General features: G+C 38.0%; 8 protein-coding genes across 15 annotated transcripts in view; 5 read left to right on the top strand and 3 right to left on the bottom strand.

The window, feature by feature from the left end:
- Window positions 1-12,856, top strand: part of cacnb4b (calcium channel, voltage-dependent, beta 4b subunit) — a 33,637-nt gene extending 20,781 nt beyond the window's left edge. For 2 of the 3 annotated variants that reach the window (XM_084425769.1, XM_084425771.1), the window contains 10 exons: window positions 1-53; window positions 1,924-1,973; window positions 2,238-2,257; window positions 2,451-2,531; window positions 3,935-3,993; window positions 4,157-4,266; window positions 5,640-5,791; window positions 5,901-5,996; window positions 6,414-6,602; window positions 10,705-12,856. The exon at window positions 1-53 is cut by the window's left edge and continues 75 nt beyond it. In XM_084425769.1, the coding sequence (XP_084281895.1) occupies window positions 1-53; window positions 1,924-1,973; window positions 2,238-2,257; window positions 2,451-2,531; window positions 3,935-3,993; window positions 4,157-4,266; window positions 5,640-5,791; window positions 5,901-5,996; window positions 6,414-6,602; window positions 10,705-10,989 (1,095 nt within the window). In that variant the 3' untranslated portion in view covers window positions 10,990-12,856. Of the gene's footprint in view, window positions 55-1,923; window positions 1,974-2,237; window positions 2,258-2,450; window positions 2,532-3,934; window positions 3,994-4,156; window positions 4,267-5,639; window positions 5,792-5,900; window positions 5,997-6,413; window positions 6,603-10,704 lie in introns of all 3 variants that reach the window. The other variant, XM_084425770.1, reaches the window with a different exon arrangement.
- A 13,662-nt stretch (window positions 12,857-26,518) lies between these two features.
- etv5b (ETS variant transcription factor 5b) lies at window positions 26,519-33,276 on the top strand. 4 transcript variants are annotated; one of them, XR_014629342.1, is made up of 13 exons: window positions 26,519-26,657; window positions 27,880-28,024; window positions 28,129-28,216; window positions 28,330-28,377; window positions 28,599-28,649; window positions 29,520-29,643; window positions 29,728-30,015; window positions 30,382-30,671; window positions 31,169-31,231; window positions 31,379-31,617; window positions 31,702-31,803; window positions 31,973-32,407; window positions 32,484-33,272. XR_014629342.1 is itself a non-coding variant. In XM_084424829.1 (12 exons), the coding sequence occupies exons 2-12, from the start codon at window positions 27,977-27,979 to the stop codon at window positions 32,207-32,209; spliced, it is 1,578 nt and encodes a 525-aa protein (XP_084280955.1). In that variant the 5' UTR covers window positions 26,519-26,657; window positions 27,880-27,976; the 3' UTR covers window positions 32,210-33,276. The 4 variants fall into 4 exon arrangements, 2 of the variants coding, with proteins under 2 accessions (XP_084280955.1, XP_084280954.1); XR_014629341.1 differs by having other exon boundaries at window positions 26,530-26,657; window positions 31,702-31,809; window positions 32,484-33,274; XM_084424829.1 differs by having other exon boundaries at window positions 31,973-33,276.
- A 3,201-nt stretch (window positions 33,277-36,477) lies between these two features.
- On the top strand, window positions 36,478-41,150 carry gca (grancalcin). Its single transcript, XM_084427000.1, has 8 exons — window positions 36,478-36,783; window positions 39,452-39,616; window positions 39,700-39,769; window positions 39,860-39,903; window positions 40,026-40,173; window positions 40,379-40,492; window positions 40,632-40,690; window positions 40,847-41,150. The coding sequence occupies exons 1-8, from the start codon at window positions 36,760-36,762 to the stop codon at window positions 40,871-40,873; spliced, it is 651 nt and encodes a 216-aa protein (XP_084283126.1). The 5' UTR covers window positions 36,478-36,759; the 3' UTR covers window positions 40,874-41,150.
- Window positions 41,151-46,531: 5,381 nt separating this feature from the next.
- Window positions 46,532-71,470, bottom strand: ptprnb (protein tyrosine phosphatase receptor type Nb). Of its 2 annotated transcripts, XM_084426440.1 has the most exons (23): window positions 71,241-71,470; window positions 67,267-67,317; window positions 66,371-66,481; window positions 65,521-65,626; window positions 65,310-65,436; window positions 64,841-65,180; window positions 64,614-64,751; window positions 64,428-64,462; window positions 63,334-63,623; window positions 63,018-63,104; window positions 62,028-62,107; window positions 60,860-60,924; window positions 59,050-59,259; window positions 58,511-58,765; window positions 54,090-54,237; window positions 53,800-53,873; window positions 53,286-53,363; window positions 52,534-52,653; window positions 52,265-52,431; window positions 49,425-49,478; window positions 48,441-48,505; window positions 48,264-48,337; window positions 46,532-48,020 (listed from the first exon to the last, which is right to left on the bottom strand). In XM_084426440.1, exons 1-23 carry the CDS (start codon window positions 71,314-71,316, stop codon window positions 47,949-47,951), a joined length of 2,823 nt encoding a protein of 940 aa, XP_084282566.1. In that variant the 5' UTR covers window positions 71,317-71,470; the 3' UTR covers window positions 46,532-47,948. The 2 variants fall into 2 exon arrangements, with proteins under 2 accessions (XP_084282566.1, XP_084282567.1); XM_084426441.1 differs by lacking the exon at window positions 63,018-63,104.
- A 210-nt stretch (window positions 71,471-71,680) lies between these two features.
- On the bottom strand, window positions 71,681-81,839 carry dnpep (aspartyl aminopeptidase). Of its 2 annotated transcripts, none has more exons than XM_084426357.1 (15): window positions 81,746-81,839; window positions 79,515-79,605; window positions 79,117-79,205; window positions 78,751-78,864; window positions 78,420-78,545; window positions 78,131-78,255; window positions 77,930-78,014; window positions 75,695-75,802; window positions 74,903-74,980; window positions 74,715-74,795; window positions 74,468-74,628; window positions 73,809-73,848; window positions 73,609-73,710; window positions 72,649-72,816; window positions 71,681-71,982 (listed from the first exon to the last, which is right to left on the bottom strand). In XM_084426357.1, the coding sequence occupies exons 1-15, from the start codon at window positions 81,749-81,751 to the stop codon at window positions 71,932-71,934; spliced, it is 1,425 nt and encodes a 474-aa protein (XP_084282483.1). In that variant the 5' UTR covers window positions 81,752-81,839; the 3' UTR covers window positions 71,681-71,931. The 2 variants fall into 2 exon arrangements, with proteins under 2 accessions (XP_084282483.1, XP_084282484.1); XM_084426358.1 differs by lacking the exon at window positions 81,746-81,839 and adding an exon at window positions 79,873-79,950.
- Window positions 81,840-86,188: 4,349 nt separating this feature from the next.
- Window positions 86,189-92,652, top strand: desmb (desmin b). The gene is made up of 9 exons (XM_084425578.1): window positions 86,189-87,135; window positions 88,888-88,948; window positions 89,028-89,123; window positions 90,434-90,595; window positions 90,672-90,797; window positions 90,887-91,107; window positions 91,232-91,275; window positions 92,232-92,320; window positions 92,554-92,652. Exons 1-9 carry the CDS (start codon window positions 86,471-86,473, stop codon window positions 92,593-92,595), a joined length of 1,506 nt encoding a protein of 501 aa, XP_084281704.1. The 5' UTR covers window positions 86,189-86,470; the 3' UTR covers window positions 92,596-92,652.
- Window positions 92,653-93,084: 432 nt separating this feature from the next.
- Window positions 93,085-128,651, bottom strand: tmem198ab (transmembrane protein 198ab). Its single transcript, XM_084425579.1, has 6 exons — window positions 128,545-128,651; window positions 128,147-128,429; window positions 100,615-100,883; window positions 97,486-98,067; window positions 95,861-96,063; window positions 93,085-94,720 (listed from the first exon to the last, which is right to left on the bottom strand). Exons 3-6 carry the CDS (start codon window positions 100,772-100,774, stop codon window positions 94,565-94,567), a joined length of 1,101 nt encoding a protein of 366 aa, XP_084281705.1. The 5' UTR covers window positions 100,775-100,883; window positions 128,147-128,429; window positions 128,545-128,651; the 3' UTR covers window positions 93,085-94,564.
- A 10,525-nt stretch (window positions 128,652-139,176) lies between these two features.
- cryba2a (crystallin, beta A2a) lies at window positions 139,177-141,742 on the top strand. The gene is made up of 5 exons (XM_084424965.1): window positions 139,177-139,288; window positions 139,855-140,041; window positions 140,518-140,659; window positions 140,936-141,078; window positions 141,183-141,742. Exons 2-5 carry the CDS (start codon window positions 139,881-139,883, stop codon window positions 141,328-141,330), a joined length of 594 nt encoding a protein of 197 aa, XP_084281091.1. The 5' UTR covers window positions 139,177-139,288; window positions 139,855-139,880; the 3' UTR covers window positions 141,331-141,742.
- Window positions 141,743-144,179: the final 2,437 nt, after the last annotated feature.

The following is a 144,179-nucleotide window of genomic DNA, read 5'->3' as shown; positions in this document are numbered from 1 at the left end:
AAGCTGGAGAATATCAGAGCACAGCTGGAACAGAAGAAAAGCCGCGTACAAGGGTAAGCAGACACAGAACATTCTTACCTAGTTGACGGAGCATTTGATTTTCCACAACCTCTTGGTCCTTAATAATCTGTCTGTTCTTATAATATTCTCTTTTTTTAAATCAACCTGGCTATGAATTCTTGGGAGAATTTTCCAAAAATGTGCACCACTACATATTTCTAGGCTCATTTTTATATGTAATTTGATCCATTATTAAAACATGTTTTTGTCACCCTTTTGAATCTGTAGAAAACCAAATGCTCTATAGTTTGGTATAGATTCTGTAGATACAGAATATTGCATATTAGTCACTGCATGCCTTATTTTAGAACACAATAGACATTTTTAAATATATACTATATATCCCAGTCTGTACACCTTACCATTAAATAAGTGTTGTGGGTTTCAAAAACAGAGGTGGCCTTTTAAAGCAAATGTATTTTTGCCGCAGTAAATATGGGAGAATAGCATTGAAATTTAAACCCAGAGGGTGTGGATTTGCATTTCAGTTTCACGCTAGTTCTGAATTTGTACCCTTTTATTTTTTCTCCATTTCTATGCAATGTAATCTGGACTGTTATCTTTGCCAAATACATCATGACTTGAATTTGACCCCAGATAATACGTTTAATCACAGTTTACTGTTCTTTCATTGCATGTCTTAGCTCCAGTAATGCAGTACCAGAGCCAGCCTTTTCAGTATCAACATCGATATCTAGTCCACAGTGCAGTTTATTCTGGCCAAGAACCACCCACTTAGAATGTCTGATTGAAAAAGCAGAGCATTCGATCATCATTTGTTTTTTTGTTTTTGTCTTTGTTTTGTTTTTTGTTTGTTCGTTGAATTTGTTTGAATGTTTGATGTTTAAAACCTGGGGAAAATATTTAAAATGTTAAATCAACGATGTTCTTGCCAAGAACCACCCACTCAGACTGTCTGTTTGAAAAATCAGAGCATTCAATCATCATTTGTTTTTGTTTTGTCTTTGTCATTGTTTTTTTGTTTTTTGTTTTGTCTTTGTTTAATTTTGCTTTGTTTTGTTTGATGTGTTAAATATAAATCAATAATACAAAAATAGTAAAGAGTGTTACAAAATAGTAACCCTTTTTAATAATGGTACCACAGTCTGTGCAAGTTGTTGTAGAACTAGAGCTGAAGAAATAAATGTTGTGGTAACAATTAGTAATAAATACAGATTTTTCTTTCCCCCATGGACGTGACTCTGAAAATAAACAGAATATACTGTTGTGCTCAAGGATATACTTTTTTAGTGTCTCACTTGAATATCTTTTAAAGATTTTAAGGTATGTTTATTGTGGCAGCCTGGTGCTATATAAACAAGTCTTTTTTCCAGGAAGACTGATAAAAATGTTTGCACAGTGGAAATTGCATTGAAGCTAATTAGATTTCAGCTTAGAATTTTGGAGAGCTCTTGCCATTTTTGTATAAAATATGCATCAGACCTGGTCCATGGGTGGGATGTCTGATGCTGAGACTACCAGATGAGAGACCCAGCATCAAATTATGAGGCAGTTTACTTGAGACTTGAAATACAGTGGAATTTTGAGATTGTTTGACATTTGATTTGTTGAAAACTGGGCATCAGGTTAGGTGACACCAGCTCGCAGTTTGAAATCGGATGACTGACCCTCAAACCCAGGTGACTATCGATAACAATTCTACATGCAGCATCAGTTCTAGGTCATAGTACATGGACAGTGACTTAGAATCAGTGTGGGTCTGACCAGGTCTTATGCATTAGCTATTAAAACTTCGAGATTCTAGCATGTAGTATTAAGATTTAGAGTAGTCCGCTTGTGTGTTTGGACACACAGACTAAAAATGTTCTATCTCTTTCTCTGTTTGTCTGCTCATTTCTTTAGTAAGTCCAGTGGAAGCTCGTCCTCCAGTTTGGGGGATGTGATGTCATCAGGTGAGCCAGTGATTTGGTGGGGGTGGGGCTTTAGGAATTGGGGGAGGGGTTTCAGGAATCTCCCCGAAAATAAAAAGGAATCGTAGGCAATTCGTCAGTGGATGATTTTACTTCAACACTGTCCTGCGTAAGGCTAAAGATCAATCGAGCAGCTTCTTGTGAGCATGGGACAGTGGACCATGAATGACTTGAATGGCATTCTCAAATTTGAAGAACTTGACAGTACTTTATTCTGACTTTCTTTTTTTCCCTCTCTTTGTACAGGGAAGCAGAAACAGAAAGTGGTAAGTGTGTCCACAGAATGGAAGAATCCCCACCTAACCTTCCTGTCCAGTCACTGAGGAGACTGTCACCGCTGTCTTAAACACAAATTAAACTCATAACTAAACTCATTGTGCTTGACGTATTGAACTGATATTATGTAAGCATTGTCCTTTACGTATGTGCTTTGTTATTTGCCTATGATCTCATATGCAGACTGAACACGTGACTCCCTATGATGTTGTGCCTTCCATGAGGCCTGTGGTGCTGGTTGGTCCATCCCTGAAAGGATATGAGGTGGGTCGTCTCAAATGATGTTGAGGTGTATCATCATCAAACAGAAAAATGCTTTAGTCACAGATCAATCTGGAGAGTTTTTACAATTCATCATAAAATAACATTGAGCAGAAAATTCCCCCGTCAAGGCCGTAGAGCTGACGTTCTTTGTTTATGACTTGCTGCGCGTCTGTGTGTGCGCATCTTGCGTTATTGATACCAGCAAAATATAATATCTATTCCAGTCTCTCCATCTCCTCACACAGAGAAAACAAAAACATACTCCTCCTCTCCGCCGTTCCGTTACCACGGCAACAACCTTCCGGGGTCCAGGAGACGTCAGTGCTAGAAAGTAGAGCACGGTTTGAAATTAGAAAGAGACAGAAAAGGGAGAGAAGAACAGGAATGGTGATGGAGGGGGGAAATCTGTGAGAGACAGAAAGACGTCAAAATGAATAAGAAAAACAAGTTCCTTTATAAGGCGTAACTAGATGCAGGTTTGCTTTATTGTAGGGATTTCATTTATTCACGCAGCTGCTTGGTGTTTAAATTACAGTGATTTTAAGTACGTTTATGCATTGATGAGACAGGAGTTGTTTCCTTAAAACAAAATGAAATGTTTAGGTCTGTTCCAAAGGTTGACTTGTAAGGCAAATTCTTAACCGTCATGGACCCTTATAAGTGACCAATTTGGAACGCTTAACATATGTGGCACACAAATAACACATTGCACAGGAGACTAGCAATTTATAAAGTACAACAGTCGGGTTTTAGGAGTAAAAATCCCATTCATTTTCTCAATAGGGAGATTGATTTTGAACGATAACTCGTAAACCGTTAAAGACAGACCAACTGTGAGCTACATGGTTGTTGATAGATGGTGTATGCTTTTGTTCAAGCCATCAGCCTGCATTATTTCAACTTTTAAAGTAATTGATCAATAATTGTTCAACAGCAGAATTCCTGGTGAAAAACTACATTACCCATGTTTCTGTAAATAAATCTCCACCAATATTTCAGTTTTTATTTCAATGCTTCATGGGATTTAAAGCTTATAAAGCTATGTAGTTTTGTAGCTTTGTCTATTTTGTCTGATTTTCAAATAATTCTTTGCTTTAAATTCACTTTGTAGCTGGTTGGTTTGTTTCATGGCTTTTAACTCTTAAACAGAGACTTTTTAAAAAATCCCTATGAGAAAAATGAATGGGAAAAATACGCCAGGAACCAAGGCTGCAGAAAATGTAGGCGGGCTGTTGCACTCTTATTTCAATAGAGTTTGACGTTAAAGCTACAGTACATTAACAAGGCACACGCAAACATGGTTTTAGAACAAAGCAACTGTTATTATTTAAATATGAAATTGTTATATAAATATGTATTTAAGTTTAGATGTTTTAAAAATACGCTTCATATCTTTTGTACAGGTCACTGATATGATGCAGAAAGCTCTTTTTGACTTCTTGAAACACCGGTTTGATGGCAGGTAAGTAACAAAAGTGGTCTATAGATGATTACACTGTCATTTCAAAATATCATCTTCCTGCACAACTCTTGTAAAAGATGGAGATTACAAACAGGGTGTCTGATATGTTATAATTACAGATTTGCACTGCAGCTATCTACAGATCATGTATTTATCGTCCTAGGATAACTATCACACGTGTGACAGCAGACATCTCACTGGCAAAGAGATCAGTGCTTAACAATCCCAGCAAGAGAGCCATTATTGAGCGCTCAAATACCAGATCCAGTCTTGGTAAGATATAGAGAGAGCCTAAACATAACTGACAAAGGGTTGTTGAAGAAATATTCCAGGTTAAATTTAAAGTGCCCCTATTATGCTTTTTCAGATATTACCTTGCATATAGTGTTTTAATGTAGCTGTTTGTAAATATAAAAGTTCTGCAGATTTTCGAAGATCAAAGTGCATGATAAATGAAGTTATTGCCCAACACTGAACTGACTTCAGCTGAACAATGACACTATTTTCTTTTTAGAGCTGCTTTACAGCCGAATTAAACTCTGCTTGCATCATTGAATCATTATTTTCCTGTTGATCGCTGTAAAGCTGCTTTGAAACGATCTGTATTGTATAAAGCACTATACATTTACATTTACATTTATTCATTTAGCTGACGCTTTTATCCAAAGCGACTTACAATTGCTATATATGTCAGAGGTCGCACGCCTCTGGAGCAACTAGGGGTTAAGTGTCTTGCTCAGGGACACATTGGTGTCTCACAGTGGATTCGAACCCGGGTCTCTCACACCAAAGGCATGTGTCTTATCCATTGCGCCACACCACCCACCACTATAAAAATAAAGGTGACTTGACTTGACTCCCATAAGAAAGAACTGATTCTAAACTGCTTTAAACGAGTCGTCTGTAATTCCAGTCTTACTTCCTGCACGAACCTACGTAGGTTTGTAACAAATTCGCATAATGTCAGCTTATGGTTTTCATTGGCCGCCCTCAAATACTGTAGTTGTAGCTGAGGCCTGGAAGATTTTGGTTTGTGTTGTCGAGAAGACATGTTGAGAAGACGTTGTTTTTCTGCACTGTGAATCAACTTTCCATCAGGCTCAGGCTCGAATTAATACAGTAAAACCGACACCATTGTTAGTGTTCGTATCACTGTGAATAAGTGCTGAGGAAGCCTCCGGTGCTGAAATTCAGATATAGTAATGGGCATTTCATTTCCAACACCGTGTTACACGTGCTGTAAGCGGTAGACCAATCACAACAGACTGGGCTATCTGACCAATCAGAGCAGAGTACGCTCTCGGAAAGGAGGGGTTTAGAGAAACTGAATCCTTTATCGAACCGTTTCAGACACTGTAAGAGAAGTGGTAATGCTGCAATGTATATTATGAGAAAATGAAAGTGTTTTTTGCCTTTGGCTGCATGTAAACCTATTGTAGGAGACCTCCAAAATGAAATTGGGAACCTTTAAAATAGCATAATAGGGGCACTTTAATCCAACATACTGCAATCAAATGCAATATACAACTGTATACACCACATTCTCAAGTGTCAAAATGAATCACTTCCAAGTCCTGCTTTTTTTTTTCTATTAGTGTGCAAACTTTAAACTAATATCTAACTCTTTGTGTGATATGCATGTACAGCTGAGGTACAGAGCGAGATTGAGCGCATATTTGAACTAGCTCGCTCACTCCAGCTGGTTGTGCTGGATGCAGACACCATCAACCATCCTGCTCAGCTGTTGAAGACTTCACTAGCACCCATCATCGTCCATGTCAAAGTGTCCTCGCCAAAGGTGCGACATTCAGAGACGCTCTTGTGTCATGGTTTTAGTGTTTTACTAGAAAAAGATCAAAATCTGAGCTTACTGTTTTTGCTGTGTAACCAACTCTTCTGTTCTGTAGGTCCTCCAGCGGCTCATCAAGTCCAGAGGAAAGTCGCAGAGTAAACATCTCAATGTACAGCTCGTAGCAGCAGATAAACTAGCACAGTGTCCTCCGGTGCGTCTTCCTTTATGTACAAACCTAAACACAAATATGGATGGAAAATACAGAAATGACTCCAGCTTTATGCATTTTTAACCTCAGGCGGTTACACTTTATTTATACTTTTATAACTATAAGTAACTTTGCAACTAAATGTCAACTAACTCTCATTAGAGTATTAGTAAACTGTTAGGTTAGGGTTAGTAGAATAAGTTGACATGTACTTGCAAAGTTACTTATAGTCAGTAGAATGTCTGTTGGGGACCATTAAAATAAAGTGCTCCAAACAGTCTACTAATACTGGTAGTTGAAATGTAGTTGCAAAGTTACTTATATTTAGTAAAAGTGGACTATCGAAATAAAGTGTTGCCCATCACTCTAATACTTTTCTAATACACGAAAATATTTTTGAATGTGTTTCCTTTTTAACAGGAGATGTTTGACATCATCTTGGATGAGAATCAGTTGGAAGACGCATGCGAGCACCTGGCGGAGTATCTTGAGGCGTACTGGAAGGCCACCCACACCTCCAGCAGTACCCCACTCAACCCTCTGCTGGGCAGGAACCTCGGCCCTGCTGCCCTGGCCCCTTACACTACGTCTGCCATATCCGGCCTGCAGGTGCGCAGACACACACGCACATCACACACAGATGGCTACTTAAAGGGTTAGTTCACCCAAAAATTTTAATTCTGTCAGTAATTACTCACCCTCATGTTCTTACAACCCCGTAAGACTTTCGTTCATCTTCGGAACACAAATTAAGATATTTTTGGATGAAATCTGAGAGCTGTCTCACTCCTTCTTAGGCTTAGTTAGTAAATACATCGTTAAAATAGTCCAAGTGACAGTGGCTCAACCTTAAGTTTATCAAGCGATGAGAATACTTTTTGTGTGCAAAAAAATCAAAAATAACATTCATTTTATTCTGTGTGGGCCTCTGACGTGAGTTCACGAGAGCGCCACGGCGCATGCGCGAGAACTGAGAAGATGACGCTCACGATCATTTGATGGGAAAGTGTGAAAGGTAAGCCATTCATTTTGCGGCATTGGTAAGGCACAATTACGTTTTCTCGTTGGTTTCTCGCGATTCGGACATCCAGGAAATGCACACTTTAGAACCATTTTAAACACTTCATCGAGACCTATTTGCGTCTTCTCGGTTTTCGTGCATGCGTTGTGGCACTCTCGTGAACTCACGTCAGAGGCCCACATGGAAGAAAATACTAACTTTTCTGGGCCGGCAGAATGAAATTACCTAGAAGCCTATGAAGGAGTGAGACAGCTCTCAGATTTCATCAAAAATATCTTAATTTGTGTTCCGAAGATGAACAAAAGTCTTACGGGGTTGGAACAACATGAGGGTGAGCAAATACTGACAGAATTTTCATTTTTGGGTGAACTAACCCTTTAACACATGGGGCCAGATTTACTAAACAGGGCCAATTACCATGAGAGTGATTCCAAAAAAAAAACGCTGATGGGAGTGGAAAGTTCTGCATGTGATCTACTGATGACGTGCAAATTAAAGAACACAGATGCAGCTGGATCATTTTCATAATGACAAACGCAATATACAGCGTCTGGTTTAAGACATATACAGTGAGGAAAATAAGTATTTGAACACCCTGCTATTTTGCAAGTTCTCCCACTGTGAAATCATGGAGGGGTCTGAAATTGTCATCGTAGGTGCATGTCCACTGTGAGAGACATAATCTAAAAAAAAAAATCCAGAAATCACATTGTATGATTTTTTAACTATTTATTTGTATGATACAGCTGCAAATAAGTATTTGAACACCTGAGAAAATCAATGTTAATATTTGGTACAGTAGCCTTTGTTTGCAATTACAGAGGTCAAACGTTTCCTGTAGTTTTTCACCAGGTTTGCACACACTGCAGGAGGGATTTTGGCCCACTCCTCCACACAGATCTTCTCTAGATCAGTCAGGTTTCTGGGCTGTCGCTGAGAAACACGGAGTTTGAGCTCCCTCCAAAGATTCTCTATTGGGTTTAGGTCTGGAGACTGGCTAGGCCACGCCAGAACCTTGATATGCTTCTTACAGAGCCACTCCTTGGTTATCCTGGCTGTGTGCTTCGGGTCATTGTCATGTTAGAAGACCCAGCCTCGACCCATCTTCAATGCTCTAACTGAGGGAAGGAGGTTGTTCCCCAAAATCTCGCAATACATGGCCCCGGTCATCCTCTCCTTAATACAGTGCAGTCGCCCTGTCCCATGTGCAGAAAAACACCCCCAAAGCATGATGCTACCACCCCCATGCTTCACAGTAGGGATGGTGTTCTTGGGATGGTACTCATCATTCTTTTTCCTCCAAACACGTTTAGTGGAATTATGACCAAAAAGTTCTATTTTGGTCTCATCTGACCACATGACTTTCTCCCATGACTCCTCTGGATCATCCAAATGGTCATTGGCAAACTTAAGACGGGCCTTGACATGTGCTGGTTTAAGCAGGGGAACCTTCCGTGCCATGCATGATTTCAAACCATGACGTCTTAGTGTATTACCAACAGTAACCTTGGAAACGGTGGTCCCAGTTCTTTTCAGGTCATTGACCAGCTCCTCAAACAGGTGCATCTAATTTAGGATAATAAATGGAGTGGAGGTGGACATTTTAAAGGCAGACTAACAGGTCTTTGAGGGTCAGAATTCTAGCTGATAGACAGGTGTTCAAATACTTATTTGCAGCTGTATCATACAAATAAATAGTTAAAAAATCATATATTGTGATTTCTGGATTTTTTTTTTTTTTGATTATGTCTCTCACAGTGGACATGCACCTACGATGACAATTTCAGACCCCTCCATGATTTCCAAGTGGGAGAACTTGCAAAATAGCAGGGTGTTCAAATACTTATTTTCCTCACTGTATAAATAATGAAAATTAAATTAAATTAAACAGTAAATTGACTAGCACAAACCTTAGTAAATCACCTTGCATGATTAATTGAAATACTCTCCTCTAACATAAATTTAGCATCTTAAAGGGAAACTTCTACAAACACATATGCAATAAGGTCAGCTGAAAAAATAACCGTGTCCACGCCTTTTCAGCGCTTATTTAGATTTTATTTTCCTCTAAACCACTAGCACTTTCCAAAAATGTTGTTGATCCTTGACGCGATCGTGTCCAGCAAGTTGATTCTGTGCTAATTTGATCTAATATTTGATGTTTTTTAAAATGTTGTAGATTTAAGTAGCAAATGAGAATCGCAAAAATTATTGAATATATTTTGAGACAAAGATCTTCTTAATGATTTTCATTAAAGGTTGTATCAGTGATTTCAGGCCCAAAAAAAAAAGATCACATTCATCTAATCTTTCCTAACGATCCGCTAGCTGCCCGCCCCATAAGCATGCCGTCAAAAAAACGCGTCTCTGTAGGCAGCCTAGGCTCTGAGATCTGCACACAAAAACAATTGGTTTCACCAACCACTCAAAACCAAAACAAATAGTGTTCCAACCAATCACCGACAGGGGGTGGGTGTTGTGAGGTTTTGTGCTCGTGTACGGCTGCACGCGAAGTCGGAGCTGAAGAAGAAGCTGGCTCAAAACCTCACAACACCCTCCCCCTGTCGGTGATTGGTTGGAACACTTATTTGTTTTGGTTTTGAGTGGTTGGTGAAACCAATTGTTTTTGTGTGCAGATCTCAGAGCCTAGGCTGCCTACAGAGACGCGTTTTTTTGACGGCATGCTTATGGGGCGGGCAGCCAGCGGATCGTTAGGCAAAAAAAATTGGGCCTGAAATCACTGATACAACCTTTAATGCTAATTAAAGCAACAGTTTTTCAATAAGGGACGAATATGTAAAACTATGTATTTTGGGTAAAAGGCAGTCTTGCTGTTGGGGCGAAAAGCACAATAATTAACATGATAATAAACAGCTGGCTGGCTTTTCCATTTGTTGACATGACATGGTTAGATTCACATGGTAAATATCATATAGTAAGTTGAGTGTCCACCTTAGAGGTAATCACCATATTTATAATGAAACCATCATATTTAAAAATATGATATTACTCATATCGTATAATAAAATATTTATTGTTATTTATTGTATAATATTTATAAATTGTTATGAGATCTCCTTAATAATTCCTGCTTTCAGAATCTTTTTGAAATAATTTTGTTTCTGTATTTTTAAAAAAATATATTTTTATATGAACATATTTTAATGACAGTATATTTAAAATGAATTGTTTTATTTATCAAAATAAACAGAAAACAGTACAAACTTTGCTAAAGTGGTCGTTTTGAACAAGTATTAACTTAGACATTATTCAAAACTTTATATTATTTTACCTAATGTATTTCTATAAATAATGTGTGCCTTTTGCCCCATGCTGGTGAGCCTTTCATTTACTCATCCTCAAGATGTTCCAAACCTGCTTTCTTCTGCTGAACACAAAACAAGGTATTTTGAAGAATGTTGGTAACCGAATGCCTGATTTTTTTGCCAATGTCAATGATGTCCATCAACTTTGGTTGTTTGGTTACCGACATTCTTCAAATGATCTTCTTTTGTGTTCAGCAGAAGAAAAAAATTCCCTTTGTGTTGTGAGCATAAATAGCGTTTTTTATATATAAGGTACAATGGGGCTAAAGGCACAGGTCAAGAAAAATGTGCTTTTCATTTTTGGGTGAATTATCCATTTTAGTATCAGTGCTGGCTCTTACTTTATTTGGTACTTGTACATCAGAATCAACAGGGACAAAAAACACGGCACGCCAACCACACCGGGGACAACTCCACCCCCAACGAACGGCGCAACCTGATGACCTCAGATGAGAACTACCACAACGAGCGAGCGCACAAGGGACGTAACCGGGGCTCCTCAGGCTCGCAGCACGGCGGCAGCGGTCGAGACCACCACTACATGGAAGAGCAGCAGGGCTACCAGGACCCCTACCAGGACACCTACAAGCCCCACCGCAACCGCAGTTCCCCAGGCAGCTACAGCCAGGACTCAAGACACCGGCTCTGAGCCACCCTGCCCCGTTTCGTCCTCCAAGCCTGAGCCACAGAGCCACCGAGCCAAGATGGCTTCTGTCCACAATTGTATACATCTTCCATTATGTTTTCCTTTTGTTAGGGTCTCTTGAGCTACAAAGCAGAAACTGTTTAGCCCCTCCTGACCCTTCGCCATCTGACCAAAGCCTGCATTTCCACCTGCTTATTCGAGGCTCAATGTGTCTGCCCGGGGAAAGAGGACCTTTTAACATGCAATTGGAGACAGTTGTTATGCTTTCACATGTTAATATGCTTGTTGACTTTTCGTTTTGTCTATTCTGTTGAAAAAAGGCAGGTTTTCCTTCTTCCGAGCAACCATTTAACTTCAAAATGGAATTGAATTGAATGATTGGTTGGCCCTTAAAAGCAAATATTCTGTGAAGCTAGCAATAGCAGAGAATCGGAGAGTTTCAAAGGGTGTATGCAGGATCCCTGAAAACCGAATAAGGAGCTCAGTTAGTCTTTATGTCATTATTGCCAGCATGTTACCTGACCGCATGCTTCCCTTGTCATTAGTGCATAACTTGAGCGGACAGACCAATAAGCAGGACCCCGAGAAAGTGGCTGCCAAACTGGAACATTTCAATAATAATGTAACACAAACCTACTGCCAGCTATCTTTTTGTTACAGAAAATACAATGATCTTTGGAGTTTTCCAAAGCCTCGAAATCTTAGGCAGAGGAATTTCCACATAACTTCTGCCGTAAACAGCAGGAATCTCAGATTCAGCCACAGACAGCCACTCATCTGTGCAGTTTAGCATGACGCACTGCACCCAGTGCCATGGACTCGTTTCTTGCCAGGCATTCATTTCCAGTTAGGAAGACAGCTTAAAGAGATGCATAACATAGGAATGCGGAAGAACAAAAATGTCGCTGTGACCTAGTCCTCAGTAGAGTTAGCAAGATTCATTTTCATCATTTAAAAGCAGAAATTATGGCACTTTGGTACATTTTAATTTAAGTAGATCAACCTTTTCTCTAAAAAATACCATCAAAGACCTCAACACTAAATGTAACTCTAGGACGAAAAGGTTAGTTTAGCTTTGATTCTTTAGGAGTGACTGGCACCCTGTTCTCCACCCTGCCAACTGGAGCAGCTGCCGTCCAGATCTCAAATTCTTACAAACTAAGCCCGCAAAGTGTTGTTTTTCTGATCATACGTTTTCAGGGTGAAAGGGACTGGTCAAGGACAAGTAGATCCTCATATGGAAGCAGTTCACACCTAGACCTGAAACTTACAGGCACAAGGCCTTGGCAAACCATGGATTTCCTCGCCTGCATATTCTCGCCTTATTGATTTATGCTAGTTTGTGCATTTTCAAAAGAATACATTTTAAAGAAAAAACGAAACTCTGAAAAACGAAGGGCCGCAACGAGTACATTCTGTATGCATTTGTCTATGAGCATGCTTCTCTGTTAATTATATAATGAGGATGAATGAACATGAGGAATTTGGCAGTCGATGCCAAAAATGGACTAAACAAAAAATCTGAAATCTCTGAATTTGCTGCCTGAGACAATCAGATGGAACTTCTCTGTAAAACCGGAACGTTGTTCATCCCTTCCCGTCATCCTGCTCTCTCCCGTTTCACAGCAGCTTCATCTGAGCTCCAGACAAAAGAATAAAAATGTGTCAATTTTTCCTTTTTTTTTTTTTGTGAAAGTTGAAAATTGAAGATGGAAATGCAAAATTGCATGCATATCATTTTAATTTATTACAAATTTGAAAGAAAAAAATGTTTTATGGAATATAATTGTGTAAAAGGCAAATCTAGCAGTATTTAAGTTCTTTTACAAAAAAGAAAAGAAGAAAAAATAAATGGTCATTTTGAAACTGTCATATTTATTTATTCATTTTAGATTTTTTGGACCCGTTGGTTTATTGGCATCTCAAAGGACATGGTGATACCATGGTAAGGATATAGTATGATGAGTGACTATTAAGCAGGTGCATTTTGAAAAGCTTATTTTAAAATACATTTCTATATGGTTTAAAACACGTGTCAATAAGGTACTAATATACAATAAGCTAAATGAAAGTTTACAGGGCTCAAACTCATAAAACGGTGATGTAAAAAAAAAAAAAAAAACTATTTAATACTTTTATATTTGTTAACTGTACAAAATCATTGCAACAGGATTGACAGCTTGCCACTTACAAAAACACAAATTGATAGAAATAGAGATTGGCCTCACAGAATTAATCTCTTTTCAGGAAGCCACGTTTAAAAATACATAAAAGTTAAATCAATTACACTATCGAGGAACACAAGATGGGTTTTGTAGAATGCCCCAGATATTGTTAGACCACAACAACCAAGGAAAGCGACTTTTATTACTTGCATGCTTTCTAAAATAATTAGATATAATTTGTAAAATATGCAAATATAAATGCTTAGACATAGCCTACGCATTTTATATTTGCACATTTTACAAATTAAATCCTTTAATATACAAATTATATTCCTGTATATCGGCTACAGCGACAAAAAATAAAATTAACTGAATGTTGGGACAGATAGTTAAGGGACAGAAGCCAACGTAGAAACCATCTAGGCCAGGATGCACCTCAAGAATAATATAGCCTATTATTAACTCAATATACAGGCTTTTAAATGATGGTAACATTTAATGTCGAGTTAGCTAACGCCGTCGTCTTGTTGTATTGTGTTAGTTTAGTAAAAGCATCCGCTGAAGTCTATTGCAGATATAGATATTCATACATCATGGCTATAACTAGTTGCAAACCCACTCTCGAGGGTTCACCGACCGGATTTGACCGTTCCAATATGGCGGATGGCTTTAGCATAACGACCCATAGAGAATCTATGGAATCTATAGGCTATATATGGAGAGAATGACCAGTGTGTGCAGAGCTGTAATCTACACACAAGATGGCGACTTTGAGTAAGAATTAAACTATTTGAATAAAAACGAGCGCAAAACTTCCATTTCTGACGACTTTATTATTATTCTCAAATGTTGGAGAATATAAAAAAATAAAAATAAACATTGATGTATTCAGAAATGTAACATAGATGTGTCCTACCTTTGGATTGGAAGTTTATACAAGCAGTAGCTTTCTGACTGAAGCAAATCATGCACACTTCTCATAAAAATCCATTCTTGTTTCGAGCAGTAGGCAGCAGTGTTGTATTGAATGTCACTGATGTACCACTCCCCTATTAGCAACCTTTTCTCCTCCCTCTCAACCTATTTCCCTCCCCTTCCTCTAAAATCTAGATTAAAGGCACTTTGTAGTTGTAGCATGCTTTAAAGAGACTCTGTAGGACAGAATGTTCCCTCTGTGGCTCACACAGAACCCAGAAAGAAAGAAAAAAATTGACTTTGGTTCATTCAGCCTGTCAGCCTGACAGAAAAATCCAACTTTTTGGGAAAGCAGAAAGCACAGTTATGGATATCCCGTTGAAGAGTTTATCTGGCTAAAAAGCGAATTATAGTTCTCTGACTCTTTAATAGGGTTAGTCGTGTGAGGAAAATAACAAAAGCACTTTGAAGACAATCTGCTGTTTAATGCACAACACTTTAAAATAAGTACTTTTGGCTTTACTGATGACATCAACATCTACTTTTTAAGGAAAGTGCTCTTTGTGGTTGCCAGGCAACGTTTAATTTTCTCTCTTCAATGAATGAGATGTTAAGTGCTGTATTAGAAATGGCCACATGAATAGCTGCATCACACACACACACACACACACACACACACACACGCTTTTATAATAATAGGCAATAACAATGGTGAAAGTGTTGGGAAATATGAATTCAAATTTTACCAGAAATTAACTTGTATGATTTACCTCATAAAATAAGTATATTTAAACAATAGCAACATATGAGCAGTGTGCATGAGAGACTGTAAACAATAACAACATATGAGAGGTGTACATGGATGGCTGTATGTCATGCCTGCTAGCCCTTTGTTGCTTTTATAAAACATTTACTGCATTATAAATAAATAATGACACATTTTCAATAGATCTGTTATCAGAAACACTACAAGACACAAAAGTTTGGGGTCAATGTTTTTGAAAGAATTCTCTTATGCTCACCAAGGCGGCATTTCTTTGGTCAAAAATACAGTAAAAACAGCAATATTGTGAAATATTTTTCCCAATTTAAAATAACTGTTTTCTATTTTAATATTTTTTTAAATGCAATTTATTCCTGTGATGGCAAAGCTGGGTTTTCAGCATCACTTCATGCTTCAGTTTCAAATGATCCTTCAGAAATGATTATAATAGGCTATATTGTATTTCTTAAATTTATCAATGTTGAAAATGGTTGTGCTGTTTTGCGGAAACCATGATATATTTTTTCAAGATTTTTTTTTTGATAAATAGAAAGGTCAAAAGAACAGCATTTATTTGAAAAAGAAATCATTAAATTGTCTTTACAATCAATTTCATGCATCCTTTCTGAAAATATAAACTTCTAACTTCAGACTATTGAACGGTAGTGTATATTCTGGCAACTAAACAAAACGAATTATCCGCTACAGTGAACAGGTCAAAGATGTTTCTAATGGCGTATAACAAGATTGGTACGCTATAGAAAAATCTGTTTTTATAATAAATGTTTTTGAGGATTCTAGAACTGGCAAATGACATGCAAAACATGGAGGGGTGCTTACATAGAACTACCTCTTTTTTTTGTTGGCAAAGACAGCATAAACATTACATAAGCTGTGTTGCCTCCTCTCACTGACATTGGCCCGAGGGAATGCTCATCCATCATCAAACAACATCTAGCCTTACTTACTGGGCTGCAGACTGGAACATGCTCTGTGTGGATCCATCGAAATCTGGTATTTTTAGCACAGAGGTCTCTAAAATTAAGTCAAAAGTGAGAGATTGATTTTCATGGATCTTTTTGATCAATATTATATATAGTCTAACATGGGAGGTGGGGTTCAGTGTGAAGCGGATGTATATTTTAATGCTGTTGTTACACAATACATGCTATTATAAATGGAAACTATTATGTGAGCCTACAGGCTCTAATAGAGAGATGGCAGTACAGCAACATAAGCACAGATGGTCACACATTTGGGTTTCATGATGAGTCCAGTCACCTCAACATGAGCGTGAAAAAATGAAGCCTGTTACCACATGTCCAGCCTCTTTTTCTGCCTGGTTTACTTAGCTCAGAGTTCTACAAAGAATGTAGAATATAGTCATATAGGCCGTATGCGCCACTGCGCCAGAGAAACAAGCTCGCAGCCATCCTTAGAATTTTGCCTTTGAACTTCCGTTTTTACACCCCACTACTGGGGTAAGTTGGCCCCCTACCTGGGGTAAGAACCCCCCACCCCCTCTAAAATACTAAATCAACTATTCAATTTAAATTAGAATTTTGACAATTTAGTTGAATAATTGAATAACCGATGACAGACAAAGGAAAATCCCAGTAAAAGAGATTCTTCTGAATGGTAAAATTATTCTGTGACTTATATAGGGATGTGAACATTTACATATTTAATTGCCCATTTTTTAAATAAAGATATGCATAATAGTAACACTTTGAATGCAACTAGGTTTAAATGAAAGCGAAGATGTACATCTAATTCATGGAATACTGAATAATAACCCCATTAATTACATTAATTATTGACGCTAGTAACAAGTAGTATAGCGGGGCTATAGCATGCATGATGTCAGTGCACACAAGGATAGTGAAATATCTGATTGAATAAGACGCTTAACAAAAAACATAAAGTCCCTGTGGAGGTTTGAAAAGTCGTTCAAAGCAATATTTGCATTCAAACAGGGTAAAATAGAAGTTAAACTTAATCAACAGCACTTAATCGAGGCATAATGTTGATTCGATGGATTAAATGACCATAAATGATGAGAACGTCTTTACAGCTCAAATAATATACATGTTTAAACAGAAGAATCATGCTGCCTTCATGTGCTATCGGAATTATTGTAAACACGAGTTTCCGAGTTGAAAAGTCATATTTACTACTGGGAAGCTCTGGGATAATTGTGATACCCAAGTTCCTGAGTTGGGTGAGCAATAACTTTAAACATGGTGGAGGGGAGAACAATTGCTGCTGTGCTTTATTAGTTTTTTCCACAACGGGTTTTTTTCACCTTGTCTTGTCGTTAATCATTTGAAGTGTATTGTAGCCTATGTTTTATACACCGAAAATAGCATGTATTTGAGAATCCCAGAACTGTCAGCAAGCTGACTAGATACCTTCTTCTGTGAGAATATTAGATTACTAATATTAAATACCGTAGTGAATCTAGATAAGACAAAAAAGACAAATTTGGTATTTATGTACTCAATAATGAAATTTAGCTCATTTTTAACCAAAGATATTTCTTGTAAACTTTACATGATGCATTAAATGCTTGACAATTCTGCTTTTAAATCCTTTCAAAATCGGCCTAATGTTCTTCCATAGAAATTGCCTCACTGTAACCTTGATTTTGCTTCTTTTTTAAAGAAAATGGTGGATGAGTGATCTTTTTTTTGTGTGGTAATCAACATTATGCCACAGTTGAGCTTAACTTGTATTTTCCTTTAAGTTTAAAACAGGCTAAACCTAAACCTGAAACCTGCAATAGATGAATATTATAAAGTTTAAAGTTCACCCATTAGAATTTGCTGTGTTAACATGTTTCGCGTCTGTGTCAATAATAAGCCTATGTGCAGTGAAGCAGGTAGACAATGAACATGCATTCTTCCACTAGACTCAATGTGTGATAAAATTGAAATCAGTCCAAACAATAAAATCTTTTCTTGTCGAGTATAGTGTCAGCCAATGATTATCTTTATCTCTAATTGCAGTAGGTGATAGGACCTTCCATGCAAGCCATCACAGTGATTGAATATTCAATGATGAAGTTGAAATGATTGACTCCCTGATCCTGGATAACCATAATCGGTATGCGTGTGTTTTTGCTGAAAGCATGGTCTAAAGGTCAGTGGAAATTTGACAGCATGCTGATGGCTGGCTATTTTTTTTTTAAGACAGGATGTCTACTTTTTTATTGTACTCCTTTATTGTCATGTTTCCTTTTTTTTAATGTTTAAATGGTTATAACTTTCAGCACTGAACTGCACTATCATCTCTTACGGGGAACAAAATATTTCAATTCCCATTTATAGTTTCCGAGAACTTTAAATAAACAGTATTTGTTATAACACAAAGCACTCATGACATACTCGATCAGACATAATGTGTTCTTTGTGAGTAGAACATGTTTAAGACCTTTACAAGTCAATCACTGCCGTCTTTTATCAGAGGTGACGGTAACATCACCTCACCACAACTTCTCGCCTCCATTGAAAAGGTCACTTAACTGTAGACAGTATTCGCTTCTTCGCTTTTTGTTCCTCCTCTTCTTCCTGATCCACGTTCCTATTTTTTCATTTCTCTCGTAGTGCGGAGAATAATGCGGAGCTGACATTTTCAGCAGCTTGCTCTGTTTCTTCCACCACATTGTAAAAAGATCAAATAGCAACATCAAAACAACTTTGCGTCACCGGAGCCCTGGCAGGTTATTGTGAAATGCCATCCGTCATCAGGGGCACACTGGTGGAGTGTGGTGAGGAACTTGTAATAGGTGCCCTGTGCCAAGAGAAGATTCCTAACAGAGGTGTTATATGGCTTTCATCAAAATGAACAGTTGTGACTAATTATATTTAACAGACTTCTTAATGTGATTACAGACTGGCATACTGTTTGGAATAAAGACATAACTATAACAATAACAGTAGGCTATATTCTAAAAATAATTTGTTAACACTTTACAATACTGGTGCACTAATATGCATTAATTCATGCTTAATGCACAGATAATCACATGTTAATGTGTGACTCATGAAGAACTAAACCATTTATTGATGATTACTGCATCAGCAATTAATACCGATTCTATATGATTAATAGATTATGTGATATATGAATGGTTATAAATTAAATGTGTCAAAATGTATTAATTCCTTAATAACATTTAGTATGAACTAATAGTGTTAATTACCACAATTGGTCAACGCTTTGTACTTCAGCTTCCAGTTGTCTGCTTTAATTAATCATTAGCTAATGATTTGCAAAGGTATCATTGTTATGACGGTAACACTTTAGTTTAGGGTCCAATTCTCACTATTAACTGTTTGCTTATTAGAATGGATATTACTAGGATATTGGCTGTTTATTAGTAAGCACATGTTAATGCCTTATTCTGCATGATGACCATATTCTACATCCCTTAATCCTACCCAGTATCTAAACTTAACAACTACCTTACTAACTAAGTAGTAATTAGGAGTTTATTCAGGCAAAAGTCGTAGTTAATAGTTAGTTAATAGTGAGAATTGGACCCTAATCTAAAGTGTGACCATTATGATTTTACTTGTTGAGGCACATGACTATTAACTAATTGTTAAATAATATGTCATTTTGGTTTTGACATCCACACAAAGCCATGGATTTCAATTTCCAGCCGTCTCGGGTTTCCACTGTGCGAGATCCAGTACCTTGTTCATGGCGCAGGAATATGTCAGGTTAAGATTGAGGCATTCAAAGGCAGAACACTGAGAACTTGTGGCCGGGAACTGCTATTTCATAACACTGTGTCCAGCCTGGACAAAGACAACAGAACACATTATAGTCAGTGATAGTACACTGGATCTGGCGAGACGCTACACGATACAACAAAACCCTGACAGTAAACTATTGTGACATTCAACTATTTTCTGACATTTTCCAAGCTCTTGCCCTACTTCTGTTACGAAGGACAAACGGACTTGCAATGGACTTGTCATGTCCAGTGTAGACAGCTGTTGTGGCATGACTCGACAATGGCCTCATCCATAAACACGGTCAGTAAGTAGGCCAATTGTCCACTGGTGCGGACACTAATATAGTTATAGGTATAATTACCGTCCTTAAACAGAAAACCTGAAGACCAATTAATCTGATGGCAATATCCTGGTCAATGCCGAGAGCCTGGCAAAGATGAGCAGCTTTAAGTACCTAGGATTGCGCCTGCAAAGTGACGGTGGTACATATCGATCTTTCCCACTGTAGGGCCGAACAGTTCTAAGAACGGTAAGGAACAGTTACGGTTATATTTTCACTTGAACTTGGTTCGGCAAGGCGCGATTACAGAATTCTCGACTGACGCTTTTGTCAGCCCCACATTGGAAAATGAAACCATATCCGTACTGACTGGGCCGGATCGTCACGGAATGGAGTGGTTAAGCAATGAGAACGGTTTGGTCCGGCCAAATGTGCCAATGTGGTTATTACGAAGTGCGTAATGGATGTGCTGGAAAGAATAAGCCTATATATAACAATATTGCGCCAATAATGAGAAAATGCGGCATGTCCTATGACCGACACCAGGCACAGTTGCTGACACCGTGCAAAATGACATGCCATAATTCCCGTGAACAGCAAAGAGTAATGTCACATGTTGTCATCTGGTAATTAATGTAATTTAAATGCAACATGGCATGAACGCATCAAGTCTTTTGAAAGTATTCTCAAGAACACAATGGTATCTTGTTAGTACAAGATATAAGTTCACATAGGCATGGTTGCCAGACTTTCAGAAACCACTGAGCGCAAAGGAGACCGCAAGGCATTCATTGTGCACTGTATGTTAATTACAAAGAAACACATTTGATTGCTGTGCAGTTTTAGTGGCCACAGTTGACACTCTTTATCTATCGCAGACTTGCTTAAATACAGTAAGTGCTGATATACAGTACAACATCACACATTACACTGTCTTTGTCTTAATAATTGTAGCTCTCAACTAGGTGAAGAGGGCAGTGGTTTAACTTTGTGTGTCTGTTACATGAGAGACAGTAAACAAGAAAGATACATAACTTATAGCTAGTGCGTGGCAAACAAATCGATCGAGTTGGTGTACCTTTACTTTTTAAATGCAACTAAAGCATAAAACCCATCTTGAGAGATGTGGTAGATGATACTAAAATACTATTAAAATGTCTATAACCATTAAAAATAGTCATTTTTGCCTTGTCCTTCTTAATTTATTTTATAATTAAAATAAAACATGAGTTATTTGAAGTACTAAAACATTTAATTGTGCACTTTTTAAATTGTGCACATATAAAAAATGTAACACATTGTGACACAGACAATTCATTAACATGAATTTTCAAAATTTTGAAATGACTACATTTGTCAGGTTTATTAAACTATTGAGGCCTGTTACCAGAAAATGATCAAATCAAAAATATAAGTTTATCAATAACTTCAAACCAACATGTGGTCTCAAACTACAGTATACCACAAGTGACTATTTAGACCAAATCTACAGCCAGCTTTGTTAATTGCAGCCCTGTTACGCAATATAGGACGTTTAGAATTTATTAAAACTACCACATTTATTAGAACTTACTTACTTACTTATTTCTATTTCTAGAGAATAATGAAGTCACACTTATCAAGATTTGTGGTTTTGTCTGTCTGCATGTGTTGAACTCCCATCTCTCTTATGCCCCAGTTACCCCGAAGCTTGCTTTAAGCAAGCAGGCACAGCAGTCGTTTAAACACATCGGCACGGCAGCTGGCCTACTTTGGTTTAGTCTATTAGCCAAAGCTGAGTCCCCACACACTCAATCAGCTGCATTTTGGGACAAAGGTTTGGGGGAAGGGGTTGATGTTTCTAACAGAGGCTCTAACTCTTTTGGGGTAGCTGTTGGCCCTCCTGAGCTCCTGATCTCCTGATCTCACTCTAAACACTGCCGGAGCCCTGTGGGCTTAATGTGTTTACTTGCATTTCCTACACCTTCCTCATACTCCTCCCCCAGGCAGCCAACAGTCTCCCGCCCCAGCCAACACGGTGCCCTCCTCGGCTTCATCAGCATGCGTGAAAACCAGCAGCTCCGAACACAAGACCATTGGTGAGGGTGTAAATGGATTCAAATAGAGGCATGACAAAGGAGATGGTGTGAAGAGACCGCCTCTGAATCACCGGTCCAAGAGAGGCAGACAGAACTGGAGTGATAGACAAGTGAGAGGTTGTATTGGCCATTGAAAAATATTGTGTTTTTAACAATAACTGCCTCCCGGAAACGGCAGTCAATAGAATTACGCTTTCATATATACTGTTATTTTGAGCCACACAGTTATTTTAAGTGGTGACACAACTAGGACATGTCTCATGCAGTTTATTTTAGTCGTCGCAGAAGAACTTTCACAGAAAGCCCACACATCTATATTCTTGAACTAAACTGACATGCATTATATTAAAAAAACTACAAATAGTATTTGATATCATATTTCAAAGGAGTTTGCTATGAACGATTGCTATTTCATTTGTCTCCATGAAGCTATTTTTGCTTTGTGGGTCACTCTGACTCTTGAAAATCTAGTATTTTCGTGAGTCAGCTCTGTTCTCTTTCTCGTTTGCTCTTTCCTCTCTCTCTCATGACCAAGGTATCTCCATGGCTACAGGATCCTCGGAGGTTCAGGTTGCAGAAGTGGGTGTGTGGGTAGGTGTTAGCTGTAGCTGTGGTAAATGAGCTTGAGCAGAAGCATTGAAAATGCAGAAGATCACGGAGAAGTGAACGTAAATTTGCTTGATTCGGAGTCTTTTAGCAACTCCTCTTAACTCCTCTAACTCCTCTGTTTTAAATGAACGTGACAGAAATGTAAAATCCTGAATGAAAGGAAAAGAGACAAAAAGTGAGGGGATGTCGGCACTAACTGGAATAGAATGAAACTTTTTACAGTCACTAAGCCAAAACTTCAACCGCTCGAGACATTACAAATGAAATGATAAAATTTTAGCAGATGCTTTTATCTTTTTATTTTATAGTGACTTACAATAGAGGAACATATAAGCAACTGTTCACAGAGCCAACAACATTCATACTAAGCAAGGTTTACTTTCCATTCTTTGGATTTTCATAAAGTAAAACATTCCTGTCATGACAACTCTCGGAGTGTTTGGCATGGTAATGGATATGACAATGTTGATATGATTGGTCTTGGCGGAATAGATCTGCTACGTTGCTGCTGTAGAGAAAGTACGGGACTTGCTACTGCCAGTACATACATGACATGCTGCTGTGAGCAAGTAAGACACACTGCTGCTGTAAAATATACATGAACACATGATTTACCTGTAGCAGATCTATACAGGTGGAGCTGGGGAAGGTGGAGGGTTTCTGAAAGCACGCTGCAACCGCCACAGCAAATGCTGACCAAGTATTTGAAGGTTGAGCAGCGAGGTTATTGGCTATGATACAGCAAGAACCAATCAGCTGTGCCCTATAGAGAATTATGGGATTGAGTTAAAGATCTATCTGCCTGCGCTATGAGTTTCATGACAGAACTTTATTTTTCACAGATACACTGAAATAAAAATGACATGATCAAGGAGTTAAGACAACATGTTTTTACATTGCTTTAACTCACCAAAATCAGTTAAGCAGTTCTCTACTTTTTTATGTTTTACAAGATTTAACTCATTTTTTAAAGTCAGTTTAATGCAATTTAAGTTGAAATGACTTAAACATACAAGTTAATTGTATTCAATTTAAGGCAGAAACTTTTTTACAGTGTATAGGATTACTTGATTACTTGTTTGTTTTTTTGATGCACCCAGATTTTATCTGCCCCATAAATGTAATCATTTTTACTGTTCAACATTTGTGATGCATTTACTTGATTAAATGCTCCCATATCCCTTTACACACATTCACATAACCACGCTCGTCCGTCATCAATCAAAGGGAGATTTTCGAAATTACAGCTTTGAATGAAAGAGAATCGTTCCCTTCAATTACAGGGAGTAACAGGCAATCACAGGTTTGATGTATCCTGTATAGTATGACACACCAGGGACTGTGAAATGAATTTAGCTCTCCCCGAAGAAGAAAACAAACACTGTGACTCACACCCAGCACAGCAGCAGATCAAGGCTCTGTAATATATTAAAAGTCAATTAATAACATACTGCTTTTTCGATCTGAGACAAAAATAAAAGTTCAACCTCACCGTGAGTCAAAGACGAACGTTCATGAACAGAAAGCCTATGACTCAACAGAAATGTACAGAAGACGCAGATACGTTCAGTACTGCAGCATGGTGCCATTTCAATTGAATTTAGAGCATATTGTTATATAATAGAAGCGTTTGAGAGCTATATTTAGAGTGGCCTTGCAGCAAGTCGCGTGGAACGCTGATGAAAGCTATGGCAACCTGTTTAATTTCAGGTTATGAAGAGCACTATCACTCAGTTTAATGAAGCTGTACAGCAGGTTCATTGACAAGGATATCAGCACTCAAGCAGAAAAAGAGCCAGTTTTGGATTGTCTGGGATACATCACCAGAAAGAAACCTGTTGTTTTACCAAAAGATCGAGTTATGATAACACAATCTCATGTCAATTCTCAACTATTTTTCTTTTGCCGAATTGGTGGCTAATTTGCATGAATTTGTAAAATCTCATTTAAACATTTCTGTATGTTTTGGGGTGGTTTTAATGTTTTAATGCTTACTTTTTTCTAAAAGTAGTATGTTTTCGAATCATGAATCACCTTGTAAATTAGTTATGTTTTGGTGTGAAATTGGGTTGGATATTTTAATAAAAAATTACGAGGTCAAAAAAATTATTATAATAAAATATATGCATGGATGATTTGTTTATAATAAGATCAATAACATGCATTTAGAGAAAAAGATGAAGGGGAAATTTTCATTTCATGCCAGTTGAGAGGCAACACCAAAGCTTTCATGAAAGGAGCCACGGTGACATTTTGTCCTGACTTGTTTCTTGTAGAAGATGAGGTTTATGGGATTTGTAACATATCTCCTTGATAAAAGTTGTCATTGTGCCAACTCTATGTTCATGTGTTACTTTCCACTTACTGTTTAAAAGTCTGTATAGGCTCCTTTTCTTCTTGAGGATGCCTGCATCTGTGTGCGTTTGTGTGTGTGCCCGCGCGTGTGTGTGTGTGTGAGAGAGAGAGAGAGAGAGAGAGAGAGGGGCTGAAAAATGACTCACCTATTTACAGAGGGGTGTAACATTCACATGCCATCGACGCAGCAGGAGTGCGCACTACTTTTCATTCTCGCATTCATTCACACATTTTGTCTAATAAACCATATTAGTGAACAAGTTGAATGAATTATAGCCTAAAATAACATGAAAAAGTATGTGAACCTACATGTTAACTGACACTAAACTCCAGATTTCGAAGATGTTGAAGAAGCTGTAATCAATACTCTTTCCACCCTGCACTGTGAATGTTTTATTGTTCAATTTTATTTTTACATTTAATAGCCTTAGCAGACTGTGTTTGTTAGTTTTTGGGAGTCTGGATTTAGAGACTTCCAGCACCTGTAGAAATCTTTTTTCCATTTCATGTCCAATGTATAACTATTCACAAACATCTGTTCTTTTCTTCAAACAGAAACTATCTCCACGATACACTGCATAGCCCTAAAAATGTTTGTTCTTTTATGGACTCCAGGTAATAATAGTAATGCAGATCAGATGATTATTTGTGCTATGTACCATTTCTTTCCAAATTAAATTAATTTAAATGTAAGTATAGTATACATATTAGCTTTGAAGTTTTTAAGGTTGTAACCTATAGGTAGGGGAAATCTGAAGTCTGATGTGCAGATGTTTCTTTGAGGAACAGGCATGAATAATAGATCAGACAACAAAGTGTTCTCTCACAGTGGAGTTTCCCAGCAGGGAGCAACACTGATTTTATAATCTGCCTCCCTATTGGGGATATAGTTATGGTGCTATGATCATTTAAGGTGGTACATTCATTTGTCTGTTTTAAAACCTTGTGTAAATATGAGGGATCTGTGAATTGGATGAAGAGAATGAGCAAAAACAGATAGGCCTATATGTTGTGGGGAAATGTTTTGGTAAGAATGAGATTATCACAGAGGATTCCAGTCATTGTCCAGAGTGACACGTCCACTCTTCTGTCACCCAAGATAGAGGTCAGTGGTTTTCAAAGCTCAGTCAATATTCACACTGAAAAAGCAATGGATTAGACTACTGTAAACATATTCTCCCTACCATTTTACATTGTTATATAATTTCTAATTAATGGAAAAAAACTTTGAAAAAATATTGGCACAGTTTGGAATCTGGGGCTTTAAGTCTATAGTTTAAACTCGAAGTATTTACTTGTTATGCTGAAATTATATATTTTTTTAAAATCATAGAATAAAATTCAGATTCAGATTCAAGTTCAGAGCCTCAGCTGGGCATTCACTCTCGTTTCGCTTCTGGCCCTTTAAAAGTCTCTTTTTGAGTTGGAGAAACATCTGGTTGTTGAATGAAACCCAGTCATTCATAAAAACAGGAGAGAAGCATGCTCTGATTGGCTGCCTACAGCCTCAAGATCGCATTGGTAATGCAGTGACGGCTATTGGTCAATCGCTTGAATGACATGGTGGACTAGCCAATGAGCGAGACTTACAGTGTAAAGCCGATGCTCTTGGAAAAGCAAGCGATTCCATTGAGAAAATTTCAGTCGCGTCAAGCTGAGGGAGAGTGCGATCCTATTAGTGCTTTCAAAAGCAGTCTGTTTTTCTCTTGGATTTATCAAAGCACTTTTTTTTTCAAAATCAAAGGATTTAATCACCGTTGGGTGAGTATATTTTGCACGCTGCTCTAGCGTTGTATTGTTTAATTATGAGCCGATGCAAGTTTCGTCTTCTGCTTTTATTTTTATAAAGTTGCATTACTTAAAACGGTGCGTTTAGTTTTGCTGGTTCTCAACGCCATTTTCTTTGTGCGCATATTTGGGAACCTCTTCAGTTTCTTAGTACTTTATTAAGCTTACTGTAAACTTAATCATAATCGTAAGTTTGCGCTCTGCAAAAATCCATATGCGGTTTGGCGAAGTGCTTCTCGCGCGTTTGGTGTTTTTATGAATGGAACGTCTGAGGTTTTTTCGGGTAGCGCGCACGATGGATCAAATTTCACTTCATTGAGAAAAACAAGCGTCCGAGGGAAGGGAGGGGGAGCGCGCGGCGATAATGGGCGCTGGGGGGGGGAGGGATTGGACTTCTTGAACTCGCTCTTATACCTGTTAACTCGCTGTTGTAATGCTATAATCTCGCTTTACTTATTCAACAACTATAGCTTCCGCTGGCTGTCTTTATTGTCGCCAATAAAACATCTTTAAAAGCACAAACTCTTCTTTTTCAGCATGAAATGTGCAGACGCACGTTCCTCCTGTTTTATAAAGGTCTGATAAGCTTCAGGAAGCAATAATGTTAAGCTATGGATGTTTAATTAGTTCTTGGTCCAGAGATGTTGGCTCACTGTGAGGTGTTTTCTTGGCCTCGCGGCTGTAATACGATTTTATGGCTTGAACACTTGCGTCAGGGAAAATAAACACACGTGTGTGACGAAGCGTGAATAGCTTAGGCTTCTTATTTTATTCATGGCGTTCCACTATTTAAATCCGAACCAAATTTGTGTTAATAAAAGCTCCTTTTTTATTATTATCACTTTCGTTTAGATTCATTCTTAGTCTCTTGGGCAACAGATGGTACTGTATGGTTATGTAAGGACCCCCATCTGTACCGTGTGTGTGTGAGAGAGAGAGAGAGAGAGAGTGTGTGTGCGTGAGAGAGAGAAGAGGCTGAGCAAGTGTAAGTGTCCTGCACTAATGCAGCACACTTCATCTGAGCAGGAGCTGAGAGTGAGTGTGTTACACAAACAAACATGCAAGCTGAAGTTTTCTCAGATCAAAGGGACAGTTGGTCCTAAACTGTCAGGTCCCGGGATGATCACTGACAGCTGCATCAGATCCTGACTTGTCTTTCTCTAAGTGCCACTTTTCTCGGCTCTTCTTCCGACAGGCGACGATATCACCCGTGGGCCCACCCCCCCTTTATCCCTGTTTATTCCCGCTTTCCCTCCTGCTGCAGCCCTAGGCCGCAGTGAAAAGCAAGCGACATGGACGGATTTTACGACCAGCAGGTCCCTTTCGTGGTGCCCCCTAATGTACGTATGCCTCATTTTCTTCACTTTTTAGATATTTCACTACTTAGCATCCACAATGATCACTGGTTTCAACTTCATTATTTGATCTTGGTCTTATTTTACAGAAGTCTCACATGCAGGAAACATTTTGCAGAACTTTCAATGACCGAAAAAGGAAGTTTGTTGACACTGAGCTGGCACAGGATACAGAGGGTAAACAAATGAGCATGCAATCAATCCATCCAGATCTCTCTAAAACACATCATTTAACCCAGGCCCAAACAAGTCAGCCTGTTTATTCACAAATCAATCTCTGTGTTCCACAGATCTCTTTCAAGATCTCAGCCAGCTACAAGAGATTTGGATTGCAGAAGGTACGTCAACAGCTCTAGAATAGTCTAGGTTATGGAACTACTGTTAAAACACAACTTGGTGGTTAATGCATCATCTCAGTGGTTGATCTCTGGGGCCACATTCAAATTGGATAAGACAATATGGCACATATAAACATACAAATTATTTATATTCATGTTACTGGCTCTGAAGCAAGTTTGCAAGCCAGTCAGTATAAATAGTTTTCCTTCTCCATGTGCAGCCCAGGTACCCGATGACGAACAGTTTGTTCCAGATTTCCAGTCGGATAACTGTGAGTACCTTTTGAATATTCATGTAGCAAGGAAGTGGGGTTGGTTGCAGAATAGCACATAGAACTTGCCTTTATGAATTATAGAAACTCCCGGCATATGAAAAACATTTATTTATTTATACTGCACAAATGATTAGCACTGGATAATTTGCTATGGACATTATGAAGCGTTTTGAGATGCATACTACCTTCCTCCTTGAAACCAAGAAAATGAATCGCCAAGAGTGTCTGTGCCAAACCTGATTCTTAGCCATCAGTTTAAGATGTTTCTATGGTGTGAGTGTGTGTGTGTTCACACACATGTGAGGCCCAGTCTGCCGCTGCGGTGCTGTAACTCATGGCAGCCTCCAGCTTGGTGACATTTTAATGGGGCTGGATCCTCGGCGCACACACACTCTGGTTATTATGTGCTGGTGAACAGTGCTCTGGCTGTGTCCCTTGTTAGCTTTTCTTCCCATTTGGCTCTGAATAAGTCTTAATTGTGTGCATTTCAATGGTGTTTATTGTAGAACGTGAATGCACATGGATGTGTTTGCATAGAAATTGTGTGTGAGAGGGTATGTGTGTGTTTGTCTGGCACAATTCCTCTTATCTGGCATCGTGCCTGTAGTTCTCACAGGCCCCTCTTTCACCACAGCTGGGCAGTGGGGCCCTTTTCCAGAGGAATCACGCGATAGTCTGCGAGTTCTAACTTGCGGCCTCCTTTTCTAGAAGGAGTAGTTCTAGTGGTTCAGTGCTAAATATTTATCAAACATCTGACACCAGAAACAAACTAGGTTAGGTTCCAAGTTAAAGAACTGTATTTTTGTTCTGGCATTTTAGTTTATGTAGACACAATGTATTAAATGAAATGAAAAACTTTCTCTCTAGTGATGTTCCATGGACCTCTTCAAACTAAAGTAAAGAGGGAACTGAGCCCAAGCAGGGAATTTTCCCCCTGTGGACAAGAGCAGCGACTCTCTCCATATGGAGAGAAGTGCCTATATAACTACAGGTATGTATTTCCTTGTCCTTTCCCCATCTTTCCCTTCTCCATATTCCCCTCACTCATGCTTTATTTGTGTTTTGCCGATTTTAGTGCCTTCGACAGGAAGCCATTTCCTTTCAACAAGCCGCTGACTCCTCCTTCTACACCAGCATCACCCTTTGGCTCCTCCACCAGCACAACAACACATAATGTGCAGAAAAGAGCAATGCAACCAGCCCAAACTCAGACACAAGGACTGCCACTATTACCTGTCCTAAACCACAGTTCTACCCCACCACATCAGAGAGCACATACTCCACTCCACAGTCAAAGCCCACCTTTTGCTGTGCCCTGCCAACCAGTCAATCACCCAGATGCCTCCTACAGTACAGACCACAGGTATGAATATATAACATCTTGCAACTTATTAGGTTGTTTTTATTTCCGGCACTTCACAGTCATTTTTTTGGGTCACGGTGATCGATTTCTAACCTCATTTCTATCTTTGGCGTCAGCTTGAACTGCTCGTGCATGTTAAAAGTACTGTAATCAGCTCAGGTTGAGCCTTTCATTGGGTTTTATCTTGTTAAAGATGCCACACTGACCTGGAAAGCAGTTCTATGTTTATCCCACTCAAGTCTCCAGGTTTAACTACTGGAAAAAAAGAGCTTTAACACCAGACTTATCCCTCATGATCTCAATTGCCCTTGATGTTAATGCCTTCTCATGTCTTTTTTCCCTTTTTCTTACTCTTCATCTCGTTAGGTTCCATCGGCAGCTTTCCGAGCCCTGTCTGCCGTTCTCACAGTCCGATGGTCGTTGTCAGACACTTTACCCCCCACACACCCGTGGCCATTTTCCCCGACATAGCCGCCCCCCTTATCACCGGCAGATGTCAGAGCCGTTGGTGCCAATGCCTCCCCAGGGATTCAAAAAGGAAATGGTGGATCCTCGTTACAATGACCAGGGTGTGCAAAACATGGGGCCTCCTCGTGCACCGTTGATCCACCAACTGTCAATCAAACAGGAGCCCAGAGACTTCGGCTTTGACTCAGGTGGGTGTAAATCTCTCAGAGATTTTGGATTCAGTCCCTGTGTGTGAAGCATGTAGTGCTGTAATGAGTAATCCTTTTAGCTCCCACTAGGTCAGATGTACTGATGACTATTGAACTGTCATAAGAAAAGTGAAATTTTAAAAGCAAAAGGTCCATTGTGAATAGTGTAGCGACTTGTAAAGCACAGCTCACACAGAAGTCACTTTCTGTTGGTCAACATGGCAAAATTCGTGACCAATGTAATCTGAAGATGAAATGTGCATGGGAAATCTTTTGCCATTGAAGCGAAATTCCCCGCAGTGCGGATTCCTATAGAAATTACTCCTAGGAACTCCGATGAACTTTACATTATATTATATTGTATATATTTAAAAGTGATTTTATAAAGTGGAACTCTGATGTATATATATATATATAAAGGAACACTGATAAGCATGAAATTCCAAACATTGTTATATTATATATTTTTTATTAATATTCATGTAATTGTCTTGCAGAAGTACAGAATTGCCAATCATCTTTTGGCAAATCAGCAAATTTCTATGGAGCCAACAGCGAGGGTGAGGCTTTTATCAGTTTAGTTTCACCTACTATTTCCATAAAGTACAGATGTTTTATTAAGCAGCAGCTTCTGTTGTAATGAGAGTTCTTTCTCAGACTGTCCATTATTAAATCCAATGAATTTTTTCTCTGGTTCTCGATTGTAGGTTTTGGGTATGATGGAGAATCCCACCTTTATTATGATGATGCGTGTGTGGTCCCAGACCGCCTGGAGGGAAAGCTGAAGCAGGAGGGTGGAGTTTTCCGAGAGGGTCCTCCGTATCAACGAAGGGGGTCTCTGCAACTCTGGCAGTTCCTGGTCACTCTGTTGGACGACCCATCCAACCGCCACTTCATTGCTTGGACTGGCCGTGGCCTCGAGTTTAAACTCATTGAACCAGAGGAGGTCAGTGTGTTATGAAAGCCAATAGCTTTATAGCCCATTTTTATTTCAGCCAACAAGCAATATTAACACCCACATTTTCAATAGGTTGCTCGCCGTTGGGGGATCCAGAAGAACAGGCCTGCTATGAATTATGACAAGCTGAGCCGTTCTCTGCGTTACTACTATGAGAAGGGCATCATGCAGAAGGTAAAGGCACGTTCACGTTCCAATGTCATTTTTCTTCTTTCGATCCCTTAATAATTAGATTGTAGTTCCCTAATTACCTGTAGTTAGTAAAATCCACCCCATCAAAGCATATCAGCTTTTTCCAAACAAGATTTTCTAAAACATTTCTCTTTCTCTTGTTCACATGCAGGTTGCTGGAGAGCGGTACGTGTATAAGTTTGTGTGTGATCCCGATGCACTCTTCTCCATGGCATTCCCTGACAACCAGAGGCCCAGTCTGAAGGCAGACCCCGATGGGATGCAGGTTCCTGAGGATGACACCGTTCCACTCTCACACTTTGACGAGACTAACAGTGTCCCTTATCCAGCAGATGCCAGGGACCAGTGCTTAGTGGGGCCGTCCTTTCCTGAAAATTATGCTTTCTGAACTGTTTCACTACCAGAACTCTAAAATGCATCCTCACACTCCAAATGCAGCTCATGTCAAATTGTAATCGCTCCAATGAAGAATCTGTAACGCCTGCTGAAAAGTCTCTAAACTTTCTTGCCACATTTTTATTGTTACTACACAGGCTCCATTATAGAAAAATGCTTTTCATTGCTTTTTTAAATGTACACAACAAAAGTAAAGGGACACAACAGTATTTTTCAGTATAACCTTTTATATATATATAAATAAAATCAAAGATTATACTGAAAAGTACTGTTGCTTTCTTTGTGTATTGGGCCTGGTGTCTATTTTTCAATGCTCTACTTCAGTGAGTTTTTTTAGAACACTTCTGACAATGCATAATGATGCACCTCAGGCAGTGTTGTAATTATCTGTGTATATAGCTTTGATTATAATCTGGAAAAATGCACAATTTTTCTCCAGCTGGCCAAGTAAAATCTTAGTAATTTCAACTGCTTTTGTAATGTGATTTTTATGGATATGGGCCGGGGTAGAATAGGCAAAAAGAGAGCAGGGGAAATGAAAATTGAAGAATCTATGTATATTATGAGTATATTTTTGCAAAAGCAGAATTGAATAGCATTGTATAACCTGTACAACAGACTTTTATCACTTCTAATCTGTTCTGTTTGTACAGTGGTGTGTGTGAAATTGAAAACCAGCTCTTGATATAGGGCAAAATCGAGGATGAAAAGCCTGATTGCTGATTCAGGATCAGTCATGCTTGTGTGACCTTTAACTGTTTACCAAAGGATTAGAGCAAGGCCATCTGATCACTGTTCAGTAGTAAACCAGCATGGCAAGAAACCCCCTAGCTCTTTCCACACTCACTGTCAACCTTACTTGTCTTTCCTAGGTACAACAGACCCCTAGTTCTGTTTCACTGTGGATAAAACTGTTGTTTCATTGTCTTTTGAAGGCAATTTCTTTCATTAAGAATTTTTAAGTACAGTTTTGGTGTACAATTACAGACCTGTATTTTCTGAACTATATAAGTACAGGATAATAAATGTCCATAAACAGATATGGTTCTTTTTGGATACAGTTTGTTTGGTTTTTGTCTTATTTATAGCCAGTGGCACATCACCTACACTTTGAGAACATATTTGGGGTAAATGAACAAAGTAAAGAGCATTATGACGGTCATTAATACACTAAGGCCTGGTTTCACAGACAGGGCTTAGATTAAGTCAGCATTAGACCTTAGTTTTTTAGGGCATTTAAGTAGATTTTATATGTAAATGTGCGTAAAAACATTATTGGTGTGCATCCTGAGACAAGACAATATTTAATGATATGCCAGTGCAAGTTGCTTTCACTTAAAACCACTTAAACATGCCTTTTAGTCAGGGACTAGCTTAAGGCTTGCCTGTGAAACCGGGGGTACATGACTTTTGCTCAGATTTGCATTCTGGACAAATCGAATTGATTCATTGAGTCTGCAGATTTTGGGCAGTTCGAGTTGACAGATTTCACAGAAAATCATGTAGTGTATGATGGGCAGAGACTTAAAATTTTTGTTTCAGTTTTAGTTTTAGAAACGTTTTTCCTTCGCGTTTTTCGCATACAGACGACAACATTGTTAAAACGATTCCGATTCACACGGATCCGCGAAAACAACAAAAACGCTGCATCATGCTGCAATGCCAGTAGTTGGCGATGTCACTTTGTGAAGAAAAACGACGTGCCTATAGACTGAACACTAAATACGCATGTGCATGACATCACTGTTTTCACAAATTTGCGTTTTTGTAGTTTACACAGAGACGACAACGGTATTGTTTTCAAAAACTTGCACTTTGAGGTCATTTACATGACAGTGTTTTCAACTAAAAATGGAAAACTATATGCGTGTAAGCCGTTTATTTACGCGACAACAGCATTTTGGGGGACTGAAAATGCACGTTTTTGAAAACGATACCAGTAATGTCTCCGTGTAAACTACAAAAGCCAAAACAGTGATGTCATGTGCATGCGTATTATGTGTTCAGTCTATAGCCGTTTTTAATCGTTTTCGTGGATCCGTGTGAACGGGGATCGTTTTGATAACGTCATCTGTACGCGAGAAGTGCAAAGTAAAAACGTTTCAGTTTTTATTACATTATTGTCGTACACTTTGAAACCCATTTTCAGGCCCTCAAAATGCTGTTGTCAGGTAAATGAACGGCCAAAACGCATCATTTTCACAAATGTGCTTTTTTTTTCGTTTACACAGCGAAGATACAGTATTGTTTACAAAAACGTTGAATCCCATTTTCAAAGGTTTTAGGTTTCAGGCCCGCCAAAATGCTGTTGTCGTGTAAACAAACGGTCAAAACGCATAAAATGTTTTCCGTTTTTAGTTGAAAACACTGCCGTGTAAACGGCCTCTATATGATTCCATCCAGTCTGAGAATATCAAACATGTTTGATATTTTGAGCCGGTTTTAGAACACATTGTTTTCATTTGTCATGTGTCTCCAACAAACCATGTTTCTGCATTCATTTGTTATGTTCTTATGGTTTAAAAGTCTAGTAGTGTGTGATCCTCAGGCGTTTAGTGTATAATGCCATAGAGTTTTAAAATCTATTCAGATTTTAAAAGTTGTGTACTGTATTCCAGCCTTTACATTTAGACTATTCAGTCCATTTGGCACATTGAGGAATCTCATTTATGTGCGTGATCTTTCCAGGAACCTCTCAGTCTGACCACTAAACTGTAACCCAGCAAAGCCTGTGTAACGAGGCGATGCAAAGTAACAGGGTATTGCATAACCTAGTGACGCTCGTTCTCTTTCTTCCCTCCTCTCTCCTTTAGCAGGGTTAGTCTTAATCCTGCTGGTGACCTTGTTCCATGGAGCCAGAGAATAGAAGAGTTATTAAGCTGTCATACACCCTTATCATCATAAAGGAACTCAAGCTTACTGAATGCTTGACAAATTATGAAGTTTTTAAAATGATGCAGTGTCTCTTCGACACAAGTATTTTGGAATTAATTTGCATATTTTCCGTGGGCGGGGATTATTTAAATTAGTACCATTGTGACTTCATAAGATCCGGAAAAATCACGCCGTAGTACAAACGAGCTGTTCGTTGTAGTTCTTAAAAAGGGGATCCTGTTAAATAAAATATCTCCCTTTGGAGTGGACTTTGAGCTTTGTAAAGCTGAAGATCTTTTTTGCTCAAACAGCAACAATACAGACTAACTAAAGTTGAAAAGTGGAAAAGCATAATAGGACCCGTTTAAAAATAAAAGCTCCACAAGGGGGGGTTTCACAACAATGCTATTGGTGAATTTCAGGTTCACCAAAGAACCTTTCAGTGAACATTTTTTTTTTTGAGTGTGAAAAACAATTTAAGAATCCTTTCCTACTATAAAGAACCTTCAGTGCAATGTTGGATGTTCTTCGTGGAACTATAAGATGTCAATAAAGGACCTTTATTTTTTAACCCAGCAAATAGCCATCATTTCACCGTCTAGGTTAACTATAGACCCGATATAGTCTGGCTATGAGCTTGAATTTAAATACTGAATTGAATTGAAAATAACCATGAATTTGGTTACATGTCGTTATGTAAGATGTATGATGTTCCATCATGTAAGCAAAGTCAACAGTGATCATTTTTTAAACATGTTATATGCATAGCCTGAGAGTCTATGGTTATATTAAATGTTCACTGACAGCCCAAATTTTGCCTTGTTTTAGCCTGGACGTCAGGGCTGTGTTTGGATGGCTATTGGACGTCTTTTAAACGCAAAATTGCTTGCTGGGAACTTGGAAGGGTATGTTATGACGTCAAAAACTTTCATACGCACAAAACATTCTTAATGGAAGGAGTTGTCTCCTTTATTGTTGTTGTGGTTGATATTATGTGATGTGTGATTTCTCTTTTGTATGTTTCCGTTTCTCTGTACAAAAAAATTAAAAATCCTGAATGGAAGGAAACACTGTCCAAAACTTACCTCCAAACTAGAGTCTTGTTGCTGGGTTGAGCGCAGGAGCTGCCAGCTTCTACTTTTAGTGTTTTAGCGCCGACCGCTGGTTCTCAACGTAAATGACAGATTGGTGTTATATAAGCACGCACCATTGATAAACACGTCACCCCAGCCAATAGCGAATTACTACAGAATAACTCCGCTAAGTTAATCACCAGTAAATACGTCTGTGATCATTTTGAACGTAACAGTGTTTCCCATGATGCATTTAATAAGCAAAACTGCGCAATATCATTGGCCACCAAGGTTATCAGTCAAATTGCCATGTGATTTCCGTGTAGGCTATATCTGTCACTGAACGCTTGCTTTACAGTAGGAGGTGTGATCCATCCAAAATCGGCTCTGCATAGATAATGTAGTCATGTTTTATGACGTAAGGTTAAACTAAAACTCTGCGACCCGATCGCTGTCAGTCCCGCTGATCCTAATGACGTCATCATATGACTTCCCGTAACAGTCGAAATACGGAAGTGATCTGGACTGGCCGAAAACTTTCTCATAAGATTCATTTTTAAGTCGTTTCGGTTCCTTGAGGGTGCAATCACTAAGTATGGCGTATCCTGGGTATAACAATGTAAGTATCACTTAACTTATATGTTTTATGTTGTAGAATGTAAACATAATTTGATAATTAGTTTAAGAAACGCCAGATTGGTTGAAAAATCTGTATATGTCTTGTTACGCCCCAAATTGTTACATTGAATAAATGACATATAATTTAGTACCGGTAATTACGTTTCCTCTAATATGGATTAGGCATACCGCAGCAGGTTATACCTGAACCCAGTATCAGTAATGTAAATTTTTAACTAACGTTACAGGGCTATTATTTTGCCCACCGCCCACCCGGTTTTCAAGGGCAAGGACATTTTCAACAATACAATATATAGGCCATTACATTTTTGTTTTGTATTGTTTTCCATTGAAACATAAACATTACTAAAGCAAATTATCTTGAGATTCAAAATGGTGGAAGAATTTTTCTTGAAATATGTTTTAAGCATAAACTTTCACTTCCACTTCTAGAAATTTTATTTTAAGAATGTTTAGATGTTATTATAAAATATCTCCACAAAAAAACAAAAAAATTTTTACAAAAATAAAAATAGTCACAGCACGTCGTCTATCTATGTCAAAAACAAGCTAAATTAATCAAGTGAAATAAATTCTTTATTTGCACACCACCCACACATATTATTTTTAAGGGCAAGGACATTTTCAACAATACAATAAGCCATAACATTTTTGTTTTGTTTTGGTTTCCATTGAAACATAGAAAGAAACATTACTAAAGCAAATTATATTGAAATTTTGTTTAACCTATTGGCAAATAATTTGTCTTGTTTTAAGCATAAACTGTCACTTCTAGTAAATCTTATTTTAAGGATGTTTAAATATGTGTATATATATATATATATATATATATATAAAAATAAAAAATATAAAAAAATATATATATATTATTTATTTTTTTGCTGTGTGTCACAGCACTTCGTCCATCTATGTCAAAAACATTAGTTAAATGAGTCAAGTGAAATAAATTCTCAGGCTGAATTCCTACACTGTCAGGAAGAAAAAATGTGCAAAAATGATGGCGGTTTAGCAAGCCACAGCTTGTGACTTGCCTCTAAGCTGTTGTAGCCTTGAAAGTTTGTTTCCCTCCTTTTTTCTCTGAGAATGTATAAGTCCAAATATTTATGATTATTTTTAGTCACTTTTATTGACATTTTCTGCTCCCAAGTCATGCCTATCTATATGCCTGTCTTGCATGGACAGGTTAAAGTAAAAAAAAAAAAAAAAAAGGTATATGAACATGTAGCATAGATGTGGTTTCACCACAGAAAGCACATGTATAGCCTCTTGGCTATATATAGCCTCCTATGTAGGCTGGAGTTTATTTAGGCCCAATAGTAATTGGCCGCCCCGTCTGTACTCTTGGTAAAACCCAGTGGAATGTTATGAGTTTAATTGGACAATTGTGTGTGTTTTGAAACAAATCCAAGTGGAGTTAATACATGATGTTCAGCAATTGGTTGGTTGATACATTCTTTTGAACAGACACTGAAGGTTGATTTAGATTGCACATTTTATTCTAGCTGTAGCCTATTAGGGCTGTTGTCAGAGGCAGACCACTTGAACCTTTTTGTAACAAGTTAAGTCTTAAATGTAGTACCGAAATTTACATCTGAAAAATCGGCATTTTGATGAACCAAGATATTTTAGTCTACACTGTTTTCAAGTAGGCTAATGCATGAACAAAACATCACTAAAGATTATTTTAGCGCACTTAACGTTGCCATCTAATAATCGCAAATAAGCATTGTGCTTTGATACGAAACAAAGTGTGAGCTTTCAAATTCTGTAAATTTTTTAATGAAATTCAAACAATAAATGTTGTGTTGGTGCTTTTTTGACATATCACTGTAGCCACCTCAGTTATTCTTCTTTACTTCTAGCACGAAATAAACAATAATGGGCGTCAGAAGGTATGTTAAAAGAAACTGTACAACTTACTGAAATGTCTCATGTAATCGCTCCATCAACGTTTCAAGATGTCAATATCTCAGGAAAGCCATTCAATGTCCATAGCTCGTTAGTCAACTAAAAAGCACCATATTACATAATCACTATATTTTTTACTTAAAGCTGCCGTCCGTAACTTTTTTTGTGTTTAAAAATGTATATAATAAGCGAGTACATCATGAATCCATTTTCCAAACTGTGATTTATGTCATATCCTTAATCACTACAGTACACCTATAATAAGAGTTTATATTCGGACTATTTTGGACTGGTTCGGGTCGTACCACTGCAGAGTTACCCCAGTACCTGACTCGTCAAAGACATAAACGGAGAGAAGTAGCTCCGGCTACAATGTTCTTCCGCAAGACGCATGCAGTTCTGTTCATTAACCGCTAGAGCGCCAAAAGTTACGGCCTGCAGCTTTAACCTGCTGTCTTCATTATTTAATAGATGTTTGATAAATCTGTCAAGAAAGCACATTTATATTACAACCACCATTTAAATGTTAATATTTCAACAATGAATTAGAGTAGAAACATATAATTAAAAGGTTGATATAAAACTGCCATTTAAATGTTTGTATACAGCTCAGTATATATAACTGATTTGATGAATGAATTGATTATTAAATAAACTTTGAGGTTTGTTTTTTTCAGCCAAATTGTTATTTTTCCGATCAGTACAGTAGGCTGCTTAAAAGTGTCACTTTTTTACTGCAGTTTGGTGGTCCAATGCCAGGAGTTCCTGCTCAGGGTATGGCAATGCCAGGTGTCCCTGCTGCAGGTGGTTACCCAGCACAACCATATGGGGCGTACCAGGGGACTTTTCCTGCTTCTCCTGCCCAGGACCCAATGTGGGGCTATTTCACAGCAATAGCTGGTCAGGTGAGAGCTGCTAGCTATACTGGTTTTTTTTTTTTTTCTGTCCCATTATGTTGTTCATGTAGTAAACATAAATCTTATGTCAGGATGGTGAAGTTGATGCTGAAGAACTTCAAAGGTGCCTCACCCAGTCTGGAATCAGCGGCAACTACAATCGTGAGTACAAAAATGAGTTCCAAATGCTTGGACTAGCAAATCAATAATATAGAGCGAGTGGATCATGCTCACTGCACTGCTTTTTTGCAGCCTTCAGTTTGGAAACCTGCAGGATTATGATTGCCATGCTGGATGTATCCTTCACAGAAAAAGGAAACAGCTCTGTTCTTATCTCTACAACTCGAGTCAAAAGTTTGCTTTATGCAGTATCCCAACATCTTGATGTGGTTTAGATTCTTTAAGCATGTGTGTACAGAGAGATTTCACCGGAAAGATGGGTTTCAATGAGTTTAAAGAACTGTTCTCCGTGCTAAATGGCTGGAAGCAGAACTTCATAATGGTGGACAGGGACTTCAGTGGAACGGTGGATCCTCATGAGATGTCCCAGTGCCTTGCTAACATGGGTGAGTAAATTAAGTCTATTTCTATTGACTGAGATCAAAAAGTAGTTAGTTCTCAGGGTAAAATATCTCTCAAAGAATAAATAACAAGTCACTCATTTTGAGCTTTAAAATAAAATCAAAACTACAGGGCACAATGTACACATGTCTTAGCCAATAGCCCTGGAGACTGTGATGTAAGCAAAAAATGTCTGTCATGATTGCACAGGTATGCGAATTAGCCCACAGGCACAGAACGCCATCATCAAACGCTACAGCAAGTCTGGAAAGATCTACTTTGATGACTATGTGGCATGTTGTGTGAAGCTAAGGGCACTTACAGGTGAGACTTTTTGTAAAATTTAGAAATACAAATCTATACAAAACTTGATTATTATAACTACACCGATTATAGTTATACTAAGTATTCTGTTGATTGTATTTTTGATCAAACACTGTATGACTTTTTTATTTTTGCGTAGAAAACTTTAGGAGGAGAGATACAATGCAGCAGGGAATGGTGAACTTCCAGTATGATGATGTAAGTTTTCCCATTTAAGTGCCTATATTTTCTGCCTCACTGCCACTTATTTTTTAAATCTAAGGTGTTTTTTACTGATTAATTGTAGAAGTAAAATGGGTTACTTCTTGAAAGCATACAGGAAGCTGTTGTAACATCTTTAATTTCCTCTTGCAGTTCATCTTGTGTACTATGTCTCTCTGAAGAGGGTTACTGACAAGTACAGTATGCACTCCAGGAAGAGCACTGAGTGACTGAAGGTGCAAAGAAATATATTTGCTAATTTGCCAGTATGATGTTATTTGTGAACGTAGGAGTAAACCATATATTGCTTGAAATTGCTATCAATATTTGTGCCAAAGCAGACCTCAGTTCTTTTTAAATGATCTTTTTCATAATCATTCTTTATAAATTATGTGTATTATGTTCAAATATAACCTCTTACCATATATTTTGCCAATAAAACATGGTACATCTTTAAGAGTTGTGTTCTGGCTTTATTTAGCAGCAAGGACAGTGAGAATGTGCTGTTGTGGTTCATGTCAGAGGTGTCAAAAGTATTCACATTCATTACTCAGGTAGAAGTATAGATACTAGGGTTTAAAAAGACTTCTGTAGAAGTTGAAGTATCACCTCAAGCTTTTTACTCAAGTAAAAGTATAAAAGTACTTGTTTCAAAACTACTTAAAGTATAAAAGTAAAAGTAATGTAAGGGAAAAAAATGCAATTAATTCTCTCTCTCTCTCTCTCTCAATAGTTGACACGATTTGCCCCGATTTCTCCCTCGCTTACCGCATCTAGGTTTCCTTCTGAGGAGTTTTGGCGCTTCGCACAACCAAATGTGACTACAGCCTCTCACAAGTTAGAAAGACACCACAACGCCAATCAGTTTAGCGATGTGTATTCAGGAGGCGGGACTCAGATCTAAACCGTTTGTGTAATTGGCCAAATTTTTTTTTTTTACGACTACACGCCGGAATGAAAACAAGCCGAAATTAAATAGGAGTAACGAGGCTATTTTTAAAATGTAAGGAGTAGAAAGTACAGATAATTGCGTGGAAGTAAAAAGTCGTCTGAAAAATAATTACTCCAGTAAAGTATAGATACCCCAAATTTCTACTTAAGTAAGGTAACGAAGTATTTGTACTTCGTTACTTGACACCTCTGGTTCATGTACGTTGTAAAAATCAGTGTTGGGGTCTCTTGTACACATTACAAGTACAGTGGGTACGGAAAGTATTCAGACCCCCTTACATTTTTCACTCTTTGTTATATTGCAGCCATTTGCTAAAATCATTGAAGTTCTTTTTTTTTCTCTCATTATTGTACACACAGCACCCCACATTGACAGAAAAACACAGAATTGTTGACATTTTTGCACATTTATTAAAAAAGAAAAACTGAAATATCACATGGTCCTAAGTATTCAGACCCTTTGCTGTGACACTCATATATTTAACTCAGGTGCTGTCCATTTCTTCTGATCATCCTTGAGATGGTTCTACACCTTCATTTGAGTCCAGCTGTGTTTGATTATACTGATTGGACTTGATTAGGAAAGCCACACACCTGTCTGTATAAGACCTTACAGCTCACAGTGCATGTCAGAGCAAATGAGAATCATGAGGTCAAAGGAACTGTCTGAAGAGCTCAGAGACAGAATTGTGGCAAGGCACAGATCTGGCCAAGGTTACAAAAAAAATTCTGCTGCACTTAAGGTTCCTAAGAGCACAGTGGCCTCCATAATCCTTAAATGGAAGACGTTTGGGACGACCAGAACCCTTCCTAGAGCTGGCCGTCCGGCCAAACTGAGCTATCGGGGGAGAAGAGCCTTGGTGAGAGAGGTAAAGAAGAACCCAAAGATCACTGTGGCTGAGCTCCAGAGATGCAGTCGGGAGATGGGAGAAAGTTGTAGTAAGTCAACCATCACTGCAGCCATCCACCAGTCGGGGCTTTATGGCAGATTGGGCTGACGGAAGCCTCTCCTCAGTGCAAGACACATGAAAGCACACCTGAAGGACTCCAAGATGGTGATAAATAAGATTCTCTTGTCTGATGAGACCAAGATAGAACTTTTTGGCCTTAATTCTAAGCGGTATGTGTGGAGAAAACCAGGCACTGCTCATCACCTGTCCAATACAGTCTCAACAGTGAAGCATGGTGGTGGCAGCATCATGCTGTGGGGGTGTTTTTCAGCTGCAGGGACAGGACCAATCGAGGGAAAGATGAATGCGGCCAAGTACAGGGATATCCTGGACGAAAACCTTCTCCAGAGTGCTCTGGACCTCAGACTGGGCCGAAGGTTCACCTTCCAACAAGACAATGACCCCAAGCACACAGCTAAAATAACGAAGGAGTGGCTTCACAACAACTCCGTGACTGTTCTTGAATGGCCCAGCCAGAGCCCTGACTTAAACCCAATTGAGCATTTCTGGAGAGACCTGAAAATGGCTGTCCACCAACGTTTACCATCCAACCTGACAGAACTGGAGAGGATCTGCAAGGAGGAATGGCAGAGGATACCCAAATCCAGGTGTGAAAAACTTGTTGCATCTTTCCCAAAAAGACTCATGGCTGAAATAGATCAAAAGGGTGCTTCTACTAAATACTGAGCAAAGGGTCTGAATACTTAGGACCATGTGATATTTCAGTGTTTCTTTTTTAATAAATGTGCAAAAATGTCAACAATTCTGTGTTTTTCTGTCAATATGGGGTGCTGTGTGTACAATAATGAAGAAAAAAATTAACTTAAATGATTTTAGCAAATGGCTGCAATATAACAAAGAGTGAAACATTTAAGGGGGTCTGAATACTTTCTGTACTCACTGTACATAATCAGATTACTTTTTTCAAGTAACTAGCAAAGTAACACTACTTTTTAATTTACATTTGAAGAGTTCAGATGCAAAAGCCTCTAAGTGCCATCTGAAAATTTCTTCTATAATGATCATTTTTATCAAGCTTGTATATTTAAGTTCAGTAATTTCACTTAAATGGCAATGAAAATGACCTATTAATTGTCATTTAAGTGAAATTACTGAACTTAAATATTCAAGCTTGATAAAAATGATCATTCTAGAAAATTTCAGATGGCACCTAGAGGCTTTTGCATCTGAACTCTTCGTTTATTTACTGACTGCTTTCCTGTCCGCATGTTGAGAGAAATCAGGAGTAAGAGCAGAGGCGTTGTGTGTGCTGTCTAAACATGAGCTGGCTTGTTGTAGTTCTAGACTAAATGTGAGCATGCTTTTACTCGTCTCACTTGCACAAAAACAGATTAAGTACCTCAAGTCAAGTCACCTTCATTCATATAACGCTTTTAACAATATAGATTGTTTCAAAGCAGCTTTACAGTGATAATAGGAAATTAAAGTAACAGAGATTGTTTTGGCTTTACAGTAGCTCTAGAATTAAGTTATTGTCCAGCTAAAGTTAGTTTTGATTGATTCACATCCGTTGCAAAGATCATCAGTTATTAACTTAGGGGCCACTTACACAACACCGTTCTAACAGAAACCCCCTAACGCGCTCCGGCCCGCTCATTCCCACAACAACAGTGCCTGGTGGCTCGAGAAACACAAACATTGAAATAGGTTCCAAGGTGCAAGCATTGACTAATTTTGAAAAACGTCATCATCTCCGCGTAAACTTCAAAAACGCGAATCTGTGAAAACGCTGACGGCGTGCACATGCGTATTACATATTTAGTCTATAGGTGTGCACGTTTGAATATACATGTGCGCAGGTGTGTAGTCCTCCTTTACAAATTGACCTCAACAAATTACTTGTCTGGCCTTAAAAATTCATAATTTTTTGTCGCTTCCGCATATCCTTGTAAACTGGAATCATTTTGACAACGTTTTATCTGTGCAGAGGTAAAGGGAAGGGAAGGAGGCCTTCACAGGGAAGAGACTAGTTGACACTTTAGGACTGTGTTGTCTTCGTGTCCAGGCGCTGGTCCTTCATCAGATCTGGATCCGGCCTGGATCCGGCGGAATGCGATTAACCTTGGGATAAACAGAGAAACTAATATTAGTGTAGACGCCATTCTTATGATGCAACGAGTACATCAGGATTTATGGGAAAAGTTCCCGGTTCTGGCTGACCTAATCTATGCAGCCTAACATTGAATTATCTAAATTGATAATGTGTTATGTGTATGATGGGTCAAAGAGATGTGTTTGATAAAATTAATAAACAGTGAAATGCAAACTCTGAGTATTATTCAAGCCTGCAAAAATGAAATGTTAAATAACACACATATTCTTAATGTACTTAATCTCACTTTATTAAACAATGTCTTTGCTGTTGACCTTCGATGATCCAGTTCAACCATATGAATAACTTAAGCAATAATCACTTTAGTTAAACATCACTTTTTATTTTATTTTATTATTGCTATAATGAGGGGCTGCATCCGAAATCGCAAAGTGTCCACTACTCTTTTATGAGCACTGTGTATGCGGGCATACTTTTGTCTTATGCTGTTTTTCGCCTACAATATATTAAGGATGTATGTGATTTTAGATGCAGCCAGAGTTGACCTTTCTTCTTCTGCAATCCTGAATGGCAGTATCAGAGAATGTCTAATAAGGCGAGAAGTTTCACTCTCAGTACACTTCCGGCTTCTGAAATGGTTGCAGTTCCACTCTGATTCCATGTGAGGGCGCTCACAGAACGAGTGCAGAATGAATCAATGAATGGAGGTCTATGGCACTATACCTACAGTCTATGCACTATACCCATCAAAATCCACTTTTCTCAGGATATAATTTTTTGTCTAGTAATTTGAATATTGTGTTCGAAAGGAGATGCAAAGAAATTACACATTGCTGGGTGTTAGATTTTTTAGAGTCACTTATTTGCTTTAAAAAGTCTTTTAAAGTGTCAATGACGTCATACACATCGTACGACCAGAGATACTGATTTATGGCAATCCTTAAGTCACTTTGGTGCTTTCGCGCTCTGCACTTTCTTTATCGACAACACAGCTGACACAGGTAAATACACGTGCTAGACGAGATTTTGTTTTGTTTGTTTCTGGTCGCGCTTCGGATGCCATCAAGCGGTATCTCTGGTCGTAATCAGTCCTTCACTGACCAATCAGCGTTCATTAGCAGAATGCTAGTGTGTTATGGGCAACAACAACTCAACCTGTAAGAAATCGAAAGGACATAAGTACTCGTTCATTCAACTTTCGACCTATAACCCATGTTGAACTTGCAAAACCTACAATCGAATCTGAGATTTCTCAACGGCAATCGGGTGAAAGAGACAAATTTTGCCGTCTAGCCCCATAGACTCCCATTCATTTTGCACTCATGGGCGATCGCCCCCAGTGGAACCCTAATCCGTAGACGGGCTCTGGTAGTATGCAAAGCTGAATGGTTTGTCTATGCTGTGCCCTCTACTGTTCAGGCGTGAATTTGCATTTCCTTCAGCCTGAGAATATTTATTCCAGTTATGGTGTGAAAGTTATGAAACAAGTTACATTTGCCAAAAATTTAACTTTTTTTTTTGTTATAAAAAGAAACAAGCTCGGGCCAGCCCAGCAAAATTACGCTAAAGTAATGCCACTCAATACTTTCAATAAAAAGTAACGCAATTATTACTTTTTAGGTAGTAACAATATTGATCATTTTCCCCAACACTGCTAAAATTCAACTAGCAGGATATAATAAAGCAATGAGACTCTTTTCTGTCTAAAAAATTAGGTTTTGGGTCAGCTATTTTTTATGTTTAATATATAACTGCATGTGTTTTTAAATTATTCTCGTTGCAAACTTGCAAATTATACAGATATGCACAAGCAAACAGTTCAATATATAAAAAATAATAAAACACTGAATAAAAAGACACATCTACACAGTGATGCTCTGCATCACTTCACAAACAAGTTTTATTAGTCATCACAAGATACAAAATATATACTTTTTTAAATTCTTCTTTTTTTGTTTTTTTACTGATTTGCCAGAGGAATAGAACAATCAAGCTGATCACAATAACCATAAAGTAGAGCTATTTTGACCAAGGAAGAAAAGAGGGAATTCGCTCACTGTCTTCAACATAATACTACAACAGATCAGCATGTTCTTCAAAATCTAATCTGAAAATTCAGCATATCTTCCACTTCAAGTTCCTGCTGTCACATGAGCATTTGATAGCTTTCTCATTGAAATGAAGTGTGATGGATTCCCATAGGAAACTAAAGAAATGTGGAGTCTCTAGGATGTAGTTTGAGTGGAGACACATGAATAGGCTCAAATGGAATCAGCAATTTTAGATCAGCAATTAATAGATTAAAACTGTAAAATGGAAATGGGTTTTTTTTTTTTTTTTTAAATGAACATGCAAGGGGACGTTTAAAATTCTGAGGGCACACGTTAGCATTGAATGCGTGTTAAATATGTTGAACATGAGACTACAGCAAAGCTCACCTTCATGACAATTGTTTTCCCCGCCCCCTACCACCCCAGTAGACAAGACTATTGTGTAGGAAACTCACATAAACATTGAAGAAGTGTACGTAACAGGACTAAGTCATCACCATGGTGAAACTGAGGGCAGCATAAAAGAGAGAGCGCAAACACGGAGAAACGGACTTCCCTTTAGATGATTACATTTTTGTTACCAAGAGTGAAGGCAAGGAAGAAATCAGATCTTGAAGAGCGTAAATATAGGTCCAAGTATATATTTTTTGTGAGTATTAATTTAAAGGAGATTTGATATTACATGCTGTAGGAAGGCAATTTTGGAGAATATGTGGTTTTGAGTGTTTATGTGCAGTAAATCAGAAGTAATAATTAGGGATGCCACGGAGTAATTTTGTAGGCAAGTACTCTTACATTAAAAACAAGTAATCATTACTCCTAAAAAAACTAAAACGTAAAAAAAAAAATTCACAAACATAAGTCTAAATCAACTTTACAATGGTTTCACAAGATAACAAGCTATGCCTTTGGAAATCATGACTCTAACAAGAACCATGAAGACTGATATATTGCACACTTAGATCTCTCACCCCTCTTCATCATGTATCCAGAGTGCCACCCTATGCACTTACCATAGAAATAACGATTTAAGTGAAGGCAAAGGAAAATGAATTTGCGAGTAGTTTGTGTAGAGTTTTACTAGTTAGTTGTAGAACGAGTACTTGACTAGTTGATTACTTGTAAACATCCCTAATACTAACCTCAGTGGCCACATAAGGCATGTATGCACACATGCATGTAATCTGTGAGTGTGTATGTGTGTGTCTGCTCAGTCATGGGCATTCGTTTCACTGGGGTAGAGCTTTGAGAATAGCATTAACCTCTTCAGCAACAGCGGTCAGTGCAAACTCAAACTGATCCTGAGGAGAGAGAAAAGCATAGATCAGCGTTTATATTTTACGATCCACTACTCCATCCGTCAAACTCTCCTTTAATAACACCATCAGCGCCAATGAAAATGATATATAGCGGTTACTGCAACTGAGGAGAACAAGAGAGGCTGCTGATACTATGGTGTTTTATGGGTACAATAGTGCTTTTATTTCTCATTTGGGGCTCTGTGGTGTTACTGAGCACAGCTCTGCTGTTCTGTCCTTCATTACCTTGGTGCGCACCATTCCTGGCCTCTGGTCTCGAATGTGTTCCAGGGTTGCGGCAATATCGATCTCCTTTACTCCTGTGTTAAAAAACAACAAACTTTATTAAGCATCTTCAGTAAGTTGTACTTTCCTAAACACTGATTTCTTCACAAGCTTTACTAGTTTGTATCATGTGCTGACCTTTAGCCATGCGGTTCAGGACCATGTCGATCAGGATGTATGTTCCAGTCCGGCCTGTACCATCACTGCACAGAAGGGCGATACTGTGAGCAATACACTCTAAAAAAATCTAATGTGCCATTTGTGAACATACAATTCACAATGCAATACTTGATCTCCACAAGAATACTGGGTGTATTTCAAAACACCTTCTAATAAAATGTTTGATAGGCTTAGCATCTCTTAAAGGGGTGGTAGATTATGATTTCACTTTTCTAACTTTAGTTAGTGTGTAATGTTGCTGTTTGAGCATAAACAACATCTGCAAAGTTACGACGCTCAAAGTTCAAAGCAGAGGGAGATAATTTATTTTAAAGAAATCACTTTTAAGGGATACAACAAACGGCTGGTAGGGACTACACGACATTCCTCCCGGGTTAGTGACATCACAAACCCTTAAATTTACATAAACCTCACCCCAGGAACACGATTGATAGATTATCAAGACAGAATATGCTAATCAATGGCTAGAAGATAACTACACATAAGCTACATAAATTCATCAACGAACCATTCAGAAATGTTGTCTACATGTTGTCACTTCTTCGTGAGTCTCTCTATCTTTGTCTGACTCCGGTTTGAACATAAAAGGCTAAAAGCTTTTGAAATTTTCAGTGCATGTCTGTGTGAGTGGAAGCTGTTGAAGCTCCGCCCTCTGTGCCGGGAGCAGCAACTCATTTGCATTTAAAGGGACACACACAAAAAAACGGTGCGTTTTTGCTCACCCTCAAATATTGACAATTTTAACATGCCATATTAGAATATCTGTGGGGTATTTTGAGCTAAAACTTCACATACACACTATGGGGACATCAAAGACTTATTTTACATCTTGTGAAAAGGGCATTATACCACGCCTTTAAAAAAAAATCTCAAAAAGGAGTCAAACTACACTTTTTAATAAAAAACGTTTAATTCCTCAAACGCGCCAATGTGTTAAAATACCTGCAGTGCACGATGATGGGGCAGGAGCGTCCACGGTAGCACTTGTTGACTTTCCTGAAGGGCAGAAAGAAAGATTTCCTGAAGGAAATACTAGTGCTTACAAAGCAGCAAAAAATTGTTTTTAAGTTAGATTAGCTCTGGTTCTGAGTAAATGAAATAACGATTATAAGTTGCAATGGCATTGCTTTCTGTCAGATGTTCACAAGAATGCATACGACAGTGTAAAGGAGTATGCAGTACAAAAGTATGTAATGTGTACCGTAATTAAATGCCAGAAAAGCAATCCAAATCCATTATCCAAATATTACGATGTTGAATAACAATCATTCTATTAATGTAAGTCAGTTTCTTAAATGTCTATAAAAAACTGTATAGAACTATATTCAGTGGTTTGGGTTTAGTAAGATTTTTAATGGTTTTGAAAGAAGTCAATTATGCTCACTGAGGCTGCATTTATTTGCAATATTTTTATTACATATTTATTATTACAATTTAAAACAACTGTTTTCTATTTTAATATATTTGTAATTTATTCCTCTGATGGCAAAGCTGAATTTTCAACAGCCATTACTCCAGTCTTCAGTGTCACATGATGCTCCAGAAATCATATGCTGATTTAGTGCTTAAGAAACATTTATTATTAATTATCATATATGTATAATTATAACATTTATTATATTATTATTAATTTTGTAAACAGTTTTGATACTTAATATTTGGTATAAACAGGATTCAGGATTCTTTGAAGAATAGAATTTATTTGTATAGCACATTTAAAAACAACCACAGTTGACCAAAAGTGCTTGGTTAAGCACCAATAGCTTGGTTTCTATTCTAAGATGAAAAGAAAGTTTATTTTATAATAAAATAATTTTAAATAATTTTTTGTACCAATGTAAAAGTCTTTACTGTGACTACTGTGTGATCAATTTAATGCATGCTTGCTGAATAAAAGTTAAATCATTATTAAAAATATTCCTTACCTCAAACCTTTGAAAGGTAGTGTGCATTTATAATGTAATGATTAATCATTTTAATCATTCAACATTTTAACATACAGAACATTTTTGAAGTTTAAAAAAATAAAACAAATAAGTATAAATATGTTGCTCTATGTAATTTGTTGTACTTATACGATGATTGTGATTTGTATTGATGATGGCAAATATAACAAGTTTTTTGTTAAAGTGTGTATATATATATATATATGCATTCATACATACACGAAGATTTCAGATGTCCCAAAAAACCTTGAGCATTTATGTTTTTAATTTTACTCATCAGTGAATTTTTTGAAAATAAGGCAGTTCAATTATATTCACATAATAACCTTTTCATTGCCATTAAAGTGAAATTACTGAACCTAAACATAGGAGCCTGATTAAAAAATGGTCATTTAAAAAAAATATGTCAGACCGACTTAGAGGTTTTTGCAAGTCTTCATATTTATATACATTGCTCTGTGTGTTATTTATTTTAGTGTTTATATTAATATTATGATGATTGTGAATTATATTGATGATGATGGCGAATGTTTGGATTTGATATGGTTAAGCTTTATAATTTAATAATAAACGAAAAGAAAACAGAAATATGTTCCATTGGGTATTATTCATTTTAGTGTTTATAATAATATGATGATTGTGATTTGTATTGATGATGAAGAATGTTTGGATTTTGATTAATTTTCTCAGTGGCTGAAAAAAACAGATAGCAAAGCACAACATAAGCTTAATTGAATCTACAGAGCAAAGTTTAAATTGTGTCTGGACTGGAATATATGTAGCCATTTTAGATGGAATAATTGCAGACTTTGGTGGAGAACAAAAATGAATAAAGATGAGAGAAATTTCAACACAGTGGTCGCCTTGCAAGAACTGTAAAATCGAGGTTAATGTAGAGTGGAGACCCACAGAGATCAGAGGAAAACATCAGGACCACTGCACAGCAGAGAGCCAGAAAGATCAAAAAGAGGAGTGTTATACCAGTCAAGAGTGGTAAGAAACAAGCAACATCAACCCCAAACATCAAAAAGCATGTAATGTAAGGACGTGTTGGAGAAAGGAGAGACACAGAAAAGGAAATGAAAAGAGACTTAGATGAAAAGGTCGACAGAGACGGAACGTGGAGGGGGAGTTAGGCGATGGAGCGTTTCATCAGCGTTGCTGCAGCCACACCTGTCTGTGCTCATTTTTGTGACTATGCAACTGGAACCAGACTACTAGCTGCAAACCACAAAAATGACACAGACAGCTGTGCAATACCTCGCTACTGCGCTCCATCGCTCTCAGAAAGAGACTGACAGAGGTCGAGAGGATAAAAGAGACTGAAGTGAATGGAGGAAATAAGAGTATAGCGTGATGGGATGATATCATGGCAGCTGGGAGAAAAGAGAGAGCAAATGGAGAACATGACGTCAAACTGACATATACATAAATTCACACAGAGCTGTCATGGTTTTGGCTGCAAAAAATGTCTAACTATTACTTGTCATTTTCTGTATGAAAGTTATAGCGTACACTTATTACACTAACACCTTAAGAATTCAGTTGTTGTTATTAAGAATTAATAACAACAACTGAAAAGCTGTAAAATGACATGAATAAAAATATTTATAATTGTTAAAAAATATCACCTATCCCACCTTAGTATATAATTAGAGTAAAACAAATAAAATACAAATAGAATTTGAATAATAATGATGGTTCTTCTTATTTTATAGCATTTTATAATATTATTGCCATTAGAGTAAATAATCACAATCAGGCAATAATTAAGCCTTCATACATGTGTAAGTAATGTATTTACGCATTAAGTATGTTTGTGAGCGTGTGTAGTACCTGCGGAAGTCCAGCAGAGGGCGTGTGGAGGTGGGTATTCCCTGTGCGGGCCAGCTCAGGAAGTGGAACTGAGTGAGGGTTCGAGTTTCCTGGGTTTGGACGTTCTTCAAGTAGAAACTACGCACCAGGAAGTCATTACACCAGATATGCTCAGACACCAGGTTCACCTGAGTGAGATGATTGAAGGGTAACAACATTTGACATAGTTTACACTACATAAAGCAAACAGCTCAAGGCATCTCTTCAGGTTCACAAGTGCTATTACAAACCTCATAAATGTGGTAGAGAGAAGATCCTTCATCGGGCCAGTAGCGATCGCACTGCTTTTCTCCGTCCTCAACCAGAGCCGTCATCATCACTATGACCGTGCATCCGCTCTCCCAAACCATCTGCGCAACATACACGGCTTACAAAACATGCCATTTAAGCTGCATTTACATGAATGCACAGAAAATAAGCAATAATTGATACGTAGACCAGTGTAAAATATACAGAAATACACCATTCAATTTTTTTTGTTTTTGAAAGAATTCTCTTATGCTCGCTAAAACTGCAAAATTCTATAATTTAAATGTAATATATAATTAATTATATATTCATTTTTATTTTAAAGTTTTATTTATTCCTGTGATGGCAAAGCTGAATTTTCAACAGTCATTACTCCAGTCTTCAGTGTCACATGATCCTTCAGAAATCATTCTAATATGCTGATTTGGTGCTCAGATAACATTTCTTATTATAATCAATGTTAAAAACAGTTGTTCTGCTTAATATTTTTATGGCAACCTTGATGCATTATTATTATTATTTATCTGATGAATAGAAAGCTAAAAAAAACAGCATTTATATAGACATCTTTACTGTGACTTTTGAACAATTTAATGCATCCTTGCTGAATAAAAGTATATATATAATTTTACTGACCCAAATGTTTTAATGGTAATGTACATTTCAAGCAACTTTTATTACTTTATATCAAATGCTTACAAAGGTCTCACATCCATACACAGATGTGACTGACCTGCCAGAAATCAGAGATGGTGTGTGAGAGAGGTCCTTGGGTGGCAATATAAGCTGGCATCCGGGGGTCATGCTCGATCTAAAGGGTCAATAGTAGACAAAAGGTCAGGGGTCAGTGCTTTAGCCCTTCTTAACCCTGGATCTGCCCATCACCACGACAACAGGCCATTAATGTGATCCGAGGTGCGTGAAGGCTTAATTGATGATCCCTTGCTCTCAACTACAACAGAGCAGCAGGGGATTCCAGACCTAAACATCATGAATGAGATCAATGCAATGTAACCATGGCAACGCTGAGAGGGGGATTCCGAAACCAGTGGCAGCCTTGCACATCTATGAGGAATAAATGGATTATTGCCTTGGTAACAGGAGGAGATGCAAGGAAAGGACGGCTTTCTAGCTTTAGATTTCAGCTACCGAGGAAAGGAAAGAGACAATAATGCAGGCCCTTCAAGCTGCACTGAGTCACATGATGAGGTCCAGGGCAAAGAGGACCATCAAGTGCACATACTTACAATGGTGCTGGCGTTGATGTAATCTGTCCTGGAGGGGTTCATCTCAGCCTTCAGCTTCACTCTTGAATGGTCATCTGCATAAAACAACTGACGGTTACACATCTAATCCATTAAAAAGGGTCGATCAGGTTGTGTGAAAAAGAGATGCGTCCTAATTTACGTACTTATGCACTTTTTTATGCCATTTTATAGTATAAATAGTGTGAGTAGTGTGTTCACACTGAACTAACTCCTCAGGTACACTTGCAGGCAGGGGGTGGGGGTGAGGGGGGCAATGGGTTCGTACTCACAGGGCACGGCATCAGAGCAGCGGTTCTTCTTTATGTTACTTTCACTCTGGGCCACTGAGATGGTGCTGGGTTCAGCCTGGTAGGAGCACAGAGCCTCCCATTCTTTGAGCAAACGGTCTTTATTCTTCAGATGATCCTCCATATATGCCTAGAAAACATGAGAGAGAGAGAGAGAGAGAGAGAGAGTGAAACACCAGTAAAGACTCCTGATTTCTCAGAAATGCTGCTCATTCATGTGATACTTAAAAAAAGAAAAATTAGAGAATGCCAGTATACCAACAGAATAAAATTAGAAACACTCTTTGTAAAACATGAAGTAAATATAGTAAATATTAATGTTTATGAACAGCTGCAGGCCAATTCATATACAAAGCATTAACCAAAGGGAAAGAATGAAAGGCTGTGACACACCAGGGATGAATACTATAATGATAACTATAAAGTTTTAATAAGTGTTTTAATTCTATGAGAATAGGAAAGTCCACACCATGTAGTAGAGCTGCACGATTTAAACACCCACACGATCTCATTCCTAAATGACAACAATTCTCCTGTGTCTGCTAAAATCACACCGGAACATTCAGATCTGCGTTGGCGCTGCCACTGACCTGGAGAAAGAAGTTGTCATGCATAGGTACTGAACAGCTTCACAACCAAAGTATCAGTATTTCTGTGTTACAAACAGGGTTTGAAATTAAAGGGCACCTATTATGCCCCTTTTCACAAGACGTAAAATAAGTCTCTGATGTCCCCAGAGTGTGTAGGTTAAGTTTTAGTTCAAAATACCCAAACGATAATTTTTTTCAGCATGTTTCAATTGTCATTTTTTAGGGCTCAGAAAAACGCACCGTTTTAGTGTGTATCCCTTTAAATGCAAATTAACTGCTGCTGCCGGCCAGTTTATTGTACCTCACACAAAAGATGAAGCCTTAGTTTTACTCCAGAAAATCACTGTAAGAGCCGAATAAACACAGTATATAAGTGCACTGTAAAAAAGGATTTTTTGGTGAAGTAAATACTACTGAAAAAAAACAATGTAATTTACATGAAAAAGTTAGTTCAGGCAAGAATTTAAAAAACGAAGTAAATTCCATATCAGTACTTAATTCAAGCGAGTAGAAATTAAAGCGTAAATATCAACTCAATAAAATTAAGTAAAAATGACTCAACTTTTCTGATACTGGGGTTCCCATCATGCACTGGACCTTGAATAATTAATGAGGTTCATTTTTCACTGGTTTCCAGCTGTATTTACACTGTTTTATCATTGCTTTTGTTGTTAGGATTAGTAACTTGCCATTTTGTGACATTTTGAGTACATTTTCTGCTCAAAATGAGACATTCAAACACAAAAACGATTCCTTAAAAATTTACCGTCATTGTGTATTGTCTACCAAGTATTGAGGTCTTTGCATTCACATGATGCTTAACATCTGACATGCTATAGTATAAATTACTTAGATAATCTAAGTAAAGCACGTACTATAAATGACTGGTATAGTGAAATGAGTGAAATGTAATGCAAAGGAAAATTCAACTAAATCGATATTAATCAACCTTTTACTAGCCAAGTTAAAGTTACTTATATTCTTTGTTACGTTCACTTAACTAGGTTAAGTAAAGTTTACTTAATTCCATATTCCAAGTAAATTTTACTTAAAGATTTCTAATTAAAGCTACTGATAAATATGTTTAGGTTTTTACTTGGCAAAGCTTTGTAAATTTACTAGCATTTTCTGAGTGGAAAAAGTTGCCTAGCTTTTTTTAAGTAAATATCACTCCAAATTTTTTTCAGTGTGCGCATTAAAGTCTTATCCATAAACTCTCTCTCTCTCCCTTTCATTATCATGGAACATACACAGCGAAATACACAAAACACTCGTTAGAACTAACAGTAAACAAATATATACACACCTTTTCAGTGGGTGCTTAATCAACTGGTAAACTGTATATCCACGACTGGATGAGCTGTCATAAAGTGCGAGCTCTCACTTTCATTTCTGCCGTGATCAGTAACGTTAGGCCTGTCGCTCCGGAGACTGTAAGCTGAATCACGAACAGTACAGATCCATCCTCGAGTAACAACGAGAGTAAATGAAGACTGCTAAGGTCATTCTTACATCCAACAACAAAACACCTCAATCGCTTAGGAGACATTCTTGTCTACAGTTGCTCCAGCGTGGAAACAATGGCGGACTGTGTCCAGCTCACTCAGGGCAGGTCTATGCTCAAACTGCAGTGTCAATCAACAGTCGTGGGAGGGGCTTGTGCAAAGTGACGTCACATTGCCCCGAATCTGAGAACAGCTGGTTCTGAGACAGTGCTTATGATTTATGGGGATTTTAAAAAAAGCACTTGGTGGATTTTTATCATTACAGGGTGCTTGTGTACACACTGCCAACACACATTTATGTTCAAACACCATGTAAAAGTGAATTTTGCATAATAGGTGCCCTTTAACACCCGCCAACCCGCCTAATGCAGGTAAAGACCAAATGTGGTGGGTAACGCTGTCAAATCACTAGCCAATTTGGCAGGTTATTTATTATGTTTACTCACTTTGCTGGGGAAGTTCATGTGAGCCAAATCTGCGTAGATTTAGCGCAAATACTCAACTTGTGAGTCATCATGATATATTAAATACAGCGTATTGCGCAGAATCTGCACATATCTGGCTTAATTGAACATTCCCGTCACTATAGCGGTGCGCTTGTTTATTTGCATTGAAGTAATAGCAATGACTAAAAAGCATTTGGTTAAAGGCACACTATGCAGTTTCTGTTTTTCTCTAACAGTGACCCCTAGAGTCGCTGTGGAGTACTTGTATTTAACGTTACTGTCGTAAATACCACTCACGCAGAGCCATCGTTTTCTTTTCCTTGACTCTTCCGACCGCGCTTTCTTCGTTTTCTTCGTTGACTCTGCCATGATTCACGTCTGAAATGCGTGCTAGTGTCAATTGCAATTGTTATTTTACAACATCCTACATGTTCTTTGTACAGTATTGATCTGGCCACCTAAAACACATTTCTTCGGTGAAAAGGATGAGGATCAAAGAGGAAGGGAGGAGATGACTGGATTTCATACATTCATTTCTTGTTCAAACAAAATCCTAATGTTATAATATAAGCTGGGGGGGGGGGGGGGGGGGGACTAGTAGAAGTTCTGAATGGCCAGTAACAGATAGTATGTGAATTGGGATGTAGTAACTTATTCATCCAGCAATAAAAAAGTGAAGTATTTATTAGGGATGGGAACGACACGGGATTTGGGAAATCGACTGTCGAGGCCCATGTGTCGACTTTTTGTCGGATTGTCGGCCTTTTTTTTTTTTTTTTTTAAAGAGCAGCAGCAATGCGGAGGGTGGAAAATATTCTACATCAGGGTCCGAAATTAACACCCGCCAAGCGCCAAATGTGGGTAGATTTTCTGTTTGGCGAGTAACGTTAAATCTCAAAAGGCTATCCGCCACACTGGCGGGTGAATGTTCATAACAAAATATTAAATTTTAAGCGCGCACGCACGAGCAGAGAGAGAGAGCGAGTCCCGGCCGCGCGCACTCACCATTCAGAGCGGTCAAGCTTCCCCGTACTTTTTGACAAGCGTCCTTGACAGGGCGGCCAGAGCTTCTTTGCAGCTCAAGTCGGCGGCGGTGTGTGTACGTACCTACAGTTAACGCTCTTTCTGTTGACGGCGCTGAGGAAAAAGCTCCCGCCACTGTAAGAAGCTGTCGCCGCCCATTTGTGTCCTCCTGCGCACCCATCAAAGCCGTGCAGAACGTCTTCAGCACTCGCGGATCGTGCATATTTCTGCTGCTGCTTCTGTTTACACACCATGGTCGTTCTTTTCTCGAGAAAAGGAGTTTTCTCATAGCGTTTGCAACGCAATACTCGTTCCCTTATCTCTCAGGGAACCGAGGTTAAAGTAACCGAGGAAATGTAATAAATTAAAAGCCAAAAAAAAAAAAAAAAATGCAATTTGGAAATCCCACAAGCCCCGCCCCCTCGACATGTCGACACTCTATTTTTTTTGTCGAGTGGAGCATGTGTCGAATGTCGGTCGTTTTGTCGAGGAAAAGTCCCATCCCTAGTATTTATGAACGAGTCATTGAATCATTCATTCAAACCGATTGTTTTTTAAAATAATTTATTCAAATTAAACGCTTTTTAAATAAACCGCAGCCATTAACATTTTGTCAGAACCCCTAGTAAATTACTTGTTATTTTGTTTAGTTGTCTGTTCAGAATCGTGGGAGAATCGTGATCTCTATATGAAACAAAAAAATTGTGATTCTCAATTTATCCAGAATCGTGCAGCTCTACCAAATAGTTATCGTTCTTGGTTACGAACGGGCCTTAATTGTTTACACTCAAAGTGAATTAAATGTTTTGTGTCGGTAAATAGGGGTATAGAGTGTCTACCAGTATCATGTGCCCAGTGGAGATATCCATGTTAGACTGTGCTGGCTCCTCACACCAGGAGGGGGTGCTGCTATGTGAACTAGGGCTTGGCTGAGGTGCATCACTGAACTGTGACGACACGCTACTGACTCGTGACGTATCCGTTCCTCCACCACCACCACCTCCTCCTCCTGCACCGGCACCCCCTGCAGCTCCGACTCCGCAGTCCTGCCTGCCCATAGAGGACTTAGCAGCCATGTGCTGCCGACAAAGATCCTGAAATATTAAGAAAATCAGAGAATGTGAGAGAAAGAAACAGAGAATTAGCTATTACTGACAAATTGCAGCACATGCTGCATATGAAATTCAGACAGTAAATGAATATCGACGCTAATCAAATTACTCTGGTTTGCATCTGTTCAAATTAAATAGCCTAAATCTGATCACATTAGTGTCAGATAATAACATGCCATCACAGCCAAAGCCACTAAATTAGCTTGAGTTCAGAGATTTTATTGCAGAGATATGATGCAGTATGCATTTCAAACACTCCTTCCGACCTGGTACTCATAATGCGTCACATTTCCTGCTTCAGGTCCTAGTCCCAGTTTCCCTGAGGCCAACTGGCGGGCATGGGTGCGCAAGCAGGCGATGGTCAACGCCCCCACCAGGAGTCCACCCACACAAGCCACACCCACAAACATGAGGAACACCCACTGGGTGTTGTCACGTACACGTGTTGCCACTGGCAACACATGGCCATCGTTCTTCTGCAATGACGGAGAGAAGGAAACAGATGAAAACAAATATATGAATAACAAATAATGTATACATCCCTTACTCTTTATGTTGTGTTGCCATAGTTTGTACTATCCTAGAGAAGCACAAATGTTACCCCTGAGAGGAACCATTTTAGGATGGAAAAGTGAAGAGGGAGAGAGGGTCCATGAGGAGTATTAAAAAGAGTATTTAAAATAGGGCTGAACATCCCACCCTGCTGTCTGGAACTATGACTCAGTGGGCAACATCATAACGTCTGATGCAAGTACCATAGTAGTAATTAACATGACAATAGATATAAAGCAAATAACTGATGAGAGAAACAGAGAGTGGAAGACTATCTAAATTCTTTATTACACCTCATTTCAACACACAAGAATCCCATCATATTCCCTAGTCCTATTTCTCTGCTAGAATGATGCAGACCACACAGGAGCCAGGGCATTACATCATCACTCCTGTGTGCACACCGCACTGACCTTGTCGCCACAGCAACCAACTTTACCTGACATCACTGTCTGTGCTGAGATTCTGAGTGCAAATCATTCTGATTGGTCATTTTTAATGCGCGTTCTTTATTTCAACAAATCACTGAGCACTTCGAGGAAAACAGTTTAACGTCTACAGCAGGTTCCTAGATTCAAATAAAACAGTCAGGACCGACCAGTAAAGTAACTCATTTATTATTACATTTAACGTTATCATTTAGCAGACGCTTTTATCCAAAGATTACAAGTCTGATCATAAGCTTTAAACCACTGACTTCGGAGAGTGAGTAAATGAATGCTGGTAAAACCATGGAGTTAACGTTAGATAGCGTGTGGTTAAAACGGTCATATTTCATAATTAACGTTTTTAAATCATTTTTTTTTTGTCCAGCAACATGTGATCTGTATGAGATTTCTAACCAAGAATCAAGTGAACTGAGACGACAGGTAGGTGGATACGTTAGATAAAAAAAGCAGATTTCTTTATAGTTTTACTGCTCCGTATGACCTGCACTCTTGCACGTGTTTAATTAACATGTTTAATATAATGTAACACGATATTAATACAACGTAACATTTAATCAAGTTTAAGAAGAAGTGCAACTCACCAAAAAATCAATAAACTAATGGAGAATGGAAACCTCACGCGCCCCGTGGTCCGCCGAAGATGAGCAGAAATCTGTACGTGCAATAACCCTAGAGCTCTTCTGCACCGGTTTGACATTTGAATTTCGTCCACTTTTCTTAGGAAGTGGAACGGTTGGTAAGTTTGAGTTCGCGGGAAACGAACAACGGTGACCGAGCTCAGCCCTGGAACAGACATCGTGATGTTTTGCGGGAATGTTGCGCTCTGAGGGGGAGAAGCATTTGGGATGGCAAACGGGCGCGCGCTTAGAGTCGTGAACGCGCCTGACAGTTTGACACGTATGATGTCGTTGTCATAGCAACAAAGCAAATGAGACGGGGCGGGGGTGGGTGTCAGGGGTCTTGTGAGATATTCCCTCCTCAACCATCGAAAGAGACAGAAATCATCGGGAAAGGGATAAAAAAAAAACAGGCTCAAAAGTTAAGACATTGATTCAATGTTTCTGCACATCCTTACCTCCCCAACACCTGCCTGAAGCACCTTTAGACCAGTCTCTGTTTCTAGAAGGTTCTTTTGAGCCACTGCATGTGAAAAAAATAAAAATCAATGTAAAGACAGTCACAGACAGCTTATTCTAATGTTTTCTCAACATAGTTTCTTATAAGCTGATACACAGAAGACATTTAAATAGACCTTATTTAGAGCAGCGCCATGACAGGTATGAAAGCGAAGCTGTGAGGGATAGACTTACCATGTTTTCAATGGCACGGCTGTAAAAAGCGGTATAAAGCTCCTAGATCACTTATAATGTTGTCTGGAGTTTTTTTGTCTACTGAAATTTCTTGGAAATATCATTTTGCAGTGTTTCGTAATCCAAAAACACATTAAATAACAGTACAACCCACTGAAGAGATGTATGTCTATCCCTCATAGCCTCGCTTTCATTTCCATTAAAAATCAAAGATGGTGCTGCTGTGAATAAGGTCTATTCACTGTGCGCCAGTCTTTTGTCGTATAAAGCAACGAGTCACAAAAAGGTTGTGCATTAGGCTACAGTGATTTTTTTAACGCGATTATTAAAGCGCACAGCTTTAAGTAGCTTATTGCTTTAATAATGGTACGTAACTGAAATATGATAAAATACACATAGCTTATGTTCAATAACATTAATCAATAATGTATACACTTGATGCAAATATAGAATTCAACGGATGTGGGTCACGTGACACATCCAAACAGATTTTTAGTCACCTGGGTCTGTTTGCTTTTAAGGCTAGTGTGCTCCAAAACATTGTCAAAATTCACTTTTTATACGCAATTACAATCCAGTCCTCTTCCAGAAGCAGGCCAAAAAAACTGATGACTCATGGTGCACTCACTTATTTAGTCAAATCCAATGCTCTCTAGAGTGAGAATGCACCTCCCCCTGATAACACCAACATCTAGTAGTGGCAAATCATCTTAATGGCTGTAGCATAAAATAAAGGCCATTTTCTATTTAAAAACAAGGACAAGCTCTTCAGAAATACACCAAAATAGGGAGAGAGAAAAACTAAGCCTATCAAGTATTTAGTTTTTACTTTGTGTTATATGAGTTCTGAGCCATTATTATGTATCTCAGAAACACTTCTGTGTGACCAACATCACTAATCAATAGTCATGAAACATTCTCTTCATTACTCACCGGTCTTTTCGGACACCTCATTTGCTGATAAATTCTGGCTGTTAGGGAGCACCCGGAAAGTGACAGCTGGACCAACCACACTGTGTAGAACAGAATTTTTAATCACATGCAAGTTTCCCGTATGATTATGAACAGGGTTTGAAATAAACTTTTTCACTCGCCAGCCAATTAGGCCACTAAATTTTTACGTTACAAGCCATTCAGAACTTTAGAAATAAACCAGATTACCAAATTCAAAGCTTAGATTTAAATATTTCTTATTAAATCTGATTCTGAATCATTGAATGGCATAAAAATAATGTTTGCGGATACCAAAAAACGACACACCTCGTCAAACTTCTTTAAGCTTTTGTTTCAATAATGTTGGAGGTTCCTCTTAGGGGAAGGGCTCTGGACATCATAAGGAAAATAGGAACTTCATTGGAAAAAAGTCATAGGACATCATTTATGAAACATAACCTGTCAAATTAGCTAGTGAGTTGATATGCATTACCTGCCACGATAGATTTCCATCCGCATTTGGTGGGTTGGCAGGTGTTAATTTCAAACCCTGATTATGTTAGATATTGTGATCCAAGCAAAAAGGGAAGGACAAGTAGTGAAGCAAATCCACTTTTGAGGTCAGTTCATTCCATTCACTTTTCTCTCTCATTCTTTCCCTCTTAGCCATCCCCCTCTGTCCTCCTAGGACAATGGATCAAGGTTCCAGCTCACCACAGTTTGATTTAGTAAAAAGGGTTGGTGGGATTAGTGTTTGCTTCCTAACCACAGCAATCAAGATTGTTTGCTTTGATAAAATAATTATATTAAATAAGTAAAGCATTGTTAGCTAAGTTAAACAGCTTGCTTTTTTATTTCCATATCTTCAAATTGTGTGTTAGTAAATGCCTTTGCAAGTTTGCTAATTAAATAAAGCTTAGGGTTAGTGCCCACCGCATCAAAGCTAATTCTGGGACGCTCCTCAGCTTTTGCTGCTAAACCTAAGCCTACCTGATATTGATGAAAGAGCCAGTGGTGAGATGGATCCTCTCAGCAAGGGTCTTCAGAAGACGAACCCCATCAGACAGACTAAGATGGCTGTAGAGAGACATACACATTCATATGCCCCCACACACAATTTCACAAGCACAAACCAACACATAACTCACAAAAACAGACTCTCCACTGAATATCCAGTTTGACGTGTGCCCTCAGGTCCTTCGGTAGTGTTTTGAAAACAAATACCACATGACTACTTTGCTTTCAGACAAAAGTAACGCCCACATAGACTAGCACTCAGTCCAACAGTCTAAACTGTTAGTTGTACCTTTGATTGGTGACAATGTATCCAAATTCCTCCTTTAACTTGGTTTCATTCTTTCCTGGTTGCACACTCAGGGCTCCCTTTCCAAGTCGTCCTTCCTCTTGTTTAAGAGCTGAAGGCCCTAGTGCACTGGCACCCATTGGGATGGAGTTATCCTGGGAGGTTCCTGGGGACCCGGGGCTCTTATGGGAGGTTTCGGGCCCGGGGTTGAGCGGGGAAGGGAAAGAGGAATTTGTAGCTGGGGCAGAAGCCTTCTCCACCACATGGGTCATCTCCTCCTCTGAAATCTTCATCTGATATAGCACATAAAATATGCCATGTCAGGAACTTTTACCAATTTTACATTTTAAAACAATAAGCATCATATACTTGCTGACTTGGTTACACTGTCACACACTACCAGACATTAAAGTTGTTCGAAACACAACCAAATCAGTCAGAAACACTTGCCTTGTAGCTTGTTCTAAAATTGGCTCAAAATATCAAACATGTTTGATATCCTCAAACTGGATGGAATCATAGTCTGATTGTGAAGCTAAAAAATCAGAGTCGTCATACACTACACGATTTTCTGTGAAATCTGTCTTCTGAAATCTGCGGACTTGCTCTGACTTTCGACAACTAGCCTCGACTCATCCTGTAAATCTGAGCAGAAATCTGGGCAAAGGTTGTGTAGCGTATTCCAGCCTAAACCTGACAACAGATAATAATTTTTTCAATTTATGATGTATAGTGCTTTTCTCTCTTATTCTCTTTAAAATGCCTTTGGGAGGACCATCAAGTAGTGTCTATTTATTTTGTAACCATGACTATTGATCATAGACGAAAGGTGGAGGAAAGGATATCTTGTTTCAGCAGTATAAAAGCACCTATGTGCAGAGATACAATGTTTGGTAAGAGGCCTAAAAGATAAAGATTTACAAAACAAATCACACATAATCATGCTCTTGTTTCCCTTTTGTTATACATTTATTTTCATAGTATTATGAGTTAACACTTGCTGCCCCCTGTAGGTAATATATAGCATTACTACTGAGATGGACCCAACCTTGTAACAATACTAAAGCACTTTACAGCAAAAACATTTTGATGCTTACCACTTTTGGAGGCCAAGAAGAATCCTTTGTTTCAGCTGAATAAAGGAAAACAAGCATTTATGACTTTACGTATTTTTTGGAGCTCCAACTCCTCGTATATGGTACGTATATTTTGGAGTTGTATGCTGATATATACAATCAAACTTAGACTAAACTTAGATTGTACTAAGATCTCAGGGTGCTCACGTTTTCTCTGATTGTTTGTCGGTTCGCTTTGCAGGAGTTGAAGAACAGTGAAGAGACGCTCCGTCTCCTCGGGGTTCAGGTGGTTTAGATCAAATCCATGTTGCAGGAGCAGCTCATTCAGGCTCTGTTGAGTGGGTCCTGGAGTCAGAGTTCAGAAGTCATTGGCAATATATATATATATATGAAAAAACAATGTTTTTTAACTAAACATTAAAAAACAATCTCACCACTGTGCCCAGGAAACACTCCATACTTCTGAGGACCTTTCTTTTGCTCCTGTTGGCTGTTGATCTTCTCATCTTGGGAAAAGAAGCCCTTGTTATAGTCAAGCGGGAAATCCAGCTCCTGAAAAAAAGACGAGGCGGAGTGAGGCGCTGCCACACGATGGCGTGAGGTCGGCTGTGCAGGCGAGGAAAGGAGGAGAGTCATCAGATCCTGCAGAAGCTGATCATCTTTATCTAGAGACGGAGGAAGTGGAGAATTTCCCTTAATTCGAGAGGAGGCCGGTGGGTACCTGCCCCCATCCACCAGGTTCAAAGAGCGCTCCTCTTCATCTTGGTAACCATACTGTGAGACAAAAAGACATGATGCAGGAATTAAAGAGAAGTAATTGTAGACATCCGTCCAAAGCTACAATGAGCACAATTTAACAAAAGTGCTACAGTATGTGTTTGGTGCTCGTGCAGGTTCTCTCACTCGCTGGTAACTATATGGATCCAAACTCTGCATATGGAGAGATGACTGAGGTGGATCGACAATCATGTAGTCCATATAAGGCTGCACCAGTTTGGAGTTGAGCTGGTTTGTAGGGCGAATCTGAGGCCTTTCATAATAGAGAGATTAAGAGAAAAATAAATGCAGTGGAAGAAAAGGGAAAGGAAACTGAATATGTGACAAAATTGTATACTCTGTGGATGGGACATTCTTTATCCCAGAAGAAATTGGGATCTTCGGAACTTTGCTAAGTTCTTTCTTAATCACTGATTGGGTGACATCATCCCGCCAAGTTAATCCTGCAAAATAAAAAGTGAAAAATACATCAGCCCAGAGCAACCAAAAAGGTTTGTATTGTTTGTGGGTAAATTACACAATAAGAATAAGAATCCATGATAAAAAAGGGAAAAATCTAGTCTAAAACATGCAAAATGTCCTTAGAAATTGTACTAATTTCAGTTTCATTCTAAAAATGGCATTTGTTAACCCTCAAACAAAAAGTTATAATGTTTTCCTTACACACATCTTAAGTGTTATTTTTATGTTTTTTTTAAATATATTTTAAAGTATATATAATTAAATATATTACAAATATCATGAGTAATTCGTTTTAGAGAGTTTCACAGGGTAAGGAGTTACATACTCTCTATGGCACATCAGAAGATTTGAATGAGGCTTTTTTATTATGATACCAGGACATCTTTTTTTATCGAAATAAAGAGGTGATTTAAGAGCAAGTTTAAATTAAACTGCTTTTTTTTTTGTATGTCTTTTTTGATTAAACCAATAGATCCAGAAAAAACGGCATCATTGATACATGTATATTCACACATGTATTCACTTTTGATTCATTTGACCTTGGTTACTGTGGTAACATTTGGACCATTTTCTGTCACATGCTGGTGGATGGATCGTCACTTTGCCCATCGTGTTTGCATTGTGTGGTTTCTATGCCAACCGTCATTTTTTTTGCTAGCTGGAAAAGTGCCAAGAAATTTCATTTCCACTGAAGGAGGATTTTAAAATGTGCATGAGAAACTCACCTTCCTTCATGAGCGTTTGCAGTAATGACTGCAGTCTGTCCAGTAAGACTGCAGTCACCCTGTAGCGAAACCTTTCCTGTCTCTGTGTGAGACACTGACCAAACAGCTCATCTGGAAAACACATATAGAAACCTTACACTATGTCTTAGACAGTGTATAAATATTGACAGTGGTCATGGCCTGTCGGTATCAAACAGCTCACCTAATACATATATATATATATATATATATATATATATATATATATATATATATTGTGCAGCTTTCTAGTTAATGTATTTATGACGACCACAAACATTGACAAAATATACACTCCAAGGTTTATCTGAGGATCTCTTTGCCTTTTTATATTTTGCTTTCTCACCCCTGCTCTTTCTGCTTGTATTAGACATAAACAGAGACTCCAGGAGGGTGAAGTTGTGTGATGTCACAGTTGCCATGGAAATGGTTGAAGAACACTGATTGGGTAAGACCAGGTGATGGTGAAAGTGTGTTTACTGTGTAGTCAATGATTTTTTTTTTTTTTTACTCAACTGCACAGATCAGCTTTAGCTAAAAGCTACAAAATAGTCAGAGATCAAACCTGCACATAATAATCTGTGTTTACAGGATTTTTTTTTTTTTTTTTTTTTTTACAAAATCAGTTTGTCGTGTTTGTCAGCATGACAGGCAATGAAGGCAATTTTATACACATAAAACAAATAAACATGAGGGCAAGACTGATGTATGAAAGCCAAATAAAACATAAAAGACAGAAGGGATGGCACTAGCACTATATGTAGAGTCAATATTGCACATCTGTTCCAGAGACTCATAGTTATTCATTATTGTTCATTATTTTCCAGTGATGAGTAACATTATGTAAAACGGAAACTGTAAAATATGGCAGCACTCACCATCCCAGCAAACCTGCCCATTGGAGCACAGGCCTTCATCAAACAGACAACCTTACCAGAAAGAAATGGAGAAAAAGAACAGAGAGTATGAAAGACTTAAAAACAAAATAGACCTGCACAGACCATCTCTTCTCATAAGTGAGCAAGGTTGTTTCAAGATTTGTACTATAGCTAGCTCACTGGCGGGGCTAGGGGGTGACCAGGGGTGGCCGTGGAAACCCTTGGTCTAAGCTTGGCCACCCCTCTCACAACTGCTGTTTCTGTCTCTTTTTTTATTGACAAAAATTGCGTTTTTTGCGCTGAACCGTCTCTTTAAGACCACAAAAAAAACGTGAGACTTTTCAGACGCACACTCCAACTTCACCTCAGCGGAAGGCGCACGTCAAACGAGTGCGGAAATGTGCAAGTGCCGAATGAGCTTCAGCAGAACATCAGACAGTGATATGCACATAGTAAATATAGAGTCAATCTTTCTCAACTGGTGGGTTGCAAGACCGTTTTGAGTAAGTTGAATAGTGTGCAGTCAACAACAAATGTAATTCTCTTTTTTTCTATGCTACTTTTATTTTAGAAAATGTGTGTGACTTGTGACACTTCTGCCAGATGCTGAGAAAAGCGCGTTGTCCTTATTCAGTTGGCTATCTTCGGTAAGATGAGATGTCGTCAGGCCAAATGTCAGTAAAACTAACTAACTTTTCTGTCATACGGCTGACAGCCGTTGTACTGTGCTTGCACAAATGCGGCGTGCTGTAGCCGTAGTTCTGTCGTCAATTAACTCATGTAAGAATCAAAAAAGCGATTAAAGCTGTCAAAACTCCATGCATGTATGCGTCACACGTGTCTGGATTAAAATATTCTGCTATGTGAGATCACAATATAAGGCACAAACTGATATGTAATGTTTTAATGTCCAAATAAATGTGAGCACTGCATTTGTACTAGAAGATAGGCATTCATTTTGCGTTCATTTGTAAAGGACAAACAAAAATGGCTACTTTTTAAATCCATAAAATAACTAATTTTACATTCTGGCAATTATGTTCTGTTGACTTCCACCTTTTTCACATTCTTGCACACATGGGGAATCAAAAGAGAACTTTTGTTTTCCTTTTTAATTTAGGTATGATAGAACTGTTGCAATTGCTTATCTTGACAACATTTTTTTTAACAAACTCAGAATTGGTTGAAGAGCTCATTGATTATATAAAACGCATTGAAGGTTGAATAATCTTTGGACTACAGTAGTTATCTGCATGTTGTCTCATCCATGAAGATACAACAATGTAGAACAAGCTATTGGAGATTTTGAGAACCAAAACCAAGCTAACTGAGCAAGTTGAACTTTAGCTATAGTGTGTGCCCTTTTATTACTATTTAATTAATTTGAATATGAGGTGGTGGGTAATAATAAAAAAAATACAGTACTGTGCAAAAGTCTTAGGCATGTTAATTTCCTAACCAAAAAAAAATGGTTTTAAGTCAGTTATTTATATCTTTTGCTGTAGTGTGTCAATAGGAAATATCAGTTTACATTTCCAAACATTCTTTTTGCCATTAATTGTAATAATCCAGTGAGATTTCTGTATGCACAAGGAGTCTGACAACAGCCGGTATGATCTGATCTCACCATCATTGAGTTCGTCTCTGATTACATGAAGAAACAGAAAAAACTGAGACAGACTAAATCCAGAAGAACGTCTCCGAGATGCTTGAAGATACCTATATAAGATATAAATAATTATTATTTTTTGGTTAGGATTTTAACATGCCTAAGACTTTTGCACAGTACTGTATAAAATTCAGTCAGTATTCCATGATTCCTAATTCACTACTATCTCAATTACAATTAAGTACACATTAACTGTATTCAGTTGTGTAGGCCCTAAAACAGTCCAATACATTGTAGTCAAAGGATTTTTTATGATAAAATAATTAAGATTCCTGGCCTGTTCCTATGAAAAAATCCAGACTTCGCCACTGAAGCAGCACAAACATCCCAGAGATATGAGTTACATTTACATTAACCAGCACACCTCTGACAATTTCAGCACCATAAGTCAGTTTGTGCAACTGCTTATCAAACACTTTCAATCAATTTAACACCACAGCAGCAAACAGGTTCTGGTTTGGAATAATGACCAGCCACTAACTGCCATCTGCATCTCAGTACAAATGTTTCTTAATAGGATTTACAAATAAGAATGGTAAAAATATACATATATATATCAAGCTCTATAGGACAAGCCAGTTTTTCATGTTTGTTTGAAAGCATACAAGAATATTTTGCACTCTGCCAACCTTCTGTTTCCTCCAGTCCCCTTGTGCTCTCTCAAACATACGCACACACTTGAGAGTTGGGCAGACACACTCGTCATATATAATTGAATCATGAGATGAAAGTTGGTTACAGGAGTGGGAGTTCCTGCTCCAGTCTGCTGTACTATATCAAAATAAATGTAAAGTCTTTCTGAGGTTGTATGTGAGGCAAAAGTGTAAGAGACGGGGCACAGAAGAGGAGAGGAGATAAATCCCCCAAGATTCCTTTCTTAATTTGAAACCCATAATTAGTAGCCTAATTACACATCTCCTATCTATTATGCCACTTTTGTCACATGGAAATCAATATTTATGCTGTTCAGCTTCCACAACAGCTCTCTCATAGATTAATGACACATTCCCATAGAGTTTTGTATGCCTCTGCACCTCACAGTGACGGCTGTTATAAGAATGACGTGAGATGGATCGTCAGTGGTGAGTCAGCCTGCAGAAGAGGAGCTAACACAGATGCAGTGCACAAGCGAACATACTATCTCTGTGTACGAGACAACCACTCAGACACCCCCCACCCCGCTTACATACGCCCCATCAACTTCAGTTTAATTTGAAGCAATTGTTCCCAAATCGACCCCACTGTGCGCAATTAAAAATGGACTACTTCCGCTGTCCATGGTGCTGAGTTTTTACACCACAACAAACAGAATGGCCTCTTAGCAATGGACTATGGTCTTGTGTGAAAGTCGTAATGCCTATGAAGGCAGAGGATTGCTCAGCTGTTCAAATGATCGCTGCATAAGTGATTACTGCCACTAAATAACCATATTGTACCAGAATAAAAATAGCGTTATTACTGTGAACTATTTTAAACACAGATGTGGCTGTTCGCGTCGTATAAATCGCAGTAGGCTGCGTTGTTGCGGGGATTATGAATCATGCCTGTACCTCATGCCAGATCGCCAAAATGTTGCCTTTTTTGTCAGAGAATAAGAACATTATACAACATAAGAAAAATAATACAAAATAAGGTATAATAAATAAATATTTGCACATATAATACACAATCTTAAAAGCTTTTTATTCAGTTTCCTACTCGCAAAGAACCCCATGATTTTCCTTAATAACACACACAACAAAGTTAGTTTTGTTATCAGTAAATTTACATTAAGACTATTGTGATAAATATATATTTGAAATGTAGCCAAAATTATATCAAATAAATACAACTGTTTTATCATCATCATCATCTTAAAGATAAGTGAAAACAAGAAGCACTTTTCCCACAATTCAATATATTTTCAAACGCTGCCATTCATCCCACCCGAGACAAGCGTGATCTCTTCGACGTCAACATTACAGCAAGCACAGGATTTTTTTTTTTTTTTTTGTCAAAAATTATATCAAATACATGTAACAATTTTACTGATAGCGTTTAGCAAGCACGTTCTTGTGCATAACATCGCGCGTTTTATACTAATTCCAAATGCAGCTTTAGATTATAAACGCTTACAATGTGACATTAAAGTACAAAAAAATACAAATTTAAGGCTATAGTGCACATGCATTTAATGTGTGTGAGTGGGGGGAGGACATATGCAACCATATTAAAATTTGATATTTAATACAGTTGATTTTCCGCAGTTGAATCATGCATCATTCAGTCAGCTGAAGTTAACCTGTGGCTCGTGCTCTTGACGTACCGTATCTATCACCGGTGCCAAGCTGACAGCACGCAGTCGCCAAACAGACCAGCATCCACAGACGCGCCGATTTCATCTTCCCTCGGCTTCTCTCTCCTCGGTCTCCGTTTACACCGACATATTTAGATGACACAGCGATCAATGTGATGTTGCGCGCGTGCCAAACTTCAGAAACACGAGACGTGGGCAAGAGTGCGATAAAGATGAGTGTTTGCGAGAAGCACCAGTGCGCTCCTGAAGGGAGGGGGTGAGAGGGCAGGACAGACTGAAAACCCGGATAGTGGGCACGACAATCAGTACAGTAATGCAGTTATTTTGAGTAATACACAAATTACATCATAATGGCCACTGCTGGTCTGTGGTTTGGACTTAATGCTTACATATTCAAGGCACATATGACATGCAAATAACAATAATGGAAGACATGAAAACAAGGCATCATAGGTTTATCGGTTTTATTAGCAAGTTCACAAAGTTGAGTGCATGGAAACGTCGTTGAAGTACCACAGTATATGAGTGTTTAAACTCTCCATCTTCACCAAGCAGTGATTAACAAATGGATATATGTTGACAAATGAACAGATGCCAGTGGTTGATACAATGAGAAAATGAATGGGTGTTGGACAAGTGATACTGATTTCGCTAATAATGACGTCCATGAATCCCATCTGTATGGTTCTGATGATTCAGTCTAGTCCACAGTTACTGTGCTTCGTACAATGGGGAAGTGCTCAAAGAAGCCCTGCATATTACAACACAGTCATTACAACCCAAAACAGACTTAAACAAAAACATTCATTAGATAATCCTTCCTTAATCCTTAAAAGAACAGTTCACCCAAAACTGAACTCGTCCTTATGCTGTTCCAAACCCATTTGGCTTGAATTCTTCCATGATACAGAAAAGATGAAAATTTAAACAATTGCACTTGTCACTCCTTTTCATGCAATTACAATGAATGGAGCATGAGGCTTCAAATTCTTATTCTTATGTGTTGGATCTTTTTAATATATTGGTTGACCCCGTTCACAAAACCTCTGCGAATCATTTATTCACCAATATAGCAACATTCTATGATGCATTCATGGTGCTTTTTTGGAAACTTAAAAACCGTCAGTCTCCATTCTTCATAGTCGTAAAGGAGAGACCAACGCAATATTTCAAAAATGTTCCTGTGTTCATGGAAGAAAGCAAGTTATCCAGGTTTGAAACAAGGATAGGAAACTTATTATCAGCATTTACATGCTCGATTTGTCATTCTGAAATAATTCACTTCATAACCATGGCCATTTAATATTAAAATTTTCACAGAACTCCCAATTTTACAACTAAATAGGAGTGTTTTAGATTTAGATTTGCCCTTATAATACTGAATGACCAAACCTTATGAGGTTAAGCTGGCGTTTACCTTAAAGAGGGTGGTGGTCTGGAGAACTCCAGATGTGCAGCACATCTCACGAATGGAGTGCATGGCAAGTTGCGGTGCCCCTAGATCCAGGACTGCCATCCCTAAACGAGCTGCTAAAATAGGCCCAATTGTTGTTCCACATGGACTGTCATTCCTAACCATCACATCCTGTGGAAGAAGAAGCCTTTTATCCTTTTATTTATATAGCGCCTTTCCACATGCTTAAGGTCGCTTTACAAAAAAATACATTTCAAATTAAATTTAAACGGATAGTTCATTAATTACCCTGACGTCGTTCAAAACCCTTAAGACTTTCATTCATCTTCGGAAAACAAGTGAAGATCTTTTTGATGAAATTCGAGAGATTTCTGTCCCTCCATTGACAGTTACTCAACTACCACTTTGACGCTTCAAAAAGTTCATAAACAGATCGTAAAAAAACAAATCAATATGAATCGAGCGTTTTAGTCCACATTTTCTGAAGACACGATCGCTTTATATGATGAACAGATTGAATTTAGGCTTTTAAATATTAATATCAATGCCCATTCCACACAGAGAGAAGAGAGTCATATATATCACTGTTAATTGTGCATACAAACAGATGTGTATACATTGGTGACCAAGGCAAGATTTCATTCACCCTCTTTTTCCTCTTCTCCACCCATTTGTTTATGAATCCCACACGGTCTTATGAGCAGCCTGTTGCTAGGAGCAATGGTATGAAGAGAGATGGCATTCTCTAGATATATACAAACATTCTAAATGGCTACCAACAAACACAAACCACACAATAGTAATCAACTGCTCTCTCTTGCATTTCATGTCTTCAGAGCAGTAATGCTAATTTTAGCTCAGATAATGAGGAGCACTTTAACTGATTTATATGGCAGAAGAATCTTGACAGATGGTGAAGCTGGATGTAATGAAATAGAAGGGAGGAGGGAATGTTCTGCTTACCTGTAGAGGTACGTCCACTTTTCCTGCAATCTCTCGTAATATAGCAGCAGTTACAGCAGTGGTGGCGTAGCGCTGGTTACTGTTAAACTTGATGACTGGACCCTGATCCGGGACAAACAATGTGAGAGATTTAGCTGACTGGGCTCTGCCGAAGATTTTTATGAATGTGTTAAAGAGGAATTAGTGAGTATGTTTGTTACCTTATGAAAAGCAGGCCTGTGGTTCTCCTCATGTTTCTCCCTGTAAGGTGAATAATATTTATTATACATTACAAATATAATACGTTTTCAACTAGAAAACGAATATTCCTTTACTTTAACGTGGACACTTATTTGTCATTGACCCTTGCCCAGTTGGATAATTAATAATAACGTGATTAATCATTTTATTAAGGACAATTTCCAGCCTGTAAACAAAACATATGCATCACATATTATGCAAAACGTTATTTTTCGTTAATGTTTTTTGAAAGAAATCTCTCATGCTGCTCCTCTCACTGGATCAAAAATACATTTTTAATATACTTTAAGATGTAATTTATTCCTGCTATGCCAAAGCCGAATTTTCAGCATCATTACTCCAGTCGTCTACGTCACATTATCTTTCAGAAATCATTCTAATATGCTGATTTGGTGCAATGCTGAAAACAGTTGTGCTGCTTAATATTATTGTTTTATTATTATTTTTTATTACTTCCAAGACTGGAAATAACAGGTATTTCCCAGGTATTTCTTGTGACTGGGAAATTTGATTATTATTAAAACAAAAAAAGCACAAATTCCAGAGTCACCATAGTGATGATACCAGGATAAAGGCGGTAAGTGCAGAAACAAACAAGCTGGCATAGTAAGAGACTGACTGGTAGTTAGGGTGTGCAGCGTGTGCCATGTCTGCACTGATCATGTAGGACAGCGGCACAGCCTCCTGAAAGGCGGTCAGATTGTCAGGGGTCGAAGCTAGGCGTCGCAGAATCAACTCAGTCAGGTTAGACTGAGCTCCCTGAGCGCTTTCAGATCCCACCTATTGATCAACCAAGAAGCCAAATTATTTGGGTTAGGAGACTAGTGACCGATGGATTTAGAATCTGCATTTTGTTTTTGTCTCACCTCTTCGTTGTCATATAGGGTAACCATACGGATGTTTGGATCTTTAGCTAGAGAATCAGGTGTGCTGGAGTCCATGAGTGCCTGGGAGAAAAGACATAATTATGCATTAATTATTTATCATCACTCCTCAGATAATTTCTTAGTGACTGAATATTTAATAAGATGTTGCTCTCTGTGTTCAGACGTACCGTGAGGGCACAGAAACAACTGTGCAGGTTGTCCAGACGAGGAGAGAAAATGAATTCCTCATAGACACCTCCTAGTGCCTGCAGAACACAAAAACATGTCGAAACTCATGACAATCAGTTAAAAAGCCCAGGTGAGAACCCACCGCCGTAGTTCCGACAGTTCGTTTATGTGTAAATCATATGGAAATGAGAGCCATTAGAGCTCTTCGTCTTGTTCCTTCCAGATTCTCTAAAGTAACGCTTAATTCTGCTGGGAGTCCCACTCTCACATTTAAAGGCTTCTCTTCAGTCGGGTAAAAATAACAGCAATTCTCTTTGCTGAGCACAAATGTACCCTGCATACTAATCCTCTTTATGTCAGCACAATTTTCTGCAAAACCTCAAAAAAAGAAAGAAAGACAGAAAGAAAATAAAAAGACTACCCTAGTAAAAAACAAAATGCATTTTAAATACATTTATTTCATACCAATTATAGTACAAATCCAGCAGCATATTTAATGACATATTGCTTGATACTTTCTGATATACATGCACTTCTTCAACACTACTTCCAGATAACTAAAGTACAAATTTAGTTGTTACAATTTAGCAGACTTTAAGAATATCAATTTAGGCTACCAAAATTTCAGGGTATTTATAATAAGTACATCCAAAATGTAAATGTATTTGTAGTATACTTAGCATTAAATAAATGTTTTTCAGATACATTTTGGCATATTTATTTTTCACTAGGAGTAGAAAGCAAAACAGATCTTTTGGGTATTTGTCTAACATGAAGACGAAGAGACTTACGCCAGGCTGTGTGTCTGCCAGACAGAGCTCAAAGTCCAGTAATGCGTTTGGCTCGACCCCGAGCTGTCCACACAGCATCTGGATCAGTGCAGGGTGATGCTTCTCTGCCTGAACACACATTGATGCAAAAACACTGAGAAAAATGTTTACACAAGGATTGGTCACTTGTTCAATTGTTATCAGTCGGAATCAGAAATCTTAAAATATGTGTTTTTCATACTGCACATTGTAACGTTGTGGTCTCTAAATTCTCTTGGAGCATTCTACAACTGAATTTGGGTTATATTTTAAATGTACTTAATAGGCCTATAGTAAAGAATTTGAATATTGGTCATTTGGAATATTACTCGCTTTCATGTCGTTCCATTAATATGGAAGCTCAATGGTGTTTGCTTCACGCATGACAACCAATAAGGTTTGTTCTCGCATGTCATGCAAGCACGTTTGAGCTTCTTCAAGAACCAATGAGGTTTGCTCTCGCCTGAGGATGAGCTGCCATTGGCCAAATCTGATGTGCTCTATATATGTGAGTTGATCAATGTTTATATGTGAATAAAAGCTGAAATTAAACTCGTTCATCCTATAAAGTGGTCATATCTCTTTGGAAGACTTGGAAGTTAAACGGCTTGATTCATATGGATTACTTTTACAATGTCTTTATAAACTTTTGAAGCTTGAAATGTGATGGAATGGACTTTCAATGGAGGGATGGAAATCTCTCAGGTTTAAAAAAAAAAAAATCTTCATTTGTGTTTCAAAGATGAACAAAAGTCGGATAGGTTTGGAATGATAAATGATAACAAAATGTTAGCTGAACAGCTGTTATTACCAGAACTGATGCAAATAAATATACATTTTATACAAAAAAAATGTATATATACAGTTATATATCTGTGTGTGAGTGTCTCATCTTTGGACCCCACATTACCTAACATTTCTTATGAAACTTATTTAAATATAACATGACAAAATTTGTACAATGTAACTGATATCTAGATTAATATCTTTCCCTCGTGTTCTTTTTCTCTGTCTTTTTTATTTATTTATTTTAGTTTTCAGCTCATTAGTATTCTGATGACATTGAACATATTGTTAATACATTTTGTATATTGTATACAAAGTTGTATGTCATAAACATGTCATCTCTGTATGTTTTGCAAAAATAATAAAATAAAATAAAATAAAATAAAGTAGACTTTGAGTTGTAAGCACGTCCCAGCCGGGTTCGTCACTTATTGAGGTCCTCTGGAAACATTTCCATTGTGGTCTGTGCTATTTGCAGCACATTTCTGTATTTGGTTGTGTTGTGAGTATTTGGAGCACACATGTGTTGTGAAGCTGATGAAGATGTTTTCTTAATTTGCAGGTGTTTTTCTATTTGCATGTGTTTTCTTCAGTTGCAGCGCGTTGAGCTCTCTCGGCCACCGTTATGTATGAGTCTCTTTATAAAACATTGGCAATCAGACCAATATTGGATGATGATCACAGTGTTAAAATTATTGGTCAATGAAATTTAAGCCTAAAAGTTCCTGATCAATGCACCATTATAATTTAGATTTAAATTGAATTATTAATTAATTTCCCCAAATACCTGCACGATTGCAAATGTGATATTGATTTTATACAACAGTTAAATAAACAAGAAGTTATTATTGTTACATTTTAGACACAAAAGCGAGCCGTTGTTTCAGTGACCCATTCATAGATGATCACTTGCTTCGTTCCTGAATGAATCAGTCGTTTGAATGAATGACTGACTCCTTAAGAAAGCGACTTGCCACCACCTACTGGCGGTTTTAGTTTTATATTTAGAGTATCATTTCATTTTTCCTTCATATTCATGCCACCTCTGAGCTGCATTAAACAGTCTGTGTAAATATACCTAAATGCCACTTCAGATGCAGCTTCTAAAAAGTATGGTCAAAGTTTATGTATAATAAATTCTGTGGCAAATCAAAATATTTTTTTCTATAAAGCTACTTTTTGTAATGTCTATTCAATGCTTTTCTCATCTAGCAAAATAAATAACTTCAATTATTTTTGGGGGGTAACTTCGCTGCCAAAATGGATGTGTGATTAATTCGAATCGGCACATTATGTAATTATTAGATTAAAAATGTTAAGCGCTTGACAGCCCTATTAATTGTCATTTGGTTGCGCAGAAAGCATATACTTCAACTTTAATCAGGCTTGTGTGGTTTTGTACACCTAAAGCATGAATTTGCATGATCTTACGATGGATGTTGCATTAGAGGCATCTCCACAGGAGGCGGTTCCTGTTTCCAGCTCCTCCTGTATGGCAGTGGCCAGGAAAGGTGCTCTACAACGGACAGAAATACACAAAAATCAGCAGCATTCCAGCGTGCTTATCCACATCTGTCCGAAGCTCCACCTGTCCTGCTCCCTGTCTTTTCCTATGGCTAAATTAGTGCTTACAGGTGGTTTTCCTTGTTAGGTCCAAAGGAGTCGTTGATGTCTCTCTGCAGGTGAATGGCAAGGTGGGGGATCCTGAGGATAGGACGGGGAATGTGAACCAGACGCTGCACAAGCTTGCCTTCGCTCTGTACAAAGAGAAATAGACACACAACATTGGTAAAAGCAAGTGTTATTCATATAGAACTTAAGATCAACAATGTGGACGGAGTAGAATGCAGTAAGTTTGCTTTTGATTGGATCACGATGATCGCATGTTAAATGCCAAGAGTAAACACAGCAAGAGGTTTACCTTAACCATGATACGTCCAGCGATGGTCAGGTCACGATCAAACCATGTGTTCCAGATTCCCCCTCCATAACACTCCACTCCTATCTGCAAGAAGCCTAACTTTGTCTTCTTAGAGCGTGGCTTCACCTGAGCACGCACACACACACACACACACAGGAAATTAAGAATGATACCCATATATGTATCATCTACTTACATTAATGTGCAATACAGTGATCTGACTGCTATAATGTAATTACTAAACAAAACTACAGATCACTCTGATATGAACTGATATGTTATCTATATCAAAAAGCCCTTTCACAGGGCATCAGGTGTTTGTCCTTCTCACCCTCAGACATGGACTGTCCGTATGAGCCCCGATCATGGAAAAACCATTTCCAGGCTTGTAGAGACCACCGACAGCAAAGGCAATAATGGTGGAGTAATTTCTGGTTACAAAGTACTGGAAAGGAAAAGATTACAGTAAATACAGTGAAAAGATAAGGATGTTTCTCATTCTGTCCAAAAATAATAGAATAACCTACATATGGCAGACATTTCGTAAGATGAGCAGGACCTTTTTATACAAGTTTCTACACATCTGCCTGCTATCATCCAGGTGTTTGAAGAGTGATTTTTTTTTTTTTTTTTTTTAGTGCCTCCCTACATTTGTAGGGGCTTATTATGGTATGCTAAGATTTAAGTGCGCACACACCTTATTGGCAGGTTTAATGTTCCAATGTTCAGCCTCCTTGAGCTCGGTAAAACCAGCCTTCAGCAGGCGGGATTTACATTCCTCCACCACTGCAAGACGGAGAAGAAAGGAAAAGTGAGATATACAGACTTTAAACTGACATTACAAATCTTGTGATCTAGGGAAAAAGTGAAGGTGCATTCTTTCAAAGTCTAGATCAAGATCTATTAACCATATCTGGAGCTCTATCAGCCAGTAAAGGAACAATGTTCAAGACCCATATCTAGTCAGACTGTAAAGTTGGGTAATCATATTACAGACAAAGTGGAGCTCAAGCTTTCATGCATTTCTCTATAATACATTGTCATGGCTCGCAGCTCAATATACAGCATTTCAGTCCTATGTCATTCTTTTCTTACCATGGTATGGTGAAACTCCTTTATTGACAAAAGTAAGAAACTCTTTGGCAGCGGCCTGCACAGCTTCTTTGGAGCTTTTCATGATGAAAGACTGTGAAAATAATTGAGGAACCAGTAAATATAAGCACAAGCAGTCAGTCATATGCAGAGACACTTCACTCTATTAGTGACAGCGTGAAACCAACTGTATTCTTGTTTTGGAGATTTTTATTATCATTGTTTTGGAAATTTTCATATCTTTAGTAAGCTTATGCACATGAATAAATTAGAAACAACAAAAAATAACGTACAAATGTACAAAAACACCAATCACACAGGCGATACCTATATAACCAAACTACAACACTTGCAGAATTACCGGAAATCCGACACAAGGAACACTATACAGATCTCTGCACTGTCACAGCACTTTTAAAGTTACCCGTCAACCGTTCTTCCAGTAGCAGTTTTAACATTAAGTGACATGGCATCTGACGCACAGAAGCCAATGGCACATGTCACTATGGGTATTGGCACATCCGGTCTTCATTGGCATGTGCCAGTGGATAGTGGCATGTGCCAGTGGTGGATAGTGGCATGTGTCAGTGGTATCGCGACACACTGACACTGACATGACACCATGTCACTGTGTTCCGACACCTCCAGTAGTGACTGACAGATTAATCGAACACCTATAGCCTACTGACGTAATTGTGGCACAAAATCCTAAATAAATAGCCTAATTTTGTGATATTTAAAATATCAATTAAACGAATTAAAGTGCATTAATATTTTTTCAAACGTGTTATTTGTGTCACGTCTGTATTTGATTGGTATGTGCCACTGAATGTTGTGTAATACCAGTGCTACTTTATGTTGATTATCTCGCAAAGTCACAAACTGCCCATTCTAGGAAAGACACGAAACAAATCTATCATGGGTCATACGAATAACGTATTAACAGTTGCGTCCGTTACTGTAAACCTTTATTTTTGCGTGATGCTGCTCAGACGCACGCCAGTAGGTGTCAGTATAAGTGAGTGTAACACTGGCCAGCGCAAGATTCTCATCTCATTTGTTTGTTAGGCTCTGTATCTGAAAAGGAGTATACCGAGCTACTAGCAATATTCTTTATTTATACAAGTGCAAAAAAGTGCTCAGTACATTTAAAAAATTCAACAAACGTTCGGTCGCACAGGACCTTCCTCAGCACCTTTAATATTTCAAAAATAATTTTATGGAATTATTCAATAAATAAAATAATTTTTTGTTGTACAAATTAACTATGTGCATATGTTACATAATCTACATTATACTCCGGCAGACAGCTGCAGGTGTCACTATTGGAGGTGTCACTACTGGAGGTGCCACAACATAAAGAGACATGTCAGTTTTAGTGACACAGGCCAACTGGCATGTGCCAGTGGATAGTTAGTGGCATGTGTCACTAAAACGTGAGATGTGCCAATGGATTGCGTCATATGCCACTTGCATAACAATTTGCTTTATGCTGTCAAAAAATATGATTTATAACATCGCTAAGTTAATGTGTAGCCTACAACATGCATAAATCGATACAATTATTTTTGAAATATTAAAGCCACAGATGAGAATCTTGTGCTGGCCAGTGTTACACTCACTTATACTGACACCTACTGGCGTGCGTCTGTGCAGCATCACGCAAAAATAAAGGTTTACAGTAACGGACGCGACTGTTAATACGTTATTCGTAGTGACCCATGACAGATTTATTTTGTCTCTTTTCTAGAATGGGCAGTTTGTGACTTTGCGAGATAAACAACATAAAGTAGCGCTGGTATTACACAACATTCAATGGCACATACGAATCAAATACAGACGTGACAAATAACACGTTTGAAAAAATATTAATGCACTTTAATTCGTTTAATTGATATTTTAAATATCACAAAATTAGGCTATTTATTTAGGATTTTGTGCCACAATTACGTCAGTAGGCTATAGGTGTTCGATTAATCTGTCAGTCACTACTAGAGGTGTCGGAACACGGTGTCATGTCAGTGTCAGTGTGTCGCGATGTCACTGACACATGCCACTATCCACCACTGGCACATGCCAATAATGTCAGTGACACATGCCACTATCCACTGGCACATGCCAATGAAGACCGGATGTGCCACCGGATGTGCCAATACGTATAGTGACATGTGCCATTGGCTTCTGTGCGTCAGATGCCATGTCACTTAATGTTAATACCGCCTCTCCGTTCTTACCTGCATATGATAAAGTGGACTTTCACATTCAGTTCAGGCCAGGGCATGAACGCAGGAAGCAATGGGGATTTGCTGTAGTCTGGTTGGAACTGGTAGCAGAAGAAGTTTTGCGCCCTCTAGTGGTTGGAGGTGCAATAGCTCTTTTAATGACTATATTGACAAAGGCAGTTCACATACCCACTGCACCAAGTTTTGCTTGCATCATGTAACTTTATTATATGCATTATATAATACTTGACATAGCCTAAACATATTAAAAATATATGGCATGGAATGTGAAAATGTATCATTGCATTTTTTTCTTACTTGTAGGCTATATTTATATATTATTCAAAATAATTATTTTTATTGTAGTTGTAATTTTGCAGTGTAAATTATTTGATTTGATTTCCAACAACCCTATAGTGTCTTATTGTAGCTGAATTTGCAATTACATTTTTACAAATGTAAGAATTTGACATTAAAGACGATGGATACATTTAATAAGTTTAAAAAAAATCCACCTTTATAAAGGAAAATAACGCCCTGGGGTAATTATCACAAATATGCAGATTTAAGTAAGCTGAGAAATCAGAAATCATTAGGTCTTAAAGTGACAGCAAAATGTTAATCAAACAACTAAAAAGACAAAGAGAAAATCACTCCTTGCTTTTGACTGAGAAACTTCCAGCTTTAACAAGGATTAATCTGTATTTAATTTATAGGGTGAAGACTATGCAGTGTTATTTTAAATTTGATTATTAAATTTCTGCCTTCCTGAAAATCTTAAAACTGTGTTTATTTCATCTTTGTTCTTTTAACTTTGTTTTTGGCTATTGCTTGCAAGTTTATTTGTTCTTATTTTGTTTGAATTTCACTGGTAGGCCTGTGTAAAATTGAATAGCTTATTTATTTGAATAAAAGGTTACATGGGTTAAAACCTTTTTTTTTATCTTGCAATGATATACTTCAGTGATTGTGTTTACAGTGGGGAAATGTTTGAATGCCTCTTCTTTGGGGCAAATGCTTTCTTCAGCATAACAGTTTTTACATTATATAGGATTAAGGAGATATGGGCAGAATTTGCCTTGTCGTGCATCTTCAGAATGTCTTTTTGTCTATCTGTATCAAGGTCTGTTAAGTTTGGCCTTAATTTGCATTCAGCCGACATTCTTCAGACATTAGTTAGGCAATGCCTCAAAATTGTATTGGCTTCATTGAGATGATCCATGGCAAATTCCATGCAACATATCTAGTTAGTTAGCTAAAAAACATAGATTTTTCAGGAAATTCAAAATGGCTTATATTTTGCAGGGTTTGACTTAATGATTCAGAGGAATTTGGTTTCTGGCCCTTACGGTTTGATCTAAAATGTACATGGCCTTATTATAGCGCCACATAGTGTGAGACGGATATGTGTCTGTGCACTTTTTTCAGGATCATCCTGCCAAGTTATGGTCTTTCAAGAAGAAGAACTTAAAACAGCTTATTGTCCTGGTCAATATAATATAATATAATATAATATAATATAATATAATATAATATAATATAATATAATATAATATAATATAATATAATATAATATAATATAATATAATATAATATAATATAATATAATATAATATAAAATAATATAATATAATATAATATAATATAATATAATATAATATAATATAATATAATATAATATAGCCTAATATAATATATAATTCAGTCATGGGAAAGTAAGGAAAATGGGGGAATCATGGCAAGCAAGGAAACGTGTTCAAACAGAAATATCAACATTAAAATAATTTTAATGCCCAGAGATGAGTACATAAAAAAAAAAGAAAAAAAAAAAGAAAATACACTTGTATTTGTATGTCTATGTTTTTGTACTGTTGCCTGGTTGCAATACAATATTTAGAAACATGATCTTCCCCGCTTCCCATCACAAGAGTACACACAGCCCTGAAGCACGAAGTTAAGCTGGTATGATTCACAAAACATAATAACATATAGCATTTTTCACAGTCTATCTGGAATTCACAATTGTACAAATCGTTATGTTGTTTGGAATTATTTGAAACCTTCTATGCATTTTCAGTTGTGTGTGTGTGTGTGTGTGTGTGTGTGTGTGTGTGTGTGTGTGTGTGTGTTTGTTCTAAGAAACAAATAAAATATTTGATCTCATCCAGGAATTGCAAGTTTATCTGAGTGATATTTGGCAGCAACATCCCTGAACTTTTAGGATGCGACCACAGCATATTTTTATTCAGTCACAAAAAAAAAAACAAAAAAAAAAACTAAATGCCACAGCTTCTATGTGAACAATACCATGGCAACATCTGATAGTGAAAGGTCACACTCTCTAATTAAAGCAGTTTTATAGAAAACAGCTTTTCCTGTTGTCAAGCAAGGATTTAAAGACTCTTCTCCGACTTTGTCACAATTTGATCTGTTCTGGACAGCAATTATTTATATTTACCTATTTATTTGTATTTGGTTTGCATTTATTGTTTTATTATATTCAGAATTACACATTAAATAGAGAAAATGTAAACAATAGACCAAATTATTGTCAGGATGATTAATTGGCTTACATTTTTGCACTCGTCGATATGGCAGTCTTTTTGGACATACACTGACACCTTGTGTCGTGAATGTAACATTACCCAATATTTCCAAATGTTTCAGGTGGAATTTATGCTCTAATCACATTTTTTTGTGTGTGTGTGTGTGTGTGTGTGTGTGTGTGTGTGTGTGTGTGTGTGTGTGTGTGTCTCAAACTTTTTGAATGAAAAAAACATTGCTGAATGCAACTTTAAATACAACACATATCTTCATCATTTTACTTCATTATACTTGTGCACCTTATATAGAGCCGAAAGAGATAGAACAGGGTGAGAGGAGAGGTGAATAAACAGGAGGAGAGTGGGAGAGTAGAGGAAAAGAAGATTTGTTTATATTCTCTGTCACCTGTGGTCTTTCTCTCCTGCCAGTTGAAGGCTTCCAGAGAAGCTTTTGTAATGATGGAATTCCAGTCCTCTTACACTCTCTATAAATAGGTTTGACAAAAACCATGGAAAGCCATCAGAGGCTTGTAACAATTTATATGCCTTATTTGACCCCTCAGCCCAAAAGATCTGAAATTGCACACTTTAAAATACATGAGATTGTATAGGGAAAAAGGCGTTGATCTCCACTTTTCGCAATTCAGATCATCTTCAGAAATAGGTCTGTCATTACATGCACATCTTAGGTTATTTCATTATTAATTCTGCTTGATGCAGGTCTAAAACAGGGGTCTTTAATAGGGGGTCCACAACTCTTAGATTTTGTGAAATAATGAAAATGTGAGGGGGAAAAATACAACAATTAGTTAACTAAGCAGATGTTAAGGTAAAGTTAAGTAAAACTAAAATGTACTAATGATTATTTTAACGGCTTTGCAATGTAGGCTATGAATAATTTAAATGCATTAATATGATAGATGCGAATATGAGAAAGACATTAAATGCAACACTCAGTTTTATACAGTATGTAGCAGGGAATCCCTGCGCTCCCTCTCATCCTCTAAGGAGTACATGGCATTGATAAAGACGAAATACCCTTGGGGTTTAGTATTATTGGCCACTTTAAACAAATTCACCCACCGTGGTCTCTAAATCAAATGAACTCGGTAACAAGGGTGTGTTGTGTTGAAACATCTTAAAACTGTTCTCCTTCAGTAGTGACATGGCAAATGACATTATCCAATAATGGCAAAATGCATTTACCAATGCAGGAGGAAAGGATCATCTATTCTGCCATTTCCAGAGAAGGTACACAGTAGTGACATGGCAAATTACATTATCCAATAATGACACAATGCATTTGCCAATGCTGGAGGACAGGATCGTCTCTTCTGCCGTTTCCAGAGAAGGCACACAGTCGTACATCCCCTGCTCTCCAGTTCATGCCTTTCCTTTTTAAGGCAGCTTAGATAAACCTTCTGCTCGATCTGTGCTCATCTGTTTACCAGCTTTGTACATGTGACATTTTCTCAAGCTGTTATCAGGGCATTTGCAAAGGGCAGAGCAATGCAGTGACATCATTGTGGCAATTTATGGAATCCCAATGTAAATGCTCTTTAATTTTTTCCAATCAATAAATGGTACACATTTGAGGAATGATTTTTATTCTTAAAGTCGCCCTTTGCTTATGAGCTTAAAGGAACAGTTCTCTCAGAAAAGGAAAAAAAAAAAACACCCTCATATCATTCCAAACTTGTATTACTTTCTGGAAAAGAAAGTATTTTTTATGGTTTTATTTTTATTTTTATTTTAAGTTACCTATAATAACCCTGGCCCATACAATGAAAGTGAATGGGGTCCAAAACAACAACAACAACAAACACCAAGAAATTTCTCAAAATATCTTGTTTTGTATTTCACATAAGATTAGTAAGTGAGTAAATGATGAAACCATTTTCATTTTGGTTGATCTATCCCTTTAATTAGAAAAAAGAAATAGAAAAAGGTGAAAAACATACATGTGCTTGTCATTTAGTCATTTCCCAAGATTGCAGGTTTGGACCAGAGTCCACAACTGATGAGGGGCACAGTTGGTTCTCTCTCTCACTTCATACTAAATATTCTTGTTCCAAGAGTTGGGACAGCTGGACAGTAAGTGAAAGAGGTATAGAAATAATGAAGGGGTAGGATGGAAGGAGTTTGGGGTAGTTGGGGAGGGAGGGAGGGGGCAGAAGCCTACAAATAGCCACAGATGATCATGTCATGCGCTCATTCTGTCTCTGTCCTCTCCGGAGGCTGTTTGTATTCATCTGGTCTGTCCTTCTTGTGCTCCAACATGAGCCACTCTTATGCCTCCTCCTCAGCCTCTTCATATCGTCGCATGTTTGGCGGTCCCGGCTACATGACGCCACCAATGTCCCGTTCTACGTTTGGCCGAGCCTCCACCGGAGGGTCCGGCAACTCTAGGGTCAGCTCCAGAGTCTACGAACTCTCCAAGACCTCCACTTCTTCTCCTGGATTCTCCAATTATCGAGCCTCCTCCTACAGTATGCCCAACTTATCTGCGGGCTATACCCGCTCCTATGGCGGGATGGGTGAGACGCTGGACTTCAGCCTGGCAGACGCGCTCAACCAGGAGTTTCTCCACACACGCACTAATGAGAAGGCTGAGCTTCAGCACCTGAACGACCGATTTGCCAGCTACATCGAGAAGGTTCGCATGCTGGAGCATCAGAATCAGGGGCTGGTGGTTGAGGTGGAGCGTTTGAGGGGGAGGGAGCCCACGCGCATCGCCGACCTGTACGAGGATGAGATGAGGGAGCTGAGGAGAGAGATCGAAGTGGTGACCAATCACAGATCACGTGTGGAGGTGGAGCGGGACAACTTGGCAGATGACCTGCAGAAACTGAAAATCAGGTAAGACGCATGAATACTCCACTGGAAAACAAACAAACATCTTAAACCAGCCTAAGTTGGTTTAACAGTCTCCCAGTCTTCAGGCTGGTTTTAGATGGGACATTTCAGCTAGTCAGGCTGTGAGAAACCAGCTGACTGCTCTCGACTGCTCCTGTGAACGCGCGTTGGAGATTCATATTTTGTAAATAAAGTGGTAAATTGTGGGGTTTTTTTGCAAATAAAGCACTCACTTTGCTTTATTAAATTGAGTTTAAACCACTGGAGTCACACGGATCATGTCTTTACTACCTTTCTGGGGCTTGAAAGTAGTTGCGTAGGGTGCAATGGAGGGTTTTGGGTGAACTAACCCTTTAAGATTCTTTATGGAGCCACAGATGACAATACAGTAACCACCATTTTTAAGAGTGTCGGCCAGAGTCCAACTAGACCAGCTGAAGACCATCTTAGCCAGGCTGGGAGACCATCTTAAACCTTCTAAGACCAGTAAACCAGCTTGGGCTGGTTTAAGCATTTAAAAAATGGAATAAAAATGATAGTTTCTGTTTGAAAGGATACAGTTGAAAAACTTGCTATTTTGTAAAAAAAAAAAAAAAAAAAACTATATGCAAATTTTATGCATGTATTCTTTGTGGTAGTGAAGCTGTCAATCCACACTTGAGTTTCATATTTAGAAACACAGTGCTTTACCAATCTAGAGTCTTTCAGAGCCAACAGAGAAATGAACATGATCTCTCCCCGTCACAAACATCTTATAAACACTCATAAGACAACAGCACACTCTCATAGCAATTGATGATGTTATGTTTAGGGGTGGACCTTCTTTCTGAGTTAACAAAAAAAAAAGTACCTTGTACAAATCAAGTTCATACGAAATTGGTACCTTGTAAAATAGTTATGTTTTCTTATGAGATCAGGTTGAAGGAACATAATCTGAGAGGAATACAAACATCATGTTCACCCATAACACAACATGAAGACTAAATCACAGCAAAAAGAGCATAAGATCTTGTGAACTATTTAACAACTGGAGGAAAGAAAAATAACCAGTTAAAATGAAAATTGTTTTATCAATTGAGAATGTCAGTTTATATTTAAACCAATGTATTATTGAGGTTGTAAAGCTTATGCTATATTAAAGCATGCACTTTATCTCCTGAAATATCTCTATAAGCTGAGAGTGGGAGAAGGGACTTTTCTCCCCTGAAATGACCTTTTTTTCCCAGAATAAGTAGGCTATATGTAGGCTAACTGTCGGAGGGGTTAATATGACAGTCTTCTCAAAATACAGGCAGAATATTTATATAATGGGTTTGATAAATCAGGCCGAGAGACCATGTCACTGGATTGTTCTGATGTATTCTTTATTTAATACTGAAAAGAGTTTCAAATAGCCTCTCTCTGCAGTGACCAAGCTAAGAAATAATGTAAACATTACTTCATCCGGTCTACCATTTAATTATGAGCTAAATAAAATGCTGTATCAGACCTTGAGAGATTATTAAAGGCTTAAAGAAACTGCCTTTATAAAGGAAGCTATTGTCCTCTCAAACATGTTGTTTACAATAGCCTAGCTTTAATTCCTATTCAGGAGTTAGTCAGCCTAAAAGTGTTGGCCCCACTCCACCTTCAAGCGCGAAGAGCATGTGTGTGAAGTTGTTGTTGTGCACCTTCGGTCTATAAAAGGAAAGGAAAGAGGCTGGTTGTAATAAATATGACATACACAACTCCCATTCCCCCTTTTCTTCTTGCCAGGCTTCAGGAGGAGATTGCACTGAGGGAGGAGGCAGAGAATAGTCTGTCCGCTTTCAGAGCAGTGAGTCCCCTAAATTGGTTTTTATTAATGAACATTAAAATGTGGCATAGATTCATTTTGGTATCACATCGACTCTCAGGACGTGGATGCCGCCACTTTGGCCCGCCTGGATCTGGAAAGACGCATAGAGACTCTCCAGGAAGAGATCGCCTTCCTCAAGAAGATTCACGAGGAGGTCAGCACTTTTAAAGACTTTTCATTTATTTTGTCTGTGCCAATTTGACTTAGTGGTGCACACATAAACTAATATTGTAGCTTTTTTTAGTAACAAACCTTTTTACAACAAGGACCGTGTTGAGGGATAAAACGTTGTTGTTCGCCACACAAACACAGCCTCCAGGTAAGGCAGCTAAAATATAGCATTTTGTGTCCTCCGTCTCATACAAACTATATCGTTCTCATTTAAAAATAAATGATTCACTGATTTATATGTAATATTGGAAAGTGAGAAGACAGTCATTTGTCTCATTCAAACTGATATTTATCAGTTATGTTTTTGTTCAAAAATATTATGTAGCTCTAAGTGTGTCAGACAGCTCATGCATAGGCTATGCATCTCTTCAAAACATGATTCACTGATCCATTTAAGTCCTTTTACTTTTTTTGTAGTGCAATATTTGGTTAAATTCTGCTGTTTGTCACTATATTTTAAACTTTAGGGTCAGTACGATTTCTTAACGTTTTTGAAAGAAGTCTTTTATGCTCACCAAGGATGGATTTATTTGATCAAAAATACAGTAAAATCAGTAATTTTGTGAAATATTATTACAATTTAAAATACTATTTTAATATATTTCAAAATGTCCTTTATTACTGTGATGGCCAAGCTGAATTTTCAGCATCATTACTCCAGTCTTCAGTGTCACATGATCCTTCAGAAATCGTTCTAATATGCTGATTTGGTGCTCAAGAAACATTTCTTATTTTTGGCAATTTTTGAAGTCGAAAAGAACAGCATTTATTGGAAAAATAAATATTTTGTTACATTATAAATGTCTTTACTGCCACTCGACCAGTTTAATTATAAAAAGTAATTATTTCTTTAAAATACTTTTGAATGGTAGTGTACATTTATTTTGTCGTTTTTTTTATTTATTTGTATTTCATATAAATGTACCTATTTTGTACCAGATAAAGGACCTACATTAAATTACTGTGTCTATGAATGTACTAAAATTTAAATCATCATGATACAATGCGCTTATTATTATTTTACGTTGTTGAGGATATAGCTTTAAATTAGCTTAAAGCTTCATAGTAAAGTAGCTTCCCCAACACTGCTGAGCTGAGTGAATCTCAGAGCTCTATTAGAGCTGCATCTGTTCCTATAAAATACTTTGAAACACAGTATGACAGGCCTCTGCTTCAGGCCCAGGTGCGCGTGGATGTATGAGTTTAGTCCTGCCAGTATCAACAATGCCGTGCTGCTTTATTAGAACAAGCACAATCACATACACACAAGCCTTTTTTTCCCTCTGTGTGCAGGAAATCCGTGAGTTGCAGGCCCAGATGCAAGAGACCCAAGTCCAGATCCAGATGGACATGTCCAAACCAGACCTGACCGCTGCCCTGAGGGACATCCGTGCTCAGTATGAGGGCATCGCTGCAAAGAACATCGCAGAAGCCGAGGACTGGTACAAGTCAAAGGTGAGACAGAAGAAAGAGAGAAGTGAAAGGAGAACCTGCTGATCTTTGACCTTTGTTTTGTTTTTTTCACCATCAGGTGTCAGACCTTAACCAGGCAGTGAGCAAGAACAACGAGGCGCTCAAACAATCCAAGCTGGAGAGCATGGAGTTCAGACACCAGATCCAGTCCTACACCTGTGAGATCGATTCCCTCAAGGGCACTGTGCGTTTGTCTGTTCTATCTGATGTGGATTGCTCTGTTCTTTTGTCTTTCTTCACGCGTCATTCATCTCTTTCTCTCTCACTCCGTAGAACGAGTCTCTCCTGAGGCAGATGCGAGATATGGAGGATCGCCACGGTCGTGAGGCCGGCTCTTTCCAGGACACCATCGCCAGGCTGGAGGCGGAGATCTCTAACATGAAGGATGAGATGGCACGTCACCTGAGAGAATATCAGGACCTGCTCAACATTAAGATGGCCCTGGATGTGGAGATCGCCACCTATAGGAAGCTGCTGGAAGGAGAGGAGAGCAGGTACAACGGACAGGGAATCAAACAGATGTGTTTTTGTTGTTTTGAACATACTCCATCCTTTCTGCTTATTCTGATGGCTTTTCCTTACTTGTTTTTTCATCATCCTTCCTCTCCCACGTTAAAGGATTGTGATGCCCATGCAGGCGTATTCCACTATAAGCTTTAGAGGTAAGATGAAAACCTTGTTTTAAGTAGAAATCTTTGTATGCGTTTCCTCAGAGGCCACAGGGTGGCGTTGTACCTGACTTAATGCAGTTTGTGATGCCTTATGATTTTCTTTGAAGACTCTATTTAATTATCGAGTCAATTTAAACAGAAAGTGAGTGTTAAATACAGTTAGTATGATTTAATTTAATGTTGATATATTTAGAATTTTTTTGGGGCGTATTTAAAAAAAAAAAAAAAACTTTTATTCAGATCAAAAATACTTTGAAAGCTTTCAAATAAATGCTGTTCTTATGAACTTTATATTCATTAAAGAATCCTGAAAAAGAGTATCACAGTTTCCACAAAAATATTAAGTTGCACAACTGTTTTTAACATGCTGGCAACTTTCATTTGTTAACATTAGTAAACTACATTGGTTAACATGAGATAACAATGAAAACTACTTCTAAAGCATTTTTTAATCTTAATCAATGTTAATTTTATAATTTACGAATGCTTTATTAAAACCAAATGCTGTATCTGTTAATATTATTGAATGGACCTGAGCTATCATGAACTTAACTTTGAACAGTTGTAGGCTATTTTTATTAACTAACGTTAACAAAGATTAATAAATACTGTATCAAATATATAGTTAATGTACTCAACTAATGTTAACTAAAAGGACTTTATTGTGAAGTGATACTGGAACGTTCCTTGAGCAGCAGATCAGTTTATTAGAATGGTTTCTGAAGAATCATGTGACTGATTCAGCCTTGCAATCACAGGAAAAATTACATTTTTAAATATGTTTTATAAAAACTTATTTTAATAACACTTAATATTTCCCCCTTTTCTGTATTTTTGATCAAATAAATGAAGCATCGGTGAGCGTGAGACTTTTTTCAAAAACATCTTACTAACCCCAAACTTTTGAACGGTAGTGTATATGTGTTTATTAATATCATTTTCAACAGAGACGAGTCCAGAGCACCAACAGAGAGCATCTGAAATGCACTCAAAGAAAACGGTCCTGATCAAGACCATTGAGACGCGTGACGGAGAGGTGTGATGCATGCGCGCACACATTTCAGTTCATTCTCCTCATAACATCATATGCAAAATCAGCTTCACCGCACGTCAAATAGTTTTGTGTTCAAAATGGTCTAATAAAACATCAAAATATTTGATTAAAGTACTTGGATATTGTAAATCATTAAATAAAGTAACATTCATTGCAGAAGCTTGCTGACAGGAAGAGATGTCTTTGAATTTAAATGAGTCTACTGCCCCCTATAGGTGGTGAGTGAATCTACACAGCACCAGCAGGACATCATGTAGACCTCGGATGAAGAGCCTCAACTAAAAAAAATAAAATAATTTTATATATAAAAAAAATCAAACCAAGACAAAAATACAACCACTAGGACAGATATTCATATTCTGTACTTTTTTTTTCTTTACATTCTAAAAGTGATACGAGCACATCTGCATGAGTGGGAGAAGAGAGAGATCACTTTCTTTTCAAATCTATATTTTTAATAAAAAGTCCAGTATGTCAATTTGGAATGATGTAAGGTAGATTATTTTTAAATTTCAAATAAAGTAAAAAGAATGAGAGAAATATTAAAGGAGGTGTGAGTGCAGCAAATGGAGAGAGGTGGAAGACAGCAAAATGGAGAAAATTGTGATGGTACCAAGCATAAAAAATAAATAAACTAAAGATACCTAAACCAACACATTGTATTATGTTATCTTTCTGTTTGTGTGTCTGTTCACCTTTACATAGTATAAGAATGCACCTAGACAAATAAATCATCGACCACAAGAGACAGTGAATTCACAAACTTTACTATAATAACCAGGCCCATACAAACACATGCTGTTGTACAGTGTTAAAGAAAAGTTGATGTCAGATTGTCAAAGGTTTCATTGCATGAGGACTTTTAGTCTTTAAGACTACGCTCCGTTATCAGAAAGTAAGTAATAAAGAAAACATGACAAACAAACTAATAAATACCACCATCCATTCACCTGTCGGGACTCAACATCCCTTGAAAAACAATTAATTAGAATTAAACCAATATCTAATAAATATGAGAGGCCATGTTGAAATGGATATACTAAATGTGCATTATATGTACATAACATAGACTTTTCTGCTTTGCAGAATTTAAGTGAGAGAGAGAGAGACACCATGGCAGAAACTGCTCATTTCAATTATTTGTATGAAGATGAACATGAAAATGCATTGTTAAAAGAAAATTGGGGTGTTTATGTCATGCAGTTTGCCCCAAGGGATTGCGGGGGTCTTTTTAGAAGGATGTTGTCCTCCTGGACACCATAAATGTTCACTTGTATGGCACTGCAAACTAGTTTTATACACAGCAGTAACTGAACAGTCATGGTGACCTCCCTTTTGCACTTGCCTCAGAGGGGACATCATCATCATTTTTGCATCATCATTCTGTGTCTTTGTCCTTTGCAGTTCTTCTCCCAATACTCCATGACATTCACGCCGTCCCTGAGTAACGTCTTCACTTTTTTTCCACCATCTTGACCTGTCCTCGTTCGTTTTATCACCAGGTGTTCAGCTCTGCATCCCAGAGTGGACCAGGTGGCTCTGATCAGCAGTAATATGGCTCTTTGCCCTACAGCCTTTCTGAAACAAGGCTAAGGAGTTGCATTCTCCTGAGAGAGTTTCTTACTGGTGTCTCGAAGGCACCCCTGCTCAACAGTATTTGGTACAGTCCTGGGCGGGAATGCGGGATCTCACAGTACAGACACTAACTGGTGGAGTCCACAGACTTTACTATGAGAGGAAGGGCGGCTGACTTCGACGTGAGTCAGCGTTATTGTACAAAGACAAGATTCAGCACCAACTGATGAATTTGTCACAAACAAACGGAAACGCGATATCGTGAAACACTGATGAACGGGCAACACGCTAAATTCACCACACTGACGTTTTTAGAAAATAAATTGACAGAATGGAGCCCAGATTGATTTTTCTTTTTTTTTGGACACCTCATAATGGTTTCAATATTAGGTGAACAGAATGCCACATCTCAGGCACATGTTCAGGGAAAGTGTATTAGTGTAATTATGTGTGTGAAAGCAGCTCTTTAATACAACCATGGTCTCAGAAGGATGAGTCCAGTATTATAGTTAGAAGTGCTTTAATTGTTCGGTTCTGAATGGTGAGGAGACCCAAGCCTCTGTGCGTGCGGGACCAAGGGTCAGGTCAGCACCAGATTTGTGTGTGTGCGTTTGTGTGTGTGTGTGTTTATTTGTGAATAAGTGAGTGTGGTCAGACCCGAACATGTGGTCCAACCCCAGCAGTGAGAGGGACGGTAGAGCCACAGTCATAGTCCATATCCACACTCGTGTGACCTGAAGCCATCAGCCCGCCCACCGGATAAGCTCGTCCATCCACCTGTCTGTCCCGAAAACTCTGGATGTAGCTCTGCCAGAGAGAAAAAATAAACATAAATAGGCCTATATATCATAGGTATAGATTCAAAATATTACAACATTATACAGTGAACATAAACAGAAGCTCAATCTTAGCTTTGAGTGAACAGACCTTCAATGGAGGGACAGAAATCTCTCAGATTTTAGTTAAAACATATCTTCATTTGTGTCACAAAGATGAAAGAAAGTCTTATGGATTGGAACGACGTGAGGGTGAGTAACTGATGACTTCATTTTAATGTTTGGGTGAACCCTTTAAAGGGAGACTTATTTCAAAATGTATAACTCACTATTTCCATGAAGATGCGTCAAGCTTGTCACGTGACACCGCGGCCACAATATCGGACAAAATAAAATAAAACGATACATCAGTCATACACCGATGAATCAGTTTTATTTTATTTTTATTTAAAATATTCACAAACTTGTAAACCAGATTGTGAACTATCTGATTTTCTAATACAATACATGTAAATAAATGTATTTTGTCTACACACATTTAAGGTCATGCTAATGTCTGCCAGATTTACAACAGATACATTTATTCACTTCTCCTGAAATTCATGAAAGTAAGTGGCCAGTGAACTGGGAGAAGAATAAAATAAATGTTATAGTTACCTCCCCAATGTGTTTGTAACATAAAACACACAGTCAAATTCTGTTTGAAAGGGGTTCAATTATTTCCCATAGATTTTCTGCTTCAATAGACATCAGCGTGTATTTTACAAACTATAAATGTTTCTGCTAGTACATATGTGTATTTAAATGTTCGAAACCTAAAATAAACAAGAAAACACTGAACAGTTGTGATATACGATAAGTCTCTCTCTGGCTTGGCGCCAGTCAAAGAACAAAAGCAGATTTGAATTCAGCAGTTGATCACATGATGCACTGAGAGTTTTAAATACACTGGTGTGATTGTGTGCGTCAAAGGCTTAAATAAATTCTCCATCCAGATAATTAGAAAAATTAACCAAGCTACAAAAACAAAAATTCCCCAAGGAATTCATTATGGGAGCATTATGAATTTTTTTGACCCCAAGCCCCATTAATTTCGAACATTGCCCTCCAGTATGTGTGTATAATTTGTGCAAGTATGCATGTATAGGACGGTGTGTGTGTGTGGACTCACAGGAGAAAGTACATCACCGTCAAAGCGTCGTATAGGGTTGGGTTTCCTGCGGTAGGCAGGCTCTGGGTGCAGGGCTTTGGCGGCATGTGTGTGTTGTGAGTCCTGCTTCTGCTTCTTTTTTTTCTTCCTGCTGCTTTCCCTCCTCTCCTCCTTCTGACGAATACGCATGAGCTGAACTCGTCGCTGCTGACGACTGATCATCACTGAAAAAGAGAGAAAGAGTGCATTACATAACAGTAACATACATTGAATGTATATTAATAATAATACATGAAAACTATTTCTACTAACTCATTTCTAAACTACTGGTTTCTATACAACTAAAGTGAATGGGAATGAACATTGTCAAACAAATGAAGCACCACAAAAGTACCATAAATGTAGTAATACATGTGGTGTGTCATGTGATGTATTATTCCCAATCCATTCAATAACTTAATGCGATGAACACAGACAGAGTATGTTTACATGTACTGTGTTAGTGGTGTACTATTTTTCCTTTATTTTAATCATCCATTCTTTTCTACAGTCATGCACACTCTTTAAAATCCTACATATATGTTTGATGGATCAAAGTCGCATTCTCTGCCATTTAACATATAGCGCAAAAGTTGTATAGAATTGGATGCATGATTTTGGGGGGGGGGACTAATACAAATTTTATTGCAAAGAGCTCCAGGTTACAATAGTATAAAAATTATAAAAATAGAGTATTTAAGAAAAAATACCATTATGATTACAGTACAACTGTAAAATTACAATTCTAATATTTATTTCTTCCAAATCAAGCTTTTATTTTGGCTGAAAACTTCGCAATGAAATGTAAGTAGAGACAGCTCTTTTCTTCCGTATTGTGACATTGTACATCTAAGTAAAACAGATTATTGACAAAGAAAAAAATGCAGGCTGTGACTTGGTTCCATGCATTGATTGTTAATTCGATTTTTAGGTCAACATTTTTTTTGAAGACTTTAAAGCTTTTCTCTTTAATTATAAATGCTTTCGAGCTGCTTGGAGACACTGAAAACACCGTATTCATGAGCTGCACGCGTGCAAATGAAAACAGTGCCGCTGTGCATATGTTTTTTATTTAATATAATCGCAGCCTTTGCTATTGATAATCACACTAAGCAATATTTCAATTTAATTTTGATTAATCATTCAGCCCTAGTATAAACTACTTTTATGGTCTTTTATTTTTGGAGTTTGACAGCATCTGTGCCTATTTCAAAAGAGGCACGTTCTGCAAAACATCTCCTCCTGATCCATGGATGAAAGAAAATCATGCAGTCTTGGAATGACATGAGGGTGAAATAATGCCAGAGCATTCATGTAAACTCACTCTTGAAGAAATTTGACATTAAAAACCATTCAGTGGACACACACTTGGAATGGAAACTGCCTTGGAGAGACAGAGAGAACCTCTCCATGACCTGATGCTCTGCTCTGCATGATTGTTTCTGTGATCATTAGTCACACAGGCCTGAGAGCACGCCGACAGACAGGAACCATCTGCCGTGCTGCGCACACATTCATACAAACCTTCTCTCCCTCTCCGGTACAGTAAATCTACAAGAACAGTGTGTCACATACTCCAAACAACACTCTGTCTCTCCCTGACTCACCCTTCGTGTGGGAGTAGCCCTCTGCCGTCACTCTCCACTGCACCAAAACACCCAGCAAGGCGAGAGCAGGCCAGGCTCCCAGGACCACCCACGTAGTCCAGCACACCGGCTCCCGGGGGCCCGTTTTCACCCGATCGTAAATATACCTCACAAGTCCAAAGAGCTCCACGAAATAATCAGTGGCCACGACGATCACTGCAGCCCCGAACACGGCTGTGGAGAGCGTGGTGAAGCATCTCTGCCACTGCAGGGTGAGGACGGCGAACAGCATGCCCAGCCCCAGCAGCACGCCCAGGGGCACCCACACTGACCGCGGGGGGTTGGATGACAGCTCCTCCATGCCTATCAGGGTCCCGATGCCCACCAGCAGGCCCAGGAGCAGCCCCACCATGAAAAGCCCAACGCTCCGTACCAGCATAGTCACCAGGCCGCACAGGGTGCCGATGCCCAGCCCGATGCCCACGCTGGCCTCAATGCTCAGCTGCGTGTCTAATATTCGCTCCTTGTAACAGAGCAGGAAGATGATCACAGAACCGAACATCAGACCCGTGAGAAAGAGTACAGCCTTAAAACAGCGGTAACCTGCAAAAGGGAAAGAGAACTGGAGGTGAGAGTTGAATGAGTGAACAAATGTGCGAAAGAGTGAAGGAGGGAGAAGAGAAAGACATCCGAGGTGGATAAATACTGAAAGTTTGTACATACAGAGTGACTGATTTCACAGCTCAAGAATAGCAGCTCAACACTTTCTATATTTGTAAGTGAAAAAAAAAAAAACACTTTAAAGTTGAAGCACTCAAGATTATACCTTTCATGTGTAATACTAAAAAATAACGGTATTAAATAAAAAAATCATTAAAAAGTTACATAAATTCATTTTAAATGCTACAAGTGAATTTAGGCATCACATTACAATGTACATTATGAAAATAGATATGCACATTTCATATCTATGAAATCCTTTTATCTATGGTCATTACGTGTCAACTCCCGGTCCCCGGCTAAAAAAAATGTAAAAGAAATTTACTGATGAGAGAAATACATGAATGAAGAAGACAGACATAATATTGTTTTGATAGAGGGAAACACATCTCTAGTTTCAGTATTATTTCACACACACTTCAGAAATTATTCTTTATCAGCTGAAAAGTTACCCACATTTGTTTTTTGAACATTAAAAATGGGTAACATTCAACAATTTGAACATGCACTGAATTCATTTAAACATATATTTTTAGTTAATATTTTTAATTTATTTGAGCTATTTCAGTTATATTATACAAATATATTGAGAAGATTCCAATATATTCAAGTCTGTGATTTGAGTAAGGGAAAAGACCTGTTTGTATTTGACATTCAGTTATGCTGTACAATTAATAGACTGTCTGCAACTAGCACGGCACAAGTAGAAAGATAGCTTACTTGTTAATGCACTGGCATTAGCAAAGCTATTGCTCATTGGACGTAGAATCATGCAGCATAGTTTTTGTATGCAGCCATCCACAACCTAACCATAAGCTCTACTTTTCTGCACAATGTTAACCATAAAAACGTCAACATAACAGAAACTCTTAAATGTCAAACATAACTGAACATTAAACATTAACAGGTCTTTCCCTTCACTCCAAAATACATTAAATCACACTTAATTTAAACATTTACTCTCCAGATCCAGCCATATCCAAAGCATGCTGGGAAATATAATTCCTAACCCCAGTTTCAGTTAATGCAACAAAAATCATTCATGTAATCCCAACACAAATGGTAAAAGTAAACTTAAATTCTAAATATATTTAAGTGGATTGAACACAATGAAATTAAGTTAGGACAAAATGTATAGCAATTGTGTTGCTTTAGCTCATTTTAATTAATTAATTTAAACAAGCAGCACAAATCTTCTTTTTTTCAGCGTGGAACCACATTGAGATCCCCATGTCTCTGGGATTAAACCTAATAGGACCTTAAAAATTAACATTACAAAATAAACATTTATTAAGAACCAGAATCTAGAAGGATATTAAGATATCTTTAATACTTTTAGAGTTACAGGCACACAGTCCTTTGGAAAATAATACTTGTGGCACTTTGTCGTTCAATGCAATTGTTTTGATAGGAAAAACAAGATACATTTCTAGTTTCAACGTTATTTGTTCCTCAACTGTTCCTCTTTGAATTATTATTATTTATTTTTTTAAATCAGCAGTACTTTTAAATAGTGGATTATTCAGTAAAATATACATCCATGACATTTCATATTTTATCTTTCATCACTATTTATGTTTGTCTTGCTTACTTTTTTTTTTTTTTTTTACAAAATAAAAAAATTAGGCGGGGAAGTTTCTCAAAATTGGTTGATTTAACAAGAACGACCCACCTTAAGTTTATTCAGAGGCATAAAATATGCTCAAATTTGATGTAGATGTTATTTATACAGATAACTTACTGTACATTAAATGCACATATGCAAATAAATCAGTTTTCACTCTATAAATTGTCTGATTAAGATTATATTTAAATGCATAGTTTCACAATCAAAGCTCAGTAGTTTTAATTGTGGACGTTTTTAGAATTATTCTAAAAGGCTTTTTACGTTATTAAAAAAGTATGTACTATCAATCAGATAACAGAAGGTACATTGTAAATTGTGTGCAAACTGGTTTTTCAGAAAAGTTTATTTTCATAACAATGCTATTACATTGTTAATTTCTTTAATTTGCATTTCTCATGCAATGTGGGTAGCCATTCAAAATAGAGAAGGTTTAAAGGTACGGTGTCAAAAACATCATAAGTGGATTGAATGGTCCAAAAAAATAGAATATGTTCCCTTTAAATCTGTAGCCATCTCAAGAAGAATGCAGTACAGTTATACAAGCTATGACCTTATTTAGAACCTCATCAATATTAAAAAGAGGGCAAAAAACAACTCAGATCAAGAGAACATGGGTTTGACACAGAAACGGAATAAAAATTGAAAACCACCACCACCATAACTCTGAGAAATAATTATAATAGGGACAGATCATGTGCCATCTACAGATTGTTAACTGTAATACAGTTATTAACATTGAATCTTGGTAACATATACAAATATTGTGTCTTGGTAATGCGCATAAACATGAAGACTCAACTCACCAAAGAAGCAATAGATGATTCCGAAGAGACAGCACATAGAGCAGACCACCGAAGGGACCACCTCATAACGTTGTCCCACTCCATCGCTACAAGGCTCTGGTCCAGCTTCTCTTGAGGGAGGGGCCAGCTTAAAGGCTAAGGTCTGCAAGGTGGACGTCATGGTGACCGTAGTGCACTGGACGGAGCGAACAGGTTGTAGGGAAGGGGTGACTGAGGGAAGGGGAAAGGGCTGGGAAATCAGGGTACACCACGTGTCCACATGAATCTACCTGTAAGAGAGAGAACAATCTGTGTTATAAGATTGGAAGACTAGAAGTTGCATTAAACCAACATGGAATTAGTAGGAAAATCTAGCCAAGTCAAGTCAAATATATTCGTATAGCAGGTTTCACAATACACACAGTTTCCAAAGCATCCTGGCAGAAAATCATGATGTTAATGTTTATGAGTCAGGCGATAATATAGTTTACATTTTTCTATGATATAACAATCAAACAGTTGAAATATGCCAGATATAACATATTTCGCTCTATGCAAGTATACTGTATGTATGCATATAAAGTTGGACATGCTTATATATCCAACTTTATATAAAGAGCAGTTATATAAGAGTAATAAGTTACATTTTGCACCAAAAAATTAGGTAGTTGAGATTTTCAATATAATGCATATGGCTCTAATTTTCAAGTTCTTGACACATTTCTTTTACACATTTTGTAAGTATAACTTGAAACCTAACAATAATGTAAAAAAAAAAGAAAAGAAAAAGACACTTAAAAATAAAGGGCATCACAAACATATGTTAAATTCATTTAGCAGAGATATAGATCTTTGGGCTTTTCGATTTTTTTAAAACTTTACAGATTGAGCAAACTTGGGTTTTGAATTACTCCATTTAGGTTGATGAATATAACATTTTCCTAATAACAAAAACAAATCGATAAAATTTTTCTTTTGGAAAAGTCATATTCATTTGTATGAAGTAAGACAGATGACAAATTTAAGACTAAGTTGCAGTTCATTTTAACACCTAGAAATTGAGACATCTCATACCAAAAGATTTAAAAGACATTCAAAAAATAAGTGCACAATAGTCTTTCTTTCACAATTACAAAAACAGCAATTGTAATCAATATCCAGATGAAAACGCTCTAATGTGTCGTTCGCAGGATATATTCTGTGAGCAATTTTAAATTACACTTCTTTGGTTACTTTTATTTGTTACAGAACTCCCCAAAAATGTCCCCACTCAAATGAGGGAAACACATTAAACCAAACAAATTTAGATGGAGGAGAAGAGATATTAACAAAAAGAGATCTAATCGATTGGTTACTGCATTTATCATTAATTAAATCAAGTTTATCTAAAAACAAATGTTTGGAAAATGTACTTCCTACTTCCTTCCTAAATTTCAGACATAGTTCAGTAATACTCAAAAAATGAATGTCTAAAAAATAAAGTTTTTCTTTGGTGTGTGATATACTTATTCCAAATAAAAAAGGAGTGAGGATAGAAGTTATGTTTAAAAGCCAAACACCACGTCAAAAGGACTTGATTGTGAAAATTAGATAAACAAAGAGGTATTTTGTTAATATCAAAACTGCATCTAAGGAAAAAAAATTATACCACCAAGTTGATTAATAATTAGCCTAAATGGTTAGGGAAAATATTCCACATAGAGCAATTATTTTTAATAAAACATTTTAGCCAATTTATTTTAAAAGTGCCATTCAAAGTTGTAAAATCCACAACATTCAAACCACTCTGATCATATGGATTGCATAATATATTTTTCTTTAAATAATGAGGTTTGTTTTTCCCACACAAAATCAAATAACAACTTGTCAAAATCTTTGGTAAATGTCGTGGGTACAAATAGAGCTTGGGAAATATACGTAGACCTTGACAAACCTTCAGATTTAGACAATAAGACACGACCATAAATGGATAAATCTCTGCAACCAAGAGCCAAACTTTCTTTTTGTACTGTTGATAATCAGATTAAAGTTAAGAGAAGCACGCTATGATTCATCTTTACAAAGTTTTACACCAAGATATGTGACTACCTCCTTAACAGGGACTGCATCAATTTCTTCAAGATTAACACTCCTAAGTGGAAATATCTCACATTTGCTAATATTAAGGTTAAGACCAGATACTTTAGATAAATTATTTATGGTATGAATTGCTTTGCAGCATTTTTTTTTTTTTAATAGTTTTGCGTCATCGGCTAGCTGCCAAATTTGTAATTCATTCCCAAAAATGTTAATACCTTGAAAGAAATTCCTATTTACATAGCAAGAAAGTAAAAAACTAAATAAATGGTGAGATTGGGCAGCCTCGTCTGATGCCCCTAGAAAGAAAAAAATCTACCAGAAGTCCCATTATCCATTTTAACAGAGCCGTTACATTCGGTGTACAGGGTTGTAATTGCCTTTCTAAAAAAATGCCCAAATTTAAACTAGCCTATTCTAATGTTGCGAACATGAATTTGTGTTCTACTGCATTGAACGCTTTATTAAAATCAACAAATAGAATTAGATTGTCATCATTGAGAAGGTGACTATAATCAATAAAATCAAGAATAAGACGAATATTATTACATATATGCCTCCCTTTCATGAAACCAGACTGAGACTGATCAATTAGGGAATCCAATCCTAGTTTCAGCCTGCTGGCAAACATAAGAGAAAACAGTTTGAAGAATAAAGGTAATGATGGGTTTACGAATGAATTTCCCCATTTATTTTAGCTATGTTTAATGAATCTATAATGGAATTTTACCTTCATCTCTCAGACAGGGGGTAATTATACCAAAGGCAAATAAGGATACCTTATCTCTAGATGGGTGGAGACCCATAACTTTATTATTCTCTCTCTTTCTTCCTCCCCGCTTGTTCAGTCATGCCCTTCTCCTCTGTCACATAGGCCTAGTTGTGGTTCCTGTTGTGCTTAACTATGCCTAATAAGTTTAACTGTTCTGCCAACAGGTCTTCTTTAAATGATCACAATCTAATCAATGGACAATTCTTCTCTGCCAGTTGTGTGATTGTTTTGGCACTGTTTACTACAGAATAGTGGTCGATCGATATTTGACATTTTTATTAATCGGTTCTTCAATATGTTTTTCTGTTTGGCGATGTATTGGAGACGGGGCTTTTATTTTGACGGCACGCCAGACTTTTAAGGCTACGTTCACACTGTCAATTTTTGGGATTGACAACCGCATTTACTTACAGGTCTCGAAATGTCCCGTTCACACAGCAAATTACAGCAGCGTCTTGAATAACGTTAACTTGCTGTCTCTGTACGAACGTGCAACGACTAGAGTCAAGCCCCAGTAACCATAGCGACAGTGACCGAAGTAATATCAAAGATGGCGACGTCCATAAAACTGAAAAAGTCTTATCAGTTTCGACACGACAAGAGTTCAATTGACCCGCGAGTTCCGTCAAATTTTCAATAACCGACAGAAGCTTCAGCGTAATCACTCGCGTTTCACGTCCTTTACAGCGTCTCGCGCATAGAACACAAAACTGACGGGAGCCGCTCCGGTGGAGAAAAGACTGAATCTAAAATCTTCAGATGACACACACGGCTCATATCTCCGTCGCTGTAAGTTACCGAAGGCAAAACCACAAACAAAACCCCTTAGCAGAACGACTCTATGACGCGACAGACAACTATTTGTCCGGTGCGGTTCCGTTAACACAGCGCGGGTTTTCCGAGAATGCGTTGTGACTCGTGAGTCCTGAAAATTTTGGGTGCGTCACTCCCGTAATTAAATAACAGAACTGTATGTGAACGTAACTATACACACACACAGGCTTTATATCGGCCATCGGCCAACCTTCTCTCTAAGATATCCGCCATCAAAAAAACAATATTGGTTGACCACTAGGCTACTACACAACTCTTAAGTTTCTCTAATTCTAGTTCCTGATTCTTTATCCAAAACGCTTTGACAATGCAGAAAAAGTAGTAATGTGTCAGAACTGCTGACCAGCAGTGATCGGAACCTCCTGTGTACTAAGCCATTTGTTTCAATGAAATGAACTGGTTTGTTGCAAGTTGCAACCATGATTCATTTTAACAACAGCCCATAAAGGGGACATAACACATACCCTGGTAATCCAGAGTTCTCAGAGCACAAGTTGAATTTGCTCAGCGAGTTACTCTGGTGTCCAGTAATGATGCTCATTAAATATGCCCCTCGATCTGAGCTGCACCAATCACATCGGGTTATCTGATATAGGCGGGCTAAACAGATGAGGACAGCGCTGTGATGTCGAAGTCATTAGTAAACATTGCGAGAAGGCTATGGATGAATACCAGTTGTTTGAAATGGCTTTGGCGGCTACAATGAACAAGTTAGACATGGCTTTTTATCTAAAACAGGAACAGAAGATGCTGCTCGAATCGTTCCTTTGAAAGGAGGATGTATTTGCTGTTTTGCCGACTGGATGCGGTAAGAGTATAATCTACCGGTTAGCTCCGCTGGTAGCTAAGCGTATGGGGTTTATTGTTGTGATTGGTCGTAGTGTTATCCAATTGTGTGCAGTGAGATTTTCAAATGCATGCTTGGTGCCGCCCCTCGAGCTGGGCGATTTTCATTAGTCGACGCCAGACCATTATCTTTTAGATTTAGTTCTGGATTTCCAGGCTACATAACACACACAGTTTCTGCCAATCTCGTGTTAATCTTGAGTACCTATAGTATTGCATCCTTCATATCTTAGAGGAGTCTTTAGTTTTATCAGATTTATAAAAGAGAGATACAGCTGTACCGCTTCTTTCCGAAAACAGCCGAAAAACTTTGGCCATGTTTAGCAGGAGAATCCAACTGTTTAACAATGCAAATAAGTCAGAATGCATGAAATAGAAATAGCGTGTGCAGCACAGCAAAAATAGACTCTGTGTGGAAACTATCACTGCACTGCTCTATACGCATCGCTCCTGGAACGCATTGCCGGATCGCCTCCGCGTGCACTGCAGTGTGAAAAATATGCACTGCAAACGGAGTATGTGTGAAACAGGTATTAGATATCCCCTTTACGAATCTAAAATACTTTGCATTTGCAATAAACAATACTAAAATTAATTTGATGTCTCTTAGCTCAAAGGTTATTGCATGCTTTAAATCGCCCTTATAATGGATTTTTGAAAATGACCTTTCATGTAGTGTGCAACATAGCTCTAAGTGAATGAAAACATCCTGCAAAGTTTTAAATCTGAAAGTGCGCCGTATATAAAGTTGTCTCTCAAAAGTAAGAATCGACTCTGAGTCAATGAAATTAATTGTTTTTCAAACGAGTCATAAGCCATTACTGCGCGTGCAGACACCAGATTCCTGTGGATACTGGATATAGCATCATGTCGAGAAGACCCTGTGCTCTACAATGTGAAGGTAAAGCCAGTTTTTTTTTCACTGCCCAAGGACGAGCATGTGAAGATTCAGTGGTTAAAATTCATCTTTACCACGATACCACAGCAGTATAATCCTAAACTTTTGCTGTGTTCCCTTCATATTACTGACGATTGCTTCTCAAAATCTCGGAATTCAGTGCAATATTTGCAAAACGCTTGCTCTTGAGAGACGGGTCAGTACCCAGTTAATTTGGACCAACTTGCTCCTCAAAATCGCAACCTGTAAGTATGACTAATTATTGATGTATAGTTTTTTTTTTTTACCAGTGGCTAACTCACGTTATTACTCTCTTACTGAAATACTTCTGCTAATCAGCAGTGGGCCATTATTACCTAAAACTGTGTCTATTGATGCAGATAGTCTATTGTTCTTACTACTTTGAGTAAAGATTAAGCATGGAGCAAGATTTGTTTTACCAACAGATTTGTTACATCAGTCATTCACATTAGAGCTCGGCTAATGTATTCAGTTATTGATCCAGTTCCCACATGTTCACCGCAATAAATTAGAAAAATACTCTGTAAATAAATAAGTGTAAAATAATCAGGTTGTTGATGGACATGCACTTGTTAATGCTGATGGTGAGGAATTACAGTTGCAACATATAATGTACCTCAAACTGAGTAGTGTCACTGAGAAACGTGAGTCGAGTCGTCCTTGCAATGGAGGTTCAGGTTGAATGACTAGTTCTTCCAGTGTTTCATCAACATCGGACTCGCGCTCAGATTGATATGGTAAAATCAACGTCATTGATAAGTTTACTGAGCTAAGATAATCGTTTACTGTCTTTAGTTTACTGTATAAAATTGCTGAGCTGCAGGACAGAGCTGACAGTCAGTTATGGCAATGGGCATTTTTGTTTGACGCGTGCTGTACGCGGTAGACCAATCACAACAAACTGAGCTGTCTGGCCAATCAGAGCAGAGTAGCTCGTGGAAAGGAGGGATTTAGAGAGACTGATTCATCTGATGAGTCGTTTGAGAATCACTGAAAAATGTGATGTGCAAATGTATATTATGAGAAAATGAAACCTTTGATGCATGTAATGAAATTACCTTTGATGCATGTAAACCTGTTGTAGGAGACTACAAAACAACATTAGGAAACTTTAAAATAGCATAATAGATGCACTAGGGATAGGGATAAAAAGCTATTTAAACCAACTCGTGCATACAAGTTTTGTTTGGATAAAAAGTCATAAAATCAGGTCATAAACATATTTCCAGCATGTTTTAGCTGTACTATTACTGCTTTTCAACCAAAGTAACTGTTGTTACGTCCCTTTTGGTCTGTTTATGTGTTTTATGCTGTTGTGGGAGGTGTTTGTTTTTATCCAGGAAGAAGACCGGATTGGTTCCTGCAGTCTGATTGGTGTCAAGCCGATTGATCAGCTGACGCCTGGACGTGTATAAAAGCCTCCTTCGTCACTGCTTTCATTAGCCTGGTGCTCACTCGCTACACTTGTCTTGCCTGACTTTGCTACTAAGTGTATTAGTAAGACTGTTGTGAGTGTTTATTCTGGGGTGTGCATTTGAGAATTTGTTTAAGTGAGAAGAGTTTGTTTGTTTCTTGTGAACTGCCATATTCGTGATAATGACTACCGCCTGTTTAATGACCTAGATTCCAGATTACCCCTGCACTGATTTATTTGCTCTTATACCTGTATATACTTGTGTTTTGGATTTGGGAGGTAGGGAGACCTACGCCACCTTTTTGTTTGATCTTTATTGCCTGTTTTGGATTGGGGAGTTAGGGAAGTAATTGTATTTTCTTTTCTTTTTTCTTTTCTAGGGCAGTAAGAGGTACATACAAACTAGTTACTTTTTTGTTTGTTGTTTTGGGCTCTGTCGGCTCCTGAGGTAAAATCCCCAATTGTATTATAAACCAGTTAAAACTCAATAAATATTGTTTCATTTACTTTTCCATAAAAAGAAACCGCATCGTTTCCTTTTTTTATGTTACGTCCTTTACCCTAGACGGGGCGTAACACTGTTAAAGTAACTTTTTACCCCATCAGTCAAATCCTCAGAGCATTCCAAATGGCCCGAGTAAGTTCATTCATCTGCTTTCTCAATATAAATCAGACTTGTCTGAAAGAGATGGTTTTCAGTTTTCAGTTTCAGAGTTCTCGGTTCAATGACCTGGTTGGCGACAAGCTGACAACTCTATAAGTGCTTGATGGCTTTTTTTTTTTATCATTGGCATCAGCTCATCTGTTCACTTGATAAGTGTTGGAAGCGGGACTTTTATTTTGAAAGTGCTGAGAGTGCAGATTCACAGGAGCTCCCATTCTCTGTCTTCATTAGTTTACCGTGTTTGTTTAACAGTCCTGTCTAATAAATTAATAACTTATTTATTTGTGTGAAAAAACTAAAATACATCTACAGAATCAAGAAACTGCTATCTAAAAGTATAAGGGGCCGTTTACAAGACACGCTTTCAAACTTTTTATGCGTTTTGGGGGCCTGAAAACATAAGGCCCCTGGTTTCAAAGTGCAAGATTTTGAAAACATTACCGTTATCGCCTCCATGTAAACAGCGTTTTAAACAACAATTTGTGAAACCTGTAACATCATGCGCATGCATATTATGCGTTTAGTCCAAAGGCCCTTAGTTTTTCTTTAAAAGTGGTGTCGTCAACTATCCGGCCACTGCCTGGCATGCATAACACAGCACTGTTATGCATAGTTGTTTTTGTGGATCCTTGTAAAAGGGATCATTTTGACAACATTGTCGTCTGTAAAAAACAAAGGAAAAACTATAGGGTATAAATAGGATATAAATAATATACCCTAAATCGGTTATATTACAGATTTATTTTTCGCCAAGTTCAATCAGCTTATATAGGCTTTATATTGGCCATCCTGCTCTCTAAGATATCTGCAACACACCCATTAAAAAATTGTACACTTCAAAGGGAATGAACTCAAAGCCAGAAAATGGATTGTGGCGTGTGTGTTTTTATGTGCTTTCTAAAACCCTCTAAGCAAAGCTCTCTCTCTAACGGTGCATTCACACGGGGTGTCAGCTTTAGCGCTTCTCATTTACTTTGAATGGGTGACGTCATGCATTGCTGAACTAAAATGTGGTTTACATGGCGTTGCTCATGGCAGAATTTGAAAACTTTTCAACTTTAAGCGCCAACGCAGGCATCAGCCAATTAGATCGCCTATGCAAATATCCTAGCGCAGACGCTAGTCAATAGAGCTGGTAAGTCCCGCCCCCTTCGCTAACCCCGCTGGACCTCTAGGTTGAAAAATCGTCAATGCAAGTGAATGGGAGAAAATAATTATTTTCTGGTCCCGTTTGAATTGTGCCATGAATGTGAACATATGTTGTCTGTGAATTTTTTATATAATCTTTCATGTTACGAGTTTGACAGTATATGGTATGATTCTTCGGCTAGCAGTTGTGGAAAAGACATAACGAGAAAGACTACATGTCGCCTATGTGACGGCACCCCATAAAGTTGACTTACCCGTGGTTTTCGCCAACCTCAACGATTTTGTCCTCTCCCTGAAAGAAGGCGGTGAAGTGCACCAAAGACACAGTCATGTTTAGCGGGATCCGTGAGCTAGTGTCCGTGTGCGAATGGTGGTGACGTTTCAAACGCGTCGAAAGCAGCGAAGAGTTGTAGTCCACAAAGTGCTCTCACACAAAGTCTAACCTAACTTCTACCCGCTAAAATGTAGCATTCTTCACACGAAAGATTATATAAAAAAATTCACAGACAACATATGTTCACATTCATGGCACAATTCAAACAGGACCAGAAAATAATTATTTTCTCCCATTCACTTGCATTGACGGTTTTTCAACCTAGAGGTCCAGCGGGGTTAGCGAAGGGGGCGGGACTTACCAGCTCTATTGCGTTCATGCAACACCGGAAAGGAATGTGATTGGCTATTGTCACTATGACGGTCGCGTCAGCACCAAGCTTCAGACACGCCCTCCATCAAGCGTTGACGCCGATGCCCCGTATAATCATCCTCTTTAAATTAAAGCAAAGCTATACATTTTTTGCTGCATTCATTCTGCAGTTTTATGTACAGCTGTTTCTGAATTAGTGCTGGGCGGTATACCGAATACCGGTGTTTATTTTTGTTATGATAGGAATTTTTAATATACAGCAATACAACAACAACGATCTGAACGCGGCGCAACACTGTTTGAGAGGGGTCGCTTTTCACTGTTGCACTGAGGTCACAGCTATATGTGTTACTAGCGTGACAGTGAAGATGGATAGGATAAACTATAATTGATAGCTGTCAAATTATATTACAGTGTTTCCCATACATTGGTTCACAATATCAACACTGCCAACCACAAATAGATTTTCCAAAAGGCTTTGACATCGTTGAATAAACATGAGCACTGCACATTTCACATCAAACCGCGGCGCGGGTGTTTTTATATGAATGTTCTTGAAGTTAGAGTTTCAATGTTATTTCAATTTAATCTTTCTTTATCTTTCCTGATAAAGCAGAGTTATGAGCCTGCTTTGTGTACAGCCGTTACCGGGGAAACCGATATTTCTGCCGCTCCTAAAGCGCCTCCTGCTGTCACCTCTTTGTAAACAGCCTTGCAAACCTGTATTAATACTAGTGTGGATTTCTTCTACAATATTCACACATGACAGTAAAAATAGGGCATTCTAAGTCAATCAACTGCAGTATTTCCTCTCTCAATCAGTAGAAAATGTGATTAACACCCAGTCATGCTTGAAAAAAATAAATACCGTCATATACTATGAAACCGGTATCATTTTGAAAAATACCATGATATGGATTTTTGGTCATACCGCCCAGCACTATTCTGAATGCAAAAATACATTCTTTGAAACATGTCTGATGGGCATGGCCCTAAACCAACTTAATTATACAGGGCTTCCTTAGGACCCACTAGTCATTCAGAAAACCAACTGAGTACTGCATATCCCTAGCCCATAATTCCCCTGAAGCCAGTCTGAGTTGAGCGTGAGAAAATTCTCCATTCGGTTGTGCTCCCTCCCTATTTTCTCCCCTTCTCTGTCATACAAAGCACATGCCTTAGTAATTATCTTCAACATAGGGATAATCAAAGCTCTGTTTATGTCAACCCCCACGTGGCAGAGAATCCCTGCCAAACCAAACTACAATCCAGCACAGAAAGTAAAAAAGCCATATTCTACATACATGTTTTGATAAAAACATTTTACATCAATAGATCCCCCAGACAGATGTCCAAAATCAATGACCTTCCACTTCCTATCTGTGACCATAACAATAAAAAGATACAACCCTTATCAGCTCTAGGCCAAGGCAGCATTGACCAATAGGAAGGCAGCCTCCCCCTCCATAGCAACAGACTAGGATCCAATCAGAGTCATTCTAGCTTGCGGGGCTCTTCTAAGTGTTGCTGTAGCATCGTCATCACAACATGAGGAACTAAAACAACTGACCACATACCCTCATTTATGCTTATACAAAAGTTCACCATACTCTCCTGAATGTTTAAACTTGCATTTGTGAACACAACAAGCACAAGTCTAGTTGAGGGACGAATATAGTCCAAGTTATATATGTAAAGAATTGTTTGGGGAAGTTAGTTTGATGATTTTACTTTTTACTCAGCAGAGCAGACTAACATTTCTTTTAACGCAGAGTGAAAAGAGAGGCTGATTGAATGTAAAGTGGCTTCATGGAAATTGAAGTTTGGGATAAATTAGGAATTCTGAATAGTGTATATTCTGCAAGTCATCACACAGGTTGTGGTCTAAGCAGGTTTTTAAAAACTGCAATGCATTTGAAGTGGCAATACCATCAAACACCATTTGTGTAGAACTCACTCAGAATGGCCCTTCAAAATGACTGCTTCTGAAAGTTGAAAGCTTTAAAACAATCCCATAATTCCCTTTAAAGACTACATGAACAGAAAATGAACAGTGCTTACATAAATTATAAAAAGACATGAATTAATAATATTATTAGTAGCTATAATGTAAATAGAAATACATTTTATTTTATGCTATCATTTTATAATATACTATCATTCAAAGTTCAAACAGCACAACTTTTTTTCAACATTGATAATAATAATAAGAAATGTTTATTGAGCACCAAAACAGCATATTAGAGTGATATCTGAAATGAGTTACTGCAGTTACACTGCTGTGGTTTCTGATGCTTTCTGAAACTGTCACTTTCTAGAGGTTACCTGAGGTTCACAGGGATGACCACATTCAAATAGACAACACTTGTTTATCGACCGTGTTAATATCACGACCTCTGGAGTGTCTTGCCCCGCCTGTTGTTGGATAGCGAGGTGGACACTTGTAACCACGGTAACCTAATCTGACACAGCTGTTAGAGCTGTCTGGCTTCGATTTATCCCATTGTTTCAGTTTGCCTTCCTTTTGCTCAGTTCCTAGCCTCCCATTTTTTTTGTTCTTCCTCACTTGCTGTTCTCCTCTAAAGCTCATTGATTACTTCCATCTGCAGTTGTTTACCTCAAATTGCACTTCTTTCCATTTAAACGGAGAAGCTTAGCGTTCACCGTCTTCATTCCCTGGAGATGTTTTAGTGGATTTGGTCACCTGTCCTTCTGTTTCTCACCTAAACGCTCTCAGAGTTGCCTCCATGTCACACGCTTGTGTTTATCTGTCCTCTAGAGCAAGAACATAATCAGATTCCTAACAAACACAATATGATTAATCGCCCGCTGGTCCAACATTAGCCACCCGGCCCATTCCCATTCCAGGAAACACGTTTAAATAACCATCCAATTTACCTTACACAACTGCATGTAAAAGCGGAGCACTCAATGAGATTAAATCCCTTGCTTTGCTTTTGTTCATTGTCGCTTTCCATTCTCTTATTTCCTCTGATAAACTGAAATGCAGTCCAGTCTTTACTGTTCAGCCAGAGTCCCTCTCCTATGGGGAGCCTACAAGGTTAGCTAAAACAAAAGTGCAATGTCCGTCCAACAGGGAGATCTGAGGTTGTTCTTTTTGAATGGAAGTCTCTGAGAAGATGCACCTTTGTGCGCTAAATAAACTGCTTTGGTGCAAACACAGCTTAACACTTAATAAATTGACTGATAGACAATTGACAGATGAAGATGTTGCCACTTCCTCCTGAGTAATTCTCTAGTTTAACTACCACTGTAAACTGCTCTAGCTTTTTAACCTGACACATTGGATAACATATGTTTAAAGGGGACTGTGAGAACGTCTCGGGTTATGAATGTAACCATGAAGGAGAACGAGACACTGCATCCTAGTAGGATGCTTTGGGGAATGCCTCCAGAGTGACCTGTGTCTGAAGCAGGTGTCTTAACACAACAACATTGGCAGGTGACAGCATATGACGTCACTACCGGTGTGACCAGAGTATAAAAGGGCGCCTGTAGTACACGTCAACAACTTCTTTTGTCTGATGGAGACGTGGGCAGGCATACCAGAAGCATGGCAATGAGACGCAGTGTCTCGTGTCCCTTCTCAGGGAACCATAATTACATTTGTAACCCAACACATTCCCTTTCGAATGGGAACTTGCACTGCATCCTAGGACGCTTTGGGGAACAAATACCAATTCCGCCATGTTAAAGGAATGAATAAAGTCAGTGACTCCATGGAGCTAGGTCCAGAGTCACAATTTCCCATCCTAGATGGTACGCACCAGCGGCTGTCATGACTATTCCCTAGGGCCAGAAACCCTGGCTGTATACCCTGCGGGCAGATCTCAGGGCCTGGTATTCTTACAAATATCTTCAAGGGAATATGGCCATGGATTAGAAATATCCTGCCTGTCACTTTTGGGGAAAGTATACGTTCTACGTTAAGGACTGCTTACCATGGAGGCTCGCAAAAGAGCCTGACAACTCGATATTGCTATCCAAGCAGAGCTCTGGGGAGCGGAGGACTCAGCATGATGACTCTCTAAATCGAGACAAAACCTAACAACGCTTTCCTAAGGGTGATTTCACCAAGGAGGCTCAAAGAGAGCCATTCAACCTGGCATGACCACCCAACCAGAGCTCTAACCAAGGACTGCTTACCAAGGAGGATCACAAAAGAGCCTGACAACTGGATACTGCTATCCAGGCGGAGCTCTGGATGGCGGAGGCCTAAGCAGGATGACTCTCTAATGCGAGAGGAAACCTAGCAACGCCCACCTTAAAGACAGTTAACCAAGCAGTGTTCATTTCGTTAACGAAAACTGACGAAAAATGTTTGTTGACAACCTTTTTTCCCCTGACTAAGACAAGACGATGAGAGACGACACCCACGTCATTAAATGATAACTGTGACTATATCAATACATGCAATAACGATGACGAAAACAGACAAGACTGAAATGTGTAAAAAAATAAAATAATTTAAACTTGACCAAAACCACTTGTTTTTGTCGAATAAAGGAGGAGACAACACATTACAGTCTGTTTTTACGAGCGTTCATGCTTACGGTTGCCAGATTTCAATCATTTAAACCCCAAGTCAGAGCTCTTTTTCTGTTAAAAGAACACGTTTTCTACCCGGTCTTTTCAATAGTATTTGGAAACATGCACACGCTCTCTACACTGTTGAAGAAGCGCGGATGATCTGAAAACACAGACAAATAAGCTGGAGTTCAGCGATCTTCATTTGAGATTTTCAACTTAAATTAAAGTGTCATTCAGTCGGTCTGTGTTCTGTCACGAGCCGCTTGCGTTGTTTGTGCGACTAAATCAGCGATCAAAATGCAGGACGTGTTTTTAATGTTGATCATATTATACGAGCAAGAATGCAATGTTTCCCGAATATCCACACGATTTCAAATGTGAAATTGATTTTATACAACAGTTCAACAAACAAAAGGGTAACTTTTGTTAAGTGATGTTTAATTGTGATGTACTACATTTAAAACAGTATTGTCAGTAGGCTGTATAATTGTTCTTTTTTGCAACAAAAGCCATAGCAGAACTACAGTACACAACGGTGATTCGTAAACGAATCTGTGGCTTTGAACAAATCGTGAGAGTCAATGACCCGTTCATAAACAGCCACTTGCTTCGTTACTGAATGAATTAATGACTCGATGACTCACTCATAAAGACAGTGACTTACCGCCACCTACTGGTGATTTTAATTTAATATTTAAAAGTATCACTTCGTTTTTACCATCATTGCATATTTATTGAACAATGTTTTATTTAAAGCATTATTTATTTTATAAAGGTAAAAAAAATTACTGGAAAACATTGTCCCTTAATGGAAAAGGTGTGACTGCAGTCTAAGTGGAAGAGAGGGGACAAAAAGACATTAAATGCTTCAAGGGGTACAGCACTCAAAAAAATTGGAGAACCACTGAACCAAGGAAAAGGGATAGGCTATGCAAAATTGCACAAGTGCTACTGCTAAAGAGTGCAATGTCAATACATCCTGTTACCTTGATTCTAATTTCTCATAAGCTTAATTGAATTGGCCTAGAGAGAAAAATTAATGACATTTTTAATAAAGACTACATATAAAATAGCTACCAAAATTAATGTCGGTAACTGCAGTTTGACTTAAGTAATGACTAAAAGTTGACAAAAAAATGCAATGACTTTTCGTCAACTAAAACTAAAACTATGAAAGACAAAATGACTCAAATGTGACTAAGATCAATAAGCATTTTCGTCTGATGATGAAGACTAAATCAAAAATGGCCGCCAAAATTGACACTAACCAAGGAGGCTCAAAAAGGAGCTTACAACCCAGTCCACCGCCTTCACAGAGCTCTCAGAGCAGAGGCTTCAGCATTAACAACCCTCTATAGCGATAGGAGGCCTAAATATGCTTTACGCAAAAAGATCATCTCACCTTCACCTCACCTATACAACTTGAACATATTATCTTTTGCAGAGCTCTGGGGAGCGGAGGTCTCGGCATGACGACTCTCTATTGACAGAAAACCTAACAACACTTCCTAAGGGTGGTCCCGCCAAGGAGGCTCACAGAGAGCCATACGACCCACCGTAGCCACCCCAACCAAGCTCTAGAACGGAGGTCTCAGCAAAACGACTGTCTAAAGAAAGAGGATGCCTAACTACGTTCTACGCCAAGGACTGCTTAACTCGATTCTGCAATCCAGGTGGAGCTCTGGGGGTGAAGGGCTCAGCACAGCAACGCCCACAGTTAACCAGGGAGGCTCAAAACGAGCCTACAACCCAGTTCACTGCTCTACGGAGCTTACAGAGCAGAGGTTTTAGCATAACAACCCTCTATTGAGAGAGGAAGCCTAACTACGTCTTATGCTAATTACTGCTTAACAAGGAGGCTCACAAAAGAGCCTGACAACTTGATACTGCTATCCAAGCAGAGCTCTGGGGAGTGGAGGCCTTAACAGAATGACTCTCTAGAGCGAGAGGAGGCCTAACAACACTCCACCTTAAAGACAGTTCCACCAAGGAGGCCCACAGAGAACCATACCACTCGATGTCACTGTCTATAGTGGAATAATGCTGCAAGGACCATTGTAAAACCTGTAATATGATTTGGTCTCTAGACTCCAGCACTCTAAGAGGTGCCGTACAACAGGAGGGGTTCGCCCAAGACGAACAGACCACTTCCTGTTGGAGTCCAGATCCCAAGAAAGTAGGGATGGGCATTTTTCAAAAGCTTTGTATTCAAAAATTTGGGCTTGATTTAAATGAAGTTTAACGAGAAAGACATTATTATTGAATCATTACGTTTTTGTCATTATTTCTGAACAAGCTTTTGATTAGCAAATATACACAACAAGCTTACATTATATCTTGAGATTTTCTTTTAGTTGAAAACATTAGACAATGTGTGTAAACAAAAAATATACAGAAAAAAAAGCATTTAAGCTGAAGCAAAGCGAACGGGAAAAAATGCTAATAAATAAGACTGTGCCAGTTATCGTGCAAAACGGATACACTCGAGTCAGCATATGGTTATCGTGTTTATATTGTTCCACACGTTCATGTTGAGGAAAAAAAGAATATCCACATGCTCAGGTGAAAGTTGGCTCCTAAGTCTGATAACAATAAGGCCAGGTGCAGAGAAAATGCGTTCCGCCAACAGACGTCGCAGGGACACAGATAACGGTGTGCTAGGGGTGTGCGATATCGCGGTTTTTGATCGTGGACGATTAAAATGCCTCGACAATCTGCTTTTGAAGAAATATCGTAGTATCATGCTACAGTGCATTCTATCAGTTTACACTTGGCATTAATGTGCGACCTGTATCCGGATGTTATCCACATACACATTGAAAAGTGTAAACGTGCTTCTGATCGGAATGTTATCCGATCAGCGTTCCCAGGTTCTTATGTCTATGAAGTGTTTTATTTTTATATTTGTTCATTTAATTTCTTTCTTGAATGCTACTGTTTTTCACTGTAGCTGAAAAAATAAAGCACTGTTTATTTCATTTGTATATTATATGTTGTGTAGCCTATTTTTATTTGTGCCACTTTGGCCTAATTGTCTGCCCTTCTTTTTTTTTTTTTCATATTTTGTTACCTTGTAACTTAAGGCTTTGTTTTTAAAATAGGGAAATTATTTTGGCTGTAATGCTCAGTCACTGAAAGAGAAACGTGATAAAATTGTGATTTTCCTGGAAAAAAAATCATGATATGATATTTTTGTCATATCGCTCACCCCTTCAGTGTGCTAAGCAAAGTTTGTTACAGTGCTTTGTCTTTTCAGTTCTTAAACCCATCTCCCTCTATGAAGCATGTGTCTCAAGATCATTGCGCATTAAAGGCAGGGTCGGCAGTTTTTTTCAAAAAAATGTATTTCAAAATTTATTTAAACTTTCTTTATATACCAATACATAATTAAAATGTAACTACTCTGAAAAAGAGAGTATAAAAATCGAGTATCTCTAGTCCTCTCAGGGCGCAATAAACACAGCTACTTATTTCCATTCAGAACGAATGAAATGATTGGCTGGGCGACTGTCACTCTCCCTCGCTACCATGGCTACCACCCCTGCTGCTACAGGAGCTGCCCACATGCGTGCACCCGTTTGACTCGAGGAGGCGAAGAGGCACGGAAGAATCACAATAATGGCAGAGAAAGAGCAGTCAAAATTCCCAGTACCTGCATATACAGTCAGCGAAGGCAAACAAGGCAAAAAAAGGAACTAGTAAGGTAGAAAGGTAGGCTACTTGTCACCGGAGTGTAACGTTAGTCCTCATCAGATCAGAGCCAACAGTGCTTTCATCGTGGAAGCTCTTACATGCAAAACACCGTATATGTTATGAATCCTTCATCTTCATCACAGTGTAACTGATGGTAATGGGAAAACGTGTATCAATGCAACCTGTTTTTAGCTTTGCCTTATGTTACTAGCTCATTACTGAATCAAACTCAATATATTTTAAACTTTACCAGTATCGATATGCTAGCTTGATAGGGAGTACTAACAGCCATGTTAGTTGTTTATATTCATAATGATAAAGTTAGGTATTTTATTACATGTGATTCTGACATGATGTCGCTACATGCGCTGGCAAACGCGTCCTCCTCCAGCTGAGCGGTCGGCATTGCGCGTTCATGTGGTTTGGGGGCGTGGCTTTGGAAGGAGCCCAGAAGGGAGGGGGTGGGAGTGAATGAAATAAGTAGCTGTGTTTATTGCAGTCCTGAGAGGACTACAGACACTCGATTTTACTTACATTTTAATTATGTATTGGTATATAAAGACAGTTTAAACAAATTTGAGAAAAAGTTTTTTAGAAAAATCCTGCCTACCCTGCCTTTAAGTTATACCTGTGAGTTTTAGTTTGTGTGCTTGCATGCAGCTAAGCAACATATGTTGTAAAATGTATATTTTTCGGATAATAATTGCAGGTCGAATATTCGTGCACACCCCTAAAAAAGTATAAGAAGGATTTGGCAAAATTGCTAGCCACGCCAGTATAAATGCTCAACTGAGACTCCAGCAACAAACCAAGCTCTCTATTAAGGAGTCAGGAATCCTACTATTGAGGATTCCACTTACTCTCAACCATGAAGACATTGCCATCAAGGTGCTAGCTGCGACCACTCGGAAACAAATTTGTAGGAGATTCGTAGGATCTCAAGATTCCAGACACTCTCAAAGGTGCATTACAACAAAGAATGGTTTGCAAACTGGGGCGAAAAACCCACTTCCTGGGGGTCTGATTCTTGATATTGAAAGAGCTCATCATCATAGGGACTGGAGGACCCTGCTTCAAGACCCGACTCAGAGTGAGGGTTCGGCTCTTCAGTCAAACCCGAGGCTTTTGCAGCGTGTCGCACATGACACCGCATTCTAAAAACGTGGTGCTCAAGTTAAAACAAGTGCAATTTTTAAATACGCATCTTGAGTTTTGCCCCATTCCACTGTCCCATGTCTCACATTTTTCAAAGCAAAACCCTGTTCTGTGTGAATGGCCCCTTATACAAGAGTGTTGTTGTCACTGTTCCTCCATCTCCGCTGTTCAACTGACCCGTACAGCAACTTGTTTCATGGTCATAATCATCCCGATTTAAAATCCTAAATATAAAACATGATGTTTGATATTATTGGGGCGGTCCCGGTGTGTCTGCAAACAGATCGGGAGGTTTAAGATTTGATTTGTAAATGCCTCAGAACACCAGATAATCTGGGGTGAACAGTGTAAAGACCAAGGTCCTGGACAACATTTTTTCTCAGATTGTCGAGAGGGGTAAATCAGGGATAAATCGGCCTAAAACTCCTGTAGTCTGAGCTCAGCGTTAAGGGAAAATAAAAACATAGGCTACTGCTTTCAGAATTCAGAAGTTTTACATCTCAAAACTAACTCCCTAAATTGTAAAATATTAACAATTAAATAGATACTTTTCTACCCTCCTCAAACAGAATGATTTGAAATCAGGAGAACTGTGATGTCGCCTTTCTCCTTGACACGCCGCTTAACATGTGTCATCATCGTGAATTTATGGAGGTGTGTTCTGAACAACTCATATCTGTTCATCAATCATAAGAGTGATTCTGCTGTTGGATAAAGATGTCGAGTAAGACCGTCAAACTGAGACGCTGTTCTCAGTGGATGTACAGAAACTGCACCTCCAAAAACTTCCTGAAATTACAAATGCATGGTTGAATTTATTTTTAATGACGTGCCTGAACACTAAAATTATGGTTTGTTCTTCACATTTTTCTAAATATATCTTTTATTGAAAGATACAGCAATGCCAAGAATTTTGTCCTCGGAGTCAACGCACCCCTTAAAGCAAATTTTACTTTGAAGGCCAAAAAAGCAACTGATTCCAGACTGATTCATGCATGAATAACCACAGACACAGTCATTTGTTTGTATGCGTTTGATGTACTGAATGAGTGGCACTATGTGAGTGGTATTTGACCACAGAAGCAGATCCGGCACCACCTGCTACACCCCCTACAAGCTGTCCTGTCGTACCTAACACCAGGGCCTTGTCTGTGGGCTACGTTCTCTCACGACTCCCTTAGTCACCCACACCCAACACCAATCATCCATTAAGTAACCCACCTACAGCACCGTCAGCATGCGTTGGCTACAGATGATATTGTGTGTGTTTTAGGCAGTGTCGTGTTTGGAAAGCATTCAGTTCCTGAAGAATTTGGCTGATGATTTGAACAGTGTGTATGTTCATCAGAGCACAGGGTTCCAGCCTGATGCGTCACCCTGCAACAAAATCAATGTGTATCATAGCGTTGCCTCATTGTTTTCCATATCTTATCCAGCCTACAGATTGTTTCTCTTCTCTGCCAACTCTTTATCCAGTTTTGCTCATGAAATGCATACTCTTGACTCGCACACTCTGGTTTGTTCCAGTATTGTGTGCTAGTGTTGCAAGATGTCAGAAAAGCATCTGTCCAGCTGTAAACCTCAATCATATCCTCCCACAAGCGCCAAAAACTACACCCCACCACTCTATCTTTCCCTTGCATAAACATTTACACATTTTCTTGGTCTTATCCAATTTAAAACACACATACAAACATTCTATATCATATTTGCACAGACATGGAGCACCCTCTCATTCACACATTGTCTAGATAGCACCCAACACACCACCATCCTAATGATAATCCTCCACTAGCAAATTTTCCTATTTTCATGAATCAGAAGGTGCTTTTGGCACAGGCTGCTACTAAAATAGTCTGCCATCTCAGCCAAACCCTGCAGGGGCTGTTTTTCTCTCATCCCATTGCGGTTTGGACACTGCCAAACACCCAGCGTGGAGTTACAGAATTCCACTCCGGAAAAGATCAGTGTGAGTGAATTTGTGTGTGTGTGTGTGTGTGTGTGTGGGTGAACCTGGAACACTGCCAGCGGAAGAAACTTGGGCAGAGAATAGAGAGGATGGAATAAAAAAGGAGGAAAAAATGAGATTGATGAAAAGCAATGAGCAAAACAAAAGAGAGAAGACTGTGGTGATTTTTAAAGAGTACAAGAGACTGAAGGAGAATACAATGTGAGGAATGGAAGAATTGATAAAAGGGAGAGTAAACGTGTGTGTAGGGAGGAGAAAGAAATGGAACCCTCTCTTGCATAACTCCTTCATAATGGATCAGTCATGCTCCACTCATTCTGTTCATGTGTCGCCTGCAGTATCTGCTGACGAAGGGTGAAAGGAACCCACAGCCTGGTTGTGCAGAGAACTAGAAAATGGAGTCAGATGAAACATTTCACAACTCTTCAGACTGAGATTAGCAAAGGACCTGTTTCCACGACACCGGTTTCAACTAAAAACTGAAAACTTTTTATGCGGTTTGGCCGTTCATTTACACAACAATGGCATTTTGGGGGCCTGAAAGCGCAAATTTTTTAAAACATTTTTAAAAACTATACCGTTATTGTCTCTGTGTAAACTACAAAAACACGAATTTGTGAAAACGAGGACATTATGCATATTACATGTTAGTCAATAGCCATGAAGTTTTACTTTACAAAGTGATGTCGCCAACTACTGGCCTGGCAGCATAATACAGCATTTTAGTTGTTTTTGCAGATTCTGCTGAACGGGGATCGTTTTGACAATGCTGTCGTCTGTACGCGAAAAAACGTACATCGTTGCCGCGTAAACGTGCCCTAAAATGCTTGAGTGTGGACAAGAACGTTTTTTAATAACAATAACTTTTTTTCTCTGAATGACAAGGAAATGAACCTCATGTGCTATAGTTTCCAACGGCCAAACTCTGGGCCTCCCAGAACGAGGCTCCAGTGAGGTCATACTCTCGGCACCTCATGGCTCAGTCTACAGGAAACACATTGCATAAAAACAACTAAATCAACTTCAAAGCAAAAACAACAGATGTAAATAGTAAAAAAAAAAAAAAAAAAAACTCACAAAGAAAATAAAAAGCAGATGATTAGCACATAGGCTAGAGGCTGGCCTACCTATTTTCTTTCACAGGATCTATCATTCATCACTCTAATTATTCATCAAACTACTATTGGTAATGAAAACAATCTGTTATTCTAGAAACCTTGAGACTTCTGGATTGAATTTTAGAGGTTCCTCTGGTGTCAGACCTGTAATCGTACCCACAGGGGTGGTCACATGAAACCAACTACAGTGAGGTCACATCAATGTAAAACAACAGAGGCTCATGTGCAACAAACACCTACAGGAATCACCTGAAAAGATGTTGATAATAATAACAACAACAATAAGAAGTAAAGGTGCAGTTAATAAATCTGTGTGTCTTCTTTATGTTGATGCATGGTTATCAAGGCACAAAAATGTGTCCAGTTCCAGTTTGGTGATTACTTTGTCCCTAAGTAACAATGATGGACATTCTGTTAAATGTATGAATGTCCAGGGACAATACTAAAAAAATTAAAACGGATCATTCCAGGCGAACGGGGTAAGGTTACAGATTCGACGCACAGGAACTGACATGGAAAAAAAATGGGGGGGGAGAAAGAAACAGGTTTTCCTCAGACTACCACACCAGATTTCACTACAATGCTTGCAATGACTCTGACAGAGAGCACTGAACAAAAGATTTTGTGGCTATTCTACTATAACTTAACACAAATAAGTTATGGCATTGCTCAGACCACTGAATATCACAGCCAGCTAGGGAAGAGTTTTCTAGTAAACATACTTGATCAGAAATGACAGGCCTTAGATGGGGCTACTAGTCTAATATACACGAGGACATGAGATCCCTGGCAGACTCAGTTTATTTAAGGTTTCATTAATTCTGAATCAGACTGAAATACATTATTCTGTATCATTTTATAGCATTCCAACTAATAACATGGAAGCAAAGAAGAAACAAAACAAACAGTTTTGGAATAAATGATGGTCAGAGTGCATAAATGATGACAGATTTTTCATTTGTGGGTGAACTATCCCTTTAAGGCCACTGAAAATTTCATGGATTGAAAAGTATTTTCAATGACCTGTTGGCTGAACAATCTACACTAAGTAGGGGTGTAACAATATATTGTGTCGCAATATATCGCAATACAAAAATGCATCAATATGTATCGTGGATAGTGACAATATGTATTCAGCTTCAGAATCATCAATATTTTTATTCTGGTGTCACCATTGTCCTGTGCATTGGGTTTCCAGCACTAAGTCCAAGCCTATTCATTTAGCATTTTAATCAACAGTAAGTTTTTTCCTTTTACCATATGTCTTGGAGTATCGCAATAATATCATATCGTGAGTTCAGTATCTTGATATGTATCGAATCGTGACATGAGGGTATCGTTACACCCCTAACACTAAGGTTATCATGCTAACACTAAGCTGATTGTACTCATGTCCCATAAAGCCTTGTCTTTATTCGCATCATATGAAACATATCCATCTAACGTTACCCATGTTAGGGCTGCACAATAATCGAATTTCTAATCGCGATTACGATTACGGATGCCACCGCGATTACAAAAAAAATATATATATATCCACTCTGCGTGCATTTAGAGCACGTTATGTTATGAGAGGCGAATCACAACTACTTCAGAAAACCCAGCACAATAGGAACTACCAGGCAGTGACGTATGTGTACGCTGAAATAAAAAGTATTTCACCTCAGCAAAACGGACGTTCCTGTCCATTCAGCCGTTATATTGTAGGCCTACTCGTAGCGCACACTCTTCAATTGCACGCGCAAATGGGGAGGCGCGCGCCGTGTATCGCTTCACTGTATATAAAGTGCAAAGGAAACTACGAGCATGCAACGTTGTTACGTTGTAAATTAGTAAGTCATGAAATAAAAGTAAAATACCAATAAATCACGTTACTGGTACGTCGGATGTTAGCAGAGAAGGATTTGCATTCATTCTATTCACCAGGAGCAGTTTCCATGTTTCATTAACAGTTCTTGTTATATTGTGTATTCACCATGGTAACTGTCGTTTCAATATTAACCCCAAAATGCCACTTTATTTTCACTTTGTGTTATTTTTTATATTTTTAAAAGACTGTGGTGGCTCATACCAACATTGTATTAACAAAAGCTAGTTTGGGACTGCTATTTAATAGCTTTAGCGTAGGCCTAATGTTTATTTATTAGTCTTGTCCCATGTCATATAGTAATTTCATGAACGACTAATTAGAACGCACAGACTAGTTCCGGAAATGTCCATTCCCATCCAATAACAGTTTTCATAACAACACAATGATGAAATGCTTGTGTATGCTTGCTGGAATTTAAAAAGATTCTGCAGTACATGTGGTTTGTGTTGAGTGGATTAATAGTATTATGACCTCACGCCTCCACCCTCTCTGTGCGCCTTTGTCTTTTATTTAGCGGCAACCCCATAGCACCTCTCAGTCTTTCCAGGTCACTTCTATTGTGTTCGTTCAAGGTTTAAGGAATGCCTCCACCTAACCACCTGTGACTTAACTGCACACACCATTACACTCAATATTTGTGTTCATTATTTATTACCCTGTAACACTTAGTACACATATATCCTCCAACACCAATTACACTAACATGCAGAAATGACCACAATCTGTTCTGCAACCAATAAAATTGTAACATAACGTGGGGTTAAACATACAGACTGATCGGGACTTCTCAAAACAAAGCAATGAGTTTTTCCTCTGCACTGACTTTTTATGCTCCTATTAACTTGAAATAATAAATAAATAATAAAAAAAAAAAATCACATCATAAGAAGGTCTGAGTCATATATCTGTCAGAGTTGGTGGACATCAAAAGAATGCAAGTCTTTTGGTGATTTGGACATGGAACAAAAGGATCCCCATGTGGCACACACAAGTGAGGACGAAAGACGAAAGATTTGCCCTAACCGCTAGAGGCCTAAAGGACAATGAGTGGTCTGTTCATCATACAGTGCATTCGGGGGAAAGTCTTGCTCTGTTTCTGTGTTCATGGAAGTTGAGCCAGCGTAAAAAGAGCTAAACCACATCAATATCAGCAGTTTAGATCAACAATATGCATCAAATTATGATGGTCCAAACATATGTTACATGGACAACATGTGTTTTGGTTAAACACAAAGTAGTGGTTGGTGTAAAAAATAAAGACTAAAGGTGCTGTCACAAAAATGGTGCAAACCGGTCCATTGTCTATTGTCAATAGTGTAACGATCTAAGAAGCACAGCTCACACAGAAGTCACTTTCAAACCATGCAGCTTTTTGTTCATCAACCCGGAAAATGACCCATCAACACTGCGATTGGTCAATTTGAATCCATTGCGAAATGTGTGTGGACCATTCCACGAAATTCACAGCGTGGATTCAATGACTGAGTCAATGACAAAAATTCACCAAACAACAGTGAATGCGACCGTGACTTAAAACTCCACTGCAGTGATTGAAATGACACGTGTGTATTGATGCTACCTATCTTGGAGTGTGATCCCTAATCTGGTGTCCATATTGACAAGCCAAATCAATACAAATTAATAATTTATTAACATTAATTATACTAACACCTGAAAGCAGACCAAGGCATAATCTAATATACCGGTACCAGTTGCTAATGTAACCTAACCATAGCAATTATCACAAGCTCCCATCCAAACTACTCAAATCTGTTGGTGTCACATGATAGCTCTGCTAAATGTGACAGATTTTACAGGAATAGGTCTCCAGCCATGATGAATTAACTTTGATTCGATGTGTGCTGACATGCAGGACAAATGATGGGGACTGCCCTGGGGGCATCATTTGTGCTGTGCCACTGCTGCTTTACTGTACCACTGCAATCGATGGGTGACATGTGCCAATACCAAATGTTCCAAAGGAACGTCCGCACAGGCGATCGGCCAAGTGACAACATCACACAAATAAAACTGGCAGTGCAACTCCTTAAAGCAATCTGCAAGGGAGTAAGTCTGTAAGAGGCCATTCACACAGCACAACACAGGGTTAAAAAGACAGATGCCAGTGTGTATGTGTATTGCTGTCAATGAAAAAGATTTGGTATGGTACATACATTTTTCGAAGCATGCACCAACAAAGTCCACAATGTGTGGGAACTCTGATGGGATCAGAGTTAGACCTAACAAAGAACCTAAAGAGAACATGGTGATAAGATGAAGCAAACAAACTGTAAACATGTCATATCACGATATGACAGCGGTGACATACCGAAGATCACAGAACAAGCCAAATTACTTGTACAGTACATGACACTGATCAAGATCACTGGCTCTTCCTTAAGAAAAGCACTGTTTGTAAAAATGATATTAAAGAAAGTCTAAAAGAAATAATTTAATGATACTGTTTCTCACAGTCATTTGATCTGGAATCGGACTACACTGCTCGTGCTCTTTGTTTTTGCTTCACTTAAAAGAACCAGTTCGTCAGAAGAATAAGTTTGGGTCACTGTTCACACTATTTTTCTGCACTGTAGCTGCTACATTCTGTAGTTGTGGTGTTGTAGTAACATTTATTAGTAAGGCAGGAAACAAACCAATCGTCATGAAAATTATAAAGCAATTCCGGAATAAAAAAAAAAAATGGTTCCGGTTCTTGGAGGGATACTCCATCCAAAAATCACCCTCATGCCACCCTGGTTGTATATGACTTTCTTCCGTGGAACACAAATGGAGATTTTTACAAAAATAATCAAATCTCTGTGAGGTCATATAATACAGATAGGTCCCACAAAGTTGACGATGTGAAACTCGCATGAGAAGTGACGGTCCTCTGTGCTTCCGCATCACTTCTCGCACGAGTTGCACAACATGCTGACATTCACAGCACGCTGACAGTAGGCCAAAAGTGATGGTTTGTATATTAGTATTAGTAAAATATTAGCCTAGTATTTTTCCTCACACACTTATAATTTTGCATCAGAAGACAAAGATTCATCAACTGGGGTCATATGGATTAGTTCCATTTCACTTGGTTTTTGAAGCGTCAACTTTGAAGGACCTGCATTATGGTGTATTTTTCCGGAAAATGTGTTCCACAGAATAAAGGAAGTCATATAGGCTACAGCTGGGACTGCATGAGGGTGAGTAAATGATGAGAGAATTATCATTTTTGGGTGGAGTATGCCTTCAATAAAAACAGTTCTCAGTTCTCCAAGAAATCAATGAAATAGTTTGACATGATATCTCCCAATTCCATTAAATAATGTATTGTACATTCTTGGGACAAGAAAATGTCTAGTAAACTCGTATCGTATACAAAACTAAAATAATATAAATTAAACTATAACACACACACAAAAAAAGCAAGTTTAAGTTCATGAGGCTGTCGCATTCAAGTTTGTTTGTTTGTGTGTCAAGTCCTGTCTCGTCTGGCACGTCAATGCCCTTCTGCTGCTGTATGTTAACACAAGTCACAATCACTTTAGATATGAACAACACACATGCATAGATAGCCTAATTATATCTATAAGCGTAAGACACTAAGAGTGTCATATCTTGTAAATCTCATGCACACACTCATTTGGACTGGGAGCAGATGAGACATCTCGAGCGAAGTAGGCCACGACATCATTTTCTTGACATGATCGCATTCATAACACGCAAGCAAATCCCCCTATGCTACTGATGTACAGACATTTACAGTGACACGCGTGTCTGTTGCATGAACGACAATGCCTGAATGCTAAAACCAAACCCGCGCTTGGCATTCTCATGTTATTGTGAACAAAAGCGTCCAGACGTGGCCATATGCACTCACCCTGATCGCGGTTCAGCATCCTGCTTCTCCCAGATCCCGGTCCCGTGCTTTGGCTTCGCTCGTCCGACAGTCTAATCTCCGGCGAAACAGCCACATTCCAGTCCTATCGATCAAGCCCTGCACACTTGAGCTCGCTCGGGAATATAAAGCACTTGTTTGTCCTGACAAACCGCTCCGGAGATGTTCCCGAGGTTCCCCTCGACTCCCTGTCGGCTTCTCGTTGGTTGGTCGTGGGTGCTGCCAATTAGTCCACGCACTGATTATTGCCTTACATTTGTGAACCCTAAGACAGATAAAGCACAATATTTTATATATATATGCTGTGGAGTGACTTCAGTGGGATGACAGACACTGATCAGAAAGATGCCGAAACACACATAAATACTGCTGTTACCTACTTAGTCTGGGGCGGACCGTATTGGCCCGAGCAGGCGGGGTCAGGGGAAGATGTAGGGCACGAGAGTGCTACTAGTGGAGGATCGTGAATTTGAATGAACACAGACGCAAATCCCTGGGATTCATTTCGATTAATGGGAATCTCTAAAGCTACTCTTGGTAGTATCTGGTGGCAAATCTGATAAAACCAGTATTTAATCAGTGTCTGTACATAAAACGTTCAGCTGTCCTCATCTAACAAACAACTTCTCTGTAATGAACTGTATCGACTCAAGAGAATATATGCAAAACAACTACAAAACGATACTTTTACATTACAGATTATGGAACATTTCATTTAGCCTACTGTGAATAAAGTCTACTGGCACAAATGAGTGGATTCAAAATCTAAGTACGCTTATTCAGTCATCAGACATTATCAAATACATGTCATTGAATAGGCTATATACCGTAAATATCATTATATGTAGTTGTTATTCTCACATTAATATTCCAGCCAAACATTCCAACAGACGAAGGAAAATAATAACGTGAGCAAACGTGACGAAGGAAGTGCAACACCACTGCTGCCTCCTGCTGGATAAAAGGTTTATAGCATGTAAGTGAGGTGAAGAGACGCAGGGGAGCTGCAGAATGGATTTGTTCACCCAAAAATAGAACACAAACGAATATGTTAGGCTTTATGGCATGGCAGCTTTCATTCACTTTCACTGTATGAAAAAAAAAAGAAAAAAAAAAGCCATTAAAGTGATTGGTGACTGGTTTGAAACAAACCTCAGGGTGAAATTGTGACCGAATTTTCACTATCACTTCAACAGTTATTAGGCTGACTAGCAGCACAACTGTTTCCTGCAACATTGATAATAAATCAGCATATTAGAATGCTTTCTGAAGGCTCGTGTGACACCGAAGACTGGAGTAATGATGCTGAAAATTCAGCTTTTCATCACAGAAATAAATGATATTTTAAAGAATATTTAAAATAGAAAACCACAAATAAATGCAGACTTGATGAGCATAAGAGACTTCTTTCAAAACATAAAAAAATAGTAGTGTTTCCAAACTTTTGACCGGTACTGACACTGCTATTCAAAAGTTTGGGATTGGTAATAGAAAGCTTTTGTAACATTATACACTACCGTTCAAAAGTCTGGGCTCAGTAAAAATCTTTTTTTTTTAAAGAAAGAAATTAACAAGGATTCATTAAAGGAGAACTCCGGTCAATTTTAACATTGAGCTCATTTTTTTTATTTGGAGTGCTGTCAGTACAGAGAACAACGACAAAAATCGGTGTTGCCTACACCGTGTTATCCTCTTTTTAAAATTTGCACCCTGTTGACTTAAATGGGGCAAGTTTTAAACCTGCTTTTAGCCTCTTAACATCCTTGATGTGTCATTACAAGTGCCCAGCCTTGTTAAATGATTCCTTCAGAGTGAACACGGTGAATCTGACTGCAGTAGATGTGAAAGATATGAATTAAAGTTATGTTAATTCAGCCAGCGCACATACCTGTATTTACTTCCTGTTTTCGGTCGAAGTCCACAGTAGTCGATTGTCGAGATCACGCGAACGTTTATGATCACGCGCGTGAACTCGACAATCGACTACTGTGGATACAGGTATGTGCGCTGGCTGAATAAACATCACTTTTATTCATATCTTTCACATCTACTGCAGTCAGATTCACCGTGTTCACTCTGAAGGAATCATCTAACATGGCTGGGCACTTGTAATGACACATCAAGGATGTTAAGAGGCTAAAAGCAGGTTTAAAACTTGCCCCATTTAAGTCAACAGGGTGCAAATTTAAAAAAGAGGATAACACGGTGTAGGCAACACCGATTTTTGTCGTTGTTCTCTGTACTGACAGCACTCCAAATTTACACAAAAAAATGAGTTCTCATTTAAATTGATCAAAAGTGACAGTAAAGACATTTATAATCTTACAAAAGATTTCTATTTAAGATATATGCTGTTCTTTTGAACTTTCTATTCATCAAAGAATCCTGTTTTTTTTTTTTTTTACACAACTGTACTATTGTGAATGTTATCTTTTACTGTATACTATTTTGATAAAATAAATGCAGCCTTGTTGAGCAGAACAGACTTTTTTAAAAATCATTAATCACTTTTGAATGGCAGTGTATATCAAAAGGCCTATGAACATCCAACAAACGTTCTTTTATACAATGGCGTTTCTTAAAATGACCCTGCAACGTTTTCATTTTATATAAACAGATGTCACATGGCGTCGTTTCCATCATTCACCACACGATGGCGCCATATTCTTGCAACAAGCACCGAGCAGAAACAATCATTGAAGCGAGAACATAAAATGTAGGTTTTGAATGTTAGCCTACACATAATCTAATTTAGAACAGTTACGTATTTAACCTGAGGTAAAGTTCAATCGTTTATGTGATGGACAATAACTCATATTTGATGTTATTCTACTCAGAAGTGAAACCCATCTCTTACTGCTGCTATTCAGGTTTCTCTGCACATACATAACATTAGCTAACCTAAAAAAAGAAGTAGACTGGTAGACGTCCATCGGGTAACTATCTTTTTCAGCGTCTGATCTAAATCAGGAAAAAAAGAGACATTTGCAAGTGTCATGTAAATTTTGTGCAAATTATACCCGCCCTACGTGAAACAGACCAAGCCCTTCCTTGTCATCGTGATTCAGTGACTGAATGATTCAAAACGTTTACCGCTTACGACCACGGATGATCCATATAAAATATCCGTATATCAGATCTTAGATCGTAGAAGTAAAAGGACATTTGCATCTAAAGCCTTGGAGGCCCAAACCACACTTTCAGCAGGACCATCATCATCATCATCATCATCACACCCCGCCCCTCGGTCAACATTAGACCTGTGTAAAGTGCGACAGGTGCGTGGAGAGATCAGCACCTTTACAGCTGCGGGGAAAGGAGAGGGGGCATGATTTTTGTCGACTATAAAAACCCGACACTGGCCAGGCTGATTCACAGGACCCGCAGGTACGGAAACGAGCATGTCGACCGAGGCCCTCTCCATCAGAGCAACCTGGATATGAAACTACAGGGGTGAGCCAGACAGGTAAAACCAACTAAACAAACAAAAAAACAAAACTTAAAGGGATTTTCTCAGACCATACATAAATGCATTAGGGAACATGTCTTTTTTAATTTTTTTATTAAACCATTTGCATTGTGCAGAATATAGCCTATTTTACTAATTAATTGGAATTTGATATCAATATATGCACAAACTACATTATCAACATAACTTTTTTTAATTTAGTAAGTTAGGGGAAGGAAACCTGCATTGTGAAAAACCCTGAAAACTTTTAATGAAGTAAATTGAAAGTAGTGGCAAAATGACATCATGCAGAGGAAAATTATTTGCAGTTTCAACCAGTTTGAATGTTATTACTGCTGAAATCAAATTAAAACTTGTCAGGAAAGATGAGTCGATTGAAACAAAAACATTATTGTAACAATATATCCAAGAATGTACTGTAATGCTATAATATGCAATTTAATTGAACCGTTTCATATTTTACTTTTCTTAATTGCAGGTAAATGGCAGGGAACACCTGAAAAATGAAATCTAATGGATTCAAAGTTTTTGACCGTAGTTTCTGGAGTATGTCACGGTGTGCATCCAGAACTTCGACGGATAAAACTGCACTTGCTCTACGTTGAGCCACACGCACAATACATATGGATTCAGTTTTGTTCGTTCGGCTCGCGTTAAGCAAGTGCAGAACTTCTTCAGTTGCCAAACTCCTGTTACATTTTATGGATTAGAAGCATGAATAACTGCAATGCTCTATGTTTGGAATGGAAAATAAGAACCCAAACCTCATAAATGTGAGATATCCGTTGAAAAATGAGTGAGCTACATTTGATCACCTGCCTTCTGAAATGACCATGATTTACAATATCACCTGTTATCCAGCACAATGTTTGTTGAGCTCTCCACTTCCTCTCTTCTGTGCTGGTTTTAAATGAGTAAACTTCTTCTCACACATGCTGCAGTGATGTAATGGCAAAATAAAATACTTCTTAACCCTTCAGTGTTTGTATGTTGAGTTATCACACGTACGCTATAGCCCGGTAACTGTGGGAGCATATGATTGCTATGGAAATCTAGAAGTCAGTGGAGAGTTTGATGTGCAGAATGGGTAATGGGTAATCTGCACTAATGGGTAACAGGTAAAACATTAACTAGAGGAGCCTGGACTCTCTCTTCCCTGACCATCTGCTCCTGGCTGTTTCACACAGGCTCACATTGAGTCACCCTGGCCTCTATCTCTCAAGTCAAATTCATTCAAATAAATTAACATTACTACCTCAACTCTTCTGGATAACACGCACATAAAGCCATTCGACGTCTGGCTGTTGTTAGGTTAGCAGCGCATCATTATAGCACGCCTTTTTCTCCTTATTTACCATACAGCTGCATTATATTAACCGTTATAGTGTGAGGCACATTGTTTTATTTCACATCTGTTGTTTCTATTAAGCACTACCACAAAGCTCACCGACTACACAATTATACTAATAAAACAAGCAGTTTAGCTGAAAGAGAAACGTGGTTTGTAGCAGATGTGCAATCGGAGGGCTGTTATTAGATCAGAATTTGGTGTTCTGCTCTGATGATGCTGAAGGCTACTGCAACTAAAGAGGCTCCAGAGGCCATGTGTTTCAGCCAAAGACCATTACAATACCACTAATGAAATATGCAAGTGCCTTTGGGCGGCTTCACAGCCTGTGATTGGCCATAGACGTATCTTCAATATCACCAATTAGACCGAGGAATATCGAGGTCAACATTCAATGTGCCCAAAGCAATTTTGATGAGTGTTTTGTTCGAGCTGTTTATTGATTCTATCTGGCAAACGAACCTAAACACACCTACTTGTATACATGGACGTGCACACACAGTTACAGTAAGCTCTATACAGTGTCTCCAAAACATTTGGACGCTTAACGTACATTTTAAAACTCGCATTCTGAATCTGAATTTTCAGCAGCCATTAGTCTTCAGTGTCACATGATCCTTCAGAAATCATTCTAATATGCTGATTTGTCGAGAAACATTTCTTATTGTAATCAATGTCGAAAACGGTTGTGCTGCTTACTGTTTTTGTGGAAACTGTGATACATTTCTTAGGATTCTTTGATAAATAGAAAATTCAATAGAACAGCATTTATTTAAAATAGAAATCTTTTGTAACATTATAAATATATTTACCACCACTTTTGATCAATTCAATGCAGCCTAGCTGCAATAAAAGTATTGATTTTTTACATGTAAACTGTGTGTGTGTGCTGGGTATACTTACAAATTATAGTCGGTTACTAATTCCAAATTACATGACATAAAGTTAGAAACATCCAGTACATTACATATTTAAAGGAATGGTTCACCCAAAAATGAAAATTCTGTTGTCATTTGCTCACCCTCCTAAACCTGTAAGACTTCCGTTCATCTTCGAAACACAAATGAAGATATTTTAATGAAATCTGAGAGATTTCTGTCCCTCCATTGACAGTCCATGCTTCTACTTTGTTGCTTCAAAAAGTTCATAAAGTGATCGTAAAACTAATCCATATGAATTGGTTGGTTTTGTCCAAATTTTCTGAAGAGACACAATCACTTTTTATGACGAATATAAATTCTATATATTCTATATATAACTATAAATTCACATATAAACATTCATCACCGCACACATCAGATATGGTAAACGGAAACTTAAGCATGCTTTCTTGACATGCGAGAACCTGTAAAAAGTGAACAGTTGGATCAACTTAAAAAAATTACTTCAATTGGTAACACCTAAAGAAATTAAGTTTTCTCAACTTAAATGATCACGTTTTATCGTGAAAAACGTGATAATTTAAGTTGAGAAAACTTAATTTCTTTAGGTGTTACCAATTGAAGTAATTTTTTTAAGTTGATCCAACTGTTCACTTTTTACAGGTTCATTCTCGTGTGTCAAGCAGGTTCAGTTGAGCTTCTGATTATGTTGGCTGATCAATGTTTATATGTGAATAAAAGGAAAATTTCAATCTATTCATCATATAAAGCGATCATGTCTTTTCAGAAAATTTGGACGAAACCGCTCTATTCATATGGATTAGTTTTACGATCTCTTTATGAACTTGGAAGGACAGAAATCTCTCAAATTATATTTAAAATATCGTAATTTGTGTTTTAAAGATGAACGAAAGTCTTACAGGTTTAAAATGACATGAGGGTGAGAAACAGATGACAATTTTTTTCATTTTTGGGTAAACTAACCCTTTATGGTAATATAATCTCACTACGTTTGGATTACTTTTAGATTACCTTTGACCTACCCGTTAATCACATTGATTTGAATAGGATGATCTTGTACCACATTAATATAAAGAGAAAGAAAATATTTGCCATTGATTTGTAATCAACAATATGCAGTGCATTGAATATTACATTATGTCAGGGTTTCCCAGACTGGGGTTTGTGAGATTAATGAAAAGCTGTTCCCCCTGGTTTCACAGACAAGGTTTAAGATATTCCCAGACTAAAATGCCAGTTTGAGCTGTATAAACTTGCTCTTATATCTTAAAATATGTCAGTGCCATTGTTTTGTATCAAGATGCAGAAAAGTGATGTTTTTTTTTAAGGCACGTTTATAAAAGCTATTTAAATGTCCTAATTAAACTAAAGGCCTAATCCTGGCTTAATCTAAGCCCTGTCTGTGAAACTGGGCCACTAAGTAATTATAAAAATGAAAATAAATAATGTGAAAAATAAATATTAGTATTAGTATTAAGAGTTATGATTGCAAGTATTTTAAAATGCAATATAATCTAATTACAAGTACTTCATTTTTGGAATCTGACATAATCCAGATTACATGCAAGTAGTTACTATCCGGCACTATAACTATATATATATATATATATATGTGTGTGTGTGTGTGTGTGTGTATGTATATATATATATATATATATATATATATATATACAGTATATATGTATATATATATATATATATATATATATATATATGTGTGTGTGTGTGTGTGTATATATATATATATATGTGTGTGTATATATATATATATGTGTATGTGTGTATATAGGCTGTATGTATATATATATATACTGTATATATATATATATATATACTGGTAATAATTATTACTAATATATTTTAAACAACTGTTTCAAACACGAGCATGTCACAGAAGCACACAAAGTGAGAGTCACAGCATATTTGTTGGTGTTGCAGATGTCTGAGTTTGAGCTGTCAGGACCCGTTTTTCACACACAGAGCAGGATTAGTTTCCATGGTGGCAGTGAACATGTGGCAGGTGGTTTTTGCCCTCAGCTTTGTACTACCAGCAGAAAAAGACACTAGGTTTGTCTGTGAGGAAATCCTAAAACGACAGTCATAAAAGAAACTATACATTTTGCAGAAGGAAGCAGTTGCTATAAAACTGTATATGTATACATGGATAAAACCAATGAATACATTTCATTTGATGTATGTTTTATAATAATTTTTCCATTCCAGTAAACATATCCACACTGCAACTTCTTTGTCTGTTGCATTGCCATTTACATAAGAGATAGAATCTTTAAAAAGAATGCAAATTAGAAATTTGGCAGTGAAATTGGTCTAACTGTTGTGCTGCGTGTATGTATGGAGGATATTCAATTCAAGGTGTGTGTAAACTTCACCGAATATAGTTCCAAGGACAGGTGACCGGTCAACAGCCCCTGGAGATGTGCGTCATCCAGACAGCTCTTGTTTTCCAGAGCCTACCTGACAACATGGAGATGCTAATGCCATCTCACAGAGACGCAGAAAGAACAGGAGACGAAGAGTGTTACCATGGAACAGATGGATTTATGAAACAGGCACACACACACACACACACACACACACACACACACACACACACACAGTGCTTGCATACTATCTGACCCTGTCGTTCACACACGGAATGAGATACACACTAATAAACATTCATCACACACACAGGTATAGGGTGTAGCACGCAGACAGCAGGAGTGGGGGCAGATGTGTAAACACTACCTGTTTGTTCTGTGTAATGGCTGAATGACTGGGGAAGTGAGAAGCAGGTGATGGTCCTGCTGGAACACTGAGCTCCATATAATACATTCAAGCTACATGTGACAGCCTTGGATTTTCTCCAAGAGTGGGTGGAGTGTATGATTCTCACGGTAAAACAGCGGTAATAAGAGAGTGTTTACAGTACATGCTATACTAATAATCATTTTTTACCATACATTGTTACAGAGTAGCCTGCTAACTATCTTAATCTGGTTCATAAAGACCTGGCTGACTCGCTGAGCTACTTTGAATGGTTATCTGTGTAAGAGAGAGAGTAAGCTGGCCTGTAATGTAAATGGACTAATTTTACTGTGAAATGAATGCTGTAGTGATGCAAGGAGAGATGTGATCAGCCTGCGGCCTTGATTGAGTTCGCCAACTCTTCTGTCTCACACCAATAGAAGCACAGAAACACCTCTCACTTATTTCTATAATCCATGAACAAACATACGACTTTTTGATGATCACAATGTATTACAAATCAGGTTATATGCTAACATTTCTAAAAACAAATGTAGGCCTATATACTGTCCTATTTTACACAATGTTTGCTGGTTGAGTGATAAGACTTTGACTAGTAGTGTTTTAACCCTCCCTGTCTGGTTAGTCATTATAATTGCATAATTTGTTGGTGAAAAGTGTGGAGGAGAACCTGCTTTTTCAAATGATACCTGTTCTATTAACATGATGACAAATCAAATTAAAAATTAAAAATGTAATAATGAATTGGGAGTTTCAACTATGGCCAGTTTACTGAATTACTGTCATAATAATGGCTAATAGTCTAAATATATGCATTACAGTTTTATTAAAAAAAATGTACAAAAGAAAATTCCCACCAGTGTTCAGTAGAATTTTTTGATGATAATAATGGTAGAAGTTCCTTTCAGAGCTGAGACCTCAGAGCTGCATTTTATGTAACCTATAAACACAGTTAAATAATTGTCATACTTCTTGTATATTTTGAAAAAATACCAGTTTGTTTGGAAATGACACACATTAAACATTCTGCTAAAAAGAGGTATTAACCTTGATTTTTTCTTTGCACATCACGTCTCATATTTCATCTCAAGCATGGTCTTTGTTGAAATTAGTCTTCTTTGCAATAAAGTACAGTAGAATTTTTTTTAAATAATAAAAAATACTATATTGTATGTGGTACTGCAGTTAATTAATATAAATAATTTTCACACAAAATATTGAAGGTTCCTCTCTTTGTATAGATATTCATATTACTGAATCTCTGGGTCTTAGATAAAGGTAAAACAAAATTTATACTAAAGGCATTTGAAAAGTTTTCAAGACACTTTTATTGTGATATAAGTAATAAAAAAACCTAAAAAAAAACACCTAACAGATGTATAATAGCAGCAAATGGTGCTATGCTAAACAGTAATATAATTCAACACATTATATAAAATGATGACAATACCTAGAATATTAAACATTATGCTTTACTTTCTTTTTTTAGAGTGAATTTCAGTACTCTCTCACAAAAGTTATTGAAAGCTCCTTTTTAAGCACTTTACAAGCTTGTTTTTGACATGAGCTTTTAGCGAGTTCATATTATGTACTGTAATGTTTTAAAAAGAAACAGTTCATCTGTAGGTGCTACAATGACTCTACCACCACAAAAGATGAGGGCCATAGAACAACAATACCTTTTGTTTGGACTGATGCACAATAGTGCATCATGTTCCTGAAACTCTGAGAGGACACCACATCATGGATGGATGTTCCACTGTAATAAACAACAGCAATAAAACAAGATGTTAGCCAGTGATGCAGTTGCTGTTAATATCTTTTAGCTGAGATTGATGACTGCTTGGTTGATATCTTTACCTGCAGATTCTCCTAAACACGACATAAATGACAAGAAGCAAAATGGACGAAATAAAAGCTTCCTTTCGCATTGCAAATAATGTGAATAATAATTTTCTGACACTGTTTCACCATTTCTTAAAGGGATAGATCACCCAAAAATGAAAATACCCGATGTATATCAGTTTCTTTTTTCAGATAAACACAAACAATGATTTTTAGAAAAAAGAATCAATCTCTGAGAGTCCATACAATGCAAGTCCATACAGTAATCCAAATGTTAAGTGCATTGTGAAGTTCGTGCGAGAAGTAACGTGGAAACACAGAGGACCGACACATTTTGTGCAAGCTTCATAACACACTTACGAACGCTTATATGACAGTAGACTGCACTGGAAGTTACAAAATATTAAGTGTTTTTCTTACAGACGCCTATCGTTTCACATCATTGATTCATCCACTGTGGTCTTATGGATTACCATGTGCTTTTTCAAGCATTAAACAAGCAGTAAATGATGAGATCATTTTCATTTCCCTGTAAACTATCTCTTTAAGCAGACTCCATGAATCTACATTAAGGTCAAACAGTATGGATGGGCCTTGTTTTTTTTGATGAGTCAGAAATTGAAGCCCCCCGTTAGACAATAACAGGACTTAAGCTCTCTTTTGACAGATGTTGCTGAGCTAGCATTCCCTCTGCACATTCTGCAGTAACTGCAGAGACAGCGGCTATATAAACACCCCGCATTGGACCGACCCCCAACGTTTATAACGCCAAATCTCTCCCACAACAGCATGTGAGTATGGGTCGCCGTCATGCTGCCAAAATCAACATCATAACAAACCTCATGAAAGCGGATTTAACTGTGAAAATGGATAAACTGATGCTCAGTCGTGCTGACTGGACACAATCATCATGGATCATCATGAATGATGGGAGATAGAGGCCTTTGTGAATCTTTCCATGGACTGAAAAGTCACCCATTTTTGGTGGTCGCTAAACGAATTTTCAAAGAAATGTTGGAATTTAGACATTTCAGCCATTGCTGGATTCATGGGGCCCCTATTATCTATGACTGCAAACTATATACTGGTTGTTTTAGTGCAGATAGGCATCAGTTTGTGAATATCATGTCTGATACGAGACCTTTCTCTTGTCGCAGCTACACTGAAATGGCCGAATAGAACAAAATGTGTTTATTCTAAAGTGACCTAAAAGAAGAATGCTGTTGACAACTTGACGCTAACAGTAATGGCCTGAGGTCATGGGTTAGGCCTGAATGTTGTTGATAGTGCTTGTAATCTGTCAGGTGAGGGCAGGTGGTGTTGTATTGTTAACCTTATCCCTTAATGTTGCCGGTAGCTGGAGAGAGCAGACAGGCGGTCATCATGAATCAGCGAGAGCAGATGGAGCAGAGGGGGCAGTGGAGGATCACAGTGTGGGAAGAGGAGAACTTCCAGGGCAAGCGCTGTGAGTTCATGCTGGAGTGCCCGAACATTCTGGACAGGAATTTCCAAAAGATCCGCTCTATCAAGGTGGACAATGGCCCGTAAGTGTGTGTTTGAGCTGATTATTTTTGCTGATATCAGCGTCTTACATGTATAACCCCATCATATACATACATATACTGTATATATATAATCGCAATTAATGTCACACATTGGCAAATCAATTAATCGCGTATAACATACAAGTTTGTATACATAAATCTACAAACTTTAATGTTATATGCGATTAATTGTGAATAATCGAGTTGACAGCACACACACACAAATATATATATATATATATATTAGTGCTGTCAAATCAATTAATCGTGATTAATCGTTGACAGCAATCAATTAGTTTGTAATCGCTAATTACAATGTCTACAAACGTTCCTGTTAAGATGCGATCAATTGCAATCAATCGATTTGACAGCACTAATATAGTGTGTGTGTGTGGGTAGTTAATAATATTTTTAATAGGTTTTTGTCCCTTTTTTTTTCTTGAGATAAATATAAACATTGATCCTAATTTTTTCAGCTGGGTGGGTTATGAGTACCCAGAGTTTCAGGGTCAGCAGTTCATCCTGGAGAAAGGAGATTATCCCTGCTATCAGGCCTGGAGCGGAAACAGCAGCTACCGCACTGAGCACATGCTCTCCTTCAGACCCATCAAATGCGCTGTGAGTTAAATGCATTTCAGCACAAATTATGTACATTTGAGTACAAATCAAATTTGTTTGTGAAATATCACAAAACCAATAGTAATAGTAATATTAATAAAGGCATTGTACGATATAGAAATAATAAGCTTACAATCTACTCTGCTGAAATGCAATGTGTAGCCTACATAATTTTAATTTTATAGCATTTCATTCAAATGAACATGATATCTTGCATCTGAAATACAAACCTTTCACAATATACTTTTTTGTGTGTGTGACCTCTTTCACCGCCAGAAACACAGTGATAGTAAAATTACCCTGTATGAGTGTGAGGACATGATGGGACGCAAGTTTGAGATGTGCGATGACTATCCTTCTCTTCAAGCCATGGGCTGGTGCAGTAAGGAGGTTCCTTCTATGAAAGTCAACAATGGAGCGTAAGTCATCCTCCATTTTGCCTCAATATAAGTTATGTTTGTATTATTCTCTCTGCACACAGACTTATCTCAATTATAATATGTTCTTTTTCATCTCACGGCAGATGGGTGGGCTACCAGTTTCCAGGTTACCGTGGATACCAGTATATCTTTGAGAGAGACAGACGTCAGGGAGAATACAGGAACTATAACGAGTTCGGCACCCAGGCCCACAGCAATCAGATCCAATCACTCCGCAGAATCCAGCACTAACTCCGCCCCCGCTCTTCTCCTATTGGCTACTGTGAATCAAGTGACAGCATGATATGATACGAAGTAGGCAATAAACGCTTTTCAAACTCCAGAAAAAAAGAGTGTGCTTGTCGCCATTCCTTTAATTTTTCAAACCCGTGCCAGAAAATTGAACGTTAGATCGTTAAAAAACTGGAGTGTAATTATTTTATAACAAATCAAGATGGAATACTGCTTATAAGGCTATCCCAGCCTTTGTACTTATAAAGATTTAACATATTGTTAACAAAACTTTTCAATTCAGATTAGAGATTTTTAGATTAGATTTTTTGTTTCATTTAAATTATTAATTTTTTTTTCTTTTTTTCCTTAATGTCAGACATAGAATGTATATTGTTCTTGTCGGATTGTATTTTATTTTCAATAAACAAAAGCACGAGATGATGGCTGTTAGTGTTTCTACTGTGTGCTATTGTTGCCGGATCGATTGTGTTTTGCAGCTCAAAACCTTTGTTTATTATGACGATTGGTCAGCATTGGTTATTTGAATATTAGCCTTGGCTACATAAAAGCTGGTTTAAATCTCTTCATTTGGTCAGATAAAATTAAGATCATATATTTTAAGAATAAGTAATTCGAGAGCTGTCCACGGTGCTGATATCTTCTAATCGCGTAACAGAGCAAGAGACTAACATAGCATTAATAGTTGTGGAACTATTACTGGCAAGATATTTTCATCCGCTTCTGAACTTCACAGAAATTTCCATTGGATTTTCATCGAATTAAGTTAAATATGTAAATGAAGAAGAATTAAGAAGAATATGAAAATGTAGTCAACACGCCTGACTGAAGCCTACAGAAAAGCGGCTTTACAGCACAACAAAACAAAACACAATCGGTTACAAAGGTCCAGTAAATGTAGTATTTTGATCAGCGAGGCGCATTCAAATAGACAGCAGGCTGGCAGCGCGGGAGACGATCACTGAGCGCCCTCTGCTGGTTACTTTTTTACTTTACAGTAGGTGTAGACCTCAGTTTACCTATCATTTTAAAACGTTAATGAAAATGTGTATTTTATTAAAAAAGACTTTAAATAGATAAAAAGTGGAAAAAAGTATCATAATGTTAAAATAAAAATGTCTTTCTATACAGAGGTGCTATTAGCGGTTATCACGATCACAAATTCATAACCTATAGGCTATTATTAATGTTTGCATTTCTGTTCATATACATTCTATTTGACTGTTTATTTTATGAATTAATAAATTACGTGGCTAATACATAATGAATGAAAAAAAGAAGAAGATAAAAAGCTAGTCTCTCATGTTGCCACATGATGGCGCCCTTGACTTTTGCATTGAAACGTTCGGGCGTTCTACGTTGTCAGAAAATCGAGAATTATTTAATTATTTTTTAGGAATGGGTTTCTATATCATTTCAAGTTAAATTCACAACTAGCCATGCAATTCAGTAACATAACAGCTTCAGTAAATTTCTGTTTGTGATGTCAAAATGTCATGGAGAAACAACTAGGGATTTGACCGTGATCAATCCAAGTCAAGTCACATTAATGTTTTTAGTGCTGTAGGCTACAATGCAGATTGTTTCAAAGCAGCTCCAAATTAATCGACAGTGTTAATGTTATAAAATCATCCATTTTGATACAAATTAATTTTCAGCTGTGAAGCAGCTCTACAGAATATAGGCCTATGGTGTCATTATTCAGCTCTGTTCAATGCTGTTTCAAATCAGATCAATGTGTTAATGTTGCAAAGCTCATCGTTATGAAACAAAATCAATTCAGATACAAGTAGGGCTATTCAGCTTAAAGTCCCCCGTAGTCAATAATTGTATCCATTAAAACTCATCTTTGATGACCAAAATGACATATTTAAACGTTTTTTTCCTGTGTAAAAAAATTATTCACGCCATAAAATAGCTTGAATGTAACTCTACACTCTTGCGTGGATCCATGAATACGCAAATTAGCTGCATCCACTCACTACTCACACAAGCTCAGAATACCTGATCCACTAGTCAACTTTACTATAGTAAACGCTGCACAATGGTAAGTGAAAATGCTGGTTTAATTCAGCCATATGTTTGAACCAGAAACTGATTCAGAAGAAAAGTGGAAGAGTGCATTATACAGGCTAGTATACAAGTCCAAATATCAAAATGGTAATGTGTTTTATGCATTGCTCTACAAAGTCGGACACATAACGGTAATTAATATGATTAGCCTTTTGCTTACTATGTTATCAAGCAGCTAATATTTGCTATAATGTTACACAAACCATGTTCACGTTCGGCATCTCAGAGTCAGACAACTGCCTTCTAAAAATCAGCATCCTTACAAACGCTTTGAGCAACTTAGAACATCAGTGGAGAAAGACATATAGTTCATCAACATCGTAATATACATCATACACATCATTTATATTTATACTTGAATGAGGCCACTGCACATTTTTGAAGTAACACTGCACCTGTTGCTATGCTAATTATAGCAGCCATTACTCAAGTCTCTTCATCAGGAGAGTTTAATCAGGTGTAAACAACTCAAATCACCCTCTTACCACCAACCTATCATGCCCATCACCCACCGCCCCCAAAAATAACATGCCCGAGATGTACATCTCCTCTGCTATCTATCTATCTATCTATCTATCTATCTATCTATCTATCTATCTATCTATCTATCTATCTATCTATCTATCTATCTATCTATCTATCTATCTATCTATCTATCTATCTACAAAATAGATTGATAAATAATTTCAAATAAATGTTTTTTTTATTATTATTTCTATTCATCAAAGAATCCTGAAAAATGTATCACAGTTTCCACAAAAGGAATAAAATATGAC

Source organism: Rutilus rutilus (assembly GCF_951802725.1).
Source record: "Rutilus rutilus genome assembly, chromosome: 12".
Lineage (NCBI taxonomy): Eukaryota > Metazoa > Chordata > Actinopteri > Cypriniformes > Leuciscidae > Rutilus > Rutilus rutilus.
The sequence above is the reverse complement of the archived record's forward strand: the minus strand, read 5'-3'. Positions and strand labels throughout refer to the sequence as shown.

Bases quoted from the DNA above. Each gene is read 5' to 3' on its own strand.
- etv5b (XM_084424828.1), top strand. From the start codon at position 27,977: ATGGACGGATTTTACGACCAGCAGGTCCCTTTCGTGGTGCCCCCTAAT. The intron at 28,025-28,128 runs GTACGTATGCCT...CTTATTTTACAG, and splicing joins CTTTCGTGGTGCCCCCTAAT to AAGTCTCACATGCAGGAAAC. The intron at 28,378-28,598 runs GTACGTCAACAG...CTCCATGTGCAG, and splicing joins AGAGATTTGGATTGCAGAAG to CCCAGGTACCCGATGACGAA.
- cryba2a (XM_084424965.1), top strand. From the start codon at position 139,881: ATGAATCAGCGAGAGCAGATGGAGCAGAGGGGGCAGTGGAGGATCACA. The intron at 140,042-140,517 runs GTAAGTGTGTGT...TAATTTTTTCAG, and splicing joins ATCAAGGTGGACAATGGCCC to CTGGGTGGGTTATGAGTACC. The intron at 141,079-141,182 runs GTAAGTCATCCT...ATCTCACGGCAG, and splicing joins ATGAAAGTCAACAATGGAGC to ATGGGTGGGCTACCAGTTTC.
- ptprnb (XM_084426440.1), bottom strand. From the start codon at position 71,316: ATGAAATCGGCGCGTCTGTGGATGCTGGTCTGTTTGGCGACTGCGTGC. The intron at 63,624-64,427 runs GTAAGCATCAAA...GTGCTATATCAG, and splicing joins CTTCTTGGCCTCCAAAAGTG to ATGAAGATTTCAGAGGAGGA. The intron at 58,766-59,049 runs GTCGGAAGGAGT...TTAATATTTCAG, and splicing joins TGACGCATTATGAGTACCAG to GATCTTTGTCGGCAGCACAT.
- tmem198ab (XM_084425579.1), bottom strand. From the start codon at position 100,774: ATGACGTCCACCTTGCAGACCTTAGCCTTTAAGCTGGCCCCTCCCTCA. The intron at 98,068-100,614 runs GTGAGTTGAGTC...TCCCTTTTGCAG, and splicing joins AATCATCTATTGCTTCTTTG to GTTACCGCTGTTTTAAGGCT. The intron at 96,064-97,485 runs GTGAGTCAGGGA...TCTCTTTTTCAG, and splicing joins GGGCTACTCCCACACGAAGG to TGATGATCAGTCGTCAGCAG.
- desmb (XM_084425578.1), top strand. From the start codon at position 86,471: ATGATCATGTCATGCGCTCATTCTGTCTCTGTCCTCTCCGGAGGCTGT. The intron at 89,124-90,433 runs GTCAGCACTTTT...CTCTGTGTGCAG, and splicing joins TCAAGAAGATTCACGAGGAG to GAAATCCGTGAGTTGCAGGC. The intron at 91,276-92,231 runs GTAAGATGAAAA...CATTTTCAACAG, and splicing joins TTCCACTATAAGCTTTAGAG to AGACGAGTCCAGAGCACCAA.
- dnpep (XM_084426357.1), bottom strand. The intron at 74,629-74,714 runs GTGAGACAAAAA...GTTGATCAATAG, and splicing joins CCCTATATGACAACGAAGAG to GTGGGATCTGAAAGCGCTCA. The intron at 72,817-73,608 runs GTAAGCAGAACA...CTTCTTCCACAG, and splicing joins AAGTGGACGTACCTCTACAG to GATGTGATGGTTAGGAATGA.
- gca (XM_084427000.1), top strand. From the start codon at position 36,760: ATGGCGTATCCTGGGTATAACAAT. The intron at 39,617-39,699 runs GTGAGAGCTGCT...ATCTTATGTCAG, and splicing joins TCACAGCAATAGCTGGTCAG to GATGGTGAAGTTGATGCTGA. The intron at 40,691-40,846 runs GTAAGTTTTCCC...TTCCTCTTGCAG, and splicing joins TGAACTTCCAGTATGATGAT to TTCATCTTGTGTACTATGTC.